This window comes from Rhinichthys klamathensis, unplaced genomic scaffold (assembly GCF_029890125.1).
Source record: "Rhinichthys klamathensis goyatoka isolate OS25496 unplaced genomic scaffold, OSU_Roscu_1.1 h1tg000111l_1, whole genome shotgun sequence".
NCBI classification, from domain to species: Eukaryota; Metazoa; Chordata; class Actinopteri; order Cypriniformes; family Leuciscidae; genus Rhinichthys; species Rhinichthys klamathensis.
The window spans coordinates 6,031,977-6,176,155 of NW_026606649.1; the positions used below are offsets into that span (position 1 = coordinate 6,031,977).

The 144,179-nt window shown below is 39.6% G+C and overlaps 4 protein-coding genes and 1 long non-coding RNA gene across 9 annotated transcripts; 2 read left to right on the forward strand and 3 right to left on the reverse strand.

The window, feature by feature from the left end:
• The first annotated feature begins 207 nt into the window (after nt 1-207).
• tmem41ab (transmembrane protein 41ab) lies at nt 208-13,116 on the forward strand. Its single transcript, XM_056254329.1, has 5 exons — nt 208-516; nt 10,020-10,170; nt 10,303-10,464; nt 12,604-12,742; nt 12,864-13,116. The coding sequence occupies exons 1-5, from the start codon at nt 356-358 to the stop codon at nt 13,091-13,093; spliced, it is 843 nt and encodes a 280-aa protein (XP_056110304.1). The 5' UTR covers nt 208-355; the 3' UTR covers nt 13,094-13,116.
• A 1,736-nt stretch (nt 13,117-14,852) lies between these two features.
• Nucleotides 14,853-16,439, reverse strand: LOC130087748 (uncharacterized). The gene is made up of 2 exons (XR_008807382.1): nt 16,224-16,439; nt 14,853-16,193 (listed from the first exon to the last, which is right to left on the reverse strand). It is a non-coding gene; the product is annotated as an uncharacterized LOC130087748 (long non-coding RNA).
• A 2,763-nt stretch (nt 16,440-19,202) lies between these two features.
• On the reverse strand, nt 19,203-73,316 carry igf2bp2b (insulin-like growth factor 2 mRNA binding protein 2b). 4 transcript variants are annotated; one of them, XM_056254330.1, is made up of 13 exons: nt 73,044-73,316; nt 72,464-72,505; nt 37,093-37,398; nt 35,399-35,533; nt 35,066-35,188; nt 30,040-30,175; nt 25,807-25,938; nt 25,556-25,624; nt 23,321-23,437; nt 22,569-22,643; nt 22,305-22,436; nt 21,804-21,917; nt 19,203-20,961 (listed from the first exon to the last, which is right to left on the reverse strand). In XM_056254330.1, the coding sequence occupies exons 3-13, from the start codon at nt 37,272-37,274 to the stop codon at nt 20,863-20,865; spliced, it is 1,314 nt and encodes a 437-aa protein (XP_056110305.1). In that variant the 5' UTR covers nt 37,275-37,398; nt 72,464-72,505; nt 73,044-73,316; the 3' UTR covers nt 19,203-20,862. The 4 variants fall into 4 exon arrangements, with proteins under 4 accessions (XP_056110305.1, XP_056110308.1, XP_056110306.1 ...); XM_056254333.1 differs by having other exon boundaries at nt 25,807-25,935; nt 73,044-73,315; XM_056254331.1 differs by lacking the exon at nt 72,464-72,505.
• Nucleotides 73,317-95,876: 22,560 nt separating this feature from the next.
• ubac2 (UBA domain containing 2) lies at nt 95,877-112,168 on the reverse strand. 2 transcript variants are annotated; one of them, XM_056254338.1, is made up of 9 exons: nt 111,969-112,168; nt 109,492-109,619; nt 108,629-108,748; nt 106,389-106,495; nt 101,285-101,408; nt 100,562-100,609; nt 99,275-99,529; nt 96,448-96,585; nt 95,877-96,296 (listed from the first exon to the last, which is right to left on the reverse strand). In XM_056254338.1, the coding sequence occupies exons 1-9, from the start codon at nt 112,000-112,002 to the stop codon at nt 96,189-96,191; spliced, it is 1,062 nt and encodes a 353-aa protein (XP_056110313.1). In that variant the 5' UTR covers nt 112,003-112,168; the 3' UTR covers nt 95,877-96,188. The 2 variants fall into 2 exon arrangements, with proteins under 2 accessions (XP_056110313.1, XP_056110314.1); XM_056254339.1 differs by having other exon boundaries at nt 96,448-96,582; nt 111,969-112,167.
• Nucleotides 103,597-104,969, forward strand: gpr183b (G protein-coupled receptor 183b). Its single transcript, XM_056254337.1, has one exon. The coding sequence runs from the start codon at nt 103,616-103,618 to the stop codon at nt 104,684-104,686; it is 1,071 nt and encodes a 356-aa protein (XP_056110312.1). The 5' UTR covers nt 103,597-103,615; the 3' UTR covers nt 104,687-104,969.
• Nucleotides 112,169-144,179: the final 32,011 nt, after the last annotated feature.

A 144,179-nucleotide genomic window follows, 5' to 3' on the forward strand; every position in this document is an offset into this window, starting at 1 on the left:
CTTAGTTGCCTTTTAAAAGGGAAAATAAAATGACATATTGACAACACCGGTAGCCTCTAATAATAGCATGTGTAAGATAATGTAGTTTAAAATTGGCTCAAATCATACGGAGTTGGTGTTTTCCAAAGTTTTGTTCCCATCACATGGTCTCATGTTTTTGGGGGTCTCATGTGACAAATAGATCCACCCTCATGAGGGGCTTCACTCACGCAAATTGTTGCAATACAGTAGGTCCACGTACTTCCATGGGCTGGAGACGTAACATGTATAAACTGCCCACTGACCGGACCTGCTATTTAACAGGTGTAGCAGCAAGTGCAGCAAAGTCGTCTTTAGACAAATCCTGGCCTGGACTATGCGCTCAATCTGGGGTTTAATCGCCTTGGTGGCCACAGCGACTTTTTACTTGTATCTGCTGTCTGCGTTCCTGCCGCCGGGTCCTCGTGCCGTCCGCGTTCACGACGCTGAACCTGAACACACTGTCCATGACGATGAGCCGGAGGAGGAAATACGCAGGTAGAATATATCTCACTGCGTCTTATCTCTGGTTGCCTTATTTTGTGAGCAGTTCCCACTTCTACTATTGTTTGTAACTGAATGAATTCTGTTAAATTCTCTATTGTGTCTAATGGTAGGGTAATTGATTGTGTCTGTGTTTTAACTCACAACTGAATGTTAACATCTTTAATTTCACGAGTTTACATGTTAATGAAATCAGATGTAATATTATAATGCGTATTTGGCTTGCTGTCCGGGGGGAGGGCTCCGAGCTCAGAATTCGGCCCGACCCCAGAGTACTCCCCCCATAACCTTAGAGATCATAGGTAACTATGAGCGGACCCAGCCGAATGTGGGGTGAAGGGGTGGTGGTGGGATGCTGAGAAATTAGTCATGAGACAGGAGGTAAGGGAAGGCTTTATTTATACTGGCTTCTTCTTGCGCTGATTGGATGATTACCTGAACATGCTCCTCCCGAACTTTGTTTACATAAAACTTCATTTGTTTCCATAGCTTACATCTGCTGATAATAATGTCAAAATACTAAATGATTTTGGTAGTAAAAAAACCCCCACCTGAGTAGGTGTACCGTACAGCCTACAATGTACACCGAAGATGTGATGATGCTTCTAAACCTAATTATTGATGAATAAATTGCTATTTTTTGAGTCGGATCCTTTCGATTAATGGTTGAACTGGTTCACAAGTTGTGAAAGGAATCAGACTCGAAATGTGTATGACCGAGTCATGTTCATTTACGACTCTTTTGTGAACCACAAGACCAGTCTAAACGATTATTTCATGATTCGGACTCGATCGTTCACATTTCGAAAAGAGAATTTAATTTGTATTGGAAAATATTGTTTTTATTTTGGAGTGAGAAGTAACCCCTCACAATTGGGACAGAATGTTTTTAACTATTTCTTACTAAGTACTAAAACGCATGGTGTTATTTCTTAATATTAACATATTAATATTATTAACGCAATGATTAATAATATTATTAACATTTCAAACATCTTATTAATCATAACCATAGTCATGTTGAGTGGAATCATTCAATCTTACTTGCACATGACATCCCTAAAATTGTTGGCTTACCTAGAATAAGTTAACCTTGCAGATGTATCTCTTTAATTGGATTCAGCAACTTTTCAACATTTTCTGTCATTTATTTAATTATTCAAATACAATGTCAAAAAGCACATTATATGTTACATAATATTTTATGTATTTTACTAAAAACAGATAAGATAGGGTAAGGTTGTCCTGGGGGGTCTTTCCCCAGGTAGAGGGGCATACACCCCAGTAATGGAGCAATATAGCCCTTTTATAATTTTGTGCTACTAAATTGTAAAATGATTCCAGTTATTTCCACCAATAAAATATTTTTCACTAATGTAGATGATGTATGATAATGTAGCAGTATGTTCACACAGTTCTTAAGGGAAGCATCTTCCCCTGTACAGTTCAGTTTGTGATGCCCCCTTTCACCTGTGAAGTAACTCTCTCTCTCCCTCTTTCTTTTATATTAGTTCTGTCTGTCTTTTTTCATTTCACATTCTTCCTTATTTTCCTATATGTCTGTTTGACTAAGTATTGGTTTATTCATTTTAATACACCCTCATCTCAGTTCAAAGAGAAGAAGAATAAGAGATAATTAGAGTGACTGAGAGAGAGATGGACATGAAAGAGAGAAGGTTTGGCAGTTATTCTCAGGCAGTGGCAGATATTCCAGAACATGAGGTTACAGTTTGCCCTGTGCTCTTTCCTCATCAGCGTTACTTTATACTGTGTGAGCAGCCCTGGACCCGGTGTGAGAGATGCCCAGATGATAGGCACTTCATGTACTGTAGTTCACATGCAACCCAAAACAAAATTCTGTTTCTTCTCTAAAATCTCATCTGTCCTCTCATGTCCTATAGGCAGGCAACTAAAGATCCTGATCCCTGGTCAGTTCTTATTAATGCAAATGGGTCTCAGATATTTTCAGTTTTGTTTGTGTGTGCTAGGATATGCAATGATTGCACATAGGCTGTATAAAAATCGCAACAGTATAACGCGCTAATCTTGAGATTTTTTTTAATTGTATTCATTTATTTTTATTTTTATATTTAACAATTAACACAGCATCCATTTTTTCCTGGCATACTTTGGCTAGCGTATAGGCCTACAGTCAGGGCCTGATTTACAAATAAAGATTCTTTGCATGTGCATCAGCAACAACGTCTGCTCTCACATCAACTCAACACCCATGCATCGTGGTGCTCTCATGAACGTGCGTTGGAGATTAATATTTTGTAAATAAATTGGTAAATTATGTGGTTTTTTTTGCACAAACAAGGCACTCGCTTCGCTTCATAAAATTGAGATTAAACTAGTCACATGGATTACTTTAATGATGTCTTTTAATACCTATATGGGCCTTGAAAGTGGTAGTTGCGTGCTCTGTCAATGGAGGGACAGAAAGCTCTCAGATTTCATTAAAAAGATCTTTATTTGTGTTCCGAAGATGAATGAAAGTCTTATGGGTTTAGAACGACATGAGAGTGAGTAATTAATGACAGAATTAATTCTGTCTATATTCAACTCGTACTATATTAAAGGCACTGCTAAATGTAACATTTACTATAATAGGTTTATGTTGTTCGAATAAATGAAAAGTTTTTAAAAATATTTTTAAAGCCTATTAAATGTTAAAAATTATGGCTCTTGGTCATACTGTAATGGTGAATGGCTATAATTACTAATTGAGAAAATCCATTTACACCAGTACCTCTATTGGTATCGGTGATACTGGTCTTCATTCATAGTATTTAAAGAGATGCCATTGAAGTGAATATTTAAAAATATACCTTCTTTATGTGATGTTTCTACATTTCAAAGCGAAATAACAGGGTCTAATTTAGGTCTTATTTAATCTTTTTACTTCAAAATAATAACTTCAAGCATTTTTTTTAAATATACCTTTTTTCTAACAACATAAAACGACGTTTATTGTCAAAATCTTACTGACACCTAATGTATAATAAATGATCCACCCATTAAATTTCCAAACCACTTGTCCAAGGCTATCAGGGATGCTGGAGCCTATCATATTAGAAATTATTTATTATTAATAAATTATATTAATTGATTAGGCAAGGCAAGTTTATTTATATAGCACATGTCATACACTATGACAATTCAAAGTGCTTTACAGAAAGGAATTAAAATAATCACAAAATAAAAGCAAGGACAATTAAAACAGTTATAAAAGAAATCAAAAGAGATATATTATACAGTTATAAAATGAATTAAAAGAGTAAAAAGATTATACATAGATAAACTTCTCATCTGGGAAAACTGTAACTTCGGTTCCCTGAAGAGGGAACGAGGCGCTGCGTCGATTGACGCTAAGGGAACGCTTTGTGTGATGACGTCTTGAAGCACATGTAAAATCATTCCAATGGTGTGACGGAACGTCAGAGGCGGGTGACGTCATGAACCAGGAAACTATAAAGCCTGCCCAAAACAGAGCTTCGTAAAAGTCTGAAGTAGTCACTGACAGGCACGTAGGAGATATGGCAAGGTGACTCAGCATCTCGTTGCCTCTTCAGGGAACCTCCCAAGGGAACTCGCGCTGCGTCGATTGACGCTAAGGGAACATCTATACCAACGCCACCATAGCGACTAGTGTCTGTCCAATGTGAAATCGAGAGGAGCAGCACTATTTCGAGAGCACCTGGGACCCAGGTGTAGAGTCCAAGTTCAAAGAGTAGAACCTTACAAATGTGTGCGGTGAGGACCATCCTGCCGCATCACAAACATCTTGGAGAGCAACTCCTGTCATAAGGGCCTTAGAGGCCACCATACTCCTAGTAGAATGGGAACGGACAGCCATAGGTGAAGGCTGTCCAACCGATTCATAAGCAAGGGAGATAGCCTCAACCACCCACTTGCTAATTCTCTCCTTAGATGCAGGGGACCCTTTCACAGGCGTAACTATCGGTAAGCAGGGTACGCGGTTGATTACGGGCCCGGACCAATCAGGGGCCCGCGCGTGACTGGAAGATATTGATTGACAGCCGGGCCCCCAAACGCATTTTACTACTTTTAGTCTGATCGCATTTTACTTTATCGCAAATTTATTTGAATAAATAATGGCAATAACATAGTGTACTGATCATTAGATACAAGTATGAAAAGACCAATGATGGATTTTGGTGTAATTTGTTTCGAATTGGGACTGGGGAATCCCCGGGTTGGTAAGTGAACATGCGTATTGCGTGCAAAACAGTAAAAACGATGAACTTGAGACAGACAATATCGACAGGCTACTCCTGATTTTGTCAGTCATCTCATCTCTTATATGCTGTGTCTCTATGATCATATTAGGCGCTTTCCGACCTAGTAGTGACAGGAACTTAGTTATAGGAACTGTCCACTTCTAAACAGTTCTAAGAACTACTCTCCCCCAAACTCGGTTTTGCTGTTTGCGTTCGCACTGGCCAAGTGGCCATAGGAACTGGTAGGAGGGGTAAGGGAGTGACACAAGCGCGGCGGCGGCGGCGCCACATACAACAACAACAAACCAGCATGGAGGAGGCTATCGGAATGTTCCTGTTCTGCCTTGCCGGGAGCTTAATAACGAGTACGAACGGCGGCGTTTAAAGACTATGCTTGAGTTCTGTACAGAGAAACAAAGAAGACGAAGGCTCCAGCGTAATATGATCTTAAGTAATATAATGGAAGAAGATAGAAGAGCAGAGCGCAGGAGACAAACAAAACGACGGGTAAGTTTAGCAAGCATAGCAATTAGCTGGTTGAATGCGTTATGTTATGAGTTAGCATAGCATACATAGGCGAATTGCAACAGACAGTGAATAAAATGTGTTGACACTGGGCGTGACTTATAAGTTGAACTAATCAACGTAGACCTAGGGAAAGGGAACTAAAAAAGTCCTCGCTCTAGACTAGGTACTGAAAAAGGTTATAGGAACGTTAGGTTCTAGGAACTGCAAAAGTCCCTCCGGTCGGAAAGCGTCTATTGTCCTATTCATGGTAGCCTACTCGTGGACATTGCGTCATCACGTGCTGTAGGGGGGCCCGCCTTGATAATCCTGCATAAGGGCCCGGTGTTGACTCGTTACGCCACTGGACCCTTTGCTAGGGGGCCCAAAACATACAAAAAACTGTTCAGATTTACGCCACAGGGCAGCTCTGTGGACATAGGCATCTAGCGCCCTGACTGGGCATAGCAGATTATTCTTTTCCTAAAGATCCTATTTCCTAGTTGCATGACTGACTTGTTTAGCACTCGAAGATCCAAAATGGGACGCAACCCCCTATCCTTCTTTGGAACTATGAAATACCGGCTGTAGAACCCGGTACATGTTCTATGGCCCCTTTCTCTAACAGGGTTTCCACTTCTTGTTCCATTACCAGAACCCGCTCAGGGCCCACCACGGTGGAAAGGACCCCCATAAACCTGGGCGGGGGCGAGACCCGAACTGTATTTGATACCCTTTTTCTATGGTCTGCAGGACCCAACGAGAAACATTTGGCAGTAGTTAGGGGGACTGCCCTCATTGGCCTGAGCCCTCGGGCGTCAGGACCTCTTCCCCGCAGCCTTCTTAGAGATAATGACGGTCCTCAGATCCATCTTACCCTTCGAAGACTGCGGGTGAGAGCGCCCTCCCTGTCCCCAGCCTTTCTGTGGGGGAGCACGGGAGGCAACGCTCTGCTTCTGGGTGGCACGGTGTGAAGAGCTGGCTTTTGAAGTTTGGGGCTGCTCCCGCTCAGCAGCCCCAGAGACATGAGATTGACGGGGGAGGAACTTCTGGAAAGCGACCACCTGCTTGGCTGCCGCCTAGAACCTCTTGACGACATCCATAAGAAAATTCTTGTCCTTTTCTTTTATATTACTCAGATTGAGCCACAGATGCCTCTCAGTGGCCACCAGGGCTGCCATAGAGTGGCCGACAGATTTAGCCGTCTCCTTGGTGGCCCTGAGAGATAAATCTGTGGCTCAACGTAGTTCGCAAACTACATCAGGGCCAATTCCCCCGCCCTCCTCCATGTCTCCTAACAATTCAGCTTGGTAGGCCTGCAGCAGCGACATTGTGTGAAGGCATGCTGCAGCCTGACCAGCGGCTGAATAAGCTTTACCCACCAGTGATGATGTGGTTCTGACTGGGTTAGTGGGTAATGTCGGGCCTTTAGGGAAGATGCTGCTTCGGGGAAGAGATAGCTCGCAAACGTCTATTCCACTTTTGGCATCTCCCCATAACTGTGCTCTTTATAGTTAGATATAAAGGAATAATTGGATGTTTGTGCACTATACACTATATGAAACCGGTTTCTCCCACGATCTCGACACCTCGGTGTGTAGATCAGGGAAAAGTGGTTCTACTGACGTTCCCTGACGTTGAGGTTGTGACCGTGATGGTAGGAAGCGTTCGTCTATCTGTTTATCTGCTGGCCAGTCAATACTCAGTCTTTCAACCGCTCTTGTCACAACCTCAACCAGCTCTTCAAATGCATGAGACTGAGGTGGCGAATCCTCAGAATTTCTTGCATCGACACTGACAACGTCCAGTTCCTCAGAACTAGATAGTTGCAGTGTCTGTGCCTCAATCGGGGCGGAAGGAACCCCAGTGCGTGCTTCCAAACCCTGAGCGAAGGCACTGGATCTATCAGGTGAAGGCAGAGATAAGGCTGGGCCCGTCTAACCCCGCTGATAGATCCATTTGCGAACCCCATGTCTCTGATCGCCCCTGTGCCTCGGCAGCAGCGGGACCAGAGCCCTGGGCAACGTTAGCCTGAGCGTCCTCGCTAAAGAACGCCAACTCCCAATTTTACTCTGAGATTTTCCCATGGTGATTACACGGTCTGTGGTGTTCTTTTGGCGTGCCTAAGAAAACTATTGGATGTCTCCGATAGAAAAATAATAAAATAAAATAATAATAATAAAAATTTAATAAACAACAAAAAAATAAACGAAAAATAAACTTTGTATTAAACTATTATCTAAAATGATCTATTACCTTGTCTGCTTTGAATGAAACTCAACATGAGCAGTCTTATCTCAGGATTGAGGCCTGGCAGAGGGCATGATGTGACAGTTATAAGATCAGACAACTGCCTTCTGGAGTGTCTTGAAATCCCCTGAATTTGCTGAGATGTGCAATGCCGATAAGGAGGGAAAGAAAGAGATATCTGGAGGGTTCATATGTGACATATATGTTTGGTATGACTAGCTAAAATAAAGTGCATTATAAATAAAAGGAGAGAAGAGAGGTCTCAAAAGCCCCATACTTTAATGTCATTTTCTGAAGTCATTCAGATATTTAGAATGACAAAAACAGCGGGAAAGGACATCTGAGTTTGATATTGAGTAATGCATCTGCTGTATGTCCACCATCATCACATAGTGACCTTTGCATAGTGTCTTGTGACCCACTGCACGTCTTGGTTCATTTCTTGATTAGCTCACTCTTCTGTACCCTGGGAGAATCTCCGCTGATGAGATTGAGATGAAGTTTGTAACATGTTGTTCAGCAGTGATGGCAGAGACAGCTGAGCCCGTGAAAGCCCCAGTGGTGTAAATAGCTGTTTGAGTCTTTGGGTGGGGAATTTCCATGGTTATCAGAGAAGGGATATTTTGTGCATCATTAAAGCTATAAAAATAAGCTGTTTTTAAGACTGTATTTTAATTTGCTGAACAGATCTTTTTTTGTGTTTTTGTCTCGTTTTCCTAGTACAATTATGTAAACATTTCTTAATCAAATCAACATACTTGAGAAACAATATCACTTAAGCTCTATAAACTCTATAAAATATAAACTCTCTATCTCTCTCAATCTCTTTCAGTCTCTATTTTTGCAGTGTTATTGAAGGTGTTTTGTTTATTGTCTGGTCTGTCTCCTACATTGAAGGCTCTCATATTGTTGTTCTGATGAGTCTGCGCTCAGTATGGAGCATATCACATGTTTATATTCGTCACTACTGGGTACGCATGTGAAATTAAAACCCCTGCTTTGGCACATGGGTGGGGAATACTACCTCATTGCGTGCCCAAATTACCCCCTGGACGGCAGTAGGGAGCTTAGATTACTCACGACTGCACAAGATGTGATTCATCCGCTGGCAAGAGCCCAGTGACCACCTCACGAGAACTTCAGTCTGTGGGACATCCACATTTATTGATGATCATGTTGGGTGTGTTTGAAGACTTTTAAAACATGTTGTCCTCAAGTACAGCCAACCCTGTACACACACACAAGCACATTTCCACAGCTGAGAGGCTATTTCCAGTTGGTGTATCATATTTCAGTCTTTCTGTCTTATCTTGCTGACAGGCTAGTCTCAGGAGTCTTCAACCTTTTTCAGGCCAAGAACCCTCAAGCCTGTTATTCTACTATACAGTTTTTTTTTTTAAAGAAGTTCGATAATGTATTTATATACTGTAATTTATTATGATGCTTACAAAGCATTAAAATAATCATATTGGTATAATTATATATCCTAATCATATATTTTTAAGTTGTACATAATACATTTTTATGTGTGAGGAACAATGAAACATTAAACTAAACTTTAGCTTTTTGAAAGGTAGAAATGGATCATTTACTTGTACTCATGTTGTCCCCAACCAGTAGGCCTACGTCTTTATTTCTTCTATGTAACCTAAAAGAAGACGTCTAATATTTTTGTTACATTTTCCCCTCTAATGTTCCCACTCAAAAATCAGACACTTGTAAAAAGTCTCACCAGAGGGTGACAGTGAGGTTTTCAGATCATTACTGAGGTTGTGTAGACCTAATTCACAGCAGCGCCATCAGGAATGAAAGTGAGGCTGTGAGCCGGGATAGACATACATCTCTTAAGTGTGTTGTACTGTTATGTAATGTGTTTTTGGATTGCTCTGCTGATGAAATATCATCCAAGAGATTTCAGTAGACAAAAAACTAAGTGATTATTAAAATTATAAGTGATTTATACAGCTTTTTACAGCGGATCCCATTGAAAACACGATAACTCGCTTTCATACCTGTCATGGCATTGCTCTGAATAAGGTCAATTACAGAGCCCGTAAAGGGACATGGTGAAGGAAAAAAATAGGAGATGGGAGGAAAAATTATTTGCAAATGTTTTTGCGTTCTCTCGCGAATGTGTTGAGTTCACCCGAGAAACTTTGCGCACAAAAACGTTTGTGCTCTCGCAATTTTTCTCGGGGGAACAAAAACATTGCGTTGAGAATGCAAAGGCATTGACAAAATTTCATATCACCATATCCTTTTAGGGGCTCCGTAGCCTACCTAATAGCCTACCTAAAGCCCACAGTATCACCCGAATCCATTGATTATAATCCTTTTCATCCTATTGTATATCAGTCTCCTTAGTGCTGGTTTCTATAAGGGTTGATAGGAAAAGGAAGGTCATGGCCCCTATCCAATCTGTTAGAAATGAAAAGAGGAAAAAAAGGTGTTAAGTACTAGTTGAGTGCCATTGTTTTACTGATCCCACAGTGTCTCCAGGTTGAAGTTCCCATCTGATCTGGAGGAGTTGAGGGAACTAGCCGAGCTGCTGCAGTTCTATAAGACAGAACACACTGGCTATGTGTTCATTCTCTTCTGCAGTGCCTACCTCTACAAGCAGTCCTTTGCCATTCCAGGATCATCTTTTTTGGTTGGTAACTCTGTGACACTATTAGTAGACTTACTTGAACCACCTCATTAGACTGAACTAAAAGATTTATTACCTATTATTATTATTATTATTGTTAAAAAACATACATACAATCTTTCTTGTCATGTCTAGAACATGCTGGCGGGGGCATTATTCGGGCCATGGCATGGAATCCTTATTGCCTGCACTTTGACAACTGTGGGTTCCACAAACTGCTACCTGCTGTCCCGTACATTTGGCAAACGCCACATCATCAGGATCTTCCCCGAGAAGGTGGCAATGCTGCAGCGAATGGTGGGTCATCTCTGGCTGTTTAGCACATGATAGAGGGATTTTCCTTTAATTAATGTTCTAAAAATAGTCAGCGAGTGTATTTGTGACTTTGCATTTTGTTTGTTTATACTTTGCATGTGATATAGCTCAAACAGTAGCAAACAGTGTTAGCAAATAGCAATGCTAAGGTGGTTTAGCCACTTCCCACTTCTCAGGGAATGCACGAACTGAAACATTTTATTCCTTACAAAACAAATTATGCTGTTAGCAAACTTCTAAACTAAAAATATGAGCATATACTTTCAGTCTTATCAGAGGTATACTTGATATAGTAAACTTGGCTTATACTGATAAGTATACAGAAAAGGCGAAGTATATTTGGCCTAATCTTGTTCTTAATCTTTTGATCGAGATATATTTAAGAAAAGTTTAAAGAACTATTCTAAGTATACTTGGGATAGTTGTGTTTGCCGAACACGATCGATTTGCCGAATCATGTGACAAATTTTGACTCATTATTAGTCTGTAAAAGACTGGTACAATGTCACAGGCCCTTGACTCTCATACATTCACAATCAATGAGACCCCCTTGAAGAAGTTGAGAAGTTCACCTATTTGGGTTCTACAATGACTCAAAATGCAATGCTTGATCTCAAATTGGGTTCCAGACTTGGTAAAGCAGCTTCTACCTTCAGAAGACTCACTAAACGAGTTTGGCGGAATAAGCACCTGCCTGTCCGAACTAAAGCCAGAGTCTATGAAGCCTGTGTCGTGAGCATTCTCCTCTACGGAGCAGAAAGCTGGCCAACCTATCGCCCACAAGAAAGTAGACTCAGTGCTTTTCACACCAGAAACCTACGGTTCATCATAGGAAAGACAAGATGACAAACGAGGGTCTCTTTAAGAGGTCTTTAATTCAGGACCTCTATCATCAAGGCTCAAATTCATTCGTCTCAGATGGGCAGGACATGTAAACAGAATGCCACCATCCCGCATCCCTCACTCTATCCTCCATGGCGTTCTGGAAGAGGGAACTCGTCTCACTGGTGGTTAAAGATGTACTCAAACTAGATCTTGTAGACTTTGGCATACATCCTGAATCCTGGACCGTAGCATCATGGAATCGGGATCAGTGGAGGGCTCAACTTAACAAAGGAAGACAACTAGACCACGCCAACAACCTTCTAAAGTTTAGGGAAAGACGGTTGAAGTTAATCAACATGGACAAATGTGAACTACCCAAGCATTGTCATTGAGAAGAGAGAGTTGTGTGTACTCTTTTATAGCTTATTAAATACTTGTTTAGACATATATGCTTCTATTGGGTTGTATAGTAACACGTTTATGGTAACAAGCCACCTTTGAAATAGCTTAGAGTAAATAGTACATAATTGGAACTGAATCTGAACTTTTTTGTACACGTGTGCTATTAACCCTCACTGAAACAGATAAACATTTTACTGATTTTATTGATGTTATATGATGTTCAGTTCACTTGAAAACTTGCAGGTATACCTCTTGTATAAAAACTATTAATCTAATAGTTTCCTGAGAGAGTATTCTTCAAAGTGTACTTTTATAAACTACAATGTGGGCAACCTAGCAAACTAACAGCATCACAGTGTAGCATAGTTAACAGTATGGTTACAATAAAAAAGAAAGCTTTTGTAAACTAGGTGTATACTTAAATTTGACTTGACTTTGATCTGTTATACTTAAAGTACGCTTAAAAGTATACATTTATAAACTAAAAACTAAGCCAGTTTACTCAAGAAATATTGAAATAGTACACTAAGTATACTACTAGTAGCCTACATTGATTTTAGTATACTCGGTACATAGAGCATACTTAGAAAATATACTTGAACTTATGTTACTTAATAAAATCGTGAAGTATAAATTTTTTGTAAGAGATACATTGAATGCAATGTATGTATGTCACTGGATAAAAATATCTATCAAATGTCTCAATACAATATAGTTTAAGAAGTTTTATATTGATAAGATTAAGATTAAAGATATAAGATTTTGGACTTTGGAGGTTTTTTCGTGTATCTTTCCTACTAAATTATCATAGTCATGTCTTCATCAGCTCTCTATAGAAATTTGAAGTTGAAACAATACATGAGCACATGTTGAATCTCTATTTCTTTCTATTAGGTGGAAGAGAACAGGAGCAGTTTGTTCTTCTTCTTGCTCTTTCTGCGGTTCTTTCCCATGACACCTAACTGGTTCTTGAACATCACCTCTCCAATCCTCAACATCCCCATCCCCATATTCTTCTTCTCCATCCTCATTGGTGAGCTTACATTGTATCTACTGTTATAAATAATGTATAATTCTTCAGACACCGATTATGAAGTAAAAGTACATCCTTTGATCTTGATCTCATAATCTTTAAATGCTTAATTTCCTCCCAGGTCTAATCCCTTATAACTTCATCTGTGTCCGTACGGGAGCCATCTTGTCTGAGATCCAGTCTTTGGATGACATCTTTTCGTGGGGCACCTTGCTGCAGCTCCTGCTGATCGCGTGTGTGGCTCTTCTTCCTGGAGCTCTAATCCGCCGCTACAGTCAGGCCCATTTCAAACTTGACGGCCTGGAACCCAACGGACACCAAAATGCCTTGAATGATCGCAAGACTAAATGACCCAAAAGAAAGACACCGTAGGAGACACAATCATTGGTGTGGAGTTACACCTGTGGATTGGGTTATGAAGTTCCCAATGGAAAGTAGAACTGAAATGGACAGATTATGAGATGGGTTATTAGATTTGTAATGGAAATAAAAGTGCCAAAGAAGAGACTATTAATGTCTTAAAAGAGTACACACTCAGATTGCTGATTTGCTACATACAGACCACTGGACATTGCCTCATTTTATAGAAATTTGACAGCTTTAAGTTTTTTTTATAAGATTTAGTTATATTGTCAGGTGTTGTTTAGCGTCTATGTTTGTGGGTGGCTTTATTTATTTCTGGAGTCTAAATATCTGTAAGTGTCATGTGTTTTTGAGTATGTTTACACATTTAACAAAAGAAAACTAAAGATTAGTTACTTTCCCCTCCTAAATTTATTTATATGTGAATGTTATGCTTGAGAAAGAAAAACACACAACCCACAAATATGACCCATACTGGGTTCATAACATGCACATGCACACACACACACACACACACACACACACACACACACACACACACACACACAATATCTATTTTTTTAAGTATTAGACATAAAAGTTATGTTCCAGGTTTACTCGTACTGTATATAACTCGAGTCCTTTTTTAGGTTAAGGCTAAAAGGGTGTGTTTTAAGGCTATTAAAAAGCCTTATTTTTTATTTTATTTTTATTTAATTTTACAATATTTACTATACATTAACCTCAAGCACCCTACAAGCAGGATGCACTTTTATTTACAACTTAGTGTCATGCCTTAACAAATATTGACTTGTGCACTGATCTTTACCTGATGGGCTAAATCTACTGGAGTTGCACAGTACATTCAGGGATTGTACACACTGCTTACTGTTTTATTGGCTATATCATTTCGTTATACATCTATCTGTGCATGCATAATATAGCTAAAAAAACGCACACTACAAATCTTTCATTATCAGCATGTCACCGAACCTTTAAGTTCGATTGTTGTTTCTGTGGAGGATATGATATTATTATTTGATAAAAAAAAAGAAGAAAGCATTTCCATTGCAATATACAATTTCACAAAGGTCTACTACAGGTGCTACTTGTTTAATCACTGCATTACAGAACCTTTTGTAGTGTTTTCGGTCCTTTTTTGAGTCAACTTTAGCTGGAAAAATAAATAAATGTCTTAATGTGTACTGGAGTTGTGAAGGTTTTATTTTTTATAATAAAAGCTGTTGCTAGCTTAAAAGGTACAACTTCTGTTATAACTGCTTGAAGAATTTCTTCAAAAGCAGAATTCAATAAAAATCATTCATATGAAACATCTTAATATTTCATTGTAACCTGGTCCAGGTCCAGACTTTTTTAATTTTCAAAATATTTCTACAGAATTCTACACATGCATATTCCATGTGGGCCTACCTATTTGTAAAAAAAAAAAAAAAAAAACATTCTTGTTGATAACTGATATAACTGCAGGACAAGAATACTTTGATATGCTATAATGTTGCATAAACATCTCGGTTTTGCTTTAACAATCAGAATCTTTGAGCTATCAATGACACAAAAAAATCTTGATATAAAGATGAAGAAACATTTTTTTAAAGACTCTTTATTGCTCAAATCCATGAGGAGGGTAGTGTGACCCTTCCAGGAAACATAAAAGTGTATTGATGAGTGTTCACTCACATAGTCTTATTGTCCCCAACTCACCCAAGCTTGGCCAGAGCCCAAAGTATACCAATGGAATATGCCCCCCTTTTGCCCCGATCTGAAATTAGTTTTATTATTTGCATCATTTCCATTACATGATGTCATTATAAGAGTTAATCTCAGATCAGCATTAAAAGCATAGCCTTATCCAACACCTAAAAGTATTTACGGTACAAGTGGTCTATAAAGACATTTTGAACATGGTAGAGCATGAAAAGAAAGACAGCTGCAGAAGTTATACGGCAAAGATTATGTTTCATGTACACGTTTTCTTTGTAAATGATATGAGAAGAGATGGTTTTGAGACAGCTGAACATCCCTCCAGTTTGACACAGCAAAATTTTACTACAGAAACCCAAATTGAGAGGATCAAATTCAATCGTGTCTAATATTATTATTATTATATTATTATTACACTAACATTCAGCAGTAAACTGTAGATTATCCCTATACTAAACCTCACACAAATATGGTGTTAGAATCAAATTCAAAACTGACGTGTTAAGATATGACATCCACTGTCCAAAAACACACATAATAAAACGACAGAGCCATTTGCAACAGAGTAACATAAAGATACCGTCTTGCTTCTAAATGTGCCTATTCTGGTTGAAGAACACTACGATTAAGCTGTATTCTTAGACACTACATACATGTATCGTTCAAGACGATTATTTCAGTACAAACATAAACTGCAAGAAACGAAGTACTGTCAACCTAAATGTTCAGTTGCCCAAGAGTTGTATTAACCTCAATAGTTCATTTGAGCCAAACGGTCCATAAAGCAACGATCAGTTTCTGATGCAGAGGTCTGAAACCTCTTTCACAAGAACAAGCAGGTAATGTTGGTGCCTTGCGCTAATTCTTTTTTTCTTCGTGTTCTTTTATTTAGAAAAATAAAAAAATGCTCCAAGTGTGAGAGCTTTATAAGGTATACAAAATATGCAAAAGGGAGAAAAGACTGAGGTACCCTGTTCTTGAGGTAGAACGTTATATTGTACAGGTTCACACAAAGCTGTGTGGACTTTCAATATATCATTTTCATGTCTCAATCATGGTTTTATCAGTTGCTTAATATCAACGTTACGGTCTATGATTGCTTAGACGGTACAGTACTGGAATACTGGCTATTTGCATTTGATTAAGAGATACTAAAACCAATATTTGTTTTACTTTATTCCATTAGCCGTTTCTAATGTGCAACATTAAAAGACTTGATGTAATTTTTATCCTTCACCAGTCAAATCACCTTTATAAATTACAAAAAATGGGGAAATGTCTTTCCAAATAATAAAAAAGAACAACACATCACTTTTGCCTCGTCTTTTGTCAAAAACGCATGAACATTCACAGACATTTCTGTCTTCTTTGTCTGTCCACACAATGCCTAATGCAAACACACACTTGCAGAAGATACTGTGCATCTCAGCACAAGAAATCAGAGGGGGAATAGAGAATCATGTTGGCTACACAGAAAGTACATGTTTGCAGAAGGCATTCACATCATATACATTCATGAGTGTCAGGAAGACCTAAAAGGGCTCCCATAGGCTCCTGTCACAGGACCTACAGACACAGTGCAGATTGCACATGAAATTCTGCTTTTTCTGTTTAAAGGTTTGGGGTCAGTAAAGTTTTTAAAACAAATTTTTTGAAAGAAGTCGCTTATGCTCACCAAGGCTGCATTTATTTGGTCAAAAATATAGTAAAACAGTCATATTATGGAATATTGTATTTTTTTTCTATTTAAATGTAATTAATTAATGTGAGGGCTGTGACATTTCAGCCACCATCACTCCAGTCTTCTCTTCAGTGTCACAAGAACCTTCAGAAATAATTATAATATGCTGATTAGGTACTTTAGTCAAGTCAAGTCAAGTCATCTTCATTTATATAGCGCTTTTAACAATGAATTGTTTCAAAGCAGCTTTACAGAGATAAACATATAATTTAAGGTAACAGATTGTTTTGGCGTTATAGCGGTTCTTGAATAATGTTACTTCCAGCTAAAGTTAACTTTGATTGATTCACCTCCGTCGAAATGATCAGACTTTAAACGCGAACCTGTGATTAACGCTGACGGCGTCCACATGCTCATTCAGAATTCTATAGTTATGTGCTTTTTAAAATATGTGCGCAGGTTTGTAATTCATACAACCCAGCCTAAACAAACTACTTTTCTTGCCTATAAATTTTGATACAGAATTTTGTTTTATTTTATCACTTCGGGGTACGCGAGCCGGAATTCACAGCGCTTTATCTGTAGAGTGGGAAAGGGATCCTCCATAGGGAGAGGATAGTGGATACTTCAGCACTGCATTGTCATCGGGTCCAGGCGAATCTCCTTCGTCAGATCTGGACACGGCCTGGATCCGGCAGGCTGCGGGAAAACCTCGGGATAAACAAAGACACTAATATTAGCGTAGATGCCATTCTTCTTATGATGTAGCGAGTACATCAAGATTTAAGGGAAGTGTTCCCAGTTCCGGCTGACCTAATCTATGCAGCCTAACATTGAATTTATAGAAGTCTATAATGTATTATGTGTATGCTAGGTCAAAGAGATGTGTTTTTAGTCTAGCTTTGAACTGACAGAGTGTGTCTGCTTCCCGGACAATGGTAGGAAGACTGTTCCAAAGTTTTGGTGCTAAATAGGAAAAGGATCTACCGCCAGCAGTCGATTTAGATATTCTAGGTATTATCAACTGGCCGGAATTTTGAGATCGCAATAGACGTGAAGGACTATAATGCGTTAAGAGCTCGCTCAAGTACTGCGGAGCTAAACCATTTAGTGCTTTGTAGGTAATCAACAATATTTAAAAATTTATACGATGTTTAATAGGGAGCCAATGCAGTGTTGACAGAACCGGGCTAATATGGTCATATTTCCTGGTTCTGGTAAGAACTCGAGCTGCGGCGTTTTGAACTAGCTGTAGTTTGTTTATTAAGCGTGCAGGGCAACCACCCAGTAGAGCATTACAATAATCTAGCCTTGAGGTCATGAACGCATGGACTAATTGTTCCGCATTTCCCAATGAGAGCATATGGCGTAATTTAGATATATTTTTAAGATGGAAAAATGCAGTTTTACAGAAACTAGACACGTGGCTTTCAAAAGAAAGGTTGGTATCAAATAGCACACCCAGGTTCCTAACCGACGACGAAGACTTGACAGAGCAGCCATTAAGTGTTAGACAGTATTCTGGGTTATTACGTGTGGAAGTTTTTTGTCCAATAATTAGAATCTCTGTCTTTTCAGAATTTAGTAGTAGGAAATTACTAGTCATCCAATTTTTTATATCAGCTATGCATTCCGTTAATTTTGTGAATTGGTAAGTTTCGTTGGGTTTTGAAGAAATATACAGCTGAGTATCATCGGCATAACAGTGAAAGCTAACTCCATGTTTCCTAATGATATCTCCTAATGGTAGCATGTACAGAGTGAACAGCAGTGGTCCTAGTACTGAGCCTTGTGGTACGCCATACTGAACTTGTGATCGATAAGACATCTCTTCATTTACTGCTACAAACTGATAACGGTCAGTTAAGTATGATTTAAACCATGCTAATGCAATTCCACTAATGCCAACATAGTTCTCTAGTCTATTTAAAAGAATGTTGTGGTCAATGGTGTCAAATGCAGCACTAAGATCGAGTAACACTAATAGAGAGATACAACCACGATCTGATGATAAGAGCAAATCATTTGTGACTCTAATGAGAGCGGTCTCAGTGCTATGGTACGGTCTAAATCCGGACTGAAAATCCTCGCAGATATCATTTCTTTCTAGAAAGGAACATAGTTGTGAAGATACTGCTTTTTCTAATATCTTTGACAGAAAAGGCAGATTCGAGATCGGCCTGTAATTGACTAATTCTGTAGGATCAAGTTGTGGTTTTTTAACAAGCGGTTTTATCATAGCCAGTTTAAAGGTTTTTGGTACGTATCCTAGAGACAAAGATGAATTAATGATATTAAGAAGAGGATATATGACCTCTGGAAACATCTCTTTCAGTAGCTTAGTCGGTATAGGATCTAACATACAAGTTGTCGATTTAGATGAATTAACGAGTTTGCAGAATTCTTCCTCTCCTATAGCAACAAATAAATCAAATTTTTCCTCAGGGAGACTACAATGCACTTCCTGATGCGATACTGTGGTAGACGGTTGCATAGTTATAATTTTGTCCCTGATATTATCAATCTTATAAGTGAAGAAGTTCATAAAGTCATCACTGCCGTGTTGCTTTGACACTTCTGAGCTTGAAGCTTTCTTTTTCGTTAGTTTAGCCACTGTTTCAAATAAATACCTAGGATTATGTTTATTTTCTTCTAATAGGTTTGAAAAATAAGCAGATCTAGCAGCTTTTAAAGCCTCTCTGTAACTCTCTTTAACATTTATTATTATTATTATCAATGTTGAAAGCAGTTGTGCTGCTTATTTTTGTGGAAATACAAATAAGTCCATTTTTTATGCACAGAAAAGTTGAAAAGAACAGTGTTTATTTGAAATATAAATGTCAAATAAACATTATAAATGTATTCACAGTCACTTTTTAAAGCATTTTTGCTGAATAAAAGGTTTAATTTCCTTTAAAAAAAATCAATAACACTTTACAATAAGGTTCAATAGTTAACATTATATAACTACCTTAGTTAACATGAACTAAGAATGAACAATACTTCTACAGCATTTATTAATCTTATTTAATATTAATGTCAACGTTTACTAATACATTATTAAAATCAAAGGTTGTGCTTGTTAACATTAGTTAATGCACTGTGAACTACCATGAACACACAATGAACAGCTGGATTTTTATTAAGTAACGTTAACAAAGATGAACTAAAACTGTAACAAATGTATTGCTCATTGTAAGTTCATGTTAGTTAATACATCAACTAATGTTAACTAATGAACCTTATTGTAAAGTGTTACCAAAAAATCTTACTGACCCCAAACTTTTGAACGCTAGCATATGTTAATAGTAAGGGTATGTGTAATATCTTAAGTGGGGAGTACAGGATGTCAACATTAAATTCCCAAAGCAAGATAATCTAGATTTTCTTCTGTTTTGGGACTGTAGTTATTTTATGCACAGTTGGCACACAGACAGATCTCATACTGTGTGAGGAATAAGATGGCAATAGGGAAACATTTAAGAAAAAGAAACAGAATAAAAAAAAGAGAAAAGAGAACAGGGCAGCAAGCAGAGGAGAACGCTCAGACTCAGCAGTATAAAATTGAGGAACTGGAAGTGAAATGCTGGCGCACAAGTTAGCTCTCTCCTTAAATCATGTACGTTCCTTTGTAACATCACTTAATGGTTTTAGTTACCGTGCTGTACTAATTAGTTACTAGAAAAAGTCGAGAAACAAATCTGATTACTCGCATTAAATAGCCTGAAATTAATTTCCAAAAGAAAATTCTGTCGAATAAACCTATATAATGTTTTTTAGAATCTTATTAACATACTGCTGTGCAATTTTCCTATATCTTTTAATAAATTAGTAGACCTAATGGAACAACTAGACCTGCAAGTCTCTAAGAAATCTACCTGCAGTGTGCCTTCACCTCATCTAGCACTCTCCATCACAGTACACAAATCCTCCCTGGACAGCAATATAGTGCCGGCCCAGATCCGGGCCACTTCTGGTACATGTGGATTCCACCCGTTCCAGATATGGCCCGATCTGGGCCGACACTATGTAGCTGTCTGGGTCTATTTAGTCTCACATCAGCTTAATCAGTAATAAAAAGAGCTCAATGAATGATCAGGTCCATCTCATAAAAAAGATCTCTCTGACCTGATAACACTCTCGATCACCTTTCAGGTTCATTCATATCCACACGACCAAATGTTTTTGTGCTTTGAGTTCTTTGGGTTTTTTTTTTTTACTGCTGGTCCTCTTCATCAGCTTCCGTCTCTCTCTGTTTCTCGCTCGGTCTCACTCTCCCTTTGTCTATCTCTTTAATTCGTTCTTTCTTTTGTTGATTTCGATTTGTCCTCGCATGAGCTACATTCATTATCTGCTGCTTGCTGGCATCTGCTGATCATTTTGATGGTTGTGAGGATGTTGGCACCATTTGCTGGTGTTTCCGCTCTTGCTGTTTGACCTGTTGTACGATCTCTCTGATCTTGCGCTGGGCCGTCTGCAAACAAACACACCGTAGCCAAAGGTGACTGGAGTGCACATGTAAATACATCATTTACATAAGCTACTATTTTAAGAACCTGAATGAAAAAGTTATGCAAAATATAAATAAAGCAGCACACATGTCTCTGCCTACTAGCAATCTATCAAATAAATAGTCTAAAAGAGGAAAGTCAAAAGTACCAGTAGTTTGGTAACAAGTTGATATCGAGATTGGAAAAAAGGTGGTGATGAATTAAGGAATCTCAGGAATAATAATTGTCACATTGACGATGCTTTGTAATTATCAGCCAATAGTTGTACTCGGTTGCTAGATTAAGCACTACAACCGATACTTGTTGTAAAAAAGTTAATTTCCACCACACTTTATAGACTTAATCTTACATTGATCATTGCACATACATAAAGCACATCAAATATGATAAAAGGAGGCTCAACTGTGCTTGCTTGATGCATGAGAACAAGCCTTATTGTGGAAGCTTAAATGTGCTTGTGTGACACGTCAAATCATATTGGTTCTTGTGCATCAAGCAAACATGTTTGAACTTCAGTTTACCATATTTGATGTGATCTGTGTATGTACGTTGATCAAGGTTTATATGTGAATAAAAGCCAAAACTAAGACAATTGTGTCTCTTTTAAAAGACTTAAAGACTTACCAAACAGATTGATTATAGATTACTTGTGATGTCTTTATGGGTTGTGTGGACTTTTAATGGATGGACAAAAATGATGATGGAATAGGAAAAACAATAAACTTGACTTGGTTTGACACTGGTGTTTTAGACTCAAATAAAAGTGTAACCAGTTTAAGGCCTGGAGTAATGTCAAAAAACATACCTGACTGGCAAAGAAATGTCCAATAATCTTAACAAACACTTCATCGTTCTCATCTGGTGCCTGGTCCCGTGGTACAATGACCTCAGCACTGGTTTGATTCTGTAGCTCATTGACCTGTGGGTGGTAAGAGGTCAGAGGTTAGACAAACAGACCCCATTTAGACCTGATATTAACATTGAAATCACAAGAGTTTCATAGGTTTAAACTAAGGATGGGCAATGATGTTATCGAAGAGCGACTACTGAGGTTTACTTCAATGAGCATATGTGACATTGTTAAATCTGTTTGTGCCAAGATTGTGAAATACATTTTTACTTTGATCAACCTGCAGTCACATATTCAGAGATGCACGTTGTCCCTCGAAATCCGATCACAAGTGGTGACAGATGTATGTTACTACCAGGTGTAAATAGCAATCTGTCTCACTTGACTTGTGATTGGATCACCCAAAACAGATGTTAAAACCATGCTTAAACAAACGTGTTCACAAATCATACATACCGTTTTTCCACCTTTCCCGATGACTCGTCCGGCGGCGGATGAAGGTACTTTTATATGTGCCTCCAACTTCACCTCTTCCTTAGCTGTGAAAAAATTCTCCTCTTTCAACTTCCCATATATCCTCCCCTGTGCCTACAGCCACACATACACAGATGAGTAAAGGAGAAATGAGGGATGGATATAGAGATCGATGTAAAACACCCTGATGAAATCTGTATCCTGAAAAACAGGAGCATAAACGACGTTTGTCATTATGGCTTTTACCTTGAACTGAGCCTCTGGTGGTCCAGTGATGATGACCATCCTCTCCGGCTCATCAGGACTGTCTGGTGCAGCAATCTGCAGTGACACAAAACAGCACTTTCTTTTTTCCACTGTCTTGATTTAGGCATTTGAGTATAAAGGACAACTTAAACCACTACAAGTGTCAGTGATACCTTGATGAGATACAAATAAACTACATGTTTAAGAGTGAGGTAAGGTGATTACCAGAAGCCCATTAAGACAACCTATATAGCTAGTCTCTGAAGTAATGTATATTCAGCCATTGAATAATGTGTTGTATAATTGCTTTGCGTTCTTGTTGTACAACTGATTATCTAGTGCAAATTTACACGTGTCCCCTCTGTATGATACAAGTATTAATTATTTCCCTGCCGTAAATTTCATTATTCTTTTTCTGTTCCTATTTGGTAGCCTTTTTCCAGTAGCTGAAGTGGCACCAAATACCAAATATTATGGTCTAAAGCAAAAGTTTTAAAATTGGTCAGTTCAAGTACTTTGTTGCCACCAATATTCCCTCAATTTTTACCCGCACATTCAGTTCTAATCCAATTTAAACACACTAACTCTAAATATAATTTTGATTTTGGTCCAATTTTGAAGGTTTTCTTAGTCCGGAATAACAAGCCTTAGAACGCAATCTGGTCCACTCTATTCTTTCATTCGAGTCTCATGCTAAACTGGTTACTGTTCGCAACTGTAGTGGGATCAGCATGTGTCTCAAATTGTCTCACTTTTATTGAGGCTCCAGCGAAGTGTGCCAGCTCTTTAATGTGCTGCCCTTTCTTCCCGATGAGAGCTCCTACTGCTGGAGTGGGGATGAAAAGATAGACCACTTCCTGTTCAGCAGACTGAAACACACACACACAGACAGCCTTTACTCCTAGTAGTCAAGTCAAGTTTATTTATAGTAAAAGTAAATATATAGTAAACAGCACTGGCTTCACAAAATTGTTCAAAGAGAACACAACAATTTCAGTTATACAACTTCTATTTTAACCAAAAAGCAGATCTACAGAAGATAATGTACTAGTAGTATCATTTTTCAGTTCAATCCTACTATTTGTTTTGCTGAGATTTGTTGACAATATCACAGCATCTCTGAGCAGAGAAAAAGACAGAGATAACCAGATAACTAAATAATAGGATTATTTGGCAGGTTCTAAGACATTAGAATGCATATTTTAAAATGCATTGTAAAAAATGCATCAAATATATAATAAATACACGTATTTCACAAGGTTGGACAAAACTGATGAATCAACATACCCTTTATAATAATAACATGATACAAACTTTAAAGATGTGGAATTTAAAGGGTTAGTTCACCCAAAAATGAAAATTCTGTCAGTAATTACTCACCCTCATTTTGTTCCAACCCCGTAAGACTTTCGTTCATCTTCGGAACACAAATTAAAATATTTTTGATTAAATCTTAAATTAAAGCTGTCTCACTCCTCCATAGGCTTCTTAAGGGATCGAAACTGGCCGGCCCAAAAGTTATGAAAGACATCGTTAAAATAGTCCGAGTGACTACAGTGCCTCAATCTTAAGTTTATCAAGCGACGAGAATACTTTTTGTGCGCAAAAAAAAAATAAAAAAAATAACGACTTTATTCAAGTAATCATTTCCTTCTCTGTGGGCCGTGATATTTCACGTAGTGATATTGCGCAAAGCTTCTAGGTTGCACGTCACACACAGGCTCACTATTGGCCGACGCTGGTCATGTGTGTGATGCGTGACGTACAAGTACAACCTAGAAGCTTTGCGCAGTTCCACTACGTGAAATAGCACGGCTATACAGAGAAGGAAATGAATAGTTGAATAAAGTCGTTATTTTTGTTTGTTTTTTTGCGCACAAAAAGTATTCTCGTCGCTTGATAAACTTAAGATTGAGCCACTGTAGTCACTCGGACTATTTTAACGATGTCTTTCATAACTTTTGGGCCGGCCAGTTTCGATCCCTTAAGAAGCCTATGGAGGAGTGATCCAGCTCTCAGATTTCATCAAAAATATCTTAATTTGTGTTCCGAAGATGAACGAACGTCTTACGGGGTTGGAACAACATGAGGGTGAGTAATTACTTACAGAATTTTCATTTTTGGGTGAACTAACCCTTTAAATTGAATAAAGGATTTCAATGAATAGCAATTCAAAGAAATTCAACAGCCACAAAATAATTCCATTAAACCAGGTCAACAAACACATTTTTTGTTGGAGTCACTTTATTAGAATGTATAGTGAAAAGTGGACAAAAAGCTAAATGTGTGTGTGGGGGACTTTAAATGATAAAATTATGTTAAAATTATAATATAATAGTGCAAGTAGAAATTGACATTAACCAAGATTAATAAATGCTGTAAAAGTATTGTCCATGGTTAATTCAAGATACCTAATTATTTAACTAATCTTAACAAATTGAACCTTGTTGTAAAATGTTACTAAAAGTTTAAATTATGACCTTTTTTATTTTAAAGTTGATTAATAACTTTTAATTACGTAAATATAATGAAATATCTATAAATTAATAGCAGGTGGCATTTTAAAACTTTGATTATTAATATCATCTAATCTTTCTGGAAATAAGCTATATGCTCATGCATAATTCATGCAGAAAAAATAAAATATATATTTTTAAAAACTATATTTACAATAGGTGCATGAATTTCTTTCATTTTCAAATTCAAATGACATTTGTGCATCCGTTTGATACAACAACAAAAAAATCAGGAACTTAACTGGAATTCAAAAGACATTCTCATTCATTCTGAATGGTTCAAAACTTGCTTAAATCATGGCAGCTCAATGTGTCACAAACTAGTTATCTAGTGATAAAAAATACTTTATGTAGCATACATCTAATTGAAAGACTTCTTAGTGGGTTCAGATAGCCACAATATACAGCAGTGTGCAGAGTAAGAAAAAATTAGAGCTCTTTTGAGATACACATATAATAACAAGTACTCACCACTTGCTGAAGAGATAATGCTCCAGAGGAGGGAAGCCCATACATGCCCCCCATTACTGAAGAGGGTCCCTGTGATGGCAAACATACACCCATAGCATGTGGTGAGATGAATGTAACCCGAAATTAAAAAGAGAGAATACACACTAAGATGAAAGACAATTCACTGTCCCACACACCCTTTACACATGACACATTCTTATGTAAAGTCATTCGCAGTCAAGTGTCCTGATATAGCACATCCTGATACTCACCAGCAGGGGGCTGTAGTTGGCAGGGGTGGACAGAGATCCACGCAGACCAGAGGTTGGGGGGAGAACAGACAAGCCAGAGGAGAAGATCCCCAATGCACTCATGTTTAGACCTGGTATCATGTTAGTCTGCTGCTGAAACCAATATGGAGGGAGATGTGACTCTTAAGAGTATAGGTGATATCAAAGGTTGTATTTGTTAACATTAGTTCATGCACTGTGAACTAACATGAACAAACAATGAACAGCTGAATTTTTATTAACTAACACTGAGAACGATTAATAAATAACAAATGTATTGCACATTGTTACTTCATGTTAGTTAATACATTGACTAATGTTAACTAATGAACCTTATTGTAAAGTGTTACCACGTTAGCTAACTAGTCTATATAAAATAGGAGATTAAAATTTGCAGAGAAATATATATAGAAGTAAAATAATGCCAAATGTTTTTGAAACAAAAAAGCCTGTTGAATTGCACTTGGAAAAAAAATTGCATTGCATTAACCCTGCTTGTATTTCAATGCATTGTATGTTTAGGGCTTGCATTTTTATGGGCTGAACCTTCATATTTCACTTCCAAAATATTTAAACTGTTTAAAAATACAACCAATAATATTCAACAGGCATTTTTCGGTCCATTTTATTTCGCTTTGCAAATTCGACAGTAAATTACACATTGACATCCAGGAACTGCAGGAAAAGCAGTAGATTACCGAGCATAATCTCCATCTGCTGTTAGTCGACCTCACCTGCAGGAGGTGCAAAAGTGAGTGTTGTTGACGAAGACCAGAGCAACAGTTAGAGCAGCCCATTCATTCATAAAAACTCATTTACAGCAATGTAAGTGTATTTGTGATTATTATGACGGCTGTTTTATGTTAAATTCAGTGTCTTCACGGTTACTTTTAACTGTGTAGCCTACATGCATCTTTCTCTACCGTGAACGAGATTATAATATTATTCCCCTGATGCGGATGTACAGAACTTTATATTGTGGAGATGTGCTGCATGCAGTAGGCTATAGGGTTTCCCTCAATACTTCAAGATTCCCCTGATGGACATATAAAACGCTTAACGTAGCTTAATGGACTAATACAGTGATATAAAAGACCAAACTCGCAGGCAAGCAGATGGACTCAGAATATGAAATATTACTTAACGCGCAAAGTTTCCCAGTGATATACTGGCATAAATTTGGCTTGACATTGGACATTCGCACATTTAGGGACCGTCTCTTAAGTTACAAAGACATTGGTATACACGTTTCTAACTTCAATAGCATTTGAAAAGAACGACTTACAGTCATAAAACCAACTGTAAAGTGTTCATGTAGGTGTCAGACATAATGCGCACCTTTTAGATTTTTGATATTTATTCAAATAAATTGAAGTTTGCTATTAAAGCAACACCAAGTAACTTTTCCTCTGCGGTCGCCCTACAGGTTGGAAGCAGAATTGTCCTGTGCTTTGGAATCAACAATGGCAGACATCCCAACCTGCAAGAAGTCATTTCAGGGAGGTATATCTTGGTGACTGGATTGTTGACGGGGGGGGGGGGGGGGGGGGGGGGCACACTCGCAAGGTCTCTCGCTCTCTCCCTCTCTGCCGTGCTCGCGCTATGTATGTTATGCGCGCAGTATGTTCTGTCTCGCATGCGCGCAGATTCCGGGAGATTTGAACTAATTTGCGGGCATCAGGGAGACGCTATCAATATGCGGCAGACTCCCAGGCCACAGACAATTTGAGGAAGTGGTGCACTGGGGGAAGTGACGTATGCCGTAAAGCAGTCGAATTTTGTAGTTCTTTTTGTGTTCGGGTTACTACCCGAAACCCGAAGTTACATAGTGCAAGTAAAAGCGATACAGACCACGTCAGGCTATGGCAGACGTGTCATTCAACCTATTGTAAGTCGATGTACCATCACAAGGGTCTTGGAAATATATTATGAAGGTTGAAAAACTACATAGTGTTACTTTAAGTTAGAAACGTGTATACCAATGTTGTATGCAAATGTTGTATGCAAATGTTGTATTAGAGACGGTTCCTAAATGTGCAAATGTCAAGCCAATTTTACATTTACATTTAGTCATTTAGCAGATGCTTTTATCCAAAGCGACTTACAGTTAAACTAACAATAGGACAACAATATGCAAGTGCTACCCTTCCCAGTTTAATCTAATGCAGTACATGTAGGCATACTTTATATATATATATATATATATATATATATATATATATATATATATATATAGAAGAGAAGAGAAAGTGTCAGTATTAATTGATCAAGTGTTGATTTTATGCCAGTATATCACTGGGAAACGCTCAGCATGAAACTTTCCGCGTTAAGTTCATATTCTGAGTCCATCTGCTTGCCTGTAGCCTATATAGTACAGCCTACATCCCCAATAAGGTGCGAGTTTGGTCTTTTATAGCACTTTATTAGTCCATTAAGCTACGTTAAGCATTTTGTCTCGACGGAAGGGGAATCCTTGAGTATGAGAAGGTATTGAAGGAAACCGATTATAATCCCGTTCATGGTAGAGAAAGCTGATAACATGTAGGCTACACATGGAAAGTAACAAGGAAAGTTATTGAATTAAACATAAACACAGCTTTTGTGTCTTTATCATCTTTTCCGCATATATACTGACCCAGATAATCATCACAAAAACGTAATGCATGCTCAATGAATGGCTTGCTCTAACTGTTGCTCTGGTCTTCGTCAACAACACTCACTTTTGCACCCCCTGCTGGTGAGGTTGACTAACAGCAGATGGAGATTATACTCGGTAATCTACTGCTTTTCCGGCAGTTCCTGGATGTCGATGTTGAATTTACTGTCGAATTTGAACCACTGAATTTGTGGAAGCGAATTTGCAAAGCGAAATAAAATGGACCGAAAATTGCCTGTTGAATATTATAGGTTGTATTTTTAAACAGTTTGAATATTTTGGAAGTGAAATATGAAAGGCGAATATGGATTATTGAAATTTTAATAATGAAAATGTTTTTGAAATGTTTTGAATTGAAATATTCACAGCTTAAATATTAAACCATGTTGAATTTCAGCCCATAAAAATGCAAGCCCTAAAAATACAATGCATTAAAATGCAAGCATGGTTAATGCAATGCTTTTTTTTTTTTTCAAGTAGTGAAATTCAACAGGCTTTTTTGTTTCAAAAACATTTGACATTATTTTACTTCCATAAATATAGACTATTATTAAAAAAATGGTGCACCGCTTGTCTTGTTTTCTATTGCACAGGCAGAAGCTCTAAGATCAGTCATCTCTACAAGATACACTAATCAATCATTCAATAATTAATAATGATAATAAATAATTCAACTTAAATCAATATTTCATGTCCATGAATTTATTTATTTGGTAAGTGTTACTTGTTTAGAGCATTCCAATTTGAATGAATATAATTCTCCAAAATGATACGTCACGTTATATTTGTGTATGTTGGAAGATCTGTGTCCGTAAAACTGGATCCTGTTTCAACAATGTTATTTTATGTTTTTTTAAGAATATTTGATGACACAGAAAAAAACACAGGAAACTCTTTGGGTAGTTGTTTGACTGCATTCAATCCCAGGACAAGATTGGAAAAAGGTATTTTTCTACAATGTAGTTTTATAATTACACATTTTTCAAATCAAATACAGTTTTTTTTACTTTTGACCGAAACTCAACAGATTTCCATAGAGCGCAAACTTCCACATAACTGCACAGAGGTCAGTTTAGATTTGAAATAATCAAAACACGCTGAGTAGCAAACAGTGCAGTTTGGAGCACATGTCCATTCACATTCATACCTCTTTATATTTCATATCTAAATAGGGTGTCAATAGATTAAACAAATTATTTGACTAAATATATTGAAAAAATATATATATATTTCAGACTTGAGGTTTAATAATAATCATAATAATACATTTTTTTTTATAAAAGTCCCATCTGGATTTGATGTATGGTAGGTAAAGGTATTTTTCCATGATTTACTGATAAACAAGTATCTGGTTATGGGATTAGGGTGTTTAGGAAGAGATAACAAAAATAAATAGCATTAATAACAAATTATGCATAAAACTCTATTTTAAAAGTATCAAGTCACAATCCATGTTGTTTCAAAACGACTTGATATCTCCAGAAACAACTGATAGACATATCCCAAACTAACATCCATTCACCAATAAACTGTAACCTCTAAAGCTATGATTTACTTACATTAAGTGAAGCTACATCATTCTCATGGGCTTCTGAAAGTTTCTTCATGACCTCCATTTCTGCATTACAGCACTCCTCCACCCCTCCCCTCACCGTGATGGTACGTTCCTGGTTATATATCGTCAGGTCTTGTAATCTGCACAAATTTAAGGAAATAAGCACTGTCACATGAGATGAACATTCAATACATTCATAATTAAACCTCAATCTCTTAACTAGGTTCCTATGAGACAAGAGGTGTGAATCTTTCGGTAGACAGCGAATCGATTGGTTCCACGATTCATAGGTTTTCCAATCAATTCCAGAACAATTTATGCCAATTCAGAAGGATTCAATTCAGTTCCCAATGAGATTCGATTTAGATTAATGATTTAATTCTTTATTATTTGTAATTCTAAGTGAATTCATAGAGTTATTTAAATGATAACCCTAACGTGTCTTAAGCAGGATGCGAATTACACAGTGACCTGCAGGGCGGTCAGATATTCTTCTTAATGATTAATGAGTTCTTAATGATGCTGCATCAGTTTATTTTTATATTAAAATAAATTGGTATGTACAAAATTCATATAAGCCACAATTTAAAAGTGCTTTAAAAGTATTGAGCAATGTTAATGTATAGGTTATGCAACCTTAATGCTCCAGATGTTCTGATCTATTATTCTCTCTTAAAGGGATAGTTCACCCAAAAATTAAAATTAGCTCATGATTTACTCACCCTGAAGCCATCCTAGGTGTATATGACATTCTTCTTTCAGACGAATACAATCGGAGTTAAAAAAAAAATGTCCTGGCTCTTCCAAGGTTTATAATGGGAGTGAATGGCTGGAAGATATTTGAAGCCCAAAAAAGTGCATCCATCCATTATAAAAGTAATCCATATGGCTCCAGGGGTTTAATAAAGGCCTTCTGAAGTGAAGCCATGCGTTTGTGTAAGGAAAATACCCATATTTAAAACTATAATCACCAGCTTCCTACAGACGGGAGTACGCATCGATATACGGAGGAAGACTATCCCCTGAACCGACGCACAACGTAATGACTAACGCGGAAGCTCAGAGGAAAGAGCAAAACAAAACACCGGTCGCGAATTAGAAATTTTGAAGAGAAATGTCGGAGGATTTCTATATAATAGAAGAGGAGCTTCTATTTGTTGCACAGTCCTATTTGTTTAAACCGCGAGAGGCGTCTAAGCTTACGATACTCCTACATCCTACGTCATACATGCATCAAGGGTTACTCTAGTGGCGCAAGTCAACTTGTGTAGTATGCGTACGGTCGTCTGGCGGAAGCTATAAATATGGTTATTTTTCTTACAAAAACCCATTGCTTCACTTCAGAAGGCCTTTACTAACCCCCCGAAGCCGTGTGGAGTATTTTTTATCATGGATGGATGCACTTTTTTGGGCTTCAAATATTTTCCAGCCATTCACTCCCATTATAAAGCTTGGAAGAGCCAGGACATTTTTTATATAACTCATATTGTATTTGTCTGAAAGAAGAATGTCATATACACCTAGAATGACTTGAGGGTGAGTAAATCATGGGCTAATTTTAATTTTTGGGTGAACTAACAATCCTAACTAACTCACGCCGTAGCTATGTCGTGGCTGTGTGTAGCACATGTACCATATGGCGTACCCTGACGTGCACCTCTCCAAAAAAGTAAAAACACGTCAATTCTACAGTACGCTGATATATACAGTACATACAGGGCTAGATATTAAACTGTTTTAAAATCATAACTGTTTGCTATCTAACAAAACATTCATCGCAAAATGGCAGTGGCTGCATCTGAATTAAACAAAAGAGATACCCACGATACCCAAATGACAATTAAATAACAGTAGGCCTACACAAAATACTGATTTGAGTTTAAATATTTTATTAGCTAACCAAACGCAAAACTTCCATAAAGAAAATCTGTTCCTAGCTAGCGTATAGCGCTGACTTCAGTTGCCCGGATGAGCCGGTGTTATTAGTTTTTACCGGTGGTTATCGGGGAATAACATAATTGACCAATCAGATTCCAGTTTTCCACAGAGAAGTATAATAAGACTTAACTCTTTCCCTGCTATTGATGGAAATTCCCGTCATTTATGAGACAACGTTTCCCCGCCATTGGCGAAAATTTACGGCTTTCCGTGTTTTCACTGTTATACAGTAGAGGATGCTATGACACATCTGAAAAAGTATTTAATCTCCTGATCAAAAGACATGTGAAGAGGAAGCAGAAACAAGCAACAGCATATGTAAGCAGATGCAAAATAACGCGATCATCGACATTAAACAGCATATAAAATCAAAACTGCCTAATGTTACTGAATCAAAATGTCGACCCAGGAAGTGGTATAGGACTGTGCAAGCTTTGGAAGTGTTGATGGACTCGATCTGGGTTTTGATCATCGTTCTGAATCCGATCTGGATGTAGTCTTTGACAAAAACACGTTTTTATCTGCTTTTTGCTCAAAATGTTTTTTGTTTTTTTTTATGAAACTTACCCACATTCAAGTGTTGATTAAAAAAGATTGCACTAAGCTAGAACAAAACGTTTTTTTGTTGTTGTTGTTGTTGTTTAAAAGCAGATGGTCAGTTCTTTCTTTTGATATATTACATGTTCAGATATTCATATAACAAAATATTCTGTGAGCCATGAATGATCAAAAATGCTAGCGGTGGCTGGCAACTTAAAAAAAAAATGCTGGCGGTGAAAGACAGTGTTTCCGCTATATTCATTCTGCCGTGGTGGGCCGCCACACCAAAAATCATCCCGCCACAGCTGCAGCTTCTCAGTGAGGTCCGATATTGTGCATACTATTGTGTTATTGTTAAGCCCCACTAAAGGCATAAAAACATTGTAAAGCACCATAAAGTTTTCGTGCACTATATTCCAATACTTCTAAAGTCATTCGATAGCATAATATGAGCTAAAAATGAATATTTAAGTCATTAAGTTAAAGTGAATGGAAACTCATCTCTCCTCAGTCATTCTCCATTCAGCATTCAAACAGCGCGTCGCGTTCGGTTACGACAGTGACACTCTCTTCAAGATCAATGTTCCCATTATTATACTTTATTTGTAGATAAAGGTCTATGGTTTGCATAAAATGACTTTATCTTGCTGGAGTTTATTGCGCTTTCTAAATAATATTCCTTTCTCCCGGGCGTCTGTTATATTGCAGCCTGTTTAAACACCTGGCACAAGGGGGCGTGGCCCATGGGAATATCATTTAATGGGCGACGCCCCCTCCCCCTGGGGAAATGGGCCTGCCACCACAGCTGGAAAAAATCCTAGAGGAAACACTGGAAAGAGTTAAATGCCTTCTGCTTGCCTAAATAAACAATGATACCAGTAAAATTGGGGTATTTTATCTTATAGAAAATAACAGTGAATTTCCATGCATTAATACAATTTATAAATATTTTTATAATTTAATGTTTATATATTAAATCGCTAACGAATTGTAATTCATTCGATTCTTAGCATTTTAAATCGATTAATGAATTAAATGATTCCCGATTTTAAAAAATCCATGTTTCAAGATCAATGCATATGCTTCAGTAGGATTTGTAATTATAAATTAAATATTAAATTATATTATAAATTAAATATAATTAAATATGCATCGAGAAAATTAGTGAATCATTACACCCCTATAAAAGACATTGTTCGCGGTTTTAATGGATGTAGAACCAGTGGCGGATTTAGCAAATTGGGGGCCCAAAGCGAAGGTACGTATGGGGGCCCCCCATCCCATCTTTATGACAACGGGAAAAAAAAATTACCGACTGAATGGTAGGAAAAGCTAATCTACGGGGAAGTAAAGGTTGGAGAGGAGAAAAAAAAACCCTTCCCCAACAGAGAATAAGGTTTCAGATAACACCTGGCTTTGCCAAAATGCCAGGAAACCCAGCACTGTTTATTCTTTTTTTTTAAGATCAAATCAATATCAATATAACCAGCAAGACACATAGTTAGGGTAAACCCCCACAAACAGCCATATTAGCAAATATTGCCAAGATGAATAATTGACTTTGTATGAGGTTGCAATTGGCATTGCACATGAGATTGACATTTAAAACATTCTACAAACAAACATTTTTATAGGTTTATATATTTTATAATGTAATAATTTCACAGTTAATCTACAAATGAATGTAGAGACAACATAAAGACAGTATATTTTAAATACTTGTTTAATGGCATCTTTTTATGAATGAAGGTCAGTATCACTGATACTAATACAGCTATTGATGTCTGGGTAAAAATGATTTTTTCCCCCTAATTTTAAACATTAATTATAGCCAGCCATCCAACATTACAGTGTAATTGAAAGCCAAAAAATTTACATTTTGTTAGGCTTCAAAAAATATATAACTTTTAATTTACGTGAACTTAAAACAATCATCAGATAAACCCATAATAAATGTCATATTTACTTTTGCCCTTTCAGTATAACAGTAACGTTATAACTTACACGTTATCCTCAACTAGCGTCACTTCACAGCTGCTGCTGTAGCGGCATGTGTCCCCAACAGTAGGCGTAAAAAAGTTTGTCATTTTTGGCAGCGTTGCCAAATACATATCGGCGTCTTTTGTCTTTTTTTCTTTTATTTGAGCCGCTTGGGTAACTTCGTTTCATTTTCGCGTTTAGACTCGTCTTGCTTCGTTGTGTACTTCCCAGTCCTCCAGTCATGTTTATCTCTCGCGGTTTCGCGCCGCGCGCCGTTCGGACTAGTCCATTTTATTGCGAAAGTAGGGGGTGTTATGTGTAGGGACAGATAACCATGAACTGGACATTTAAACTACTACTTTAACATTTCAACGTATTTCTTAAGAATATTAATAACATTTACTATGCCTTTGAAGCGTTCATGATGATAAGGGGCTTTTTCTTTTCTTTTATATATATATTTTTTGAGGTTGGTTGGGGGGCCCCCCTACTACGACCGCTGGTAGGGGGCCCCAAGCAGCCGCCTACCTATGCCTCTATGTTAAGACCGCCACTGTGTAGAACACACTTACGCAGAAATGGTGATCTTGGTCCCTGTATCTTGCTCTATCTTCTTCAGGTTCCTGCCCTCCTTCCCTATGAGTCTCCCAACAAGGCTATTGTGGGCCAAGATCTTCAGAGGAACCTCCTCAACACTGTCACAGAGAGAAAGTACACAATATTGTTTGTTTGTTTATTCATGTATTTATTTATTTATATTTTGAACTGGTGCAGTTTGTACTTACACCATAAGCTTATTTACATATAAACATGGTTTTAAATTATTTGTCTTTAAAAAAAAAAATCCTAAAGCGAATGAAGCATGTAAAACTTAAATATGCCCTACAGTCAGATGAAATACTGACATCTTGGTGTCATTAGCCTCTTTTTCCATGATTTCCAGGATCATCCTGCAGGCTTGTGAACAGCCCTCTTTAGATGAGTGGATAGTGATGGCCTTCTCAGTCGCCCCAGCATTCTCTTTACGATGGATATCTACCCTGAGACAGAGAGAGAATTTATCACATTTTTGAACTACATTGTCACATGCTAATGAAGATGGTTTGAGCAAAACAGAGAACAGTTTATAATCTCAGAAATAAGAATGACTGTGCACTGTTCACATTTATTTTATTTTATTATTTATATAGCGCTTTTTACAATACAGATTGTTTCAAAGCAGCTTTACAGAGATAACAGGAAAATAATGCAACAAGTTTGTTTCCAGAAGAAAATAGCGTCACAGTCCAGCTTAAGTACAGTGATGTTTCATTTTGTTGTAAAAAGTTATTCCTTTAGTTAATTTATATATATAGCCGCTCTGGAGAAAACCGTGATGTCATCGTCCAGCTCAGTTCAGTTATCATACAATGGTGTCAATGCAGGCAGATCAATATTATTGTTGAATATTAAATTAAATGTTAAATTTAATGTCCCCAACTAAGCAAGCCAAAAGTTAATGGCAACAAAGGTGAAAAAAGGCGAAAAGGCGACAGTGGCAAGGAACCAAAACATCAGGTGGCAGAATGGATGTAAAATTATCTCGTAATTCTGAGATAATTAACTCGTTAATTCAGAAAAACAGAGCAAAACCTTTTTTTCCATGAAAAATTTTCTCGTAATTCTGAGATAATTAACTCGTTAATTCAGAAAAACAGAGTAGATTTTTTTCCTCAAGTGAATGCAATATGCTTCCGTAGAATATGCCATTACGTAGCAGCAAACCGGATAGAGCACCGACTCATTAGCGTGACTCTCACTAGCTGGCCTCCGTTACACACGCAATCCAAGAGTGGATGTTTGTTTATCATAGCAGAAGCGCAACAAAATAATGCTTCACGAAAAATAAAGCGCAGATGATGAACGAAGCGCCAAAAATGAACATACAGTACACAGTAATAATTTCAAACAAGAGTTGGTTGTTAGTGGCCATTCAACAGCACAGCATCTCGAGACACACAATGACACTCAAACTCAGTGTTAGTCATGTGTGGAGCCAAATCAAAGCAACCTTCTGTTTTCAGGCCTTCTTGCTTAGCTCTCTACAGCGCTGGAAAGCTTTTCTAATATTAACACGGGTCCTAAAGCTCTTGCCCAGTCATAACCCTTAATTTTCCAGTGATTCCTTCTGAGCTTTTCTCTTTTGTATTGTGTCTCATCTCTATTTCCTGCAGTCTCTCTTCAAATCTTCCTCTTGCTCGTTCTCTCTAATGCTCATCGGCTACACATGTATGTTGTTGTTTGGTCGTGTGTCGGTCCGACTAACATTGATGATATATTGGTTTAACCACTATTACAAAATCCAAATTCTACGTTTTTAAATGTATCAAGTAGGTGATTTTTAATTAACTATCTGCAGTTAGAAGGATTAAAATGCAAAAAGTAAAACCAATTATTTTTTCAGCCATAGCAAGGTGTTGATTATCGGCACAGAAATGTCATATCAGTGTATTCGTATTAGTGACATTAAACTATAATAGCTATTACATCTTTAAATTATAATATTTAACACATTACTAATTAGACATGTACTGATTGAAAAAATATCAAGACTTCTTACTTGGACTGTGTCTGCTTTGTGATGTTCTTTATGGTGAGTCCCTCTTTTCCAATGATGGCTCCCACAAACTGAGTGGGTACTAGGATTCTTAGTGGCAGTTCTTGCTGACGCTGCCTCGGCCCCTGGGGGCCTCCCATCGCCCCTGGCTGACCAAACTCCTGCTCCCGACTTCCTGTCCCCATTTTAGATGCCCCTCGCGGGACCTGGGGTCTTCCACCCCCGTCCCTTCCTGCCTCCTCGTCCAGTATGTACGACACACTGAAGGAGTGATTCTCAAAACGGTGGCCTGTCAACTTCTCAACAGCCCTGGAGATAAAGGAGAGATCAAGAGAGAGTAAATAACAGACACAACAAGGATCATAAAGCATTGGTTACACTGGCTAGGGGTGTGAGATATCACGATTTTAGATTGTGAATGATTAAAATGTCTCCACAATCTGCCTTTGAAGAAAGATCATAGTATCATGCTACAGTGCACATTCTAACAATTGCAGTTCTGGTACCACCGTCCCAACATACTGTACAACATTCCCATCACATGTTTAGCAATGCAGGGGTAGAGTTACGCTCATGTGGCATTGCAGTTCTTCGCCATCACGGCATCAGTTTACATGCGTTTTAAAGCATTGCCAGTTAAACTTTCTATTCGCACGCTGTTCTGACATAAGTTTTTCTAAAGCGTATACCCGAAGAGTGTGCACACTAAAAGCCTGTCACACAGCGAGTGAGTACTGAACTAAGTTCTCTTTCGTGTCTTATTGCGCTAACACGGTCAAACATATACACAAGGTTTACATAAACAGTCGATTGTACTGTATCTTAAAGCTGCTGTAGGTAACTTTTGTAAAACATTATTTTTTACATATTTGTTAAAACTGTCATTATGTCCTGACAGTAGAATATGAGACAGATAATCTGTGAAAAAATCAAGCTCCTCTGGCTCCTCCCAGTAGTCCTATTGCCATTTGCAAAAATACACCGCTCCCGGTCAGAAACAACCAATCAGAGCCAGGAGGAATGTCTTAGCAGTGTCAATCACGCTCGTGTACGCGCTGATCACACCCCTCTCTTGCACAGCGCGTACCGTCGTTCAAACTCAAGATTGCCGGTGTGCCACAGCTGTGATAATGGCGGAGAAACAACCTAAACTGCCAATTTCTCGAGTGGCACCTGCTCATAAAACAAAGACGGGTAAAAGGAAAAAGACCGATGACGATAAACAAGCGAAAAAGAAAGAATTAGACAGAGCCCATTAACTCTAGCCGCGTAACATGTAGATAAAATGTCACGCACTGTGCAAAGCAACAATTGAAACCTGCTAATTCACTGGCTTGTCATGTTGCTGAAATAATGTTGTGGCGAGCAGGACGAGGCCGAGGGATGTGAGAGCGGCGCGAGGCCGGCGGCGTGAGTGATAATGAACGACACCTGTGAGACGCACCGGTCTCGCATCTTTCACGGAGGAGCGGAAGCATAAAGGAGGAGCGACAACAGTGAAGATCGAGAGAGGAACAGGCCTGATTTTACGTTGTGATTTTATGTTCTGTTTTGTGTGCCAGCAGTCGTCCATGAGGGGCTGCTGGCTTGGGGCGGCAGTGGCTCAGTGGTTCATGTAGGTTGTCTGCGAACCGAAAGGTTGGTGGTTCAATCCCCGGTTCCACCTGACCAAGTGTCGAGGTGTCCATGAGCAAGACACCTAACCCCGGCTGCTCCCGACGAGCTGGATGGCGCCTTGTATGGCAGACACCGCCGTCGGTGTATGAATGAGTGTGTGAATGGGTGAATGTGAGGCAAATGTAAAGCGCTTTGGTGGCCATTGGGTCTGTGAAAGCGCTATATAAATGCAGTCCATTTACTATTTACCATTTATACTTTCATTTTGTATTTGTTTATTTATTATTAAACTTGTTGAACGTTTGCCGGTTCCCGCCTCCTTCTTCCCATAACAACTGAACCCCGTTACAAATGTACTGGCAAACCTTATCTAGCATTAGGCCTACATATCGCTAGAATAATTACTTGAATTATATTATATATGTTACGTTAGTTACCGTTATATTATCTTACTAACTATTTATAACTTATAGAAAGGGTGCAACGTTATAAATTTACATTACATGTATTGCAAAATACGTAATAATTTGAGGACCAAGTTTGTAGTCAAAGTATGGGCAGGCCTTAGTCAATGTAAAGCATATTGTTGATGTTTCGTCCCTACTAGTGAATGTGCTATAACTGGTTATCCGCCGTCATCGGTGGCCCTACTTACTAGCCTGCGCGTTCACGACAGGCTCCGCTGTGGAGGGAGGGCTGTAGCGCAGCAGAGAGCATGGAGGTGGGACCTGTAAGTTGTGCTTGTTCAAATTTTCAGGCTAAGTCAACGTTTTCTCAAAACTCCCTACTGCAGCTTTAAAGGCACACTATGCAAGAATTGTACCTTAATATAACAGCTTCAAAGTCATATCGGTGGTAAACAAACTCATAGTAGGGCGAATCATCCTGGTTGTAAAGCTTGGGGAAGACGCCACTGGAAAAACCAGCAATGCAAGTTTGAGAGGAGCGCCCCCGACAAATCTCGCGAGAATCACGACATGCTTTACGGCAACGACGTCACACACATCAACAACATATGAAGCACGAAGACACTTGCGCGGATTTCAGACGTGATACTCGACGATGGAAAAAGCAAAGAAAACGCGGTCGGAAGAGACTAGGAAAAGGAAAAGAGAATCTGACCACGTGAGTAACCAGACAAGAGTCTCACTCGGTCGGGCTTTCACTAGTTGGCGCGAGCTAAAAAGCAGCACTGGATGCAACAGTGATGCTGACCTGGCGATCTTGTTGATGGACTAGTAAGTAAATCTTTCTAAGTTTGTGTGCATTTTATTTAGTGATTTCACCGGAATGAATAGAGAGTCTCCGCAACGGCGATAGATTGAAGAGCGTGTCCGAGTGAAGACTGTGCGTGCACCGCCACAAGAGACATTATGTTTCCATGACACTGATAGCAGCGGACACGAGCGCTCAGGTTGAGTTCAAACAACTTATTTAAAGGCACACTATGCAATATTTGTACCTTAATATAACAGCTTCGAAGGGGTATCAGGCCGTGAGTGCAGAGACGCTCTGCGTGAGTGGTATTTACGACAGTAACGTTAAATACAAGTACTCCACAGTGACTCTAGGGGTCGCTGTTTGACAAAAACGGAATTCCTGCATAGTGTGCCTTTAAGTGAATGTTAACCATGTTAATCAAACAACAAAGAGAAAATCACTCACTGATCTTGACTGAAAAACTTCAGTAGCTTTAAGAATCAGTGAATATTTAATTCATACAGTGAAGTGTAGTGTTTTATTTGTTTATTCATTTTCTTACTTGAATGCTACTGTTACAGTAAATACATTTGGATCTTATATCGTATTTGTCCTATTGTTTGTAATTTGTATCTTCTTATTGTTAATACCAAAGATCAAATAAGAAGAATTTGATCAAATCGCCCTCCCCTACTTTGGCCTTAAATGGTCTGTCATTCTTTTTTTTTCTTTTGTTACCAATATGGCAAAAAATTTAAAATGGTGAAATAAGTTTGGCTGTACTGCTCAGTGACTTGCAAAAAATACTTAAAAACCAACATGAAAAAGAATCATGATAAGATCATGGAATGTGATCCTGTCTGAAAAAGGCATTGTTATATGATATTTTTTCCATATCGCCCACCCCTAAAACTGGCTATAAGACTTTTGTTAATGTAATGAATGGATTAAGAAAACAAGAGTAAGGCCATAAAAAGATGAATTCCAAATTGTACACATCATTATAAAAAAGAAAAATTGTAGATTTCTCACATTTCACATAACCTCTTGCTGTGAAAGCCATCTCACTACCAGGGTTGGGGAAAATGCTGAAATTTAAAACTCACATTCATTCATGAGGAATTTGAATTGAATTGGCCACACCCTGCAGACTGCCTTGGAATTTGAATTGAAATGACAGGAAGAGGCATTTCAGTTCAAATAACGTCAATACAGTCACACAGCAGAAGAATTTCATTAGTCCGACAAGTTTTGCCTGAGTCAATTACTGAGCGCCAGTCTGTCTCCCTATGACAGGAAATAGTAAATCAGACAACCCGCAACACACACATACCCACCCATTGAGACAGACCTCCCTGAGATCAAAGCTCCAAAATAGGGCTGGGCTATACGGGCAAAAATATTAGCATGATATTTTTTTTTCATATCATACGATATCGATATTAATCACGAGGAATTTCGATATCGTATGATAACATCATCAGATAACATCATCAGATCATCATTTACCTACCATTATTAATGGGGGAAGGAAATGCTTTCCACATATTTGATAGACCTTGAGAATGAATGCAAACATGTAAACTTGTTTGTTCACAACTACACTCCACAGAGTAGCTACCTTTTAATTTAGGGCCCCATTTCCCTAAATTCTATGTTTTCCATTTGATTTTTTGGGGATTGTGTGTTTTATGATTTAATAAAAATGTATATAAACTTTAACAATATAATTTAGCTTTTACAATGGAATCAAATTTACAATTTACAACAAAACGTATTTTTATTTTTTGTCAAATAAGATGCTGCACAACAAAACTGTATACATTTAAAAAGGATAAAAAAAATATCTTGCTTGTGTGACATTTCTCAGAAATAATAATATTATTATTAATTTGAGAAGTAAATTTTAGTGTAGGCTACAGTAGTGATACATATTCTGTCAATTTCTTAAAGTTAAAACTGACTTTTATTTTGACGGTTTATCGTGAAGATCTTTCCGTTTCATTGTATTTGACGGTAGTTTTTTCTCAAATGAAACAGTGAAAAGCTTGTGAAGTCACTCTCAAAGTAGCTCTGGAGATAAAGTTCACGTCCTCATATATTGAGACGGCAGACGCTGAAAACACTGTGAGCGCCACATACGTGTGAGTTTGTGTATCAAACTCGTTGTGTATTAGCAACATACACTGACTGGTTGTTGTCATGTTTATTTCTGCTGTGTGATAGGCTGTTAGATGAATCCATATTGAGTAAAAATGTCCAGTGCTTATCATTGTTATTGATGTAAATTTGACCACAATCTCGATATAATTTATCGCCCAGTCTTACTCCAAAATAAGATCCCCGGAGACCAGAAATCATCCAAACCCCAAAACACTTCTTCCACCACACACATACATGAGATACATAAAACAATGCACAACAGACCGTCAAACCCATCTTTTACAACTGCCACCTAAACTCTGATGATGTTTGACTGATTAATTGTGACTAGTACTTCCATTTAAATACAAACAGATCCATTAACCTATTATCCCACAGGGAGAAAATCCCCACATTCACAGATGTGGAACAACTTTAGAAATTTTAATTAGATAATGGTGTAGCAAATTAGCTCAAAATAAATAATAATCAATCATAACTTGTAATAATTAATTTAATTAATTTAATGTAGTAAAATTAATAATACAATCAATCAACCTGTGTGATAATAAACACTCAGTGATAATTGTTTATTAATTCTAAGAAATGTTAATTTCCGGGGGAGGGACATTCTTACTGTACAGTACTACTAAGAGCCTGTAGTCAAAATCTAAATCGTAAAATAAATGTTGTTGCAAGCAGAGAATCAGAACCAAATACGTATTTTGCACAAGTTTTATTAACTAAAATCACAAACCTAACTATATCTAAACACACAACATACAATCACACATACTTGGGTAAAATGGTAAGTGACCGAATGAAACCGGAAGCAGGAAATGGAACTATGGAAAAGATCCATTTAACAATGAAAAGAACCATCAGCTTATCATTTTCAGAGCACCTCATTAAATGTATACTTGCATGGCCTTTGCAGTGAAAACATTTTGTGAAGTTCCTGAAGAAGGATTTTGATGGTTCAATGAATCTTAAAAACGATTTCTTCTGCATTGAATGAAGAAATGTTGATGAACTTGAATGGTTTGTTTGACTCTGTTCTGGTTGAAGAGCAACCAGGAGAAGGGAGGAAGTCGGAAGAGTTGATGGTTGGAGTTGCGATGGACTTCTTCTGCATTGAATGAAGAAGTTGTGCCAAACTCCTGATGTTGTCCTTGATTCTGTTGTGGTTGAGAGAGTCCTCTCTCTCATGAATGAGCACATGGCTGGTTGTGAGTCAAGGCCTGCTGCCCTGAGGTCTGGGGCCTGGTGCGGCCCCGCAGGACAGCAACCCGAACGTCCAAGAGAAGGCCAGGAGAGAGAGAGAAGGGCTTGTATAGAGGCGAGGCCATTTAAAGCCCGAGAAAGGTCCCACCTTTCAGGGTTGGCTCAACCAATAAGAAAGGGGGAATTTCCAAGCGGGAAATTCCTCTGTTGGGAGGATTTATGACTGTCTCAACTGCGCGCCTTGCCATTTGTGTCCATATATACTCAGATAGATATCACAAACACACACTGCATTCTATGAGAAGGCGATGTGCACTAAAGTGTGAGTCATTAAAGGAGAACTCCGGCGCAAAATGAAAATAGCCCCACACTAGCACGGTAGCATAATGAGGGTCCCTACCTTCAAACCGAAGCATTGAGAACTTTGTCAGTGTCCAGACAGTTTAATAAGAAGATATTTTTTACATACAGTCAACTTCGCGTATACAGGCAGAAGCCATCTTTGAAAAACAGTCTTTACCAGTTGATCTACGAACGCCGATCCAAGTGCGCTGGTGAGATGTGAACGAGCTATAAGTTGTGATAAGGTGAGCACGAACAGCAGGCTTGGATCGGCGTTCGTAGATCGACTGGTAAAGACTGTATTTCAAAGTTGGCTTCTGCCTGTATACGCGAAGTTGACTGTATGTAAAAAATATCTTCTTATTAAACTGTCTGGACACTGACAAAGTTCTCAATGCTTCGGTTTGAAGGTAGGGACCCTCATTATGCTACCGTGCTAGTGTGGGGCTATTTTGAGCCTTGTTAGTGGTATTAACAAGCGATTTTTATTTGTCATTGATCTATGCCCTATATACTAGCGTTATACTAGCGTTATAGGCTAAACTGTTTTTAGAGATAAAACTATTTACATTCGATAATCATGAAAACAAATCTCAGATAACGGTTGACTAGGTAACAATGTGTAATTAGACCAAAGGTTCATTTTGCGCCGGAGACACGATATAGGTGGGGTTACATTAACTAGTAGTTCTCTCATAAAATACATAGTATCAAAGACATAATAGTATCAAAAGACACTACACAAGACAGTAAATCATCCACACAGTGTCCTTGGGTGCATGTTCATTTATAGATCAGTTCATCCATAAATTAATGCAGGAAAGTCTGTTTTAAGGGCTTCGGGGTCTTTTCTATGGCCTCTGCTTTCTCCAAGAGACCACATTTTTAAAATCAACTGATCGTAGTCATGGTAACCAAGAGCCTTCTTGTCCTTGTTAGGGGGATGGGACCATAGATCCCAGAGTGAGTTTTAAAGATTATTTGATAAATATACAAAATAATTGTGTCTGATTTGTCTCAGTTGTTACATGGGATCATTTGATGATACAGAACGGGAGATTTATGACTTAAAGGGTTGTTTGAAAGGGTGTGTGTGTTAGCCATATGAGAGAAGTTGAAGATAGGGTTAAACACCAGCTGGTAAGACCTGGCGACTGATCCAACATACACACACACACACACATTCCCAGGGGACTTTTATCAGCTGCTAGGAACACAGTTACTATTGTTTGAGGCCAAGTGTTCGGTCAGGAATAAGTGTCCCAGGGCAAACATTCTTAGCTGATGTCCATTTATTCACAATCGTAATGCTACAAATGCAACATCAGCTAAGTGGCGTGCTGGATTGGGTGTGACTGCTTCTTCAGGACTTTTTATCCACAAACGACGACTTCATATGTACATCATGACCAAGACCGCCAGCAGCCTGGCATGTGACCAGCTTCTTATAGCACACACACACCCACAGATGCTGACAGTATACTGTACATCTATTCAGTTAGTATACATTGCAAGGAAGGATTATGAACTGGGCTAATGGGGATGTTTTCCGGGGGTCTCTGACTGCCTGGGGTAACTAACTAGTGCTGAAGTGATTGACAGCTTCAGTGATTATAAAGGGAGTGTTTATAACCAATTCACGATTTAAATAAAAGCTGCTAGCTACACACTGTTTGTAATAGGTTTGTTTTTAATTAAATAAAAAAAGATATTAAGATGTATTAATAAGAGTAATTCATAAGAAAAAAAAAGTAGATCAAGAATCGTTTTGGAATCGGATCATGACTCCCGGAATCGGTTGGTGAGTTGCTTAAAGATTCCCACCACTAACTTTGGTATTCAACAGTAAAGCTTGCATTGTTTTAATTGTGCTTGTGTTTATATATGATGTTTATATTGGCTGGTTACTGAAAACAAACTAGTTTTTAGACACACACATTCAGATACGCCCCAAAGCGGAGATCATCTAGCATTTTGAGCGTCAATGAGCAGAGTGGACACAGTGGACACGCACCATTACTGAGAAGCACAGAATGGGTAATTAACAGAATAGAAAAAGATTGATGGTGTCTCAAGATGCGTTTTTAAAAGTTGGGAGTACTTTTCATTTGACAAGCCATCTTAATGCTTACTCCAGTGCACTGCACTCTACATTTCCAACAGATGAACACTCTAAAGAACATAATGCCAACATGAAACATGTGAGCAGGGGTATATGATACACTACAAGGTATAGCTGAATTTTTTCCGCAGTCTGAATTAACACTAGAACAGCCATGACGGTCATTTTGACCGTTTTGAATTTTATATCTGCAATAACTTTGTTGAAAAAAGAAATAAAATACTGCTGGTACCTGACTTTTCCTAAAAGTGTCTGCATTTTCATTTCAATTTTTTTTAAAGGGGTCATATAATGGTACATGCACTTTTTTAAGTTGATTGTACTGAAATGTGTGTTGGCAGTGCCTGTACACAACCATCATATAATGATAAAAATCCATCCAGTGGTTTTGTTTTAATCTCCTTATATGTTTTCCCCTGCCTCAAATCGAGCCGTTCGACCGTGTGACGTCACACGGTCGGACGCCCCTCCCGCGATTGTTGATTGATAGGCGCGTTTCAACACAGACCCGCCCTCGCTCGTGAGAGCTGTCAATCATAGTCTGCGCGGCGGACCGGACCGGCGCGGTCATTGTTGATATGCTGGAGCACTGTCTATGAGCAGAATAGCGTCTAAGCGATTGTGGTGTTCTGTTCTTGGGTCTAATAACGAACACAGCAGTCATTTTAATGTTCCTAAATCCGAACCGCTGAAGACGCAGTGGTTGAGTTTGTTTTCGAAGGGAATATTCCCCACGACCAACGTCAATGCTCTCATGTTTGCGCGAATCATTTCTCACCAGACTGCTTTATAAACGAGGATCAGTATAAAGCTGGTTTTGCTAAGCAGCTGCTCCTGAATAAAGAATCGGTACCAGATATTCGTGTTCCTGCTGAACCTCTAGAACAACTGAAGTGAGTGTAACGTTTTATTAAACTTTATATTAATATTTATATCTTTGCAAATCGCTTCACGATGAATGAGTCTAAGTCTGTTTTCTATGTACGACGTTCTCCATATAATTCATAATCCCACGTTTATAATGAACAACACGTTATGGTATTGTGTTACAAACATGTACGCACAGAACAGAGAGGCGGAGTCAGCAAAGATCATGATCATTTAAAGTCATATGCACTGAAACGGCGTGCTGAAAACAGAGCTGTTTTTGACCAGGTAAAATAAGTGTTTTCTTACAATACTAATGAGAATTTTTAATTAAAGTATATTACAAACTTTTAATTTAGACCCTAAAGAATCATATTAGCTTGTACAAAAATGGCATTATATGACCCCTTTAATATAAATTACACATAAGGCAAAACAACAAATTAACATATTTACCTATTTCGGCCATAGACGGTCATATTGACCGCATTGAATTTCGCGGTATTCTTTTATTACATTTCCCGCGGTTGACCTTTGTCTATTAGGAAACAATTAAGAAGATTCAATTGGAAAATGACAGATATGTTTATTGAGAGCTGGTCAGATGCTGGGAGAGTTAAGGTGTGCAAATGTCCGGTATAAAGCCCTTGGCAGCACAGGGACGCTGCGTGAAGAACCAGGAGTGACCCACGGATGACACACGTAAAACCGGATACAGGCAGGGAACAAACACGCAGGAAACATCCACAACGATCTGACAAAGACTAGGCGACAACAGTGACACTAAAAAGGTGCTGCTGGCGCGTTGATCAGAAGCAGCAGGCGTGCTGATCAGCGGCAATGATCAGCAACCACGCACAGCACACACACACACACACACAACAGAAGAAAGGAGACAGCGAATTCATAAACCGTGACATTGTCTCTATCACTGTCAAAAGAATATCTAAATAAGATACTTTAGTTGTTATTATCTTGTTCTGAGTTATGTTGAATGGATATGGAAATGTAGCCTATATCTGTTGTGAATATGCGATAATTACGGTAGGCTACTAATGATATTATTATTTATAAATGTATAATTCAACTCGTTTAAATGTACAGTTTAGTGTTGTTTTGTTTCTAATAAATGCATTAATCTCTCAATTGGGTATTTATCATTAAAGATATAGAGTTTGCAATCTAACGGTCAAAATGACCGCTTGTGGCAGTTCTAGTAGTTATGGAATTCTGGCACTTCTAGCGTTAACACTAGGCAATAAGGCCAATAACTGACAGCTTCATTAAAAGCCTGTACATTAAGTCAACTGAGATTCACTTCAATCAAAAGGGATGAGCCAAGCCACACATTCACACGTACTTGTTCAAAGTAGGTGTGTGTGTGCCAATCAGTTGAAGCAGGGTCATAGGAATAAACAACAAGACTCACTATCAATCACCAGTGACTGTAACAGGGTGACATAACAGCACTTGCAGGCCAAATGGCATCACCAGCTATAAGAAGATCACTAGGGATACATCACCTCAACTAACGGGGTCAGATGAGTGTCAGTTACTGTTCTGACATCACTTGTTTGGGTCACATCATCACAAATCAAACTGTAAAGTGTGGTAACATGTACAATAGCTTTGAGAACTTTAAGAATCAGTTTCTTCTATAATGTTCTTTTGAAAAGTATATTCATCAAATAACAAAACAAAACAACAATTTTGTGTTCCACAAAAATATTAAGCTGACACCAAAAATAAGTAGCCTATTTCTTGCACCAAATCAGCATTTTAGAATGATTTCTGAAGGATCGTGTGACACTCAAGACTGGAGATTCTGGCTTCTGGCTTCTGAAAATTCAGCTTTACCATCACAGGAATAAATTATATTTTAAATGACATTAAAATAGGACACAGAGGTTTTTTTTTTACATTGTAATAATATTCCACAGTATTAGTTTTTACTATATTTTTGGTCAAATAAATGCAGCTTTGGTGAGCATTAGAACGTTTTTCAAAAATCTTACAGACCCGAAAGCTTTGAATGCCACATTTTTTAGGTTACATCATAAAATGTTTTGGTTAAAATTTTTAGTTTTCTCCCTTAAGCCTTAATACACCCTTTCAATACACAATACAAAACTGCATAGGACTGACATGATCATTAAATTTTGACTGACTTAAAGGTTGACCATTTTCTTTTTTTATTAATATTTACTTATACATATTTAATTTGAGTATGACTGTTAACTTTCTGAGATATTGAAAGATGAAGTCATTTACCTTACTTTGTCCACACTTTTGCTGAGACGGATGCAAACATCAACTGTGCTAACTAAACGTGCCAGCGCTGCCAGAGATCATATTTACACAAAACCCTGCACTTCCAGTTCGGCAGACATGCTGAGACTCCTGTCAAATTCCACCACTTTAAATATGCACCACCAGCGACACACCTCTCTACAGCGAATGTAAGAGGTGGCATACTCACAGAATGTAACAATGGGACTATCCAGACACCACCTCTGACAAGAGACAAGACAAGAGGTTGGCAAGAGACCAATGTGCCATTACAGTTGCTCCACCAGCCACGTCGTTTTGGTGTCACCGATCAAAGTTAATCATACAATAGAGGGTTCAGGATCAGACAGGTGCCAGGACGGCTCTGCGCCCATGTGTTTGTGAGAAGCCAGGAAAACTTGATCTATTGTAATGAGTCACAGGGTAAACCTAACCAGTTGCACAACCATTGTCAAAGCACATCAAGGCCATGTCAAGAGAAAAGGCAAGAAAGCAACTGTATAATGGGGACATTTAATATTCAACAATATTATTGATCTGGCTTACTTAAGGTGGACGATGACGCTATTTTCTTCTAGAAACAAACTTTGTTGTATTATTTTCATGTTATCACTGTGAAGCTGCTTTGATACAATCTGTATTGTAAAAAGCGATGTATAAAGGTGACTTGACTATAATAATAACAATACGTTTATTTTGTACAAGTCACTTTACAATAAAGTACAAATAAACATGACATAGAAACATGACTTAGAAACGATACAAATAAACTGAGATGGATAACATAATAAATACATGTGCATATACAGAATAATCAGTGTCAGGGAAACAAGTAGCAAAAGGATATGTTTTAAGATGGGTTTTGAAATCGTGTAATGATGAAAGGATGTGTTGGGGAATAGAATTCCAAAGAGTTGGGGCAGCGGTACAAAAAGTCCTTCCCCCAAACGATGATAGTTTGTGCCTACGGATCGTCAACAGACTGGTATCGGAAGATAAAACTTTTCTGAAACTCTAATGAACCAAAACATCCATGTAAATGGCACGTCACTTATGACCTGAGATCATCAATGCTAATCCAAATGCATCAAGACAAAGGCTACAGGAAACACACAGACCCAGTACATTTGAGGGCTTTGGTTTTAGTGATCTGGACCTCAGGCCCTAAATGATCATCAGTACCCAGCAAGCAATTTTGCATTTAATAGCCGTCCAAACACAGCCCTGACGTCTAGGCTAAAACAAGGCAAAATTTGGGCTGTCAGGGAATTTAATAGACGTCTAAACCAGCCCAAGAATAGACTAGTCATCAATTAGATAACATGTCAAATAAATGAAACCTTGCAATCACTGTTGACTTTGCTTACATGATGGAATATCATACATCTCGCAAGTTATTTTGGCAAAACGACATGTAACCAAATTCAAGGTTATTTTTTTCTAGAAGTGGATTACTCATAGGCGGACTATATCGAGTCTATAGTTAACCGAGACAGTGAAATGACCGCTATTGCTTGCTGTGTAGAGATGCTCATAATTAGCTGTGCTAAGAAACTGCTAAGGTGCTGAGAGCATGGCTCACAACCAATGTTCCCTCTATGCTGCGCGCCTGCGCGGCCGCGCAGAAAAGAATAAAATGCCACGCAGAGGACTGACGCGAAATGTGTGGGGAAATCCATTTGATTGTAGTTTAAGTGAGAAATAATTGCAGTGCTCTGGTCAACCGCTATAGAGTGAAAACTGGTGAATGCAGTTTACAGGTTTCATAGAAAGAGAACGATGTGAGCGTGTGTGATTGGCAGTGAGTGTGTGTGTGGACCAAATAGCTCAATACGAGAGGCAACGAGAAACGCAAAGACATGTGAAATAAAACACATCATAATGTTTTAAAGAATAATGGTTTGATTAAAGTGGTGGAAATAACGGTTGATGGACACAGAACGGTAACAATTACACACCCACCCGCGTGCAAACTCAAAATACATCATTAGTTTAAATAACGTTATGTTTTTGTGTGTGTGGGGGAGTTTCAGGGATGATTGGATTATAAAAGAGTTCACATTCACTTTTCTTGAAAATATTTAGCTATTAGATCTATTTAAATGCTTCAGTTTGTTTTCATATTATAATAATATAATATGTAAACAAATTGAAGCATTTAAACTGATATATTATATCACTTCAAATACTTCAACTCGTTTTTTTATATTATATTATATTAAGCCTATATTTTATTATATTATAAGCCTAAATAAAGAATCTCACAAGGGTATTGTTAAGGTTATATTAGGCCTATATTTTATTATATTATAAGCCTAAATAAAGAATCTCACAAGGGTATTGTTTAGGGCTCCTTGCCATTAAAAGGTTTGAAACCCCTGCTAAAGAAAATATTGGAAATTCATAAGCAATAAACAATCATTTAGCTTTGATGGTTTAATGCTTCCTGTACACATTAATTGACTGTACAAAAACACTTTATGGTTTTCCCAAACCATCTCAGTGTAACAGCTTACTTTTCTTTCATAATATTATTGTAAAGAATTGAACTGTCCTGCAGAAGATTTTGTAAATTATTTTTCATAGGATTTTTTGGTAAAGACTGTACAGTTAACAGCACTGTAAAAAAATATCATGTAACCTAAAATGTGCTTCATTTAGTGACTTCTTAATTAACTGCTTGTTTTTCGAAAATATGATTTAATACCAATAAGTTACATCAAGGGTCAAATAAAATAGAAATGGTACATTCAAGTTAAAAGTTACAACTGAATGTTGAAACCATTGTGTTTCTACGTATGCTGTCCAGGTCAGGTATAAAGAATATTTTTGCTCAGGTGGCGAAAAATGTCCGCCCAATAGAAAAAAGTTTTGCTCAGCAAGAAAAAAAAATTAGAGGGAACATTGCTCACAACCTTGCTCATTCTGCATGAATCCACATGTTTCCATATTCTCGATGTATCTCGATGCTAACTATTATTTATTATGTAAAATAGGCTTTGTAAATTGAGCAGTGTAACTTGTTATGTTTAGTTATGTTAGCTGTATTTTATTTTGATAAGGAACAGGCTGCCATGTCAAGTTAGTAATGCTAGAACTGATATTTGTGTGCACGCGAGGGCGAACAGCGGAAACCACTTAAAAATAAAATACTAATTTATGGTCAGATAAGAGTAAGACATCATTTGTAACTGTAAAGGGTTTACTTTTATTTGTGTACACTTACAATAAAAACAAAACATTGTGCTTTTGTAGAATTATGAAAACAAACGTATAGGCATATAGGCTAAGGCTACTACTTGTTGCACAGTTTGTTTCTTTCATTTTGATAATCTTTTAATTATTTAAATTATATATATATTGCATATTTATTCATTTTATGATTTTATATCATTTTAATCTGTTTATCTCCATTCATAGAAACGCTGCAGGTGTGTGATGTGACAATGTATGAGTCCTCATTCTGTTTATGCTGCTATTAACGCATGTACAACTAAACCCATGGAAAACAGATTTTGTTATTTTAATGGGTCACAGACACTTATTAATTCTAATTTAATTCAATTCTAATTTAACAATCTTGTCGGTTAAAGTTTAATGATCGGTTAACAAGCTTCGGGTGTCACGAAAACCCCCGAAATTAACATCGCTAATCAGCAGGCTAATGTTTTAATGTTTCGAACGCTTGGATCTCAAATAAATCTGGAATAACCATTTCAAAATAAGCAAAACAATGAGTCTAGAAGCTGCTGAACTCCTGCAGGTAGATGTAGGATATGTTTGAGGCCCCGGGACCCTGAAGTGGCAGTGGCTCTCGCACGGTTAAAGACACTTCTAAGCTGAATTAACCCGATTTCCCGCTTCGTCTCTTAATCACTTAAGCACATAAGCGTCCTGAAAGTGTGCAAAGTGTCAGAGCCATAAGAAGAGAACAAGTGCATTTTCCACTGGGACAAAAGATATGGAAGATAAGAAATATTACCTAGAATGATAGAATGACTACAACTGTATACCAAGTGAATTAAGATGTTATATTGAAAGGTCTCTAGCTAAGCACTGTGCATAATCTCCCTCAGTGCTTTGTTGTGTAGAAAAAATATTTTATCTCCGCAGCAAATGATGCCTCACCTTAATCAGATCTGCAGTATCTAGCCATTTAGACTAGCAGAATCACATCTGAAGGTCTCGATCAGCTCACGATCGGCTCTGTGTGGAACCCCCTGAAGTGAACAGGGTCAATTCTGTCCTATTGCCAATCTCAGTCAGAGCTACTGCCATCGGGATAAAAGCTAATGCACTACTGACCCCTTAATGCATTGAGTGATCCATGTGAACCTTCACCTCGGCTCATTAGATGGATCTATACTAGTCAAGCAAGCCTGAACTTAAATGTCACTGCGTGAACCAACCACTTGGAGATCTTGGGAAGATTTGCATTAGACATCAGAAATATTGTGTTAGTCCTTCTAATGTTACCTAATTAATACTGTGCATGCTCGGTTTGAAAAACCTACTGAGCTGCCCAGAGAAACAACATTTGAAATGTAACCCTATTTTCTAAATGCATGTTGAGGGTTTGAAATGTACACCCGCCAAATGTGGGTGAAAATTAACCAAGGCAGGTAACGCATCCATTTTTTTTTTTCACTAGCCAAATTGGTGGGTTATGATTCATAAACTATGTCCTCCTAAAAGGAGGCTCCAACATTTGCAAAACAAGGCACACATTGGACTAGAAGCGTCATGTCTTTAAAGTTTGAATACATTATTTTATTTAGCTACACTCTACACTTCTGTCGCCAGCGTCCTCCTACAACTCCAGAGGCTGTTTAAAATCCTGCCATGCCCCTTACATAGTTTTCCATTAAATTACATTACCAATGATTTGGGAAAAATGTTGGAACAATGTTGGAATGTATTGTCTTCACCCAAGGCTGTATTGTGCAGTTTTTTAGTTGTGTGGCTTGAAGTCTATGCTTCATATAAAATATAAAAATATAGGTTTTTTTAGTGATTAGATTCACTGTTTTTGACTTCAGCCTTCAACTTGAGAACACGACTATATAATGAAGCGTCCAGTGTGCGATTGTTTGTTATAACATTGTGATATGAAATTTTGGGAAGATCGCCCACAGCTATATTGTTGTGTGCATGTAAGACATGCTGCTGCTGCACATACACTCACCTAAAGGATTATTAGGAACACCTGTTCAATTTCTCATTAATGCAATTATCTAATCAACCAATCACATGGCAGTTGCTTCAATGCATTTAGGGGTGTGGTCCTGGTCAAGACAATCTCCTGAACTCCAAACTGAATGTCAGAATGGGAAAGAAAGGTGATTTAAGCAATTTTGAGCGTGGCATGGTTGTTGGTGCCAGATGGGCCGGTCTGAGTATTTCACAATCTGCTCAGTTACTGGGATTTTCACGCACAACCATTTCTAGGGTTTACAAAGAATGGTGTGAAAAGGGAAAAACATCCAGAAACGAAATAAAAACTCGTTACAACCGAGGTATGCAGCAAAGCATTTGTGAAGCCACAACACGCACAACCTTGAGACGGATGGGCTACAACAGCAGAAGACCCCACCGGGTACCACTCATCTCCACTACAAATAGGAAAAAGAGGCTACAATTTGCAAGAGCTCACCAAAATTGGACAGTTGAAGACTGGAAAAATGTTGCCTGGTCTGATGAGTCTCGATTTCTGTTGAGACATTCAGATCATAGAGTCAGAATTTGGCGTAAACAGAATGAGAACATGGATCCATCATGCCTTGTTACCACTGTGCAGGCTGGTGGTGGTGGTGTAATGGTGTGGGGGATGTTTTCTTGGCACACTTTAGGCCCCTTAGTGCCAATTGGGCATCGTTTAAATGCCACGGCCTACCTGAGCATTGTTTCTGACCATGTCCATCCCTTTATGGCCACCATGTACCCATCCTCTGATGGCTAATTCCACCAGGATAATGCACCATGTCACAAAGCTCGAATCATTTCAAATTGGTTTCTTGAACATGACAATGAGTTCACTGTACTAAAATGGCCCCCACAGTCACCAGATCTCAACCCAATAGAGCATCTTTGGGATGTGGTGGAACGGGAGCTTCGTGCCCTGGATGTGCATCCCACAAATCTCCATCAACTGCAAGATGCTATCCTATCAATATGTGCCAACATTTCTAAAGAATGCTTTCAGCACCTTGTTGAATCAATGCCAAGTAGAATTAAGGCAGTTCTGAAGGCGAAAGGGGGTCAAACACAGTATTAGTATATGGTGTTCCTAATAATCCTTTAGGTGAGTGTATAACATACATGAAATAACCCCCCGTAGCAGGTGGAGCTGGGGAAGTTGGAGGGTTCCTGAAAGTGTGCTGCAGACTGCTAGCAACAACACTACTATTTGTTTGAATGTAGACCAGCTGATGTAACAGCAACAAATTTGTTGCGCCATGTAGATGACGATGCAATCGCTACAGAATGAGTTAAGGACCTATTAGCCTGCGCCATCTAGAGTTACATGCCAGAACGTGGTATTTTCTTTGCGACCACAAGGCGACATACAGTAGGTGCACTCCCAACTCAAAGGGCGTTCCAAAGGGTGAGAAACTGAATATCGCTGCCTTCAAAGATACCTTCTTTTTGCCAATTTATAAAGGCTGATTTATACTTCTGCATCAGACCTACGCCTTAGGCTACATGCCGGTTTTCATTTATACTTCTGCGTCGTTGTCCACGTCGACATGCAATTACACATGCAGACCGCGAGTAGGCAGTGTCCACAGGCATGTTGATGGTGTAACCCACAGTATCAAGGCAAAAGCCGAAGAAGCAGCTTGTTGTGCATCTTGTCGGGGAAGCAGCAGCAGTGACGGCAGCAAATAGACAGCGACTTTTGTTGCAGCTTGAGCTGTTAAATATCGAATAACAGAATTGACGCGTTATTACATTTTCGGAGAGGTGCACGTCAGGCTATGCCATAGGCTACACGTGCTACACACAGCCAACGATGTAGCTATGGCGTAGGTTCGACGCAGAAGTATAAATCAGCCTTCAGGCATCATTGCATCCTTTGCAGAAAAAGGAGATCCCAGAGTGCACTGCACCAAGCTGGGTGAAAATATATATTCAAGATGGCGAACAAAGCGAGAGAAATGTCTTTATTAAATAACCTTAGATTTCATTCTGTACTGAAAAGTAGTTCAGTCAGTGTAATTAAAAATGTATTATTTGACCCAATATTTGTATGTGCTCTGTATTTTTATGTTAGTTACAATATAGAACCAAATTTAGCTACACATGCTAACTTTTCCTGTTTGGAGCTTCTGCTAATGTAGAGAATTCCAGAAAACAAACTTATGAAGTTACATGATGGTTAGGATGCCTTTCCAGAAGTCAGTAGGTAGAGATGCTGCACACTAGGTTTTTCTAACAGAGCTAGTCTTATGACTTAATTATGCAAAAAAGAAAGGGAAGAAAAAGCTGCCTGGATCCACTTAAGATTTCACCGGTGTCTGCATGTGTCAAGCAGATTGGTGTTTTGACATTGTTGCCTTTACCATAATTTATTGTCGACATGGTTTTAATTCTGAAACCCCTGGTGTTGTTATAGCCAGAAATAGAACCACTCTTCCTCTCTTCACATTCCAGAGGTACACCTGGACATCGCTTGCCACATTAACATTCGACATGCGCTATTTTAACACAGCAGCATCCTGCTGCCCCCAGTGGCTAATCCATTAGCATTCTGCATAGCTCAGTCAATTATTTATGAGTTGTGCTGTGTGTATTAGCATTCTGATGTCCTCTACAGCAGGAATTAGTGTTTAAGAGTAAACAGCATTAATTAGCATTCTTGACAAAGTGAGTACACGCAATGCATTAGCTATTTCTAAAACACAACACAGCAGGATTTTTGGCTAGCTGAGACAAATAGCAGGTGCTGCAATTCAGTTGTAGTGAGGCATTCTTAGATTCTTCTTTCTTTCTTTCTTTCTTTCTTTCTTTCTTTCTTTCTTTCTTTCTTTCTTTCTTTCTTTCTTTCTTTCTTTCTTCTGTGGAACATACAGTGAAAGAAGACATTTTGAGACATGTTTTCTTGTTGTTGATGTCGTCCATTCAGGGTTTTTTTTGTCCATTTAATGGATGTCAATGGTAATCAAACTGTTTGGTTGCCAACATTCTTCAAAAGATATTATTTTGTGTTCCACAAAACAAAGAATGTCATTCAGGTTTGGAACAACATGAGGTGGAGTAAGTGACAGAATTTTTACATGAACTGTTCTTTTAATCTAAAAGCTGTCCCAAACGTCAACATTTTGTATGTTCTAAGGGATTGATGTTGGATTTACAATGTTGTGAAACACAACTGCCATTATCACACTGCCCCCACAAACACTAGCAGGTTTAACATACTAATCCAACAATTGAATTTGACGTTTGTTCCTTCAGTGTGTGAGACACATGTAGAGTCAGTGGGGACATGTCCCTAGTATCAACTTTTAGAAAGTGCATCTATCTGTGATAGCAGTGTGCGGGGCAGCATTCCATGCCAAATAACAATACCACCCTATGTCACTTATGACCAGGTCGGCCACTGATTAGTTGGAAGGATAATAGCCTACTTATTGTAGCAAAGTGTAGATGTTTTTAACACACAATGGGAAGATTCAGAGTACAATAATGACATATCAGGAAGGAATAGAATAGGAAATGAGAACTGTTAGGGGAATAATACCATTTTGCCAATATTAAAAGACTTACTGCCAAGCAAAAGCCATTTTCTTTACACCAACATTCTGAATATAATCAAGGTCCTGTGGCTCATTGATTTAATCACACATTTGCTTTAAAACCTTTAATCTATATAAATTATAATATATAAAAGATTTTCTGAACTTTCCCGTAGCACAAACAGTAGAGCATAACAATGCAAAGTTTATGGGTTTGAGTTCCAGGGAATGTACAGTTTGAACCAGTGTTGTTAAAAATACAAATTTTCCGTGTATCGATACACTGATACCAGCTATGCTTTCTTGCTCTCTCTTCTGTCAGACAGCGAGTTAACACCTCCTCTGCCTGATTCGTCTCATTCACTCCGGTTAAATAGTGTTGGTGTGACGGCATGAATTTCGCCGCAGGATAGCAGGTATTGGTCATTATTCACTCATTCCAGCAGGTTCCACGCTCACATCCAAAGTGCACTCACATAAATCCTCCTCTCAAACAGCTCGAGAGTACCATATTGAGTTCTTTTTTGTGGCTTATTGCACCTAAATGGTCAAATACATACACAGTTCTGTCAAAATGCCCATCTTGGCCAGTGTACACGTAAACACAGTCAGTTAGGTCTAAAGTGAACGTAAACAGTTGGGAAAGAAAACACATGTGTAACAGTATATTGATCCATGTATAAGCTCTTAAAGTGACAGCAGCCTAATAAACCTGCAGCTGTTTGTGTCATTAATGTTAATTTAAAAAAAACTAAAAGAAAAAGATAAATCACTTGCTACATCCCAATTCGCCTACTTATACTATGTCCTGAAAGTATGTACTGTTTTTGATAAGAAAAAGTACATACTTTTGAGTGTGAAGCAGAAGAGTATGCAAGCTTTGGGACATAGACTACTTTGTCATAATTGCGTCTTTAACGGACGCTTTGTCGCTTAGTAACGTGCAACCCCCTGTCACTGTTTATGACCAGTAATTAATTTCCTATTACTTAATTCTGAAAAAACAGAGTTTGTAATGATTGGACCAAAAACCTCCGCACGTACTAACCTAGAATACTGTCTAACAATTGATGGCTGCTCTGTCAAGTCTTCATCGTCGGTTAGGAACCTGGGTGTGTTCTTTGATACCAATCTTTCATTTGAAAGCCACGTTTCTAGCATCTGTAAAACCGCATTCTTCCATCTTAAAAATATATCTAAATTACGACCTCAAGGCTAGATTTTTGTAATGCTCTACCGGGTGGTTGCCCTGCACGCATAATAAACAAATTAGTTGAGGAGACCAGGGTGGAGCCGAAGAGCCGACTAGACAGGGCGATGCTGAGGGACTGAAGGGACATGGCAGTATCTATATGGCAGTTTTTCCCCGTGGTATCAAAAATGGAATTGAATATATATATTTTTTTTAAGTATTTGTCAAGGTATCCTATCGAAATTCCAGTTTTGTGACAATACTAGTATGAACTGGATCAATTGTATACCTTGAATGCAAAGTTGTTTTGGATAAAAGTGTTTGCAAAGTGCATACATGTAAATGTCTAATTGGTGTGAACTAACCTTGTGCATTTCATATGGGTAGTAGATATGCAAGTCTGTATTCACAGTCTAAACTTGTGTAAACAATTTAAAATGCATGAAGGATTCTGTGTAACATTCTGCAGTTTTAGGATAAATCTGACAGATATCAATAAGAGCAGCTAACAGAGGAATACTAAATGCATCAACAAATCCTCTAAGACTTGCACAGAGATACACCGAAATCACTGCCCCATGCCAAAAAAAAACTTTAAATCTGTACTCTGACAATAAAAATGCCAGGACTATTAGGTGTATCATTCTGCAGATAAAGACAAAAACAAAATCACAAAGATAACACAAATCCTTACATAATTTTTGTAAAAGGCTACTTGGAAGAGACCCCCTTTGTGGACACTAGAATTTCAGCTACAACTTTTAATGTCCATTAGGGTTGCCGCGGTGAGGAAAATTTCCCACCGGTTAATCGACGTGTCACAACACCGGTAATCCCGGTGTCACCGTGGGGGGCGGGGTGGGGGGGTTAAATAGCTTTTAAATGCGTGCGCGTTATACTTTCACTTTCGAAATAAGCGTCAATTGGCAATTCAGCGTCAATTGCTTGAATGGACAAAAAACAACAACTCGGCTCGCTGATAATAAAACTTTTATTTATAGACAGAACTTTTATTAGCATAACGAACGAATAAAAATAACCCCATGCATAGGCTGAAAATCGTCAAACTGTGGGCCCAAACAAATAAGAACCATAAAACGTTTATTAACGAATAAGAAAATAAAACAGGCCTAAATAAATTACACATTCCGCCATTATCTTGCTTTTCTTTAATTTGACTCGTTCTCATCTCCACACGTGCTAAATGGAATCCTGATGCTTGCTGATCTGTGACGTGACTGGCTCTTGGCACGCACTGCGCAGTTCAGTTTTTAATTATAATGTATGCTCTCTTCTGAACTAAATAATTGATAATTATTATTTTTAATTAATTCAAATAAATATTTTAGCAAAAACGAATACTTTAAAAAAGTCAAGACATCGCGGTGTCACGGTGGGAAAGTGATGTCACCGGTGATGGGGCTTAAAACCGGTAACACCGTCAACACCGTCTATCGCGGCAAGCCTAATGTCCATGCCCCTCCTCCTAAGGATGCACTGCCAATTATATCCCACTTGGAACACATTCAAGATGTATGCGATGCAAATGCGGTTTTAGGACTCACGTCCATATTTCAACATGTGAGAGTCATACTTTCTGCATAAATATACTCAGCGTGCCTGATTTGCATATGTATGAGTCTCCCATTCCGCATCCTCATTAAAAAACAAGACAGTGAAGACAGAAACTCTAAAACACACTAGACTGTGTAAAAATGTGTGAAAAAAAGAGAACAACTGTTACCCATCTCTACCGGTCAAAAGTTAGGAATCATCAGGATGTTTTTATATTTTCCAAAGAAGACTGTTAAGCTCACAAATGCTGCAAATATTTGACCAGAATACAGGAAAACTGTAATAGTCTGCAATATTGTTACAATTTAAAACAACTGTTTTCTATTTTAAAATATATTAAAAAAAATTTTTTTTAATTTATTTCTGTGATGTCAAAGCTGAATTTTCAGCATCTTTACTCCAGTCTTCACTGTCACATGAACCTTCAAAGCTCATTCTAATATGCTTATTTGGTGCTCAATAAATATTTCTTATTCTTATCAGTGTTGAGAACTGCTTTTTGATGAAAAACGTGATACATTCTTTGATTAATAAAAAGTTCAAAAGAACAGTATTTATTTGAAATAGATTTTTTTGTAACATTATGAATGTCTTTACTCTCACTTTTGATCAATTTAATGCATCCTTGATGAATACATTTGAAACTTTACTTACCCCAAACCTTTGAATAGTAGTGTATCATGGTTCCTACAAAAACAATTAAGCAGAAAAACTGTTTTCAACACTGATGAAGAAGAACATTGATCAGCTAGGAAAAGTTTCTTGAGCATCAAATCGACATATGAGAAGGATTTCCAAAAAGGATCATGTGACACTACATATTGGAGTAATGATACTGAAAAATCAGTTTTGCCATCATAGGAATAAATGACATTTTATATTAAAACCATAATAAAAAAAGAATACACAGTATTATTATTGCATTTTTGATCAAATAAACGCAGCCTTGTTGAGCACAAGAGACTTCTTTCAAAAACATTAAAAAACTATGAACGGTAGAGTATATAATACCTTTATCCAACTTGGTGCTGCTGGTCCAGTGATCATGGTGACAGGACGAAAACGTTTTAGATAATGTTGTCATATAAGAGAAGTGTTTACCCAACAACCCTCCTTGTCTTTTCTAAGTCAGTTAGTACTGCCTTTGAACCACAGAAGAGGTGGCACTGAGTTCTAGATCTTCATCGCTACAGGAATCACAGATTCTGTCCAGAGCATCCACTCATTCATTGCTACCGAACCACCAAGATTCCTCCTTAAATGAGAAAAAGACGGAGTTCCACAGTTTGTGATGTCAATGCTCTGTGTTCCACATTCTTGCCTTGTCAAAGCCCACGTACTCAAGCAATTCATGTATGGTGGAATCCCTCAGCAGGACACAACGTGGCCAGAGTCTGAGCCATGTAGCGCTCTACCAGCAGACACGTCATCCTTTAATCTGAGGACTCTGGGATTATTAGACACAGGCAAGGCCTCTATTAAGTGTGGTTACAGCCCCTGCCCCCCAAACATATGCACACATAGCTATACTCAGCTCACTACAATCCTCCTGAAGGGGTTAAAAAGAGACAATCCAGCACGTACACCATCCGTAGACAATGTCAAATGCACACACACATTATATGCTTTTTATGGAGAAAAACATGAGGATTTCCCCATTTGTATGTCAGTATGCACTGCAATGGAGACTAATTAGAAATCCACTCATGTGTTTTAATAATATCAGATATAGATCTAACCTGTGTGTGTGTGTGTGAGTGCGCGTGTGTGACTGTGTGTGTGTAGCAGTTTTACTCTGGTTGTGTTTATTTTCTGTTCAATGAAGACAACGCCGATTGAAGAGGTCTCAGGATCTTTATTCTGCAGAAATACAGGGCACAATTAATATTCTTTTTCGTGGGATACACGTCTCTCCCCCTCAGTCTCATACAGCTCATAACAGCACGGAGAAAGCAGCACGCTCGTCAAATGAGCGAGAGAGAGAGCACACCCGACCCCGTCAGCGGCAAATGTGCTTCTAAAGATGGCGCTGTTCGCACATCGCACGAGGTATCGTTGCGTCACCAATATGTGCCCCATATACAACAACATTCTGCATAATTGGTTCCCACTAAAACTATGTACATTTTTCGGATTACAACTCAGCATACAAAATATGAAAACAAAAATAATTAAGTTTTGATGAAGTTCACAAACAATCTTAATTACATTTCACAATTTTTTAAACCAGCTACATGTGTATCCATATCCAGTAGCTCAGCATCTAAAGAGCTGACCTAGTGTGTGTGTGCGCGCGTGTAATCATTTTATTTTGATAATATGTTTGACAATTTTGAGTAGGACATGACTGAAAGCTAAGACCTAAAGTTCAGTAAGAGTCAGATGTTATTTCGCTAAGTGTTCAGTGAGTTTGTTTAGTAAAGAATTTGGTAACATTTTGATGACAATCTTGAGCTTAAAAGATTAATTAAAAAAATGCAGACGTAATTGCGGAATCCAGTCATAAAAAATGGAATTTATTGGATAACATGGAATGTTATGGAATTTAGCTAAATTTGATGAATAGATCAAAAAGACTGTTATTGAAATCTGAAGACTGCATGTTCTGTGTCTCTGCATGAAAGAGTGATGCAGTTTTGTCTACACATACTCAAGCAAGCTTGATGCTCATGGAGTTTTTTTGCAGTCTTATTATATAAGGACTTCATCTTCAGAGCTGCTCTGAGATTTCATCCGCATTTTATTTGATAAAAACTATCGTCAAATACACTATACAAAGTATATTACTATTGTACAGTAGAATGTTTATAAAGTAATAACTACAACAACAATAATAATATCAATTTTAAACATTTTAAATATATTTCACACAATATTACATCCATGTATTAATTTATGCACAGTAAACCTCTTTTGTGCAGCACTGTTTTCCAAAAAATAAAGTAAAAAAGTAATACATTTACATGATTACATGTAAAAAAAAAATATATATATATATATATATATATATATTAAATTGTTAGTTGTATACCTTCCTTTTGTTTACCATCACTTTTGATAATGCATTTGTATTAAATAAAATACAATTACACTCACCTAAAGGATTATTAGGAACACCATACTAATACTGTGTTTGACCCCCTTTCGCCTTCAGAACTGCCTTAATTCTACGTGCCATTGATTCGACAAGGTGCTGAAAGCATTCTTTAGAAATGTTGGCACATATTGATAGGATAGCATCTTGCAGTTGATGGAGATTTGTGGGATGCACATCCAGGGCACGAAGCTCCCGTTCCACAACATCCCAAAGATGCTCTATTGGGTTGAGATCTGGTGACTGTGGGGGCCATTTTAGTACAGTCAACTCATTGTCATGTTCAAGAAACAAATTTGAAATGATTCGAGCTTTGTGACATGGTGCATTATCCTGCTGGAAGTAGCCATCAGAGGATGGGTACATGGTGGCCATAAAGGGATGGACATGATCAGAAACAATGCTCAGGTAGGCCGTGGCATTTAAACGATGCCCAATTGGCACTAAGGGGCCTAAAGTGTGCCAAGAAAACATCCCCCACACCATTACACCACCACCACCAGCCTGCACAGTGGTAACAAGGCATGATGGATCCATGTTCTCATTCTGTTTACGCCAAATTCTGACTCTACCATCTGAATGTCTCAACAGAAATCGAGACTCATCAGACCAGGCAACATTTTTCCAGTCTTCAACTGTCCAATTTTGGTGAGCTCTTGCAAATTGTAGCCTCTTTTTCCTATTTGTAGTGGAGATGAGTGGTACCCGGTGGGGTCTTCTGCTGTTGTAGCCCATCCGCCTCAAGGTTGTTCGTGTTGTGGCTTCACAAATGCTTTGCTGCATACCTCGGTTGTAACGAGTGGTTATTTCAGTCAAAGTTGCTCTTCTATCAGCTTGAATCAGTCGGCCCATTCTCCTCTGACCTCTAGCATCAACAAGGCATTTTCGCCCACAGGACTGCCGCATACTGGATGTTTTTCCCTTTTCACACCATTCTTTGTAAACCCTAGAAATGGTTGTGCGTGAAAATCCCAGTAACTGAGCAGATTGTGAAATACTCAGACCGGCCCGTCTGGCACCAACAACCATGCCACGCTCAAAATTGCTTAAATCACCTTTCTTTCCCATTCTGACATTCAGTTTGGAGTTCAGGAGATTGTCTTGACCAGGACCACACCCCTAAATGCATTGAAGCAACTGGCATGTGATTGGTTGATTAGATAATTGCATTAATGAGAAATTGAACAGGTGTTCCTAATATTCCTTTAGGTGAGTGTAAATCATTAAAACAGAATCCAGAAAAAAAAGGCATTTCTGAAAAAAATAACATTTCACTGTTTTAGTTCAAATGTTAATAAATTATTACATTTTTAAAGTTTTTTTTTTAATTCAGTTGATTTGACATCCTTTCTGATTATTAAAATGTAATTAAACCACAAACAACAAAATCCAGTAAAATAACAAATTTTTGTGAAAAAATTAAATAGATAAAATGGAATTAAAAAAAATAATAATAATGGACTTCATGGGCCCCAATAAGAGCTATTTGTGATTCAGACTATCACTCTGTGTAGTCAGATTTGTGAACAATGACTCCTGTAGGACCGCAGGAATTAAATTACATTAAATTAAACATAATAGTTATGAAGCTTAATACACTTTATGCATATGCCCTGTGGCTACAATATATTTATTATTAGTCTATATTCTTATTTAAATTCATAAAAAGATAAAATTCATTAAATAAATTAACAAGTTTTCAATAAATGTTTCATACATATATACAGTATAGTTCGATTATTTCTTTTGCATAAAGCTTTATAATCAACTCTTCTATGTGTGCCTTCTTACACATGCTACCAAACCTGTTGATCAGCCAACACCTATAAGCAAACAGGGAGTGTTCCTCTCTTCACTTTCACAGCACGTCTTTTTTTCTGCTTCCCAACCTTTCTCACAGTACTTATAGATCACAGTAACATTTCCCAGTAAATTCCCTCTCCTGTCAGCTGGTCTCAGTGGGCTATTGTGCTGCTTTAGACTCACTCACTCACACACTCCATCCATAACAAAAGCCCAACCGACCTGCCTATACCTCTACACTCTCCAGCTATAGGGTTACCATAGCAACTCCTGCACCATCCCCAAGTCATCAGCATTGCCTCAGCATAGGTATGGGGCAAAGGCTTTAAATGTGATCAAGTCAATGTGTGTTTAAAGAGAAATAGACACGGATAAAGAAACAGAGACTGTGAACACCAATGGACTATCAACATCATGCAGAATATCTAAAAACAGACACAAGTGCTGTTAATGGATTCGCGCACGAATCAACTAGAAGGACAGAGACAGTGAAAGGATGAATGGAGATGGGTTATTCGTTTAATCTCTAAATACCCCCGTACTCCTTCCACTGGTGTAGCAAAGCTCAGGTACTGTCCTACGAGTCCAGGCATATCACAAGTACTGGCAATGCAAGAACACCGCTCACCTTCAACTGCCATTTAACTGAATTGTTATGACATATTTATTAATTAAACAGGATATTCAAAAAAAAAATGTTTAACCCTAACAACACTTTGCTGAAAAACCGGTTGTGCACAATCTATTACATGCATTCTGACATCTGATAGTTTATTGTTAGTAAGTGAATTGTGAAAAGTATAATTCTAAAAGCAACCCCCGTTTGTAATCTGTTTGTTCAGTTTTGGTTTTGTTTTCACTGTGTTCTGTTCCTGTTTGCCTGTGTTCCCTTTGCTAGTTTGTCTCCATGGTTTTTGATTGAGTTATGCACGCTGTTCTGGTTACGTTGATTATCGATTTGTATTTAAACCCTCCGTTCATTCACTTTCTTTGTCCGGTATCGTTAATGTGGTTGTGTTAAAGGTGCTATATGGAACTTTTCTTCTAAAATGAATCCTTTTTTTATTGCCTGTGTGTGAAGGGGTTGTAATCACACATTACAATGATCCACTTGTCGGGTTTTGCTATTACCTCTGAAGGCCAATATTCATATTTATATGTGAAGTCTCCGGGTCGGATTTACCCCGAAATCCATCGGATGTGACGTGCATGCGCGCTCCCGAGCCTCTCTCCTTATATACAGTCTATGCGACCGACGGCACTGCAGCTGACGACATGGAGTCTGATAACACCCCAAAACGACCTGCCTCCAGCACAACACACACTCCAACACTAACTCCACATAAATATAAAAAACAAAACAAAGTTTTATCTGCTGAAGCTCGTCAGGCCAAACGTGATTCTGATCGACTCAGGACGAAAACACGGATCAACATAGGCAGAGCTTTTGAATTATTAGTAAACTCAAATGAAATAGCAAGGTAAACTACATGAGACATGGAATGAATACAAAAGACTGTTCCAGGATAAGAAAAGGTGCTTTAGGATACTTGTTTTATGTACTAGATCTACGTTATAGATCGTTACGCTATAACGTAATTCATCCCACTATCATATTGTTTATAATAAACATTTCCAGACACGTTCAGTACAGTAATGTTACTTCCTACTGTCTTACTGTTACACTGACATTGTTCAGTCTAGTTCACTAACCGTTTTCGTTATCATTATTATACATTCACCTATGTTGACATTGTTGATTGCGAAAGATACACGAATAGTTAGTGAAATGCCGTAGGCTATGCTAGATAACATCACATGTCGGCTAAATGCAGTCAATGTAACGTTATCATGGTACGAGCATGGAGCATTAGTTCAACGTCAAGCTGATAAAAGTAGCCTATTATTGTAACGTTGCAGTGGGAGTTTGAGTTTCCAGCATGTTGTGTGATGCTTTCGCCGTTGCGTTAAAAGTCTCCGTGTGGCCGGTAGTGAATGCTCGCTCCTGAGATCGCACACACACACACGAGCACGAGCGCTCTTGTTGCAATCTGAAACATCACCACTAGAGGCCGCTAAAAGTTCCATAGAGCACCTTTAAGTTATTCTCCAGCGATTTTCGGAGTTTTCTGTTTTGGATTTATTAAAGACTGTTTTTGTTTCTCAACTCCTCCTTTATGCACTTTATTACACCCACATGCAAGTGACACCCTTAAGTTGTTGTACACATCTCTTTTTGCTGTGAAATCTTTACTAATTTTTATAAAGTAAACGTAAGAATACATTTTATATTGTTGGTAGTTAGTAATAGTTCAAGATGGATACTTACTGGAATGAAGCTACTTCGGATTACTTGACTATCCATACATCATGTTTGAGAAAAATTATGTTAAAATGTGAGTATGAAATATGATTCATCAGGAACGTTTATTTGTACATCTCTGTCATCATTGTATTACACTGCGTCATTTTTTTGCCCCCCACAATAAAAACAAAAGAGCTTTGATCTTGAAGGATTTAAATATCATCTTTCCAAGACATGTTATTGGGAGATAAAAAGACAACTGACATTTACATGAATTTTATGCAAGTAGTCTGCTTCACTAATATAAAAGATCTCATTGGGATTTTAAAAATCAATTTCAGGAGTGTTCAAATAAATATCACAATTACTCTGAAAATGGTGTTGTAGCAGAGGAAGAACAAGTTATTACATGTTATTAACAAGATGAGCAAGAAAAAGATTAGAAAGAAAGAAAATGATTACACTTTATTTTATGTGTCCTTGTTACAGTGTAATTATTATACATTTTTCTAAACAACGTTTGAGTTACAATTTTTAATCACTCAACGTCTGTGATTTCATGTACCGATTCGGACGGGACTAACATCTCCGTGTTTATTACAGAGATGGGAGTGTGTGTTTTCTAGACGTGGCCATTAAAGAAGGTCATGTGCTGTGCTTGCGTGCATTACATATGACATATATGTCTTAAGTTATTATTTAATTTAGTTTAATTTATTATAAAACCCCTATTCAAGTTTATAGAAGTGGCTAAACCCACATAAGTGAGCAGCGAAACAAGCATCTTATTCTTACCTGACACTGATATTAAGTGTCTTCATAGTTTCATGCAATTTGTTCTATTTATTAATTTTATAATACACTTTTTTTGTTGGATATTTTTCGTCATTCATATTATAAAAACATGTTAAAGAGTGGTATGCAAACGGTAGCTCAGTAAACACATGAGGAGAAGCGTTAGGATAATACAACATCAACATCACAGACATTCACATTTCGGATGGGATTAGATTTCTCAGAGAACCGCTAAATTCGGCGAAAAACTGTAGGTAATTTACTCTGGAATTTTTACAGAGGTTGTGTGAGAAAAACACAGACATGGCAGATTCGGACGAGTCGCAAAGTAGGCTACGTCTGTGAAACACGATTTTCTCTAACGTCCCCCTGGAAAACTAGTCCAGTGGAGGACACTAAAATAACGTAACCCAAAACAAGAGTCAGGCACAATAAGACAAGGAATGTGAATTAAGACAATAGAAAGTGTTTCATGTTGACTTTAAAACCACAATTAAATCCACATACCACACACAGACAAATGTGACAAAAATGTGTAACTTAAAAAAAAAGTATCATCCAGTGATGACCATAATACATAAAATAAAACAATTACTGACCATCCCATATATTATAACAGTTATTTGATGTAACCAATATAAAATTACTCTGTGTTTCTTACACTCTCATCTGCTGTTCTAATCATGATACCTACATTCAACATGTGTTCTGTGACAGGATTCCTGCGCATCAGATGACACAGGGTGACAGAACTGAAGTCCTGTTCATAGTGCGGCATCCGATCTGCTCAGCTCTGGTTACTCACACACACACACACACACACACGCACGCACAAGTCGGGTGGCTTGGCCCACTTCCACTGACCATAGTAGCGCTTTCTCCATACCGTATCTCTCTATGAAGTTTCAATGAAGTAATGCCGAAAATGCACTTTAGCACAAACACACAGAGAAAACTCCCTCTCTACTCAGTCCGAGGGCTTTAATTCTTTATGAAATAATGACAGTATTTTAATTCTTCAAAAAGTATAGAAAGATTTGGTCAGAGTTTTTTTCAACTTGGTCCAAAAAAACAAACAAATGTATCCAAAATTGTTTGGAAATTGAGACCTATAATAAATTCTTCTCATAACAATCAACAGCTTCACAAAACTACAAAGACTACCCTAAAGTAGCCTACATATTTCGTTGTTATCAACCTTTAATAATCATTGCACTTGTATGGAATTTAAATTATAATTTAGAACTGCACATGTTAATGTTCTGTTCCCTTAATTTTTATGTTATTTATCAAATAGTTGTATTTATTAAATAAAATTAAAAATTGACTGATTCTGTCAGTCAATGTTGCTGACACAGACTCTAAAAGCTGTTGTTAAAATGTTTTATCATGAGTTTACTATTTATAAACACATGATGAATCTACAAATCAGACTTAGGTCATTTTGAATCTGGTCTAGCATGTTTTAAGACACCACACCACAATTAAATTATTGCAGCAAATGCCACATTTTCAAATGTATTGTGCATATTCAGACAAATCACAATTTGGTAACACTTTACAACAAGGTTTTATTTAGTGACTTTAGTTAACATGAACTAACTATAAACCATACTTCTACAGCATTTATTAATCTTAGATAATGTCAATTTCTAATAATATATTTGTAAACATTAATGCACTGTGAACTAACAAGAACAAACAATGAACAACTGTATTTTTATTAAATAAAAGGAACAAATGATTTTTAGGTGCTGTAAAAATATATTGATCATGGTTAGTTCGTGTTAACAAATGAATCAACTAATGTAAGCAAATGAGTTAACAAATGAGCAACAATTTAAACAACACATAAGTTATAAATCAACAGTTAGAACCTCAAATACAAACAATGCTGAGTTCAGGATGTATAAATGATTCCTAATCACAAAGATTTAGTATACGAAATTTACTGTTGGAAAACCATGATAATAATATTGATCACATTTGCTATTTGATACCTAATGTGTTTTCCTTTTCGCTCAGTTGGAATATTTAAATCATTATTATCATTATTTTCTTCATGAACTTACATTGTATATTAGTTTAAACATTTGAGAAACTGAAAATGTTTGCAATCAAACTAATTTAAAACAGAATATTGATATAGTTTAATTTTATTATTATATATAACATTTTATGTATGTTTTGTTATAGAATAATTATCGTAATAAAATAAGTATAATTTAAATAGTATCATTTGAAAAACTGACTGGCCCCTCAGTAATTAAACGAATATTGACAAATATAATTTTTTTTAGTTGATTTAAACTTGAGTTTTGATTTTTTGAGGTTTAATATTTTACTCTCAAAACACTGAGTTACATACGGTAAAAAAAAAAAAAAAAATCACAAAACCCCTTGCCACAAACCACAAAGATGCCAAATTGCCAATATACATGTTGTGTCTATTAAAAGGTATAATAATACGTTTGTATAATATGTACGTATAACATTTATCGAATTTACTAAAAAGCAGCCACATCACTGCAACTAAAAGTGGGCCACACACCATGTACAACAATGCAACCTATACAAATGACTCAAGTACACATAATGTTAAATGTCAAGTAGCCTACCATTACAGTGGACTCTAATTATGTTATTTGCCCCACATCCCACCTCTCTTTGTTTGAAGACAACAGGGAATCTCTATTAATACTATCTAGTTATAGCCTACTTGCATGATGTTGTTCTTGGTGGCCCAGTATATTAGCAAAATTAAAAAAAAACTATTCTTATGAAAATCTCTAATAAAATCTAATAATTCCCTCTCCAACTTATGGAATGCTTTAATCTAGAACGAAAACTTGGCAAGTTACTGTACACATAAGTACTTGCAAAAACATTTTGATAGGCCTGTTCTGTTTATTTGGGTTTTTCACTTTAGACTGACAAAAAAAAAAAACGAAAAAAAAAACTGAAGCTCCACAAAATTATGTTGATCATGGTTAATTTTGTATGGGTTTTTGAGATTTATAAATTTTCCCTTTGGTCCCCACCAAAGAGTTTTTTCATCACAATCATACTTGTATTTAAAGTATAGAAAAGGCATCTGCAAACACATATGCTAAAAACTACTGCAGGGTGGCAGCATAGGAGGAATGTAAAGCTGCTCACGTGGTTGTGTTCTATGTAGTTAAGTGACCTTTGCTATTCAAGCATGTCTGCATGTGTTAGAACAAATGATTTGCATTAATGGTAAGCTCAATCTCTTTTACACCATATTTTAAAACATTCACAGTGATAATCTTTTTAAAAGAATGACTAGGCTATTGTAGTGAATAAAGTATTGTACAGAAACAAGCAGGCCGGCACCAAGCAGCTCAAGTCTATAGCTATATTTGATTTTTCTACACCTTTAACAACAGTAGATAAACAGGGCAGTGCCTTTATAGACAAACATAGATAATAATAATAACAAACTTTAAAAACATATCAATGTGATGCAACATTTAGCCTAAAGCCAGCAAATATTCTCATCTATCTGCTGTGACGAAACAAGACGAAAGTTACAAAAACAACTACGTAAATACAAATTAAACAGATAAATTAAGTAACTAAATGTCTGCTATACGAACTCCAATACGCAATCCTCACAACATTAAGTTCAGACCTGGTTCCCTCACAGCCAATGGTGTAGGCCTATGCTATGTGTGTTTGTGTGTATGGGTGCTGACACAATGGACAAAAAAGCACTCGACCTAAACAGGAAGTTTGACTTTGTGGCATTTTAACAACCTTTGTCAAGCCCCGAGTTATTTTAACACATATCTTTTGCCTGTATATGTAGGCCTATTATACGAATTCGTAAATAGACTACTGATTATTTTCCCCTAAATTAAAAAACAAAAAGTGTATTTTCACATTGTTTGATAAAGTGAGCAAAACAGCCATCGAAAACAACATTTCCAGTTACATAATAAAAACTTTGGATATAAACAAGTGCTACTAGGCCCACACGACCATTCAAACAACTCTAAAAGCACAGTGGGACCGACAAGGCAACCCAGTCAACAGAAGAAAAACTTACCTTAGGTTTTGGGAAATCTTCAACGCCTTTCTGTGCTATTCCCTGAGAAAACATGGGCACAGACAACTTAAAAATCGTGAAAAGGCTTACAGGCTAATTGAACTTTCCAACGTCGAAATGGTTTAATAGCTACCATACACGTCTAGCTCAAATAATAATTAAAAAATATATAAGAGTTCTGTTCACCAAATTAAGAAAAAGGTTACAAAAAATGGCCCATCTCCATACTGAACTGTATTTTTGGGAAAGCAGGCGCAAAATAAACAAGGGTGCCAATAACAAAAAACTGTTCCTTCGCACTTATAACTGGCTCATCTGGACGTCTTTACATTAAACTAGACCTAAAATGTGGGTTATTTAAGGACTTTAGTGACTTACTATCGACAGCCTGTTGAATAGGCGACATAAACTGAATTCTCATTTATAAGCGAGCTTGACCGAAAGGATCCATGCAATCACACACCCCTCACCCTGAACTATATTATCATCTCTTTTCTTCAACCCCATTGACCCTAATCACAATCCACCTCGTAGAAACATACTCAGATGTTCCACCAACTTGGCAAATGCATAAACATACCGTTTCGTCCCGTGAGGTCTTTCAAATAAATTCGCCAAGATATTACAGAAAATTATTTCTGCGGGAAATCCGTGAAATGCACCACCCGGCGGAAATATCCAAATTACATCCCTTCATAAAAAAATTAAATAAACCCATTTCTCATGAATGCGGGTAAGTGAAAAGCGTGGAAAGAACTTGTTCTCTTAAATATTCACGTGGTTATTAAGATTTTCGCGTCGTTTCGCGGTAGTGAGAGGAGTGGCTGTCTTCCCGATGGTACATGGACTCTGTCCAATCAGAACTATTGTCCTTCTTGACCATGGTTTACTTCATAGCCCCTCCCCTATTTTACTATAGACGAAACTGAAACTCTTTATAATGCAATAAACCAAAATGCTTTTGTTTGATTTAAGCTCTTTTAATAGCCCTGCCTGCACCATGGCTACATATTGACAGAATTGGTCAAGATTTAATAATCATTTCTTACAGTTACAAGACTGTAGCTATTCAGATTTGTATTTGAAATTGATTGGGTCATTTTTACAGATTACTGCAATAATGCCAAAAAAACAAAAAACATATTGTGGTGGATTTAATATTAATAGGCTAAATAGTTGTTTCGTTTTAAGTCACCAGTTTTGTGATAGCTGATATAATGGTGTAAGCTCTTAGTATCTATTCATAATAACTTACAGTCGCTTGCATTCAATAGCTACTAATACTATCGATTAAAACAACAATAAAACAATTATGCAGCAAATTATTCAAAAATAGAACTACAAAATTGGAGCAATGGGAGCATTAATCATTTACCTGTAAATATACAAGTGATTAATTAATTAACCACTGTAATTAATCACTGTGCTTGTAAACAACAAAACTGAAATATTACAGTCATACCGGTATTCTAATTCTGTTCACTAAACAGTATATAATTGTACATGAACATTTTTGTAGTGTTTCAATGGCTGCTGAACACATTTGTGGTCAGGGAAATTAACAAAAGCAGAGGCAAACTTCAACACATTTGGCAGCTTTCTCTCACCAACACTTCATGTTTTCTACAATGCCATTGGGACACAGGGCCTATACATTTTGTTCAGTTTCTGTAACAAAATTTAAGAGAAATATAAAAATAAAAAAGGGTCTTTAAAGAATAAACTGCAAATTGTCTAAGTAAATGTTGAAATGGAGGGTGACCTTTGGAAAATAACAATAATACCCCAATATCAAATCTGCTTAAAGGGTTTAAGGAATGTGGCTACAATTGACATTCCAGTGGTCACCAGCTACACCTCAGAAATAAACTCAAATCACATTACACCATGTCTCTATAATTCAAGTCAAGATGTTAATGTCAAATGATGGAGAACACACACACAAAATGGTTACTCCGTTGTCCTGTAATTTATTTTCAATAGTCTATCAAAGAAAGACAGAAAGAAAGAAAGAAAGAAAGAAAGAAAGAAAGTAAGAAAGAAAGAAAGAAAGAAAGAAAGAAAGAAAGAAAGAAAGAAAGAAAGAAAGAAAGAAAGAAAGAAAGAAAGAAAGAAAGAAAGATCATTGTCATTTTAAATCAAATTATGTGATTAACAACAACAAACTTAATGTACGCTACCATTTAAAAGTTTGGAATCCCTAAAACATTGTTACAAATGGGAAAGAAATTAATTCCTCCATATAGGCCTACCGTATCATTTATTAATAAAAATACAATCAAATACAGTACATTGTGAATTATGTTGCACATATTTTCACTGTGCGGGAAACATTGAGATGCACCATAAACATCATTATAAATGATTTAAATGATGAAGATGATGTGCAGCGCCAGTGCTGTAAACTGTATGGGCAGGCTAATATGCTTGCTCGTAAATTTTGTATGTGTACAGATGAGGTTAAAATAACTCTATTTAGGGCATATTGTACTTCTTTATATACAGCCCACCTTTGGTGTAAATACTCTAAAGCAAAGATGAGAAAGCTTCAGGTGGCATTCAATGAAGCACTTAGAATTTTGCTTAAGCACCCAAGGTGGTCAAGTGCAAGCCAAATGTTTGTGGTTAATAATGTGCATACGCTGAATGCTGTTTTAAGAAAATGTATGTATAATTTTATAATATGTAGATTGAGTGTTTCAAAAAATAGTATTATTAGGGTCTTAAATGACATTGCATTGAGTGATACAAGGTATTTTTCTTGTTTTTGGAAGCATTGGAAAGAAAGCTTGTATGTCTTTTAAATTGTGTTTGGTGTTTGGTTGTTTATGTTGTATGTTTATATGGACCCATGGGTCTGAAATAAAGAAATAATAATAATAATAATAATAATAATAATAAAAACCATTGTACCCTAATCTTCTCCTTAAAAAGATAGAAATTACATTAAAATCTCAGTTACTATTACAGTTTTTCTCGATTGCTTAAACACTATAACCAGGCTTTTGAACTAAAATTTCAAAACCATAATGCCATTTATCAAAAAGCACACCCATTTCACTGAACTATGAACACTATTACCCTGTTTTGACACATTAGTCAGATTTGTTGAACTGTCACAGCAAAACTCTACACACAAATCCCTTCATTTCTCATTGCCTACACCACGTGGTCATTTAGAAAGCACTAGCATTCAAAATTGTTCACTCAAGTCAGCACAGCTTCAGCTCAGTTAGCACACAATTACCCAGGTGAAAACACTAAGAGTCAAAATTGAACACACATCAGTCAGATCCTTCAATAGATAGATAAAAGGTTATACAATCAGTTTACTGAGTTTTGGAACAATGGATCCACAGAGAAATTAAGCAATATGTCGAGGAGGGAGAGGAAGAGGAGGAGGATGAGGAGGAGGAAGAGGAGGAGGAGGAAGATGAGGAGGATGAGGAGGAGGAAAAGGAAGAGGAGGAGGAGGAGGGAGAGGAAGAGGAGGAGGGAGAGGAAGAGGAAGAGGAGGAGGAAGAGGAACAGGAGGAGGAAGAGGAATAGGAGGAGGAAGAGGAGGAGGAGGAGGAGAAGAAGGAGGAGGAGGAAGAGGCGGAGGAAAAGGAGGAGGAAGAGGAGGAGGAAGAGGAACAGGAGGAGGAAGAGGAATAGGAGGAGGAAGAGGAGGAGAAGAAGGAGGAGGAGGAAGAGGCGGAGGAGGAGGAGGAGGAAGGGCAAGGGCAAGAAGACAAGCAGTCTTGGATGAAATTCAAGCCACTTTAGTTGGCCATGTCCTTGTCCATGGTATGACTGTGAGGGAGGCTGGGCAACGAGTACAGCCAAATTTGAGTCGCTTCACCGTCGCCTCCATCATCAGAACCTTCAGGGAGATGTGGTGGCAAACACATTTCTATCACTGAATAAGAGACAAACATTTCCAATTGTCTTTGATGAGGTTTATGTTCTTGCAAGAAAAGGCCAGCAGTCGTACAGTCACACAGAGCGGCTGCAGAGTGTGACAGTGAAGGGAGGGCATCCTTTCTCCTTTATAGTCTTGACTCCCAGAATGTTATCTTTCTAGGCCAATGATGGTATTTCAACCATATGTGGAACATTCTTAGACTTGTTCATCATATTGTATCCTTGAGTGGAGGCATACCAACACTCTTTACCATTCCAATACAATTCCAGATTTGAATAAGGTTTGTGTGTGCTCTTTTACTGTCATATGATGCTCACACACATCTTACGTACGAGTAGGAGAGAGGGGGAAAAAAAAGATGGGGGGGAGGGAGGGCGGGGGACCACAAGCAACATGAATTACCAGTTTTGGAAATGTTGTTTTGAATTTATAGCACCAGTGTGTAAGACTATGTTGTAGTGTGTGTATTTCTGAGGGCTTGTGTGTCCTGTCTGAGGGCAAAGTTTGGTTTTTCAGCAAGAGTGAATGGTTTTGAGTGTAGAGCTTCATTTTGACCTGAAAATAGGATGTTTGGGGAATTGGGTGAGACGTTATGGATTTGTGTTTACTGTTTTGAGAATACGAGGCATAGGTTCAAGAAATGTGTTTAAGCAATCGAGAAAAACTGTAATACATGCATTTGTTTCATCATTATATCTATAGTAATGCCTAACACATTTATTGTAATGTGTGTGCAACTATGAGTTTAACAACGCTGCAGCAGTATCCAAAAAGTTTTTAGAATCATCCCATAAACATGTTAAGTTTGAAGTAAAATTGCATAAACTGTACCCTCGACACCTATTGCCACCTAGCGGTGTTTCTTATATTTACTTCAAAATCAAAACGACATTACAAATGGTTTAACAAGTTAAGTGAACAGTTAAACTTAATTAAAAAAAATAAAAAAAATAACATGATTTTAAAAATTTCTTGTAGGCCTATATAAGTCAGAAATACTTGGCTATTTATCACCTTTGCTTTAATGACAGAATGTTCTCTGATAAGGACTCCTTAAGTTTGTGTAAACTATAAGGAGACAAAAATAAAAAGGTAGGAAACCTGCACCTGTACATATAGTGGGTAGACTTAAGCCTGTAAATAAAAGACATGATCATACTTTATGTTACAGTAGTAAATAACACTCTAAAGAGGAATACTCAAAACCACATTTATATTTAGAAATTTGTGTTATCAAACAATCTCTATACATAAAGTAGCCTACTTAAAAACATTTCATATTTCATGTTTGCTCGTTAGCTATAATAGATTAATAAGCGATCAGCAAGTAGGACGAGGAACTAAAAATAGAAATTAATGCTCATTCTCTAACAAATTAATTTTCTATAAAAATAAAACTTGATTTTATGTGAAATTTTTCAACAACATTTTTTTTTACATACATTTGTGCTTAAATTAAGGTGAGATTATATCAATATCATATTGCAATTTATAAACAAGAGAAACTAAAATCAAGTTCCCTTTCGAGTGGAACTCAATGCTTCGTCATGGCTTGACGCTGTGTGGATGCTTCGTGTGACCCGGTGTCTGAAGCATGCGTTTACTCACGCCAACCTAGGATCGGCTGAACATGATGGCGTAGTGACGTAGCGTAGTGCACCAATAAAAAATCTAAAAAGATGCCACACCAGTGTGTCGTCAGCTTCTTTGTATTCAGAAGTCGTATGCGTGAGCATGTGTTTGCTTTACCTGTATGTGGGGGTTGAACAAAGAGTTTGTTTCCAACATGTCAGGAAAAAAGTTTAGGAGGTGTGTAACGCCTTGCCCGCCCGTGATATATTATGGCCGACGACACTCATGACATGTGTGTGATTTGTATGGGCAAAGAAGGTCAGTCCTTGAGGGGGCTGACTGTGCTCATTGTGAGAAATTAACTCTCTGCAAGCTCCGATCCCACCTGGCTCTCTTCGAGAGTCAAGCCCCTGCACCCTGTTGTTCGGGTACCACAGTCGCCGAGGTGGCTCTAGATTTGGAGTGTGCAGGTAGATTTGGCAGATAAGAAATGGGAGACAGGCGATAAGGGGGCCGGGAAGAGCGGTCAGGCACAGCCATCCCGGGGGAGAAAGGATCTCAGATCTCCTCTGGAATGGCAATCCTCGCCCCTGGCCCCCGGTCCCCGAGGGTCACTAGGTTCTCAATGGCCATCCAGCCAGTGAGTTTTGGGGGACCTTTATCTTCATTAGGACATAAATTGTCTGAAATGATCGAAGAGTTTCTAGCTTTGAAACACTTCCTCCCACTCCTAAAATAAGCTATCATATGTCAGTCCACACAGACAACACATTGGTAGTCTCTTACATAAATCACCAGGGCTGTCTGCGTTCATATCCCCTTTTCAGGCAGCCACAGCAGATTCTGATCCAGGCAGAGGAGAAGTGCAAGTTACTAAGAGCAGTTTACATCAAAGGGCATGTAATTTTGGGGGCAGATATTCTGTCGAGGCAGGGGCTGAGGCCCGGGGAATGGCGACTCCATCCACAAGTAGTGGAGTCCATATGGCAGAGTTATGGCCGAGCGGAAGAGGAGCTGTTCGCCTCTGAGGAGACGACTCACTGTTCCCTCTGGTTCACATTCACTCCTCCAGCTAAGGAGCTGGCTGCCATGATACAGATGTAGCCGAGGCAGATGTAGTATGGCTTGCTTCTGATAGCGAGGGTGCGCCAGGACCAACTCCACCGGAGTATGGTTCTCAGACCTAATATCTCTCTTGGATGCCATTCCATGGAAGATTCCGGTTTGTAAAGATATTCTGTCTCTAGTGCAAGGGTCGATCTACCATCCCAGGCCTGAGATCTGGAAACTTTGGGTCTGGCCCCTGAAGGGTCTCAGCTCATAGATTCCAGTCTCTCTACTGAGGTTGTTGAGACGATTTTAAGTTTTAGAGCCCCATCCACCAGAAAGCTGTATTCGCTTAACACTAGAAGTCCCAGAATTCCATAACTACTAGAACTGCCACAAGCGGTCATTTTGACCGTTAGATTGCAATCTCTATATCTTTAATGATAAATACCCAATTGAGAGATTAATGCATTTATTGTATTATGATATCTTTTAAAAACAAAACAACACCAAACTGTACATTTAAAAAAGTTGAATTATACATTTATAAATAATAATATCAGTAGCCCGTAGGCCTAATTAACGCATATTCACAACAGATAGGCCTAGCTATATTTCCATATCCATTCAACATAACTCAGAACAAGATAATAACAACTAAAAGTATCTTATTTAGATATTCTTTTGACAATGAGAGAGACAATGTCACGGTTTATGAATTCGCTGTCTCCTTTTTCGTCTTGTTGTGTGTGTGTGTGTGTGCTTGCGTGTCTGCATGGTCGCTGATCATTCCAGCTGATCAGCACGCCCGCTCTGATCAACGCGCCAGCTGCAACTGATCAGCGATTCGATCCTTTTTAGTGTCACTGTTGTCGCCTAGTCTTTGTCAGATCATTGTGGATTTTTCCTGCGTGTTTGTTCCCTGCCTGTATCCGTTTTCCGTGTGTTATCCCGTGTTCAGCACTCCATGGTTCTACACGCAGCGTCCCTGTGCTGCCAAGGGCTTCATACCGGACATTTACACACCTTAACTCTCCCAGCATCTGACCAGCTCTCAATAAACATATCTGTCATTTTGCAATTGGATCTTCTGATTATTTCCTAATAGACAAAGGTCAACCACGAGAAATGTAACAAAAGAATACCGCGAAATTCAGTTCGGTCAATATGACCGTCTATGGCCGAAATAGGTAAATATGTTCATTTATTTTTTTTGCCTTATGTGTAATTTATATTAAAAACATTTTAAATGAAAATACAGACACTTTTAGGAAAAGTCAGGTACCAGCAGGATTTTATTTATTTTTTCAACAAAGTTATTGCAGATATAAAATTCAAAACGGTCAAAATGACCGCCGTGGCCGTTCTAGTGTTAAATGGCGACTTTTAGTATAACGGCGAGCAGCGCCACTTGAACCCAGTCAACTGCCCGGTCGGTTAAGTGCTAGAGTTCCTTCAAGAAAGTTAGTCAACGGGGTTGACCTCATCTACACTAAAGGTCTATGTGACCGCCATCTCAGCTAGCCACATACAGTATATCTAGAAGGGGTTTATGTTGGGAGTTCTGTTAGCATTGGTGCTGTAGCAGAAGCTCCATTTGAGCCATTTGAGTCAGTTTCAGAGGGTTTCATAAGGTTCTCTTATTACAATTGCCTCCTCCTGCCTAGACTTTGCTCCAGGTGATGTCAAATCTATACTGCACACTAGACCGGACTATATTACAAAAGTTCCATCCATGGCTGCTCAGCCAGTGGTTTTGTAGGCTTTGTTCCCTCTGCCTCATGAGACGCAATAGCAAGAAAGTCTGCATTTGTTATGTCCGTGTTAGGTCCATGCTTTAAAGATCTATGTCCACCGCTCAGGCCAATACCATAAATCCTCTCAGCTTCTTATCTGTTTTGGTGGCCACAATAGAGGTAATGCGGTCACTAAGCAGCTTGTCCTATGAGGCATGCGGAATGGCTTCGCCTCTAGGGGTTAGAGTCCACTCCACTAGGAGTGTTGCATCTTCCAGAGCTCTTGCTAGGGGTGCATCATGGCAAGATGTTTATTGTCCTCTCTGCACATATTCATCAGGTTCTACAGTCTTAGGTCCTTCAGGGTTAATCCAGTCATAGCCAAATTTTAGAAGAGTCTCTTTGATAATTCTGCCCAATCGGATGGAGCTGTAACCAGTGTTATGAGGTGTCGACCCAAAGACAGGTAAGATTCTCCGGTGGCCAGAGGGGGACAACCTAAGGCAGGGCTTCACCGCCACTGGGCACCTGCCCGATAGAGAAGGGATGTGTAATCTGTGAGAAGGGAGTGGATGTGATGCTTCTTTTGGGCCAAGAGCATCAGAGAGGGGACTGTAAGAAATATTAGTCTGCCTCGACCCAGATTCCACTCCAAAATATATTTTAGAATAAGCTCCAATGGATTTAGAATAAATCCCCAAAATGGCTTAATTATCATAGAGATGAAGGAAGTGAAGTTATATTGTTTCTTCACCATTTGGGTTGATCACATCCAGAACAAATGGTCATCATCAATTTTAGATTGAAAATGGGTGTGGGACACAGAGAACCTTCTCAGACAATGGGGTGTCTCAGCTTCATTAAGTTATCTGCAATTTGATGTTTAAACATAGAACATAATGCATTGGCAAATAATAAGAAATATACATACAGCCGTTTTAAAGATCCATCCATCCATCCATCTTCTTCCGCTTATCCGGGGCCGGGTCGCGGGGGCAGCAGTCTAAGCAGAGATGCCCAGACTTCCCTCTCCCTGGACACTTCCTCCAGCTCTTCCGGGGGGACACCGAGGCGTTCCCAGGCCAGCCGGGAGACATAGTCTCTCCAGCGTGTCCTAGGTCTTCCCCGGGGTCTCCTCCCAGTGGGACGTGCCCGGAACACCTCCCCGGGAAGGCGTCCAGGAGGCATCCGAAACAGATGCCCGAGCCACCTCAGCTGACCCCTCTCGATGTGGAGGAGCAGCGGCTCTACTCTGAGCTCCTCCCGAGTGACCGAGCTTCTCACCCTATCTCTAAGGGATCGCCCAGCCACCCTGCGGAGAAAGCTCATTTCGGCCGCCTGTATCCGGGATCTTGTCCTTTCGGTCATGACCCAAAGCTCATGACCATAGGTGAGAGTAGGAACGTAGATTGACCGGTAAATCGAGAGCTTTGCCTTACGGCTCAGCTCTTTCTTCACCACAACAGACCGGTACATCGACCGCATTACTGCAGAAGCTGCACCGATCCGTCTGTCAATCTCCCGTTCCATCCTTCCCTCACTCGTGAACAAAACCCCAAGATACTTAAACTCCTCCACTTGAGGAAGGATCTCTCCACCAACCTGAAGTGAGCAAGCCGCCCTTTTCCGACTGAGGACCATGGCCTCGGATTTGGAGGCGCTGATTCTCATCCCAGCCGCTTCACACTCGGCTGCAAACCGTCCCAGTGCATGCTGAAGGTCCTGGTGTGAGGGGGCCAACACGACAACATCATCCGCAAAGAGCAGAGACGAAATCGCGTGGTCCCCAAACCTGACACCCTCCGGCCCCTGGCTGCGCCTAGAAATTCTGTCCATAAAAATTATGAACAGAACCGGCGACAAAGGGCAGCCCTGCCGGAGTCCAACATGCACCGGGAAGAAGTCTGACTTACTACCGGCAATGCGAACCAAGCTCCTGCTTCGGTCATACAGGGACCGGACAGCCCTTAGCAAAGGACCCGGGACCCCATACTCCCGGAGCACCCTCCACAGGCTGCCTCGGGGGACACAGTCGAATGCCTTCTCCAAATCCACAAAGCACATGTGGACTGGTTGGGCAAACTCCCATGAACCCTCCAGCACCCTGTAGAGGGTATAGAGCTGGTCCAGTGTTCCACGGCCTGGACGAAAACCGCACTGTTCCTCCTGAATCCGAGGTTCCACTATCGGCCGTATTCTCCTCTCCAGTACCCTGGCATAGACTTTCCCAGGGAGGCTGAGAAGTGTGATCCCCCTGTAGTTGGAACACACCCTCCGGTCCCCCTTCTTAAAAAGAGGGACCACCACCCCGGTCTGCCATCCCAGAGGCACTGTCCCCGACCGCCACGCGATGCTGCAGAGGCGTGTCAGCCAAGACAGCCCCACAACATCCAGAGACTTGAGGTACTCAGGGCGGATCTCATCCACCCCCGGTGCCTTGCCACCGAGGAGTTTCTTGACTACCTCGGTGACCTCAGCTACGGTGATGGACGAGTCCACCTCTGAGCCCTCAGCCTCTGCTTCCTCAATAGAAGACGTGACGGCGGGATTGAGGAGATCCTCGAAGTATTCCTTCCACCGTCCGACGACATCCCCAGTTGAGGTCAACAGCTGCCCACCTCCACTGTAAACAGCGTTGGTAGGGCACTGTTTCCCTCTCCTGAGGCGCCGGACAGTTTGCCAGAATCTCTTCGAGGCCAGCCGATAGTCCTTCTCCATGGCCTCACCGAACTCCTCCCAGGCCCGAGTTTTTGCCTCCACAACCACCCGGGCTGCAGTCCGCTTGGCCTGCCGGTACCTGTCAGCTGCCTCAGGAGTCCCACAAGCCAACCAGGCCCGATAGGACTCCTTCTTCAGCTTGACGGCATCCTTTACTTCCGGTGTCCACCACCGGGTTCGGGGATTGCCGCCTCGACAGGCACCGGAGACCTTACGGCCACAGCTCCGAGCCGCCGCTTCGACAATGGAGGCGGAGAACATGGTCCACTCAGACTCAATATCTCCAGCCTCCCTCGGGATCCGGTCGTGGCTCTGCCGGAGGTGGGAGTTGAAGATCTCTCTGACAGGAGATTCGGCCAAACGTTCCCAGCAAACCCTTACAGTACGCTTGGGTCTGCCGTGTCTGTCCAGCTTCCTCCCCCGCCATCGGATCCAACTCACCACCAGGTGGTGATCAGTTGACAGCTCCGCCCCTCTCTTCACCCGAGTGTCCAAGACATACGGCGGCAGGTCAGATGAAACGACCACAAAGTCGATCATCGACCTACGACCTAGGGTGTCCTGGTGCCACGTGCACTGATGGACACCCTTATGCTTGAACATGGTGTTCGTTATGGACAAACTGTAACTAGCACAGAAGTCCAATAACTGAACACCGCTCGGGTTCAGGTCGGGGGGGCCGTTCCTCCCAATCACGCCCCTCCAGGTGTCACTGTCGCTGCCCACGTGAGCGTTGAAGTCCCCCAGTAGAACGACGGAGTCCCCAGTCGGAGCACTTTCCAGCACTCCTCCCAGAGACCCCAAGAAGGCCGGGTACTCTGCACTGCCGTTCGGCCCGTAGGCACACACGACAGTGAGAGACCTATCCCCGACCCGTAGGCGCAGGGAAACGACCCTCTCGTTCACCGGGGTAAACTCCAGCACATGGCGGCTGAGCTGGGGGGCTATAAGCAAACCCACACCAGCCCGTCGCCTCTCACCATGGGCAACTCCAGAGTGGTGAAGAGTCCATCCTCTCTCAAGGAGTGTGGTTCCAGAGCCCAAGCCATGCGTAGAGGTGATCCCGACTATCTCTAGTCGGAACCTCTCAACCTCACGCACGATCTCAGGCTCCTTCCCCGCCAGCGAGGTGATGTTCCACGTCCCTAAGGCTAGTTTCCGTGTCCAGGGATCGGGTCGTCGAGGCCCCCGCCTTCGACTGCCGCCCGATCCTCTCTGCACCGGCCCCTTACGGCTCTTCCTGCAGGTGGTGAGCCCACGGGAAGGCGGTCCCACGTCGCTCCTTCGGGCTGAGCCCGGCCGGACCCCGTGGGGAGAGGCCCGGCCACCAGGCGCTCGCATACGAGCCCCAACCCCGGGCCTGGCTCCAGGGTGGGGCCCCGGCTGCGCCATACCGGGCGACGTCACAGTCCTTGTATTGTTGTGCATCATAAGGGGTTTTTGAACCGCTCTTAGTCTGACCCGTCGCCTAGGACCTGTTTGCCTTGGGAGACCCTACCAGGGGCATATAGCCCCAGACAACATAGCTCCTAGGGTCATTCGGGTTTTAAAGATTATATTCCAAATTAAACCAGAGACCAGAACAATCAATAGACAATAAAATATGTGTGTGTGTGCTTTTTCATTTTGTCATGTGTATTGTGTCCATTTTCTTAGAGTGGACATCCTTTATCCACATGTGTGGATCCAATAGACAATAATATATCTAATGCAAATGAGTATGCATATATTTGTCTCTTCATGTGCAGTAAGTCTGTGTCTTTGTGCATTTCTTAGTGTGGGTATGTCCTCTGCCCACTTGTTTTCCATCTATGTGTAAAGACTGCTGTCCGTTGTGACTGAGCTACAGTCATGTTGCTCGTGCAGTGATATGTTTGACAAGGTGTGAATCGCTTTTTCTTTATTTCCTTTCAACAGTGCCAACTGGGTTTCTAAATTGCCTATTTTCTTAAGCAAACCACGATAGCCCATCTTTATTTTGTAAGTGACACTGTCTTTCCGTGTGTTCCGTCTTTCCACAAGCATAGCAAATAATAACACCTTCTGAATTTATTCTTGCAAATCTCCTTGGTCTATGAAGGAAACCATTAGATAATGTAGAACATTCTCTCCCGCCAAATGCAACAACTGGATGTCTACATTTGGCAGCTTTCATTTTACTATTTGCATTAGCATTATTGTTGTAAAACTGTGTAATTTTAGCAAAAATGTCACAAGCATTGTCACAGCAGACCAGGTGAGTGGGTCACATTTGTTAATCAAGGCAGACTTGAAACTGACATGATTCTTAGTAATATCAGTATTGCCACTGGAAGTTTTAAACATCTCCAACAATCGTTCTGAAAATGCTGCTGGATGCTCCCCTTTCCTCATGTGCATCTCAGATATTTTATCCCAATTAACTGACATCACACCTAAGACTTCAAGCAGTGCCTTTTTCCGCTCTGACTTATTAGCATTTCTGTCCTTTACTTTCTGAGTTAAGGCTCCAGACAAAGTGTCAGGCAAGCACATTCTTAACAAAAAGCATGCGTCACCATATGTTAAATTGTACACTTCAGCATATTCCTCCAGGTTTTTCAGAAAATCTAATGGATCTTGTTTGGCAGGATCAAATTTACCAATATTCTTGATAACTGTTTCTAGTTCAGTTGGATTAAATCCCCGGACTATGGTAGAGGTCATTGGTCCTTCCATTCCTTCACTAGCACGCATAGTCATAGTAGTATGGACTGGTGCCATGGGAAATCTGACTCTACAGTCAGAGTATTGGCTACTGAATGACTGAGAATCTTTTTCCCAACCCTCAGCGCTGTCTTCCTGCAAATCTGGCATTTCTGGAACTGGGTTACACAATTTGACATCTAACAATGTCTTACTAGGGTTTTTCTCAGTTGTGCCATTCTTTATCATAAATTGACAAGCCGCCTTCGCTTCCTCCAAATTGTTGGACAATGTTTCCACAGATGATTTAAGCATACTATTGTTAGTTCTAAGAAGTGCGATCTCATTCTGCATCTTGACCTTTTCTTCTTTCCATATCGTTTCACTAGCCAGGTAATATTTTGTAGAAATTACCCCAACACTGAGTCGCTCATTTTCAGCCTCTAACTCATCTACTCTCCTCCTAGTTACTTTGTATGTAGCAAAAAGTGCTTGAAGCGCATAAGCAATTTTCCCATTTTTGTTCATAGGCATTTTGGGATCATTTTCAAACTTAGAGATAGCCCACTTTATCAACAATTTTATCAACAATATTCTCTATTCCGTCAAACATTCCCTGAGAACCATCTTTAGCGATGTATTTAACAATAATTTCTTCCATTTTCAAAAGTCTTATCGGGCTTTAGAGTATCTTGTGATCTAATAGTTATTCCAAAGTCTGATTTAAATGACTACATGTTATCTAGTTCCTTTAAGATATCCGTTAGTCTAATTATTCACAGCTCCAGTACTTCGGACGCAAATTAACAAAATAGCCACACTACCTGAGGCTTCTAAATGGTGGCCATAAAGGGATGGACATGGTCAGAAACAATGCTCAGGTAGGCCGTGGCATTTAAACGATGCCCAATTGGCACTAAGGGGCCTAAAGTGTGCCAAGAAAACATCCCCCACACCATTACACCACCACCACCAGCCTGCACAGTGGTAACAAGGCATGATGAATCCATGTTCTCATTCTGTTTATGCCAAATTCTGACTCTACCATCTGAATGTCTCAACAGAAATCGAGACTCATCAGACCAGGCAACATTTTTCCAGTCTTCAACTGTCCAATTTTGGTGAGCTGTTGCAAATTGTAGCCTCTTTTTCCTATTTGTAGTGGAGATGAGTGGTAACCGGTGGGGTCTTCTGCTGTTGTAGCCCATCCGCCTCAAGGTTGTGCGTGTTGTGGCTTCACAAATGCTTTGCTGCATACCTCGGTTGTAACGAGTGGTTATTTCAGTCAAAGTTGCTCTTCTATCAGCTTGAATCAGTCGGCCCATTCTCCTCTGACCTCTAGCATCAACAAGGCATTTTCGCCCACAGGACTGCCGCATACTGGATGTTTTTCCCTTTTCACACCATTCTTTGTAAACCCTAGAAATGGTTGTGCGTGAAAATTCCAGTAACTGAGCAGATTGTGAAATACTCAGACCGGCCCGTCTGGCACCAACAACCATGCCACACTCAAAATAGCTTAAATCACCTTTCTTTCCCATTCTGACATTCAGTTTGGAGTTCAGGAGATTGTCTTGACCAGGACCACACCCCTAAATGCATTGAAGCAACTGCCATGTGATTGGTTGATTAGATAATTGTATTAATGAGAAATTGAACAGGTGTTCCTAATAATCCTTTAGGTGAGTGTATAACACACAATAGTTGTGAAATAATTCTGTGACCACACTGCGTCGGGTCTATTCAGTTACTTTAGAACTTCCTCAGAATTATAACAAAGTCACTATCAGTTTCAAGTATGTTAGAAACTTACAACTTTGTTTCACTTACTTTAGAAACAACAGATCTAATATAACTCCGCCACCACAGTTCTTTGGGTTGGTTATATTAATTTAGAATTTTAACAGAACTATAAGAGACCAACACCAAGTTTCAGTTACTTTAGAAACTTTACAATTAAGCACTTTGTTTCAGTTACTTTTCAAACAACAATTCCAATACAACTCTGCCACCACACTGCTTCAGGCTGATTCAGTTCAGTTACAATCTTAAACAAAATCGTACGGAATAGGCTTAAAAACTCCACTTGCTAATACTGAATAAACCAAATTCTCTTCTGTGCTTAAAATTTTTCTTTCTAGATTTTTTTAAAACGAGGGGGTTCCCTGAAAAAAAAAAACAGCGTAAAAGAAAGAAAACAGCTTTTTCTTACCTTTTCCCACTTTTTTATTGGAAATCCCTCCTGGCCGGCTCACCAATGTAAGAAAAAATTATTTTGACGTCAAAGATCTCAAAAATGAAGTTTATTACAGCATAGCAGTGGCAAGGTACACAAAGCACCTTGGGTTCAATTTGGGTTCACTTTAAGTCCTTCTGAGGCTTGTAGGTAACCCAGAACTTCCAAATCTCAAACCTTTTATCATGTTGCAGTTTACCAATCTTAATGTAAATGAAGTTGCTCCTGTTGTAACAGCTGTGGTCTGTATGTTAATGAAGTTGAGACACCCCATTGTCTGAGAAGGTTCTCTGTCATTATCATTCTTGATGATGACCATTTACTCTGGATGTGATCAACCCAAATGGTGAAGAAACAATATAACTTCACTTCCTTCATCTCTATAATTAAGCCATTTTGGGGATGAGCTTATTCTAAAATATATTTTGGAGTGGAATCTGGGTCGAGGCAGATTACAATTTCTTATACACTTCTGCACTCTTCAGCCAAATCCACATTAATAAGCCATAGAATATATACTTACCTGGGAAAGTGTTTAGACTACCAGGTGAACATCCTTCTTTAAGTCCTTCTGAGGCTTGTAGGCCTTCTAAGTCCTCCTCAGTAAGTGCAATGGCTAGTATAGTAAGTGCAATGTCATAAATGTGTCCGCCCCCGTGGTCACTGAACAAAGATTATATTAAAGTTAATTATTAAAATACGTTATTTTAAAAATCGTTATATTAACTGACTTTCTATTAATACAATACAGTAAATGACAATTGTCTGTGATCTCCCAGTGCTTTACATCATGGATAGTTTAGTTTAGCATTATGTGATTAATTTAGAAGAAAACATAATGCCTTCTCTGAAAATATATATATATTTTTGTTGTTGTTGTTGTTGTCTGGCATTAGGCTACATAACGAAATTGGACAAGTTCAGTGCAGATTCATTTTCTACTCTTTTTTGTGAATTGGAATGTGTGCAGAGGATTGTGGGCAATTGGAGGACGTGAAAGATACACTGGGGGTGCTTCTCAATATCCCTCCTCGTCTCCTCGCTCCTAGATATCAGTAATAAAGGCTAGATGTCTCGTCCGCGCTGCTGGCCAATGGTGGTCGACGTCCGCACCTGGCGGCCATCTTGTCACAGGTAGCTCGCTCACTCGTAACATTGTGTTTTAATGGTGCATGTACTTTTTAAATAACCATAACTTGCTCAATTTTCTACCGATTTTCAAACGGGTTGGTTTGTTTTAAACGTCAGAGATGCAGTTATGACACTGCATACAGTACTTATGAATAAGTGTATAAATAATTATCCAGAATTATAGCCACGTTAATAACGTTTGTAGGAAACCAAACCGTTTGTAAATCCGTCAATATTTCAACGAGATAAGAGTATTTGTGTTCGTGCTGATCACTCATCTTACATCAGCTTGCCTGTGACAAGATGGCCGATGATGATGACGACGATAGAGACTCCGCCGTAAGACATCTAGCCTTTATTATGGATATCTATGGCTCCTCCGTCCTCCATCCCATGACCCGGAATCCGATCGAGCTCAGCCATCTTGAAGGATCTCAATTCTCTAATACGCTGATTTCACACAGCCGCCATTTTGAAATGGCTCCGGTGGGAAGAAAACTGGAAGTGTCACCTTTAATCATAGGAGAGTCGCGAATGCGATGGCGTATTGTTGTGTTTAATGTAGAAATTAGTTATTCTAAAAATGTACATACATTTCTTTCATACTTTAGACTATATACAGTGAAATTCGATTATAAATAATTTTTTTTTTTTTTATATAATTCAGAACGTAAAAAAAGAAGCAGGAACGAACTATATAGGCCTACATATCCTATATTGGATATTAACATCCAATAGTGTAAACCGTGGCAGCAGCTTCAGGTTGGTAGTCCAAGGCATTGTTGTCTATCTGTACTTCCGGGGTTATTCCCACCTGAGCCTCGCTTTCAATTTCAAAATGGCGGCTGCGTGAAATCAGCGTATTAAATCTCTAGGAGTGAGAAAGCTTCCTGAGGAGTCATGAGCGAGAATACACGGGTGTATCCTTTGCCGAAGAGTTTTATCAACTAAACGTGACGCACGTATAAATTCTCCTGCCCCTTCACACCGGTCACAATCATTTTAATTTATTTGCAGTTTATATAAACCACACATCTTACATATTTCAACAGGGTATCTTGCTTTTATTTTTTATTTATAATGAATTTCTTAAATAACCAAACTTCAACATATGGGCAGATCCGAGCGCTGCTTATGACGCTGTGAAGTGACACTCGAGTGATCAAGAATATTCCAATATACAAATAAGCTTTCCTTCGATTCCTCCGTCCTGTCGTCTTTTCCTTGCAGCCTTCCCTCGCGTCCTACAGGGGTGGAGCTGAGACGTGAGGAAAGGAAGCGAGGAAAAGAAACGAGGATGCACAAATAAGAATTGAGAAGCACCCTGAGGCTGTGTTTAACTCCACTTTTAGACAAACTCACAAACTTCCCTAAGCACGTTGGTGGAGTCCCCGCAGCCATTTTGAAGTGTGTTCAACTTCGTCAAGTGGGCAAGGGTAGTTTATTGACCGTAAATTTAGGTAGGGAAGTCTTGGTGCTAGTTTATGTTAAACATTTTGTAAACTTTATATAATCACTGAACACATGCAGACTCACTTTTTAGGTCTAGTGTCCTTGCGCTATTCAGCCTGAGGGGGGCGCTCTGGTGTTGATTGAAAACACATGACACATGCATAGAATGCTATCTTAGAATAGCTTTAATGTAGTATTTATTGCCTCAGAATGTTGTTTTACAAGTTGTAGGAATTCTGGGGAGGAAAAGAATGGCATGCATATTCTCAAAACAAACACAACATAATTATATAAGGCTATTCATTTGATCATGTTTAAACTAAAGGATTTATACTTTCATTAATTTGATCCGCTACTCCACATAGGAAGAACAAACATGCCAGCTAGTTACTGACCTCATGCAGACTACACAGCTGTAGCGGAATACCGTCTTGTTCTGTAGCGAAGTTTACGCTACAGGTAACGTAAAAATCAGCGGAGCAGTCTGAAATCTGCCCCATTGGCTCTAAATTAGAGCGCGCAACCTAGATATGCAACCTTAATAGCAGGATATTTGAGAAGTATCTTGGCTTTGGGACGGTTTAAACATTAAACACTGATCTCCAGAATCCAAGGGAAAAACAGCCTTCTCTGATCCTTGTGGACACTGGACTCCCAATGGGACTACATGGATGACCTTCAACCTTCCAGAGATTGATGGACAATGTACAGTATGCTTGTGAATTCCAAATGCTGGTAAAGAGCATTCAATATATTTTTCCCTCATTAAAAAAAAGCTGCCCAACATTACTGAACCACACAAAATGAATATCTGGCATTTAAAATGGGCACTGGAAAAATGACTGGTTAATACCAGTTTATTGACTGGTGAGAAACTATGCAATGGGTGGTTTGTATCCAAAGTGATCAATGCAAGGGTGACCATGGTTCTTTAACTTCAGCAATTGAACTTTGAAATCCACAAGCCTGGTATCTGACAATCATGCTGATGTTGTCTCTTGACAAGAGTCCTGGTGATTGAGTGACATGACATCACAACACAAAGATTGGAGGTCAGTGGGGATCTGGACATCTGGAAGGTTCTGGCAGTAAATGGATAATATAAGGCCACCAGATGGGGCAAATCATTCACCCTCCTTAACGGCTCACAGAAAACTTAAAAATGCTGCCTTCGGAGGACGCATTCCAAGGTAGGAAGGCATCAAAGCACGTCCAAAACCAATGTTAGCTTCACTTCCTGTCTCCTGAGATACCTTTATCTGATTGAGCTTTGAAAGCAGCACAGAAGTATCCTTCACTGCCTTTGATATCCCACAATCCCGTGCTTTCCATTCTGTGACAGTTGAGCTAGAAAAAGATGGCATCTGAAAGTTGCGGTTGCTGGTCAGTTTGCTTGTAAATGTAAGTTTTTGACCAACGTTTTCCACTTCTGATGTAATTTCTAGCGAGATGTAATTTCACCATGGCTCGCTCTAGTTTGCTGTAGATTATTAAACTGTTATGCTGCCTCAGAAGTCTGTCCGAATTTCGTGAGGTACCTTCTTGGGAAAAGGCTGCCTGCAGAGTCATTGCAGTGGGGCAATGGCAGTGAGGCAACAATTCAGCTGCCTAAGTTTTCGGATGCAGCCAGTGTTAGATTCTCTTGATTTTGCTGATTGGTTAGTTCTACAACATATGAGACTTCTGAAAAGATTGTAAGCTGCACCAAAGTGCTTGTGGGGAAAATAATTTATTGAAGTTGAACTTACTACCTCGGTGTAGCAGTCTAGGACTGGTTAAATTCCTCCAAATCTGAATTTATGTAACCTGCATGCTGGAGTAGGTTACAAAACCTGAAACTATATAATGCCACGGAGTGATTTATATGACAATAAATGCAAATGAAACTGCTGAACAGCACCTCTACAAATGTATGAGGATGAAATGCAACAATTTTAAAAGCAACAGATCCATAAGATTCAGATATTATACAGTACAATTTACTTTAAATTTGACCCCATCCTTTAAGCTGCTTTTCTAGAGTTCATTCTCCAACTATCCCAGGCTACTTAACGGTGTCATTTCATAAATCCTTTGACATTTACTCAACCATGATATTGACTAAACCACATTTCAGCCGAAACATTAACCTTTGAATTCTGACCACTGAATCCAAGAATATCCTTAAAGGTCAGGACTGACAGACCCAAAATCAAAAGCTTTACTGTCTGTTATGATTACTGCACCAGACTAAGAAAACAACTATATTTAAATCTACATACAAGAATTTGCCCAAAGTACAATACTAAACTCTAGTAGATAATACAGCTTTAGTTGAAAAGAATAAAAGCTATTGTATGGAAATAAAATGTTCAATTCAAATGTTTTCTTTAGTCTTGAGATATGCCAGATTAAACATCTCAAGAATTTTCCCTGTCACATTTGGATTGGGTTTTTGTAAGGCACATATCTTTGTGAAAAGATTCTAATTTGGAAAGAATTGTCAAAAGCAATATAAAGATAAAATTGATTTAAAAAATTTGTATAAACATTCATACCCTGTTTGTTACAGTGCTATTCATCCACCTGGACACTTCTGATTTAACTTTATTATATTCTTTTCCAAAAAATCTTCAGTGTCTTATTCCTGATTTTTTTTAACTCAAATTATACTAAATAGCTCAATTTTCAAACTAATGCAGTTTATGTGCATGCCTGTATTTGAAAAGAATAATAATATTAAAAAAACATGATATGTCTTTAAATTTGGCATGTGTCTCTAAAAACAGTGGGAAGTCCAATAATTTTTTTTACTAATGGTATGTCTCATTCTACCTCTGGCTCAGTGAAACACTGCCATCTATGGCTTGACAAGTGTGTATGGTCCAGAGTGGCCAATTTTAATTGCATTGTACACAAATAAAAAGTTTTACAAAGCATGATCATTATTTATTTGCTTTTACTGTTGGACATATTTATCCATTATTTAAAAGTATAGCTACAACATCATATTGTTTAAAGTTAAAAAACTTGTGACGGATTTAAGTGATGAGTGTTTAGCACAGCAGATATATAAGAGGTAGCTTTTAAGTACATATTTATGTCCAGGCATTGTACATCGTATTCTATTCTCTAAAATCTGTTACCACACACTCAAGACAATTGGATTGACTGACTGTTAAAATTCTAGTCTGGTGGTTTAACGAACAAGTTTAGTCTATTCATATTTAAAGACCATCTTAAAGTGTTAACTTATCAAAAGTAATAAATCTTACTATTTGACCACAATGGGTATTCAACACAGAACATTGCATGGTTTGCTTTTGGGTGGACCAGTGTTTTTCTGGCAGAGTAAAACAATTTATCTTAAAGGGTTAGTTCACCCAAAAATGAAAATTCTGTCAGTAATTACTCACCCTCGTGTTGTTCCAACCCCGTAAGACTTTCGTTCATCTTCGGAACACAAATTAAGATATTTTTGATTAAATCTGAGAGCTGGATCACTCCTCCATAGGCTTCTTAAGGGATCGAAACTGGCCGGCCCAAAAGTTATGAAAGACATCGTTAAAATAGTCCGAGTGACTGCAGTGCCTCAATCTTAAGTTTATCAAGCGACGAGAATACTTTTTGTGCGCAAAAAACAAACAAAAATAACGACTTCATTCAACTAATCATTTCCTTCTCTGTGGGCCGTGATATTTCACGTAGTGAAACTACGCAAAGCTTCTAGGTTGCACGTCACACGCAGGCTCACTATTGGCCGACGCTGGTCATGTGTGTGATGCGTGACGTACAACCCAGAAGCTTTGCGTAGTTTCACTACGTGAAATATCACGGCCCACAGAGAAGGAAATTAATGGTTGAATAAAGTCGTTATTTTTGTTCGTTTTTTTGCACACAAAAAGTATTCTCGTCGCTTAATAAACTTAAGATTGAGCCACTGTAGTCACTCGGACTATTTTAACGATGTCTTTCATAACTTTTGGGCTGGTCAGTTTAAATCCCTTAAGAAGCCTATGGAGGAGTGATCCAGCTCTCAGATTTAATCAAAAATATCTTAATTTGTGTTCCGAAGATGAACGAACGTCTTACGGGGTTGGAACAACATGAGGGTGAGTAATTACTGACAGAATTTTCACTTTTGGGTGAACTAACCCTTTAAGAGTAGCTAAAGGTTTTTTTTTTTTTTTTTTGGTTTGAACACCATTTGATTAGACAAAATCAAACACTGTGTAAAATAATAATAAAAAAATTACATTATATAAAAATAACAGTCTTATTAGCATAAAACATCACAATCTCAAAAATGTATATTGTTTAAATGGCTGTTCTTTAAATACATGATTTTAATGCTGGTTATGGGTATTAATACTCACTTCAATGAGTTGTTTTAAACAATATTTTACCTTGTCTTTTTATATGACCGAGAAATCATGCTGTTAAAACAAACTTTGTCAGATCAACACAGACAGATATCCTCTTAATATTATTGACTTTTCAGACACCAAAGTCACAATTACAATGACACAATTTGTGTTTGTTTAAAAAAAAAACTCAAAAAAGAACTATTCCGATGCTTTGAAAGATTATTAGATCTCATGCTTTCACAGATTTTGTAGTAGTTTTCCAAACTTTGATTAGTCAGTTCTGGACTAAATTCCAGATTGATTCTGGCCTGTCAGTGGCAGAGGTCTCTTCAAGAAGCCAATACATCCAGGTGTACTTTAAATACACTGCCATACAACTAGCCCTTTATGACTTGACCTAAAAAAAAGGAACAGTTCACCTTAAAAAACATAATTCTGTCATCACTTACTCACCCTCATGTCATTCCAGCTTTGGAACATCAGGCCGAGTCCATTTTTGGATGAACTACACCATTAAGACTTCAGTTTATTTATAACAAAACAGCATGTGGTTTGATAATTCATCAATATATTATAGGATTTTTTAATTAATAGAAGATATAGGTTCAAGGACAACGCCAAATGACACAAGCCCTGAGACACAATGTGTGATGATCCACCATGTTGGCTATGTCCTGTTGATTGGGCTGCAATTGCAAGTCAATTCCTAGTAGCAATACACAACAGCAGGCGCGCCACACTGCCCATTCAATAAGCAGCCAGAAAGAAAGTGACATCATCAGCTCCCGTGAGTTGAGTACCAAAGTCGACTGTTAACTTCTTCCAACAGGTGTAGTCATGACACCAGAGTTATGTTCTTGAGTACTTTTCAACTTGTTTCCCTTGTCCTCTTAGTCATCTTCAATTTATTTTATTTTCAGTGCTGAAGCAAAAAGTTTGTTGCGATGTTAATGTCATTATTAGATGCTCTAAGAGCTTCTTGGGCATCCATCCTTGAGAAACCCATCTCCATTAATCTTGCAACCTATAAATAAAATAGTATAAAATAAAAAATATAGTATCTGGCAAAAATTGTTGAATCTGGCAACCCATGAGGCTAAACAAATCTTCCTGATAGATGATGTAATTAATAAGGTGTGATACAATTGAAAAGAAAACATTACTTGAGATCTCACCTGTTCTTCGACCACATCTGTGTTATCCGGCGGGTGCGTATAGGGGGGCTGTTGTGGCTGAGGACCCTCTTGGAGCCGGTTCTGTCCTCTGTGCCGTAAAGTGGGGAAGAATCTGTTCCAATTGAGGAGACCTGTCTGCTGTGGACAGCCATTAATGACAGGAATTAAACATCACATTTTAAAGTCACCATGAAATCAAAATGTCCTATTTTTTATGGAATATTTCAGTGTTTATTACAAATTAATCAATAACTCAAATGACAGTAGGCTGCTGTCACTTTAAGACTGAATCCAAAAATCCAATATACTGTTACACGTTTTCTTCCGCAACTGTTCATGTCAACTTAAGACAAAACCTACTGTGTATATGTGTCAGTTCAAGACAAGACGACAAGAATTAACACTCAATTCAGTATTCATTCATTATATTAGAGGCGGCTATCTGGGTGCGCTTTAGGGGCAATTCACGGCACGTCTTTTGTGTGCTCAAGTTCATTATTTTAAATGTAGACACGGAACAAGCATAATTCACGTCATCAAATCCCAGATTCTTGGAAATTTGGATCCGGTTCTAAAATGGAACCGGATTTCGGTTCCCAACCCTAGCCATCATAGGGAAGAAAATGTGATGCAATTTTTTGTTTCATGCTGACTTTAAAGACAGTATAGTTGTTACAAGAGTTCAGTAATAGAGGTACCGGTAGTTGTTTTTTTGGTAACAGTAGTGATATTTTTCTCTCTACATTCAAAACCTCCCATTAAAGAAAGACTGAGCAACCTGTCAGCATGATCCCAACAACATTTTTATATCTACCAGTTACAGCGTAAGCAGACTCTAGGCCTAAATTCATAAAGTACATATACAGTAGGACTCAAAGTGACATTGAGAAATGTCAAGAAAATGTCAGAAAATAAGAATAAATAACTTTTCTCATTTTCATAAAGGGCAAAATTATCTTCTTGATCAGGCATCTGTGATGAAAACGTGGTTATCTGAGTTTGTTTACAGGAAACCATCAACTTCCTCTTGTTCAAAAACAAAGAAAATAAATGGAAAAGAAAAACAAGAATTATTGCCTAATATCTTGTTTGATTTGAGTGACAGAAATATGGAAATAGAGCTTGTTCAATAGTTTTAGTTTCTACTCCTCTGATAAGGAAAACATTACTAAGTTATGGAAAACATTACACCCTACTAACAGCATGGTTTCTAGTCTAATAATATGTGAACATACCCTGAAGGAAACACATAAAGGGAAAATAAAATTTAATTCCATTTATACCAATGATTTCACATTGATTGCACATGCTGCTGTTTTGAAAAAGCAATCTTGATTAGGTTGACTGTATCAATCAGGTAAAATGATACCAAATACAAAAAAACACCTAAAACACTAATTATGACACAAATTCACCTAATTTACATATCCAATCCGAAAACATAGGACATAGTACAGGGACCTGAATCAGTGAATCCAGGGCTCCAGACTAACTTTTTGCCTTGGTTGCACTGGTGCGCCTAACTTTTTTTATTTAGGTGCACCCACATTTTTTCTCGGCTCGCGTTGCCTTTAACGCCACAATTTCAAGGTCACCTTTTTATCACGCTCCATATACATTCATATATATTAAATAAATGATTTTAAACAAGAATAAGCTGTAGGTAAATACTTTATTTTTTATTTGAAGCACAATTATACTGTATATAAAATAAAAATAAAAAATTTAAATAAGAAAATGTTTAAAGTGCTTCCTTCAACTTATCCAGAATCATGAAGCACTACTCTAAGGTAAGGGTGTCTTCACACTTGGCATGTTTGGTTTGATTAAAAGGAACCCTGGTGCAATTGCTCTGTCAGTGCGGTTCATTTGATGATGTGAGAACGCTGCTATCCGAACCCTGGTGCGCACCAAACAAGCGGACCGAGACCGCTGAAAAGATGGGTCTCGGCCCGCTTCCAAGCGAACTCTGGAGCAGTTCGAATGAAATATGAAAGCAACACGGACCAAAGACATGTAAATGAACCAAAAAACAGGAATTGATATCACAAGATGCGACCCTAAAAATAACAGAATGCTCAAGCATACATCGTGAGGTTGCCCATCACAAGTTCGGTACAGGCATCAGAACCGCGTTCTGAACTCCTTGCAGCAGATCAAAATACCATCATAGGTACAGTAGGCTATGCACATACAACAAATGCATTTAGACCAGCACACAGGATAGTTTGTAGTTTGGTAAGTTCCGTCACAAAATACACGTCATAAAAGCCGACCAATCAGGTTGTGAAAATATCCCTATGACTTTAGATTCGGTATCTTTAGGTTCAGTGTTAAAAATGCCAATGTGAATGCTAAGCGGACCAGGATTAAATGTTTTTTTTTTTTTTGGCCCAGATCAAACGAACCAAGCAAACCGAACTACAAGTGTGAACACACCCTGACTTAGCTAATTAAAATGCAAAAAAAATAAAAAATACATAAAACTCAAGAAATCATAATTATTTTATTTTCTCCCCTAAATAAGTGTTTCTGATTTAAAAAAAAAAGAAGAAGATTAAAAACAAACTACTGTTCTAAACCATGGCTGTAAGTGAGATTAAAGATGCCCTTATCTCTTGTAAAATTGAAGAAGAAAAATGATATTCAGCTGACCTTCAGTTATCTCCTAGTTCTTAAGGCTAGTTCCTCGTTGTCATTTGAGGGGATGGTGGAATAGCCTTGTGGTTAAAGCTCTGCACTGATAACAAAAATGCTATAGGTAAGTCACTTAACCCCAGGAATTTACAGAGGGACTGTCCCTGTAATAAAAGTACTGTAGATGTACCTGAGCCTGCTGTTGCTGTGCATTTCTCCTGAGGTGTGCCAGCTGAGTCAGGAGCAGTTGCTGGTCCAGCATATCCATCCTCTGCTGTCTCTGGATGTCCAAAGTAGCACCCATCCCCAGCGGAGCCTCTGCAGTGGGCTCAGAATCTGAGAAGACCGGCTCTAGGAGCACAGAACCACATCGGGCCACCCATTCTGGCACACGCAAGAACTTCTGGACAGCCAACTTATTACTGTAATAAAACATGCCGGCGATCTGGAACAGAGTGATTGTAAACGCTTACCATACAAACATGACAGTAACGCAACAACAACAAAAGACAATAGAACCTATTTTAATCAATGATGTTGTAATAAAATCCCAGAGAGTAAACCGATGCCCCATTCTATTTATGACATACTCCAAGTGTTTGTGCTACTTCCGACAACAGGACTAATGGATTAGGAACAGTGTAGACAGCCTCAAGCTGTGCCACAGACACGTTGTAAGTATAATAGAGCGCAGGAGGCTAATAAACAAGGCTTCAGGAGTAAAAAAAAAAAAAAAAAAAAAGTTTTTCTAGAACCTTTCGAACAAATCAATAATGAGCCAGATTAATGAAACCATCAAATCAAAAGAGTTTAGTTGCTTTTAGTCCATTTCTATTAACTTTTAAGAGATCTACTGTATGGTAATGTACTTCTAAAAGTTGACACAAATATTTTCCTCATCCACGCACCGGCAGCTCATTTTGCTAGCAGAGACAATGCTCAAGACAGTGCCACTAGTAATAAAAGTCCCACCTGGACATGTCATTGCAAACCAGTTTGAATTTCTTTATTCAGTGGAACAGAAAAGAAGAAATTTTGAATTATGTGTGCTTTTTTCTTGTCTATACAATTAAAGTCAATGGAGCCTAAAGTTTTTTCGGACCCCATTGACTTTCATTGTACTGGCAAAAACAAAAACAGTCTTCAAAATATGAAAGCGGGTACTGGGAGTTTTTCATCTTTTTAATATATTTCCTTACAAAAAACACCATCACTGTAAGCTCTAATGGTAAATCTTCCTATAGTAGATATTTAATGTTACCTAGCTAATTTCCACTACCCTCCAAAAATCTCCACTACAATTTTATTTCTATGGTAACAACGACTTCTCAGACCAGTGGATCTCGCTTTATGACTGTGTGTCATGTTGAATTTCACTATGCACTTGTAATCAAACTTACTAAAGACCATTTCAGATCAAAACAAGCAAACACAGAAATGTAATGTGATGCAAATCTATGTGAGCCGTTATTCTTACCAGTCCACTACAAGCAACAATCCACATGTAGGCACTTGACGTCAGGAGCTGATGACAAGATAAAAGAACAGACAACAGAAAAAATTCAGAGCTTTTACATCTACAAAATATCTCTGACGCCTCTCAAACCAGCAACACTAATTTACAACCAGCCATAAACAATTGCATGATATAAATAAACATTTTATTTGATGCAAGAGTGGAACAAAAAAACTCAAACATTAACTTAATGAAACCAAAACCAAATCATCTAATATTACAAGATTAAAATACGTTGGCTAGTTGTAAGTAGTTATGTTAAAGCCATGTTTGTGTATGCAGGACTGAAAATGGTGATGAATCTTTAAATGTTCATATGCCATCTACTCTTGTCTGTTTTTCTACTGAGTAAATGTGCAACTTCATCTGTTATCTTTAATATCAAAAAACATCCCCGAAACACAAACCACAATGAATATGTTCTCAGGTACTACAGGATTTCTCGTGTGTCTTGCCTCTGTTATCTTACTGACAATTTATTTGTGGTTTCTGCTCTTGCAAAATGGTGTTTTAGCCATTTAAACTGCATGTGAACTTCACTTGCTTGTGAAGAAAGGGTGCAACTGCCAGTAAATGTCACTTATTATCTTGAGATATCATGTAGCAGTGGCTTTAACTTTTTATATGTAGCTTTTGAGATATATAAAAAAAAAAAAGGATTTGTTAATTGCAGTCGGAGCTCACCTGTGCACCCACAATGTATGTCAGAGACTTGTTTGTGATTGAGACATGGCCAAGCAACTGAGTGACCTGAACACGTGGGATGGAGTTGTAGAAAGGCACAAAGAGAGCAAAGACTGGGCCCAGCCTGAGAAAGAGAGAGAAAAAAAAGTTAAAAATGGGGAAAATCATTGAAAGTCAATCCTCAACCTTGTTGATAGTGACATATGATAGTGTCTAAAGAGAAAATCTTAAAATCTAGTTTAAAACACATGTGAAAGTTCTTAGAAATATAATCCTTGTCTTAGTTTCATATGGTTTTGAAAAAAAAAAGTATAAAATATACAAAAATATATACATATGCAAAAAGTATTTTAAAGAAATGTTTAAATTTTGTGACATGTTTTTGGGGTCCACTAGAATAGGTTTTAATGCTTGAATAAAAAAAATTATTTTAAAAAAATCACATATTTTACACTGTCGCAGAACCTCTCTTCTCAGTCTGTCATTAATGCTGTTTAGTTCCGGTCTCCATGAAGCCCCTCCTTCCAAAAAGCACAATGTAATTTGATTGGTTGGCTGAACCAGTGTGTTGTGATTTGTCAACTGCTTTGAGCATGTTTAGGAAATGTCATACCCCTTACAATAACCACAAGTTTCAACAAACTACGAACGAACGCAACTCAACGAGAGACCACGCCCCCCTTTTTTTGGTAATGCCTTGGGCGGTAATTATTTAAATGAGAAGACTTTTTCACGTTTAAACAGCACATTACACACTAAAGGAAGTTGAAAATGTAAAAAAGCATATGTCCTCTTTTAGTTGAAACAACAGTTTCCTTCCACCTTAATAATTATTTTCAATGTAATAAAGACCAAAAACATTGTTACTCACAATACATCAGTGAAAACAGTCACATGTTTTTCCTAGTTACCTTGATAATACTTCATATAATATACCAAAAAAAAGGAAACCGAGAAGTGCCGTACATCAAATGCATAGATATTTCACAGACATAAGCATAATATTTGTAAGAATTTATGTGTCCCCAAAGGTGATAGAGAAGCTCTGTGGTAAGTAGTTTCCAAGTAGTTTTAAGATGAGAGCCAATAACAATAAAGCAGATGAGCCAATAACATGAACATCAAATTCTCAGTACAATGAAGCAACAACGATTGCAAAATTCAGAATATGTTTCATGAACCATTTAAGAGGTGCAGAAAAGACAATGGGGTAACTGATAATGGCAACTAGTACATTAATTAATAATAAAAAATTAAATATATATATATATATATATATATATATATATATATATATATATATATATATATATATATATATATATATATATATATATATATATATAATTTGTATTGATGTGTGAAACTAAATGTGTTTCTCAATGGGGATTCAATACAAATCAACAGTAATGGTTGTCTGACGTAAAAATGACCTGATGTCTTAGTGAAAGCCACACGATTTTTCACTTCCCCATATAAACTTAAGCAGCCTCCCCACACTGCTAGAAAGAGAAAGAGGTAAAAGGAAAGAGAGGAACAGAGTAACAGACAGTTAGAAAGAGGCAGGAAGAGATGCTAAACTCTCACTTTTGCTCACTTTTATACTGCTACATTTATATAAAAGTGTGATTAGATATAGAGAAAGAGTAGCACAAATGTCTGACTAAAGATCTTCTCTATATGCCATCTGGTGAGTATATCATTCCATTAAATTATAGATAGAAGGGGCAGAGGAGATACAAGTATATACGTTATGGAAAGAAAAATGTTTCAGAAAAGATTTTATATAATTTTATGGTGACCATGTTTGCAATTACTGGTTTACACAAAAATATTGAGCAGATATTAACATTAAGCAACATATTAACTGTTTTTAACATTGATTGAATTATAAGAAATGTTACTTGAGCACCAAAAATCAGCATATTATAATGATTTATGAAGGATCATGTGACATGAAGAATGGAGTTAGGGCTGCTTTGTCAGAATAGGAATAAATTACATTTTAAATTACATTAAAATAGAAAACAGTTATTTTAAATTGTAATAATAATAATTATTATTATTATTATTATTATTCACAATATTACTGTTTAAACTGTATTTTTGATCAAATAAAAGTAGCCTAGGGGGAGTATAAGAGACTTTTTTCAAAAACATTTTAAAAATTTGTACCGACCCCAAAATTTTGAGTGCTAGTATAAATATATATATATATTATTTATATATATATATATATATATATATATATATATATATATATATATATATAGGCCTATATAAAATACCAGTTTCCTCTCTTTTCTTCAGTGAACTTTCCTGTGTATAACTATGACGAATCAAGATTTCGGCCAAAACTGCACCAACTTGTATGACCATCGTCCAGTGGCGCGAGTTCTCATACCTCTGATCTACTCCATCATTTGTCCAGTGGGACTTTTTGGAAATGCCCTGGCTCTTCATGTGGTGATCTCCAAAATCACCAAACTTAATTCAACCACTTTTTATTCTGCCAACCTGGCTGTGTCTGATATCCTATTCTGCCTGTCGCTTCCCTTACGGGCCGTTTACTACGGCCTTGGCTTCAACTGGCCCATGGGGGAAGGACTCTGTAAAGCCACAGCACTGCTCTTCTATTTAAACTGCTATGCCGGAGTTAACTTCATGACCTGTCTGGCAGTCGATCGTTTTGTGGCGCTGGTGTTTCCTCTGAGGCTGGTGAAATTGAGAAAGGCAAAAAACGCGAAGTTTATGTGTCTGGCCATATGGCTTCTGGTGTTTGCCCAGACATTGCCTCTCCTGACCATTAACTTGACCAAAACAGAGTCTGATGGCAGTATCACCTGTATGGAATACCCCAATTTTGAGGGAGTTTTCAAAGGGCTGCCCTACATGCTGATCATAGGAGTAGTTCTAGGCTTTGTCGCCCCGGTTGCGATAATTATCGCTTGCTATTCCATACTGACCCATAAATTATGTCTAGCAGCAAAGTCGAATCGGCTAACGGAACGTTCTGGAAGGACCAAAAAAGCAAGAGGAGTTATCGCAGGGGTGGTATTTGTATTTGTGGTGTGTTTCAGCCCATACCATCTAGACCTCCTGCAATACATGATTCGGAAACTTCTCTATAAACCAGACTGCATGGAGCTTCAGTCCTTTCAGATATCCCTGCATATTACAGTGTGTCTTATGAACCTGAATTCATGCCTGGATCCCTTTGTTTACTTCTTCGCGTGTAAAGGCTATAAGCAGAAAGTGATGAGGATGATGAAGTGGCAGGTTGGCACCCACTTCTCCAGTGTTGGAAGAGCCTCGCCTGAAAGTTCAGGCACAGGTGATGTGCACGGCACACGCCGCAAAAACAACAATATACCTATGAACTCTATAAAAGAAGGTCAGTAAAACTGTTACCGTCAAAAGCCGACTTAAGGTGATGAAACGTCACAACAAACTTGGAATTGAGGGTTAACCCTCCGGGGTCGGCAAACGCGCCGGCGCGTTTTGCTGGATTTTCTTCACATAGTAGCACAATATACTTAAATTACTCCATTTATAGTCATACAGAAAAAAGAAATATGAAAAAAGAATCTGTGAGATGTCTACTTTTGTATGTGTCCACTTACAATAAAAACAAAACATTGTGCTTTTGTAAAATAAAGAAAATAAACAGGGTATGCTTTCTGCCTCTCCGTACAATTTTCAAAAGTCTTGTGAAGAAATAATCAGAATGGGTTTCATGACCTTATTTCAGTGACATTTGTTTTTTTTGTTTTTCTCACAAACCACGCATAAATGTCATTATCCCAAAACTACAAACTTTTACATACATGCTGCTGACATATTATTGTAGCAGAGTTTGTGCAGTGTAATCAGATTTAGCCATGAAAATGTCACAAGTAACAGAAATAAGCACAAATGTCAGAGCATGTCAGAACACCTCCAGGACCCAGAAAACACCTCAGACCCCAGAGGGTCAACCACAGATGGCCTAAATGGTCACTAATGGTCATAGACAGACACCAAATGCGTCCCTCCACATTTTAAACAGCACACACTTCATGAAACAGGTGGACGCTAGGCAAGCACTGCCATCCAAGTTGAGTGACAAATCAAAAACACTATTTCATTCAAAATTTAATTGATAATGGGAGAGTTGATCAAAAATGAAAATTCGTCAATGTTCACTAACCAGTTTCAAAACGGCATGACGTTCTTTCTTCTATGGAACATAAAAGAAGACATTTTAACAAATGTCTAGCTGGTGTGGCTTGTTTTTCCCTTTTTTTTTTGGACCATACAATGGAAGTCAATGGCCACCAAAACGGTTTGGTTATTATCATTCTTCAAAATATCTTTTTTTGTGTGTCCACGGAAGACAGAAAGTCAAAAAGTTTTGGGGTATTTTTGGGAGAACTATCCCTTTAATGAAGAACAGATAATGGGTTTCCCATACATACGTTTGAAAATTGCAAAATACAGCAGTTAAACTAGATCAAAAAGCTGTTTTTATTGTGAAAAAGTGAGTGTGGATGAATCAACCAAGATGTCACAAGTCAAGCTGAGAGATGATGACACCTGAAACATGTACTTTGTGGATTTCATAAGACTTAAAAAAAAATATAATGTTTTTTTGATTGACTGGTGCATGACACCATCTTAGATTAGTGTTGTTATTACAGATTATCAAGACCACTCTATGAACGTATCTTATAAATAATTGTCTGAGAGCTAGTAGTACAAAGGAAATAACTTGAAATAAGAGTGTGCTTCACTTTCACAAGATACTGTTACTGTTGTTGTCATAAGACTGTCATTTCAACATTTATTTCATATATTGGTGAAGTAAAGAATACTTTCACAACAATACAATGAGACAAGAAAGTTAATCCAAATGACAATCTCAAAAAGGGGAAGTTGATGTTTGTTCCACAGAACACACAAGAACTGCACTTTGACATACAGACAGTGTTGCTGGAATATGATGCCATTCTTTGATAATACATTCTGTGCTTGAGGCATACAGTAAATGCACATGGCAAAACTGTTAAATGCGCCTAATAGTTTGTAAAGACCTAAACATGGTACAGAAAGTCATGTTACTCACAGTCCAGCTGGAAGAACATCCACCTGAAGTTCAAAAATGAAGCGAAGAGCCTCTATCAGCAGCAAGTCCACAAAAGCAGAGAGAATCCAGGCTCCAAAAAGGAAGGACTAAACATCGTGGTCAAAAATATGACAATGTTTTAGGTGTATAGTTTTCTCCAAAAGGATAATGACATTTTAACAACAACAAAAAACATAGATGTTTTCAGTAATTCGCATGTGAATGGATGAGCACATTAAAGGAAATGCTAAACCTGCTAAAGTTTCATACATTTTAAATGCTTCCAAAAACTTAGTCAAATGATTGCCAGATAAGATGCAGGTGCTCCAAGTTTCCATTTGACCTTTATGCACTTTATCTTGAACTAGTAGGCTTGTTTGACTGCAACATTATTCTTTCAACAGACATTTACATCGATAGTCTGGCGTTATAATTTATTTGCTTTTGGTGTACTGTGGAGTGGGTAAAACTGTTTTTAATGGCAGGCTAGCAGTTACCGTTGACTCGCGCTGGCCTAGCACCGGCGAACTATGCAACTGGAAGGACTGGATAACATTTTTTGTAAACTGTCTCCACTGATAAATAACACCCAGGCTAACTTGGAAATGAGATCCGATGTCCAAAATCCTGAACCACCCCTTTAATGTCACCTCTGTATGGAAGCCCATTCCCGCATTTATGACATACTTATATCATAATTTAATATATGCTAATGCTAATTATTTCCTATCTGCTTTTCTGCTGTTATCTCGGGACGCTAGTCCCGAGGTAAATAACGTTCATCAGTTCCAGTTTGTATCCAGCCTCTCACGGAGACTTCAGATGCCCCAACACCTGCGATGAGATGACTAACCGCCTGTGAAGAGACGACTCGACGCCGGCGATATGTTATGCCCTAAATTAATACATGATTAACTAACTGTATTTTTTCTATGTACATTTCTGAAATGCACTTTCTGTAAAGCTGATTTGAAACAATATGTATTGTGAAAAGCGCTATACAAATAAATTTGAATTGAATTGAATAATTACGAGATAAAAAGTTCATTGATCTGACGCGACCCGACACAGGATGAATTGTGAATACATTAATGAGTATTTTAAACGTGGTTTTAGCTATTAATGATAAGATTATTGCCTTATAAGATGAATGGCATGGAATAGCTCTGAGCAAAGGCACTCTTGAAAGGATTTTAAGCAAGAACTTTGGCGCAGAAAAAACAAAACGGACGTGGCGGCTTGCATTGAACATATTCTGATGTGTTAGTTATTATGGAAAATTGATCCCCAGAACACTGGAAGAATATTTTGTAATGCACGATTTCGTTAGAGAACGAATGTATCTAACCCTCTACGTTCTCGGTTTTTTGAGAACCTATGAAATCCTAAAGTAATGACACTGCTGGTACACAGTTATCTTATCTTAGGGTGGCGCTGTTCTGGGGATCATATTTCCATAATAACACCTCCTGTTGCAACTGTTCCGCAGCCGAACTTGCACTGTTTCCCTATCAGTTAAAATACCATTCAAACAACATTTCTGGTGCATCCATAACCATGACATTGGCCAGAGGTTTGAACTGAAGTTCTTCAATGAAAGCAGCCACATCCGTTTTGATCTTTCTGCGCCAAAGCTTGTTCTTGCTTAAAATCCTTTCAAGAGTGCCTTTGCTCACAGCTATTCCATGCCGTTCAGCTTATAAGACAAGAATTCCATCATTAATAGCTAAAACAACGTTTAAAATACATTTAAAATGTTCGCATTTTGAGACTTTCTGAAAACCACTTAGCGCTTTCCAAAAACCTTATTTTCAGAAAAATATCTCATATTTGTACTGCATAGATTTTGCAATGTAATATAAAACACAGAAGTAAAAAAAAATGTACAAATAGGAAGAGAGACAAAGGTGCTATCCGCTTGTTAAGTTGCAACGTAATGAATGCCGTTTTCAGGCCCAAGTCGTTTCACTTGACAATACAATCTCAACAGCCGTTTATGAGCACTATTCATTCATATTACACATTTAAGATTAGCTTTTAAAAACGTATGTTGTACACAACAGTCTCTCCGTGCTCACGACATCCCGGAGATCAGTATTTTAATGATTTATAAAAGATTTTAACTAAGTAGTATTACATCACACCGTGAGTGTAGTGTATATTGGCACCGTTCCTTGTTTTCTTTTGGCACCTGATAGAGCGTTAGAGACACGAGCGGATTATTCACACCAGAGACTTACAGCAAATTTGTGGCTGCCAAACCTCCTCTCAAATATGCGGAAATTGTAGATAAGCAAACTGCTGCAGAAAGTGTCTTTCAGGTCCAGGCAGATGAGCCGTCCACTCACCAGCCTCCAGAACTACAAGAGAGACATGGAAAACACACACAATATTAGAAATATTTCAAAAATATTATAGACAATCACAATCTAATAAAATGTATCGATTATATGTGAAAATTGATCTGAAGTACCGACCTGGTGTTTACAAAGCGAAAGTGCAAAGAATAAGTCAAACGCCCAGTACAAAAAAAAAAATTAAAATAAAAGGTAAAACAACAATGTCGGACAAATTTGAAGTTGGAGGAGAACTACATTTTTTTATTTCTTGCTTTTGACTCAATAGCTAAATTATTTTACTACAAAATTTTTTTAGAGCAATTTACAGTGTTTAAGTCACCACGAAATCAAAATGGACAATTTTTTTCTTTTTAATGGAATACTGCAGTATGTATTATAAATGATATGTGCACAATTTAACACACTTTTTTTAAAAATTTTAATTTGTGTGCCCTCGTAATCTTTCATCAAAATAACTTCCTCTTGCAACAACATCTCTTCTCTTCTCTGGTCAGGTGACGTATTTTCGGCACAAGGGCGGGACAATTTGTCACTCACATAAGATCACACAGCAATTACAATGCAAACCAAAACAATCCAATCAATTCCTGATGGACAAAATCATTTCCCGCCTAACATTTACGTTGCAATAGCGAAGAAAAGACTACCACACCTTCAGTTTCATGCTGACTTTAAAAGTGTACATTTTATATAGTTCACTGAATTATTCAAGTAAATTCAAGTAGATTGGTGTATTATCTCACCTGTTTGTCCTGCCTGACAGCCTGGAGGTTGTATATGAACATATCCTGGTACTGAGGCAGAAGCACAGTCAGCAGTACAGAGAGGACTGTAGGAAGCAGCAGTAAGCTCTTGGATAGGGGTGCTTTATCTGTGGGACAGCAGAGAAGTCATGTCAAAGGGATGAAAGTTTATTTTCCAAATTGGGGACCTATAGGTCCTTTTGGTAAATATGTGAGTTCACCAAGTGCAGTCAGCATAGACGGCAGTCAGACACACCGGTTTATGTATGTGTTATTTTAGTATAATTGAAATACTATTAAAGTTTTTATTTATAAATTATAAATTAGTTTTCATTTTAATATTTTCTGTTTCAATTTTTTTTGTTTTTTATATTTTGGGTCAATAACATGACAGTTATTTTATGTCCTTTGAAAAAAAGTATTTAAAAGGTACAATATGTAGGATTTTTCGCCGCTAGGGGTCTCTAACCTCTTACAATAACAAAGGCGTACATATCAATGACGCAAAGCATTAAGCGGAATTATGGATCTTGTCGTTTGATGTTTTGAAAACTTTGATGTTTTTAACATGAAAAACATCATTTTTCTCTGTCAAGTCGAAGTTAGTCGCGGACATGGAGCTCTTGGGATCTCGAAAGATGTTGATCTTCGTTTTAGTCCTCTTTTTGTCTCAAAGTCTGCTTGCCATGGCCCTAGGGTTGCCACCTATGTCTGATAAAAAACCGGGACATATCGATTCATGACTTTTTGCCCCTTTATTAAACATTTAAAATATTCACAAATTATATGGACAAAATGGTTTAAGGCCAAACACTATATTTCTAAGGCTATAGATGATTTATAGGCTATTATAAATGTTTCTGAAAAAGTAACGAGGCATTTTAAATGTTTATTAATAAACTTAGGCCTAGGCTATTTTCTAATTCGGCTGCAACATATCTCCATCTCCGCTGTAAAGCGGATGCACCTTTAGATAAGAAATTCATATGGATTAATTAGACTGTATTTTCTTTCGATTCGAATTTGTTCGTTTAAAAGTGGACATTTCAAGCTTTAGCCTATGGGCTTGTTTATTTTTGAAACGCGATCCAGTTCAGGGAGACCATAAAAGAGCGCGACTGATTGTTTTATTTTATTTTACAAAAGCACAATGTTTTCTTATTGTGAGTTTACACAAATAAAAGTAGTTGCGAATGATGTATTGTTCCGAATGATGTTTATTTTCTATGACCAGAAATGATAGAGTAGGCCTATTTTAAGTTGTTTCCACTGTTGATAGAAAAACGGAAGTGCTCGCGCCCGCGCAGCAAGCGCGCTCCACACTCCGATTACATGCACTTCTTGAGGCAGACTCACAGACGCACACTAGCACACACACGCAAGGTCTCTCGCTCTCTCCCTCTCTGCCGTTGCGCGCGCTACACAGTTTGAACATACATATTCACGTAGCCTTTCGAAAACCGGAACATTCAGTGTCCCGGGAGAGTGCATAAATTTCCCGGGACAGGTTATTAAAAAGAAGGACAATCCCGGTAAAACCGGGACAGGTGGCAACCCTACATGGCCCATAATGTTTGAACAAAACAACAACAGCGTGAGCGTCCTGCTAAGAATAACCCAGTTGTCCACGTCTGTCACCATGGTTACTATGGCAGTACGAGCGGAAACCGAGGGTAACGCGGATATGACGCCATTGTCTGGCGACTCCTCACCCCTGTTGACATGTCCCGTTTGCTTGGTTAAAATCGTAATTTTATCACAATTTACAAATAGTTGGAAACATTAGGGATATTGTAAGTAATCAACTAAGCAAAATATATAACATTGGCCTAGTGGTTTTAGGATATTTTACTGCAAAAATCCTACATATTGTACCCTTAAATTAATGACGTATCACTTTATACTATAAAACGTACTTAGTTTGAATTTATTTTCAGTGCAATGAAATAATCATTATTATTGTATGTTTTGGTATCTTAAACCCTCAAACTGCCTATGGCATTTTTTTTAAAATGTAAACCAAATTTAAAATCGAACGATATAATTATGTTGTATTTCACAGAAGAAATAAAATCACATGCCTAGAACAGCTTAAGAAAGGGTAAATTAATTTGCATTATTACATCAGTAATAATGTGAACTGAGGCTCTTTGCTTTTTCAAGAAGGTGTTGGTTATGGTGATTTTAAGAAGAGTTCATTCAGTCTCTAACGTTATATGTCTAACTCATAGTAAAGACTTAACACAATAATAACATGTCGCATTTCCGAGAGAAGCGCCTGGTTTCACACCCAACTTTTTAAACGATAGCAAAACTTCCTGTCTTAAATCACGAGTCAAAGCAAAATCATTTGAAGGCAAGGATGATGTGTGAAGTGCGATAATAATCGATTAAAGGTCATGACGACTGAGCTTTAATCCGAATGAATGACAGCAGGATATGATCTTCATGACATGATGATTTTGAGCTATACTTACACAATCCCCACGAACCGGTGGACGTAAACATCATGCCACTTACGCGGAATATAACTAAGAATACTAACAAGATTACGTTTTAAAGGCACTGAATTTACAACGTAAAAACATTAGAAGTTAAATGGAAATCTCGCCATAAGAGAGGGAAGGGGGAAAGGGTATCAAGGATGGTGCCTCGCAGGAGACAAACTTCATCCGCGTCACTCCTACGAAATAAGCGTTTTCTGTTATGAGCCACTAGAGGCCGTGAGTTAGTGACTTTACCACACAGGTTGTTTCTTCTTTTATGTCAATTAATTTGACTTATAAATATGGCTATATATATATGTCATAATTTCAACTTTTCACATAAATAAGTTAGTACGTCGAAAATGTAACAACTCTAAAAACAAATTAGGCTACTAGCGAAATTAAGCATGGGTTTTTTTTCCCTCATGTGGCAGAAATGGGCTTCCTTCCATAGTTTTAGTCTACTGTTTTTCATAACAAATGTATTTGTCTTACAGAAACTGCTCTAAACATGGAAATGGGTGATTGTCCATGTTTTTAATCATCCATGGTTTTGTCTGATTACAATGGTTATAAATAGCACAGTTGCTTAAAGCTTTTAAAATAAAACTGTTTTCAAGAGTGAATCCAGATTACCATTAGCCTACCTTTGTAACAAATCACTAGCATTTTAATAATCCTAATTTTTTTAAACATTTTTAAACGATCAATTGTAATAAGGTATTTCATTCAAAAACATGCTAAAATAAACAGAGAAACACCTATTTTAGTGGAAAATTTAGTGTTTACCTTTTTTGATGGCACAATTTATTTTTAACAAGTACGTTTAATTACCACAATGAATTAATTCACAAAATGAAAATTATATGTCCTTGTCCAAGCATAGGTTGTAACAACAGCCTTTGCATTTGACATCAATGTACAATGAATGTACACAGTTTATGGATATGAGCTTTCTTTAATTTGAAGCAGATAAAAATGGGAATAATGTACCAATATAGAAACATAGCGCAAACCAACAAAAATGCAAACATTTTTTTCTTTCATTTCTGCCCAATAATTTTATTTAGGCGCATCATAATAAGACAGAAAATTATTTCTATATTATATATATATATATATATATATATATATATATATATATATATATATACAGTATATATATATATATATATCCTATACAGTATATATATATATATATATATATCCTAAGTGGTAGTATGTAATCTTTATTTATTTTCACTATTATTTAATACAGTATATATATATATATATATATATATATATATATATATATCCTAAGTGGTAGTATGTAATCTTTATTTATTTTCACTATTATTTAATGAAATGTGAAATAAAGCGAAATGAAACACTGGATCACTGTCAGCGTCTCTCAAAGAAAATAGTATGAAGTCCAACATTTTTACAGTCTATGCATTTACCTTTAAAATTCTACATTTGGAAATTGTGTTGGGCTTGGGCCTACAGATTTTATTCTACTGCACTGTGGCTTAATGACCACACGGTGGCAGCGCAAACTGCCGGATTAATTGACTAGTCATATAGTGACAATTACAAAAACAAGATTGATTAAACCAACTTTGTTATCTATCACTTACAAAGCATGCATTTTATGTCCCTAAACTATGCAACTTTGCATATCACTACAAAAAAAAAGAAGGTTTAAATTAAATCTATTTAAATTAGCTATATTTGTCAAAGGATGAAATTAGTTTATTTAATGCCAAAGTAAATATACTTGCTTTGTCATTTAAAAGACTGCATTGCTTTGAAGATTTGAATCATGTTTACTACGTTTTTAAAGTTCCTTCTCCTCATGAAATGGTTAGTTAAATACTTTCACAATTTTTTTTTTTTTTTTTTAATGACATTGTCTTAATGATCTTTGGAGCAATATTGACCAGATCTTTAAAAATTAAAAAAAGTTATTTTATGACTTGATGAAATGACCCACTGTGGAAATACAGTTTCACTGTGTTCTTGATGTCTTTCCTTTTAGTTTTAGGGAGAAACCTTTTAACTGAGCCACATCAATGAATGGTAAAGACTCAAAATCATGCTTGTTCGGGAAACTTGAAAATCAACGGTATACCGTTTTTTAAATAGGAATTACACAGCATCCACGGTGGGCCAATCCACTGTTCTTCTTGGCCTTCCTGGTCTTGAGATTTTCAGAACCTGCATGGTGAGTCTCCTTGAATAATTGACAGTACCACTATGTGAACATTTCATCAAAATACAAACTTGTTTTCACCCCTACCATTGTTCAGTCAGTTCATCCATGTAGTATGTGGTTTGAAGATGTTTGATTGGTTTTCCTTAACCTTCAATACAACTGTGTTGTTTTGTTCAGTAATATGGGAGTTTACTTAAAGGGATAGTTCACCCAAAAATGAAAATTCAGTCATTATTTACTCACACTATAAGTGCACTATTAAAGGGTTAGTTCACCAAAAAATGAAAATTCTGTCAGTAATTACTCACCCTCATGTTGTTCCAACCCCGTAAGACTTTCGTTCATCTTCGGAACACAAATTAAGATATTTTTGATTAAATCTGAGAGCTGGATCACTCCTCCATAGGCTTCTAAAAGGGGTCATATAATGCCATTTTTGTACAAGCTAATATGATTCTTTAGAGTCTAAATTAAAACTTTGTAATATACTTTAATTAAAAATTCTCATTAGTATTGTAAGAAAACACTTATTTTACCTGGTCAAAACAGCTCTGTTTTCAGCACGCCGTTTCAGTGCATATGACTTTAAATGATAATGAGCTTTACTCACCCCGCCCCTCTGTTCTGTGTACACCGTTTGTAACACAATAACCATAACGCGTTGTTCATTATAGACGTGGGATTATGAATTATATTGAGAACGTCGTACATAGAAAACATGCCGTAATGTACCCTGAGTGTAAACATTAGACGCGTTCATTGTGAAGCGTGCATCTAGCGATTTACAAAGATTAATATTAAAGGTTAATAAAACGTTACACTCACTTCAGTTGTTTTGGAGGTTCAGCAGGAACACGAATACCGGTCCAGGAGCAGCTTCTTAGCAAAACCAGCTTTATACTGACCCTCCTCGTTTATGAGCAGTCTGGTGAAAAATGATTCGCGCAAACATGAACGCATTGACGTTGCTCGTGGGGAATATTCCCTTCGAAAACAAACTCAGCCACTGCGTCTTCAGCGGTTTCGGATTTAGGAACATTAAAATGACTGTGTTCGTTATTACACCCAAGAACAGAACACCACAATCGCTTAGACGCCATTCTGCTCATAGACAGTGCTCCAGCATATCAACAATGACCGCGCCGGTCCGCGCAGACTATGATTGACAGCTGGCTCACGAGCGAGGGCGGGTCTGTGTTGAAACGCGGCTGTCATTCAACAATCGTGGGAGGGGTTTCCGACCGTGTGACGTCACAAGGTCGAACGGCTTGATTTGAGACAGGGGAAAACATACAAGGAGATTAAAACAAAAACACTGAATGGATTTTTATAATTTTATGATGTTTGTGTACCAGCACTGCCAACACACATTTCAGTACAATCAACTTGTAAAAGTGCATGTACCATTATATGACCCCTTTAAGGGATCGAAACTGACCGGCCCAAAAGTTATGAAAGACATTGTTAAAATAGTCCGAGTGACTGCAGTGCCTCAATCTTAAGTTTATCAAGCGACGAGAATACTTTTTGTGCGCAAAAAAACAAACAAAATAACGACTTTATTCAACTAATCATTTCCTTCTCTGTGGGCCGTGATATTTCACGTACTGAAACTACGCAAAGCTTCTAGGTTGTACTTGTACGTCACGCATCTCACACATGACCAGCGTCGGCCAATAGTGAGCCTACGTGTGACGTGCAACACAGAAGCTTTGCGCAATATCACTACGTGAAATATCACGGCCCACAGAGAAGGAAATGATTAGTTAAATAAAGTCGTTATTTTTGTTCGTTTTTTTATAAACTTATTGAGCCACTGTAGTCACTCGGACTATTTTAACAATGTCTTTCATAACTTTTGGGCCGGTCAGTTTCGATCCCTTAAGAAGCCTATGGAGGCTCTCAAATTTGATCCAGCTCTCAGATTTAATCAAAAATAATATCTTAATTCGTGTTCCGAAGATGAACGAAAGTCTGACGGGGTTGGAACAACATGAGGCTGAGTAATTACTGACAGAATTTTCATTTTTGGGTGAACTAACCCTTTAATCAATGATTATTAATCAAAATGCGGCACACAGATCCTAGAAAATTGTGCACATACTTTCTTCTCTGAGCTGAATATCTGTGTTGTGTTCTAGCTGCAGCAACAACAAAGAGAGTTCTTGCATTCACATCTGTCAGATGTCATTTTTACTGTCATCTGACAACCAGAGACCTTGACCTCAGATCCTCGTATCTCCCAATAATAAGACCATCTGGTTTAACCAACTGTGTGGTGCTGCTGTGTTGTTCATTCTAAACATTGCAGAAATAGAGAAGCTAAATGTGCAAAAAGATCTTGGTTTACGTCAAAACCGTAACCAAGCTGTTCACACAGAACGCATTTTCTGCTATGCTTTTCCATCGTTTTCTAGGTAAACATGAACTAGACGGATATCTTTGATTGTTGCACTCACGTCTCGCACAAGAGAGCCGCATGTTTAGAAAGCTATGTAAAGTTAAGAAGTTCTGCAGCTCATGTCTTTATCCGCAAAAAGAACTCTGTGTGATCGGCACTTCGACTCTTTGTATTGAACTATGCTGTACTATACCTTAAGCATTTTAATCATAATTGGTTATCCACAAAATTATATTTGATTCATAAACGTTTGTTTTTAAATGTTGTGCACTTTTTTTCTTTTCTTCCCTTTTTTTTTTTTTTACAGATGGTCATGTTATTTCATTGCTTTGAATAATTTGAATAATGCAGTGCATTTAAAAAATGAAAATTCTGTCATTAATTACTCACCCTCATGTCGTTCCAAACCCAGATCGACTCGTGAGCCCCACGATCTTAATGTGGGAGCTTGCCCTTGAAAATATGCGAGACAAGAGCGAAGCACTTTAATGGAAAACAACTCGCAAGGTTACTAGGTCGTGGACGGCACCTTTTTCTGCCAGAAATCGACTTGGTTCCTCCTCCCCCCTCACTACCCTTGATGGAGGAACGGCGAAGGGTCACGAGGCTATCCCTCTAGTGGAGCGGTCTGTCGCGATGCAGCTGTGTCCGGCGACCGCTACCTCTTGGAAGGGTGATCTTCGTCTCCCCTCCCGTCTAAGGCCTGTAATTTCTCGTCCGTTCTCACGGGCAAGGCTTACAAAGCCTGTGGGCAAGCCGCTTCCTCCCTGCATGCCATGGCGTTGCTGCAGGTCCACCAGGCCAAAGCACTCATGGACATGCACGAGGGTAATCCAGACCGTGAGCTCATGGGTGAGCTCTGCACCGCAACCGACCTCGCCCTCCGGGGCACGGAGGTTGCGGCTCGCGTGGTCGGTCTGGCGATGTCCTCACTAGTGGTCCAGGAGCCCCATCTCTGACTCAACCTGGCGGATATGAGGGAGACCGACAAGTCTCGGTTCCTGGACTCCCCCATATTCCCAGGTTGGGCTCTTCGGCGACGCGGTGCAGAATTTAGCCTAACAATTCTCCGCCGCCCAGAAGCAGACGAAGGCAATCAGACACATCCTGCCCCTTCACCCAGGCCTCAGCTTGGAGCCGGCCGCAGGCAGGCACAAGCATCCCTTAGACGGGCCATCCAGGGATGGAGGAACGAGCTCTTCGGGAGATGATGACCGCACCAATCCCTCCCCCGGAGGAGGGCTAGATGGAGAATCTTTCTTTTGTGTCTGTTTCTATTCCGCGGCTGGACTCCGGGCACCCAAATTTTCATAGAAAGAGCAAATTCCTCTGTTCCTGTGTCCCAAGAGGGCCAGACTGGCGGTGTGCGACCCTGTAAAACCTTGCCACCCCCAGCCCCCTCTTGTATTTCCAGCCGGCAGCCAGGTGCGGTTCGAGGACCCGATTACGCCTTCTCACGCACCCCCTGCCGACCTGTGGAGACGGGTAAGTGTTGCACCGCACATTCAGAACCCACTTCGGGCCAAGTCGGGTCCCTGTCATTCACTTCGCTGCCCCACCCCGGGTACATCTGTGGTGCCTCTGGTCCCCCTAGCCCGGTTTGTGGAAGCTTGGAGAGTGCTTCCCAACCGGTCCAGCTGGCTCCTCCGCACCATCAGACTCGGCTATACGATTCAGTTCGGTCGGCGTCCGCCCAAGTTCAGCGGTGTTCGTTACACTTCAGTGTTGAGCGAACGTGCCCCTGTCATGTGTAGCACTTGTCTGAATTATGAGCAGTAATTTAGTAGATTTTCTTTTTACTTTAGTTTTATAATACAGATAAGATTTGAGTTACGGAAGAATTCAGAAGAATTAGAAATCACTAAGGAGACAGCGGGTTAACATGAGAAGTAACAGACAGACACAAGATTGAGTTAGAAATATAATTGGGTTCACTTGAAAGAAAAAAATAGAAAATTTATAAAAGTAAATTACAAGATCACAAACAATAGACAATAAAATTGACTAAGAAAATTTCCACCACGAGTGCACTCTTGTCTGTGTTTTCAAATATGTACCCACATAGTCAGTTCAACACTCAGAAAGAAAATAGAAAATAACAAACAAGATACAACAAAAGAGAGTATACTCTCTCTCTCTAAAGACCCTCAAGTATCTCTCGTAAAAGTTCCAATGTCTCTCAAATCTGGGTTGTGGTTGACCATACACCCTCAAAAAGAAAAAAAAAGTTCTTAATATCAAATTTGTCGTGCTTCCACGAGTAGCACTGGAAACTCAAGGAAAGGATATCGGCCTCCTCTCCACGAAGTGATGTCTTCTCCCTTTCTAGAAACTGGGTTGGCTCGCCATCAAACACGGAGTCTACAGGATGTCACAGAAGGTCGTGCAGTCATCATGTCTCCACGATATCAAGAAGAAAGAAAAGAAAACGGAAAAAAACAAAGGAGAGAAAAAAAACCTGGCCTCTGAATCAATAGCTTTCTCTCTAATACAGACACGTGGCCAATAATGGCGACGGTGAACTCTTTGTGATCGATTTTTCTTTTGCTCTCACACAGGCGCAACTACAGGCGTGCGTGATCATAAAATGGCGTCGGTGAACAGCTAGAATGTATTCCTCTATTCAGTCGGCTTCTTATTCAGAATGCATCAAATGAATCAAATCTCAACTTTCTCATACCTTTTTCAAAGATGTTCAATCTAAGACATATAAAATGGATCACGACGATCAGATTGCGTCTGCTCTTCTCAATCAAGCTTGTCTCTTCTGTCATTGCGCATGCTCGTCGACACCCATGGCGCAAATGACAAAGAGCTCTCATTGGTTGATCACCAGGCTTTTATCTAGAATGAATTTGCATATTTATTATTTATTTATTTTTATATTACTCATTTTTTCCATCTCATATCGACTTTTATTAAGGGAACAAATCACTAAATTGTGTATAAATTAAATTACCTTTATTTAACCTGTGTTACACTTGCGTGCGTAGATAGCAGTCCTACTGACGAAGGATGCGATGGAGCCGGTCCCTCCAGCCAATATGAAGACCGGCTTCTACAGCCCGTATTTCATTGTACCCAAGAAAGGCGGTGGGTTATGGCCAATCTTGGACCTGCGAGTCTTGAATCGGGCCCTTCACAAGCTTCCGTTCAAGATGCTAACGCAGAAACGCATTTTCGAATGCATCCGTCCCCGAGATTGGTTTGTAGCGATCGACCTGAAGGACGCGCACTTTCATGTCTCCATCCTCCTGCTACACAGGCCATTCCTGCGGGTTGCATTCGAGGGTCAAGCATATCTATACAAAGTCCTACCCTTCGGGCTGGCCCTGTCGCCCCGCATCTTTACGACAGTTGCGACGGGCGGCCATTGCTCCCATGAGAGAGCGTGGTGTTTGTGTCCTCAACTATCTCGACGACTGGCTGATACTGGCTCAGTCTCGGGAGCAGTTGTGCGAGCACAGGGACTTGCTGCTCCAGCATATCAGTCAGTTGGGTCTTCGGGTCAACTGGGAAAAAAGCAAACTCGCCCCAGTGCAGAGGATCTCTTTTCTCGGTATGGAGCTCGACTCGGTCCACCAGACGACACGCCTGACAGAGGATCGTGTCCGGTTGGTGCTGAACTGCTTGAATACTGTCAAGAGCAGAACAATGGCCCCACTGAAACTTCTTAAGAGGCTCCTGGGGCATACGGCATCCGTAGCCGCAGTAACGCCGCTCGGATTGCTTCATATGAGTCATATGCTTCACGGCCGACTCCCGAGATGGGTGTGGCAGAGCGGCACGCTCTTTGTGACAATCACCCCGGCCTGCTGCTAAACCCTCAGTCCGTGGTCAGACCCTTCGTTTCTCCAGGCCGGAGTGCCCCTAGACCAGGTGCCCAGGTATGCTGTGGTCTTCACAGATGCCTCCAACACCGGCTGGGAGGTCACTTACATGGGCATGCAGTAGTGGGGGTCTGGGCGGGCCCCCAACTGCATTGGCACATCAACTGCCTCAAGTTGCTAACAGTACACCTTGCTCTGAGACGCCTCAAAACACGTCGAACGTGACCGAACTGAAAGGGAATATCTCGGTTACGTATGTAACCCTCGTTCCCTTAAGGAGGGAAGGGAGATGTAGTCCCGTCGCTACTAGTGCTGGATCACCGCTGACCCCGGGCTCCGCTCAGCTCCTCAGCGAAAAACAAGTGGTGCGTGCATCCGCTTCCGTATTTATTTACATACGTAACCGAGAAGTTACTTTTAGTTAGTAGAATGTCTAAAGTGGACTATCAAAATAAAGTGTAACCAACACTTTTTATTAAGTCTGGTGACCAAGTCTATGGCAGTGAAATTAAATACAGTAGCCTATCTGTTGCACAAAAATATTTAGCCATTACTTGCAAATACTGTGGATTTGTTCAAATGCACTTTTAGTATGATTGTTTTAAACGTGTAAAACTGTGCAGCATTAACCCACCAAATCATTTGACAAATAGTCACATAGTAGCATTCACGTTCCTTGCAGCTAATTCATTACGATGACATAAAATAATGTAATCAAACGTTCAGGTAATACAAAAACTAATTTATAAGCTGATATAATTTATGAGTCGTGAATTCCACACATCTCTGGATGGTGAAAACAACATCTCCCATCGTTCCACTCTCCTTAATAGCGTCATCAAGCTTCGTCTTTGTTATTGTTTTGAAAATCGACCTGGCGGGAAAAAAATTACAGATTGTACCTTTAATGTTTTTTGTCAGTCACATGCCTATGTGATGAACTGCACTACTTGTGGTTGTTTAGATTGTAACAGTGTGGCATGTGCTATAAAACTTTCAACCTTTATAGCACCAGTGCTACAATATGTGCAAAAAAAGTTACAGTACAGCCCTGGTTATATGTAAAATAAATAAATAAATAGACTAACAAATATTTATATTTATAGTTATTTATACTTAATAGTGCACTTCTGTGTACTTTTTTAAAGTTCTATTAATCATTCCCAGTTTTAAGTTTTATACAAAATGCTTAAGTTTATTAAGCTGTATTTTTTTTTACTCCTTTTAAATTCTTAATTCATAGTAAGAATAATGTTTTAGGATTACATATTTAAATATTATTATTTTTTATTTTTTATTGTACAAATATCCAAATTGATTGTGATTTATATAAACATATAAAATGAATCGGGAAGAATTAAGTTACATATTGGTACCATATACACAATAAATTAAGACAATATGGCTTTAACCAGTTTCCAATGATGAAACGGGCCGTTTGGCTTTTGATAAATGATCAGTGCTATCGTCTGACTTCAATTTCACAAACAAGAGCTTTCTCTGCTGGAGAATTAATGAAAACAAGACATCTTTCATTTGAACCGGTTTGAAAGCTCAGCTGCAAGTCAACGTCAAGCTGCTACATTAAGTAAAATACTTTTGTTTGTTCCCCACTGCTGGCTTTGAGATAAATTAGCCTGTTTGTGTAATGACCATCTGTTGGGTGTTTTAGACGTGTTGCGCAGGCTGGCGGTGGCGTTGCTTAGAGGGAGTTACTGGTTTTCATAAGATAATCATGAAATAGGACACAGTAGTCATGACTAATGGAGATAAAGAAAGACATCAGCTTCTGTGTCCCAACTATCGCCAACTAATAGAGGTTCCTGGGGTGCTTGGGTTGTCTGAAAAGTGTAAGAGAGTGAGAAATAGCTCATCTGGGTCAAGGTGCCCTTGTTACATTGTAATTATACAAATAAGTCTGAGTAATATCAATTAACAACATGTACTTACTATATAATTAAGAGGTTTTTTGTAATTATGCATAATTTACTGTTATTATAAGTAACCTACATGTAAAATGTGTAACATGGGACACTGTAAAATAAAGTGTTACCCTAATCTGTGTTACTAAGCATATATGCCTACACCTTTCTTGAGCTATAGTATAGCCTGAAATGAAATGTATGGACCACAGTGGAATAAATACTCTAACTGGGAATGTTCTCGGAACTGTGGCAAACGTTCTTGCAAGGTTCTCTCAAATTTATGAAACCAGTAACTTTAACAGAATGTTCGTTCAAACTTATTTTTAATTAAAAACGTTACCACAAAAACATTATTTATACATTGCTCATTGAATTTTTTTCTGAAACATTGTTGGGCGTTCGTCTAACTTTTTTTTAAACGTTACTAACGTTTACTAAGGCTAATTTCAGAGGTTTCGAAAATATTCAGAAGTAACTTATAATGTTTGCAAAATTATTAAATGGAATGTTCCCTGTTTCTCTAAGGTTCACACATGACCAAGAAAATGTGATTGCGCCGTGAAGCACGTATGAAATCAGTCAAATGGCGTGACGTATAACGTGGGTGATGTCATGAACAGGGAGCTAAAGCACACCTGAACACCAATGTTAGCTTCTGTGCCTTTGTGAAATTGTCTCTCTCTATTTATTGTTTGTTTGTCACAGGTATATATATTTGCCTGTATACATATATATATGTATACAGGCAAATGCACTATCAGGAGTTTTTGCTCAACTCCTGTTGACTTTCCTCTCGAGGGAAGACAGTCTTATCCAATAAAGAATCTAGTGGCTCGGATCTCGCGTTTGCCTAGCCAACACGTAGATTGCGGGTCCGCCAAAAAAATATATAATGCAGAGGGAAGAATCCCTTTCCCTCGTGTTCCTATGATCTCATGCAAACTAATTATGTGTGTTTGCAAGCTATGATTTTATGATTCTTTTTTGAATATTGAACCTGAATCTTCAGCCTCACATTCAGACTTTTGTAACGGGTCGTACTCGACCCCCTCAGAGCTGGATTCAATTCTAGGTCTGCACGCTGAGGCGGAACGTGACACAAATCAGATCCGAGGACTGGTTTGTCACGATAGATCTTAAGGACGCATACTTCCATATATCCATCCTTCCTCAACTCAGAAAGTCCCTCAGGTTTGCTTTTGGGGGCAAAGCTTACTGGTATTGATGTGATGATCTGACGGTAGCTGCTCGCATCTAAGCCTGCCTGACAGACATTTCTGGCAACTTAACCTTGCGAAGACAGAGCTGCTTGTGGTCCTGGCCAACCCAACACTACACTACAACTTCTCCATTCAGCTAGGTTCGTCATCGATAACTCCATCAAGGTCAGCAAGGAACCTTGGGAGTTGTGATTGATGATCAATTGAACTTTACAGACCACATTGCTAGAACTGCCCGGTCCTGAAGATTTGCCTTGTACAACATTAGGAGGATCAGGCCCTTCCTATCAGAGCATGCTACACAACTCCTTGTCCAAGCGCTTGTTCTATCCAGACTGGACTATTGTAATGCTCTCCTGGCTGGTCTTCCAGCTTGCTCTGTCAAACCTCTGCAACTGATCCAGAATCCTGCAGCTGGAGTGGTATTTAACGAGCCGAAGAGAGCACACGTCACTCCTCTCCTCACAAAACTGCACTGGTTGCCAGTTGCCGCTCGCATCAAATTCAAGTCACTGACTTTTGCATACAACCACTGGCTCTGCTCCATTTTACCTAAACTTTTACCTAAACGCTGTCTTGTGGTGCTCTCAAAGAGGAACAAAATGTATTTCTCTGACCTTTCTCCTGGTCTGTTCCCTGCTGGTGGAATGATCTGCCTAACTCGACCCGAGCTGCTGATTTTCAAGAAACGGCTGAAGACGCATCTTTTTCGGCAACACCTGATCCATTAATACTAACACTTCTGTTCCAGAGGTCTTCAATCCTGTTCCTGTAGGGCCACTGTCCTGCAGAGTTTAGTTCCAACCTGCTTCAGCACACCTGTCTTTGTATTTTTAAGCGATCCTGAAGCTTGATGAGCTGATTCAGGTTTGTTTGATTAGGGTTGGAACTAAACTCTGCAGGACAGGCCTCTGTTCTATTCTATATCTATTATAATGAATAAATTTAAATGTAATGTAAATGTCAAGTGACCCGATGGTGTCCTAAAACTCCATCAGATGACCCAATGGAGAAAAAAAAAACCTTGGGAGAACCCAGGCTCAGTTGGGGCCAGTTCTCCTCTGGCGTTTATGAAGTAGAGGCCGAATTTACAGTAACTGTAAGATAAAAAATTTTATATGAATGCCTGGCTAAATAGATGCGTCTTTAGTCTAGTTTTAAACTGGGACCTAAAGGTGCGGTCACATTTGTGAAATTCGTGAAATTACACAGGCAAAAAAAGTGCGTTGGCCATTGTCATCAGTGTAGCGACGTAATGTATGAAGCACAGCTCACACAGGAGTCACTTTCAAGCAGCTTTCTTTTGGTCAAATCCAGCGAATTCCAGTGACCAACTTGGTCCCATAGTGACATTTTTGACCACACACAAAATTGCTGATTGTGTGGATTCTTATTGAAATGACTGGAATTCACCAGTGAAAATTCAATGAACAGCAGATAATTATACTGCACCTTAACTGTTCTGTAATGGGAACTATGTTTAAGGGAACTGTGGTAGTACGGGAACATGTGTGGGAACACAGATTATTATGTGACTTCCTGAGTAAAGAGTTATTCTGAGTATCACGAGCATTCCTGGTTTGTTATTGTGAAGATAACGCAACATGGTGTCAGAAGCGAACTGAACCTAAAAAGGGAGTAATACCGGTGACATAAGGGGAAAATGGATAGAGAAGCGCCAGCCCCACCGATGTTAGCCTCACAGCTAGCTATGCCCGGCAAGTTCGACTTTACTAATACAAGTGAATGGCCAAGATGGATGAAGCGTTTTGAGCGCTACAGAATCGCATCCGGTTTGGATAAACAGACAGAGGAATATCAGGTGAACACTTTCATGTATGCGGCGGGAGATGATGCCGAAGATATACTGTATGTGTTACCATTGACCGATGCTCAGAAGAAATCATATGCTGACGTTACGGAGGCTTTTAACAAGCATTGCGTTAGCAAGAGGAATGTTATCTTTGAACGAGCGCGATTCAACAAGCGGAATCAAGAGCCAGGAGAGAGTGTTGAGTCATTTATTACAGCTGTTCATTCACTCGCTGAGCAATGTGATTTTGGTGCTCTAAAGGAAGATCTGATAAGAGACCGAATCGTGGTCGGCATACGAGATGCCAAGTTGTCAGAAAGTTTACAGTTGGATGCTGATTTAACGCTAGAGAAAGCAATAACGAGAGTGAGACAAAGCGCGGCAGTGAAAAAACAACAGCCAATACTGCGCGGAGCAGAGCAGCCAATAGGACACATTGAGGCTATACACAAGAAGGAAAGGAGATCACAAAAGCCACTTAAAATTAAGACAGAAAACCAGTCACTGGGATGTGGTAGATGTGGAAACAGTAAGAATCATCCTTGGAAAGACTGCCCTGCTAGAGATGCTGACTGCAGGAGATGTCACCGCAAGGGACATTTTGCAAAAAAATGTAGGTCAGCTGGAGGGGTCCATAACATAACAGAGGGGCAGTCAGAGAGTTATGAGGATGGTGATTTTGCTTTTCTCGGAGAGGTGTATAAACAAGGAACTGATGGATGGAATGAACTGATTGTGCTGAATGAGGAAAACACAGTTTTCAAATTGGACACAGGGGCTGCTGTCACAGCGATTCCAAGCAGCAGTTTCTCCATTGAGAAATATGGAGTGTTGCAGCCACCTGGAAAAGTGCTGTTCGGACCAGGCAATCAAAGGCTGGATGTGAAGGGACGGTTTAAAGGGCGTCTAAGCATCAAGAATAAAACTACAGAACAGGATATTTATGTAGTTGGTGGACTGTCCAAGCCCTTATTAGGGCTCCCTGCAATTGAAGCCCTCACACTAATACAGCGTCTCCACACTGTACAAGAGCAACAGGAGGATATTATAGCAGAATACCCCTCAGTGTTCTCTGGCTTAGGCAAATTAAAAGAGCCATGTAAAATCGAGTTGGAGACAGCGGCTGTCCCATATGCTCTGTCTTCTCCACGCCGCGTGCCACTGCCGATGAGAGATAAGGTGCAAGCAGAGTTAAAACGCATGGAGGATATGGGAGTGATTTCTAAAGTGACTCAGCCCACTCCATGGTGTGCGGGCATGGTGGTAGTGCCCAAGGCTCAAGGAAAGATACGGTTGTGTGTGGATTTGACGCACCTAAATAAGTGGGTGCGGAGAGAACGTCACATCCTCCCTGCTGTAGAGCAGACACTTGCAATGCTTGCTGGTGCCAAAATATTTACAAAACTGGACGCTACCTCCGGCTTCTGGCAAATTCCATTGTCAAAGGACAGCTCACTTTTGACAACATTTATCACCCCATTCGGGAGATATGCGTTCAACCGTCTACCGTTTGGAATCTCATCAGCCCCAGAGCACTTTCAACGTCGCATGTCGCAAATGCTGGAAGATTGTGAAGGAGTTGTGTGTCATGCGGACGACATTTTAATCTATGGAGAGGACATGCAGCAGCATAATGATAGACTGCATCGGGTCCTTAATAGACTGAGAGATGAAGGCTTGACTTTGAACGAGAAGTGTGTGTTTGCAACGGACAACATGATATTTCTGGGGCACCGAATCGGAGCAGATGGTGTGGCACCAGATCCAGAGAAAGTCAGGGCGATCTTGGAGATGCCTGAACCAACTGGAGTGGATGGAGTAAGGAGGGTGATGGGAATGGTTAATTACCTGGGTAAGTTTTTACCCCACCTTGCATCCTACACCCGCCCACTCAAAGATCTGCTCAGTGAGAAAAATGAATGGTGCTGGGGATCACCACAGAAGGAGGCTTTTAAGAAATTAAAATCAGAACTGAGTTCACATCGTGTGTTGGCATCCTACTCCCCAAAAGCAGAGACATGCGTTTCCGCTGACGCCTCATCCTTTGGCTTGGGGGGTGTACTGAATCAAAAGCAGGCAGATGGAACATGGAAGCCGGTAGTGTTCATCTCTAGGAGCCTGTCTGAAGCAGAAAAACATTATGCCCAGATTGAAAAGGAGGCTTTAGCAGCCACTTGGGCATGTGAACGGCTGTCATCATACCTCCTGGGCCTGAAATTCAGACTGGAGACGGATCACAAACCACTGCTCTCGCTGTTAAGCACCAAAGCACTAGAGGAACTACCTCCACGAATACTGCGGTTTCGTCTGAGGCTGATGAAGTTCACTTTTGACATAGTGCATGTGCCTGGTAAGCAAATGATAACTGCCGACACATTATCCAGAGCTCCAATGAAACACACGCTTACAGAGGCGGAGAAGGAGAATGAGAGCGACGTTAAGGTGTTTGTGGATTCTGTAATTCAAGCCCTCCCAGCTACAGAAATGAGGTTGAATACAATAATCAAGAACCAGAAGGCTGATCCTATCTGCGCTAAACTCATCCAATACTGTGAGACTGGGTGGCCTGAGAAACATGTCCTTCCACCAGAGCTGGGACTATACTGGTCTGAGAGAGAGAATCTTACAATGGCGGGAGAGCTGCTTCTAAGGGGTCAAAGAATCATGATTCCCCACAGCATGAGGCAAGAAATTCTTCAAAGGATACACGAGGGTCACCAGGGTATAGTAAACTGTTGTGCTAGGGCTCGCCAGGCTGTCTGGTGGCCAGGATTATCGGTGCACATCAATCAGCTGGTGGAAAGCTGCAGCACATGCTCACAACATAGGGCGGAACACAGAGAGCCGTTGTTAACCACTTCAGTACCAGAGAGACCATGGCAGCGGGTAGGCACAGACTTATTTTTCTGGGAGAAAAATACATACCTTTTGGTTGTAGACTATTTTTCACGTTACATTGAAGTAGCACGCCTAAATGTAGCCACAGCCAACACTGTCATCGCGGCTTTAAAAGATGTGTTTAGCCGCCATGGGATCCCAGAGACGGTTATGTCCGATAATGGACCACAGTATAGCTGTGCACTCTTTAAGAACTTTGCCAGTGAATACGGGTTCACACACATTACCAGCAGCCCAGGATATCCGCAAGCAAACGGGGAGGCTGAGCGCGCAGTGGCTACTGTGAAAGGTCTCTGGAAAGGTGGGGGTGAGAAAACAAAAACTTTGCTGACATATCGGTCTACCCCATTGGAGAATGGGTACTCTCCAGCACAACTTTTAATGGGGAGACAACTGCGTACTACCATGCCACAGCTTCCAACTTTTCTAACCCCTCGATGGCCAAACATTAAGAGATTCAGGGAATCTGATAAGTGGGCAAAAGAGAAACAGCGAAGCAGGTACAACAGGCGTTACAAGACACGCCCCTTACCAACATTGCGGCCTGGACAGAGCGTGTGGCTGCAGAAAGAGAAATCACAAGGGACTGTCATTCGCCAGGCAGAAACACCTAGGTCGTACTTAGTACACACTGAGGGAGGTCTGATCAGGAGAAACCGCACACACATACGGCCAGTTCTTTCACCGCTTCAAGAATCCATGGAAACAACTGACACAACCCTCGAACAGAGTGACATTGACACTTATGTGCACACTACTAAGGGAGTGAACATTTCCAGGGACACTGATATGAGTAGAGCACCTTATGTGACCAGTTCTGGTTGAGTATCACGGCCTCCTGAACGTTTGAATTTGTGAGGAGGTAGAAAAGAGAGAGAGAGGAAAAAAGGGAAACTGTTCACTGTTCACTGTTCATAAGAAGGTGGGAGATTGTGTAACCTGTAACTTGTTTAAAGGGTTTTCAAAGAGGTATCCAATATGTTACAATTGGAAAACTTTCCCTCCTTTCTTAAAAGGGGGAGGTGTTCTGTAATGGGAACTATGTTTAAGGGAACTGTGGTAGTACGGGAACATGTGTGGGAACACAGATTATTATGTGACTTCCTGAGTAAAGAGTTATTCTGAGTATCACGAGCATTCCTGGTTTGTTATTGTGAAGATAACGCAACATTAACTATCTATCTTGTTTCTAGTGAGAATACTCAACAACCATTTATGAGTCCTGTTGATTTAAGTCACACATTTAAGCTTTTCAAAAGCCATAGTGTACATTACAGTCTCCAGTGTCACGGCATCACAGGCTTCAATATTGTTTGATTCAAAATAGCTGAATAACTAACTATCTGAGATTTCAGTATAGAGATAAAGTCATCATTTTCAGGAATTTTACAGCACAATGAGTGTATATTAGCACCGTTTGTTGTTTGTTTTGGGCATCTGATAGAGCTTTTGGATTTGGAAACAGTGACATCAGACTTAACAAGCTTAACACAACAACTTAACTTAACTTTTTCTTTTTACATTGATTTATTACATGGAACATATGTGTTTCCATGCATTTTGTTGACATGTCTTTTCTTGTATATACATGGTTGATTATTCATGTTGCTTATGTATTATACTATTTGTTTGTATATTCTATTCATTGATATTAATCTATTACTAGCTTCTTTTCCCAAGTGCATGGAAGTGTATGTATTAAAATGGATCTAAAATATGTAATAAACAATTCTTATTTTGTATTTAGTTCAGTTTGTTTATTATAATATAAGTTAATGGTAACCCTAGTAACAACATGAAATAATAATAAATAAATAAAAATTGGTTCCCAAAGCGGTTCCACACAGTGCCTAATATAAGAGTTCCTCTGGAAACCTGGGTGGTTCCTCAGAGAACCGCCCCTTTTTAAAAGGTTCCTAGAGGGTCTACAGACGGTTCCGCCGGTGTGGCAAAGTGAAGAACCCCAATAGGTTCCTCCAGGCACCTTTTATTTTTACAGTGTACACACCGAGGTCCCAGGTGCTGATGTCTTAGTTGTGCTCACTATGATTTCACACTAGACAGGCACTTATAGCTTCCTGGTCATGACGTCACCCACCCATGACGTTCCATCACCCCATTGGACTGATTTTATACGTGCTTCACAACGCGATCATGCAGAGGCATTCCCTTTAGCTGGTATATGTCAGTATATATACTGATTGGCTTCATCACTGTCTCCTCTCCACCAGTAAGCTGGTGTGTGGCGGTCGTTCTGGCGCAATATGGCTGCCGCCGCATCATCCAGGTGGATGCTGCACATTTGTTTTGAAGATTTATGCAAGGACTGTATTTGTGCTGGAAAAGGTGGATTTGTATCCGCACTGGTGTGTCGGCAAGAACACATAAGACTCAGAGTTTGAAGCAGAGTTTGTAGTTTACTCTTGATTCAAGTTGAATAGTAACAGTGAGTGGTAACAGTAAGTGGTATTCTTGTCATTAACTCACTCACATAAGACCACTACTGAAGGAAAGATGAGATATTAGTCTTCTGCATCGGAGCATTCATATTTCGTTCGTCTCTTACTGACTAGGCACTGACTCACGTCATTCGGAAAACAGCGCTCTGATTGGCTGAAACCTTCTTAACATTGCCGCCCCCAAATATGCCAAGCATATTTGAACTCTATAAATTAATCAGTATGAGGGGCTAAGACAAGTTCCCTTCGATCTGTGAATGCAGGAAGGGGGATCAAGCGAGAAACAGGCCGGATGTAGGTCTTATCTTTAAAGAGCATATTGCAGGTTAAAAAAAAATCTAAATTAGGCCTAATATATAACCTTGTAAGAAAATACCATATGAAAAGGTAATGCAGGATTTAAAATGTTTTAAAACGACATAAGGGCACAAATTTAGTAGATAAAGTGAGCGTTTCTTTGACTGCTCGTAAAAACCGTTTTTTTTTTCAACATCGCGTCATATTACGTCACCAGAGGGAGGGAGCCTCAGCAGCGCAGATAGGTTTGTATTCAGTACGAGCGGGTAAATTAGCTTTTTTATACTCAGAATGACAATTTGGAATGTAAAGAACAACATATTATACAGTTATTTGTTTTATTAGGAAAATACCATATACATAAAAAGAATTGGGCTTTTTTCACATTTTATAAATGACTTCACATTATATGTACATCTTTTGGAACAAACTAAAAACAAAAAAGCAATGAAAACATGTAATGCTTTGAAAGCAATGGATTTTATGTAAAACTTTTTTTGTATTTTTTATTTCCTGGCAGCTAATGTTAATGTGATATTGTGAATATGTAAAACCTCTTGTTCTTGTGGCATCGAATTAAAAAAAAAAAGTCAGTGAGAGCGGTCGTGAATCAGTGTTTTCGGTAGTTTTTGTATTTTAATTTATCATCGTCATGGTAAATTATTGTGTTTGTGGAGGTTGCAAAAACTCCGGCCTGTCACGACATCGAGTCCACAGGTTTCCTAACAAGAAAAGGGACGGTGCTGTATATCTTTCGTGCCTGTGTGCGGTTAGTGCAGCTAGACAGGATTTCTCTTCTGCATCGGCTTCGAAAAATGCGATCGTGTGTAGCGTACACCTGATCGGAGGAACAAAAACGTGTCTATCAGGAATAAAAATATCTATCTGTCTCTCGATGAGAAAACGCTAAGTTATATCACGTAACGTTAGTCTGGACGGATATTAATGAGCATGACATACGCGCCTGATCAAAGCTTAGTTTATTCTGTTATTGGTTAATTCCAATACTCCTAGATGACCAATAATAGCTTTGCTATTAAATGATATACGATGGTAATAATCTGTACAATATTGTGAGCACAATGTATATCGTTAGCGAACGTGTATAGGCTATATCTATAAGTTAGCAGTGGTCTCTCACCACGACACCTGCCGTGGCGGCGTTTCAAATATGGCATTCCCCTCTCTGCATGCAGAACAACGACATTACTGAACGATATACACCTCACATTTTACCAAACAGAATGAAAGGTGCACTATTAACTCTTACACTATTAATTAAAACTCACAGTGAACGGCATTAAATATAAAAACACATATGCCTTACCTTTTTGTTGCAGTGCAGTTTTTATTGCAGTGGTAGGCTATAATGTTTTGCCGACAGCACTAGTCCTCATTTTTTTTATAGCTGCTTCCATTCTCCTGATTGTTATTATTTAATTTCTTCGTTAAAAAACATCCAGGGAAGATTGAATAGGCCTGTTCTTTTAATGTTTACTCAGTATCTGACAGCTAGGCTGATCAAAAATACGCGCGATTAAGTGATGCAATAAACTGCGGCTGCGCACACTCACTCCACACAAGTTTTTTTTATAATAATACTTTTGCAATAATGTGTTTCTCCTCTGACCGTTGTTCTGTCTAACATTAATCCTGGCCTGTCCCTGCTCTCTCGGCAGCATAGTAGGCTCATAATTGTAAGGCTGTCGTCCGTGGTCTGTCATACGAGTAAGTCCGAAATGTCATTGCGATCCATTGTTTTCCTGTTGTTTGAATGGTTTGAATCGACCGCTCTCCCGCCCGTTACGTCACGCCCGTCACGCCCATTTTCAGATGCGGAAGTAAAATTCTCTCACAAAAACGACTCCAGAAGCCAATGTAACGTATTTATAAGTATATTTTAAAGAAAATCTAATTACTACATTGTTTTTCTATACATTGACTCGTTGGGTCCTCTAACCTGCAATATGCCCTTTAACTTGAATCTCAGCAGATCTGATATGGCCATCAGAACCTGGGAAGGTCTTCACAACTTTGCCTACCAACCACAATGCTCGTGGTAGTTGTGGATCGATGAGCATTACCACTGTTCCGGTAGAAATGTCACCGGCATCTGTGTACCACTTGTTGCGGGTCTGTAGCGTAGGCAGGTAGTGCTGGATGAAACTTGACCAGAACTGATCGGCCAGAACCTGACTCTGCCTCCACCTTCTTCGACCCATGAGCTCTGTAGCAGGATAAACTACGAGTGGTAGTGAGCTATCTGGCCGCCCCATCAGCAAATAATTTGGTGTAACAGGGTCAAGGTCAGCTACATTGCTGGAAGTGTAACCCAGGGGCTTGCTATTAAGCATTCCCTCCACCTCAATGAGGACTGTTTGGAGAACTTCCTCAGTTACGACTTGGGAGCTGACTGTGATGCGAAGAGCAGTCTTGACCGACCTAATTTCTCTTTCCCACACACCTCCAAAGTGTGGGGCTCCAGGTGGGTTAAATTGGAAAGAAATCTTTTGTTTAGCTAAATGTAGCTGGATCTGTGGAGTAAGCGATGCAAAGGCTTCTTGCAACTCTCTCTGTCCTCCGTGAAAGTTAGTGCCATTGTCTGAATATAACTTGCGAGGTGTGCCACGGTGAGCTATAAACCTCCTCAAGGCCATCAGAAAGGAATCAGTATCAATGGCTTTAAGGAGGTCTAGATGAACGCTTCGTGTCGTGAGACACTTAAAAATGATTCCCCACCTTTGCTCACATCGTCTTCCAATCTTAATTTGGAATGGTCCAAAACAGTCCATGCCTGTACTGTAGAATGGGGGTTTGAGCAGTCTGAGTCGAGCTGGAGGTAGATCTGCCATTCGGGTAATAACTGGTTTGTTCTTCCATTTTTGACAGTCTTTGCACAAATGTTGTTGTTTGCGTATAGCTTCTCGTCTTCTCAGTATCCAAAAGCTTCTCCTTATCTCTCCGAAGACTCGTTCAGGTCCTGGATGGCGAAGTTTACTATCGTAGTCTCTGATCAGTAACTTGGTTACCCAGTGATGTGGGTCAAGGACTACAGGGTGTATAACTGACAGCTCTAGTCCTTCAGCTCGACGTAAACGACCACCAACTCTTATAAGCTGACAAGAGTCGTCAAATTCTGGGGCAAGAGCAAGTAGTCGACTAGTGGAAGGTACAGATTTACCAGCTTTTAGCAGTTTGTATTCATCTGGAAAACTATCAATTTGAGATTTCTGCAGGATATGCCATTCTGCATTTTGGTAGTCCACTGCTGATGGTGGTCCTGTATCTTTTAGCCCCTGAACTGTGGCCTCCACTAATTCACTCCAGGTGTTGTGTGTGGTAAGGTCGGGAATGTCAGGAACAACTACTTCCGTCATAAGTCCACAGAAAATTCCTTTGCGCTGCTCTGTTTTGATTTCTGGTGGTTGTATAGGAGGACAGACAGGCTATACTGACTCAGACTCAAACAGGAACGATGGTCCTTGGGTCCATCTGTTGGGCACTGACAGCTGAGAAAGAGTTTTACCTCGAGTGAGGTCATCTGCTGGATTACTGCTGGAATCCACATATCGCCAGGAACATTCTGTTGTCAGCTCTTGAATTTCGGCTATCCTGGTTCCAACAAACACCTTGAATTGGTATGATTCAGATTTGAGCCAGGCTAGAACAGTGGTGGAATCGGTCCATAGTGTCACTGTATTTATCTTGAGGGTGAGCTCAGTTTTCAAAAGTTTGGCTAATTGGGCACCATTCAGGGCAGCACACAGCTCTAGTCGAGGAATTGTCAGACGTCGTTTTGGGGCAACCTTGGACCTTGCTAGTACAAAGGCTAATTAAATATGACCACTGTCATCCTCAGTACGTAGGTAGGCGACAGATCCATAAGCTTGCTCAGAAGCGTCGCAAAAGATGTGAATCTGTCTGGTATTGTGGGAATGATTAATGTCTGAACATGTGACACAGCGGGGTAGTGAAATACTTGCTACTAGCGATGTCCCGATCAGGTTTTTTTGCCCTCGAGTCCGAGTCCGAGTCATTTGATTTTGAGTATCTACCGATACTGAGTCCCGATCTGATACTTATATAATACATAAAAAAAGAATAAAGAAGAGAGAAAAAACAGATCCAGGATGTTCCTTATTTTTTATTTAATCCACCTTATTTTAACATTCAACAACTCTGTTAACAAACAGAGCACTTCTGTGAGGTAGCTTGAACAATCAAGTTGTCACGGATCCACCGACGTCAGCACCAAACACCATCACTCCACCCACTCGTTCCGGTTCCCCTGAATACTAATCGTCATCACCTGTTGTCATTAATCCCCGTAACAATCACCCTCTCTATAAGAACTCACCTCTCACAGTCACTCACTGTCTGGTCTCGTTACTACTACGTCTACAGACTCCCGCTTGAGAGCTACTTGATATCATCGCTACTTACCTTCGGTTGTTCCAGTACTCCTCGACTCATCTCCTGCTCCAATATCCGTTCTCCCTCCGTCTCCCTCTCCGCAACTGGCCGCGGATCCTGCTACCACTCCTGCTCAGATAAGAGAGACTTTATCAGACGGTTATCCTGCTATCTATTGCTTCTGCTATCCCGTTCCTCACCTGCCATCCTCTGTTTCATTAAACCTGGTTATACTCACTCGTCTGTGTCCTTCTGGTTTGTGACAGAAGACCAGACCACACATCACTATGCTGCAACCCGCTTCCAGCACCAGCGCTTCAGCGAATCCACCATCACCGTCCATTCCCCGGACCAGCGCACCCACATCCGCTACTTCCATCGTGACCGCTTCTTCCGCGTCTGCCTCAGCCAGTCCCATGGCCCAACCAGCGCCCTTCTCTGGCGAGGAGGAGGAGTGCAGCGGCTTCCTCTTGCAGTGCGAGCTCTACATGGAAATGAATCCCTCGTCTTTCCCCACCGAGCGTTCGAGGGTCGCATTCTTCATTTCCCTACTTCGAGGTCGAGCGCTCAATTGGGCTCATGCTCTATGGAAAGCTCGAGGCCCTGTCACCCAGACTTTCACCGCTTTTTCCGGTCACTTCATCGAGGTTTTCACTCAGTCAGCCCATTCCATCTCGATGCAGGATCAGTTGTTTCGTCTGAAGCAAGGAAGATTGTCTGTGGCGACATATGCACTTCAATTCCGAACCCTCGCTGCGTCTCTGGGCTGGAATGAATCAGCTCTTATTACCGCTTTCCGCCACGGGTTGAATCAGGACATCCGCCTTCAGCTGGCGATCTACGATGATAGTATCGGAATTGAAAGCCTCATTCAGCGATCCATCCGCATCGATCAACGCCGCACTGCCTGCCAGCTGGACCGCCCTGCACCTCCGCCTCCTCGTCCATCATCTAACTACAGCCCTCCCGCACCTGAACCAATGGAAATCGGTACCACCCGCCTTCCCGAAACCGAGAGAAATCGCCGAATCACCAACGGCTTGTGTTTGTATTGTGGAGCCGCCGGCCACCTGATCGCATCCTGTCCCACTCGTCCTCCGCGACCCGCTGTGAGTACCGTACATTTGCCACTATCAATCTCCGTCTTGAAATATACTCCAGCCACTATCACTTATATGAACCGTTCCCTTCCAGTTCAGACGCTGATCGATTCCGGCTCAGCGGCCAACTTCATCTCTCTCTCCACCCTTCACCGTCTTCAAACCAAGCAGCGCACCATTCCTCATAAACTACAAGTCCATTCCATTCTGGGTCAACCGTTGGGACGCGGTCGGGTTGGTCATCGAAGCCCCGACCTGAGGCTAGAGATTGGATGGCTCCATAAAGAGGTAATTTCCTTTCTGGTACTGGAGGGCTCAACGGCCGAGATCATCCTGGGGCGCCCTTGGTTAGAAACCCATTCACCACACCTCCAATGGTCCACCGGAGAAATCTTACAGTGGGGTAACGACTGTTTCCATCGTTGTCTGCCATCCTTTCCAAAGATCATCCGTCATCTCCCCACTCCGGTCGAGAAGGTCCTGCTGACCACCACCACCGTGGAAAGTCCTCCCGTCGATCTTCCACCGGAAATCCCCACTCCATACGGGGCGTTCCAGGATGTTTTCGACAAACAACGCGCAACCACTCTACCTCCACACCGGCCATGGGACTGCGCGATCGACCTGCTGCCTGGGGCGGTTCTACCGCGAGGTAAGATCTACCCTCTGTCCATCCCGGAACAGAAGGCCATGGAGGAGTACATCCAGGAGGCGCTTAACCAAGGATTCATCCGACCATCCACTTCCCCTGCCGCTTCGAGTTTCTTCTTCGTGGGCAAGAAGGATGGAGGCTTGCGCCCCTGCATCGATTATCGTACTCTCAATCAAGCAACCGTCAAATTCCGTTATCCCCTTCCTCTGGTCCCAGCCGCTCTGGAACAACTCCGAGGGGCAACCGTCTACACCAAACTCGATCTTCGTAGTGCCTACAACCTCATCCGTGTCCGGGATGGAGATGAATGGAAGACCGCCTTCATCACCCCCGCGGGGCACTACGAATACCTGGTTATGCCCTTCGGATTGTCCAACTCACCTTCCATTTTCCAAGGTTTCATGAACGAAATCTTCCGCGACCTCCTTAACCAGTTTGTAGTCATCTACATAGACGATATCCTCATCTACTCCCCTGATCTGCCGACCCATATCCGCCATGTGCAAACGGTACTTCAACGACTCAGAGACTACCAGCTTTATCTCAAACTGGAAAAGTGTGAATTCCATCAGAATACCATCCAGTTCCTCGGCTACATCATCTCCCCCCAAGGTATCACCATGGACCAGAGGAAGGTGGAAGCTGTGATCAACTGGCCACAACCCACCACTCGCAAGGAACTTCAACGTTTCCTGGGGTTCGCCAACTTCTACCGCCGGTTCATCCCGAACTTCAGTCCTATCAGTTCTTCACTTACCGACCTGCTCAAGAAGGGGGCCAAGTCTCCGTCCTGGGACACCTCAGCTACTCGAGCATTCCACGATTTGAAGACCGCCTTCAGTTCCGCTCCTACCCTTTCACTCCCAAATCCAGCTCTACCCTTCATCGTGGAAGTGGACGCCTCTACCTCTGGGGTAGGAGCGGTTCTATCACAGCGGCAGGGGAATCCACCACAACTCCATCCATGCGCCTTCTACTCCAAGAAACTGTCCCCGGCGGAGCAGAATTATGACATCGGCAATCGAGAGTTACTAGCCATCAAACTAGCGTTGGAGGAATGGAGACACTGGCTGGAGGGAGCTCAACACCCCTTCACTGTTATCACCGATCATCGAAACCTTGAATACCTCCGAGAGGCTAAAAGACTCAATTCCCGCCAAGCTCGTTGGGCCCTATTCTTTACCCGCTTCAACTTCTCCGTAACCTATCGTCCAGGCCACAAGAATATAAAAGCAGACGCTCTGTCCCGACAATTTCAGCCAGATATACCTCCTTCGAACCCCGAAACCATTCTCCCTCCAGCCGTGGTTGTCAGCCCCATCCAGTGGAGCTTAGATGACCACATCGCCGACGCCACCCGTGTCGAACCTGCTCCGCCGGGAGGTCCTGAGGGACGGGTTTTTGTACCAACCCGCCTCCGTCTGTCCCTCATGGACTCAGTGCACACCTCCCCGGGCTCTGGACACCCAGGCAGCCAATCTACTCTCTCGCTCGTCCAACAACGCTACCAACCGCCACTATTCCCCTGGTCGGGTGAACCATCTGACGTCCCAGCTGTCCATCACTGGTTCCAGACGAGCGAGAGAGTCTGGGACTCAGCTCATATCCACCTCCAGCGGGCTGTTCGGAGACATCAACGCCAGGCCGACACTCGACGGGCCGATACACCCCAATACCTTCCTGGGCAAATGGTCTGGCTATCCACCCGGGACATCCGTCTCCGACAGCCCTGTCGTAAGCTGGGTCCCAGATACATAGGTCCTTTCGCGATACTGAGGCAGATCAACCCGGTCACCTATCGGCTATCACTCCCCGCCCATTACCGCATTGCACCGACCTTCCATGTCTCCTTGCTCAAACCGTACACTAACCCTCTCACTCCTTCTTCCCCAGGGTCTGGTGTTACGGAGGTGCCTCCTCCTCCAGCAGATCCGGAGGACGACAACATTTATCAAGTCCATGAAATCCTCGACTCCCGACGACGGGGCGGCCACTTGGAATACCTCGTCGACTGGGAGGGATGCGGCCCGGAGGAAAGAAGCTGGGTCCATCGGGAAGACATTCTGGATCCCTCGCTTCTCCAGGTTTTCCATACTTCTCATCCAGATCGTCCTGCACCCAGAGGCCGTGGTCGTCCCCGTCGTCGGTCCCGTCCGCCAGCTGGAGCTGGCCGTGGGGGAGGGGGTACTGTCACGGATCCACCGACGTCAGCACCAAACACCATCACTCCACCCACTCGTTCCGGTTCCCCTGAATACTAATCGTCATCACCTGTTGTCATTAATCCCCGTAACAATCACCCTCTCTATAAGAACTCACCTCTCACAGTCACTCACTGTCTGGTCTCGTTACTACTACGTCTACAGACTCCCGCTTGAGAGCTACTTGATATCATCGCTACTTACCTTCGGTTGTTCCAGTACTCCTCGACTCATCTCCTGCTCCAATATCCGTTCTCCCTCCGTCTCCCTCTCTGCAACTGGCCGCGGATCCTGCTACCACTCCTGCTCAGATAAGAGAGACTTTATCAGACGGTTATCCTGCTATCCATTGCTTCTGCTATCCCGTTCCTCACCTGCCATCCTCTGTTTCATTAAACCTGGTTATACTCACTCGTCTGTGTCCTTCTGGTTTGTGACACAAGTAATAAACAACATAAAATCTTCACTTTTGGACTTTAGTGCAACAGTAAATATAGAAAAAGTCTAATATAAAAACAAATAGCACCTCAACTTAAAATACCCGGCAGGCATGTAAACAAAAAATAAAAATATTTTAAAAGTGTATAAAAAAATAATGAGAATATATATATACATTAGGGGTGTAACAGTTCACAAAATTTGCGGTTCGGTTCGATACGATACAGCAAAAAAAAAAAGAAATGCCAGAGAAATTTCCTATTTATTAAAAGAAAAAATATTTTTAAATAAGTTTTCCTACATCTTGAAACTTTCAGGTTTATAAATGGGGGTAATCTTTGAAGGATGAACAAACAATGTTTTGGTAATCACGTTAAAAATAACATTTAAATATATATTTACATAATATTTGAGTTTTGAAGTGCAACATTAAATCCATGTTCATTCACGGCACAATGTTTCTCCTGGTGTCCACGTCTTTACATATATCCGAGTCCTGATCGGGAGGTAACGTCCGATTCCGATCGAGTCTGAAACCACATGATCGGGCCCGATTTCCGATCGCGTGATCGGATCGGGACATCCCTACTTGCTACCGTAGGAAGTTCCGCCTCCCATTCACTCCAGGATCTCAAAAGGTCGTCAGGTAGATTTGGGTCATCCCAGTCTCGTTGCTTGTCCCATAATCTCTGAACTAAAATCTTGGCTCGTGTGGTGAAGGGGAGTATGAAGCCTAGGGGGTCATACTGGGTTGCAAGTACCTTGTAAACATGTCGAAGTGTACATGGTCCAGACTTGACAGGACGGGTCTTATACCCAAGAAGGTCTGATTTGCAGTGCCACCTTAAACCTAGTGCAGATTCTTGAGCATCGGTACGATCTTGAGATAGCCACAATTCGGTACTGCTGGATCTCGCTTCTGTTGGTAGGTGGGCCACCACACTGGGATCATTGCTTGCCCACTGGCGAAGTTCAAACCCACCACCGGCAAAGAGGGTGCGAAGTCTGTCTACAAGCTGCCTCGCCTCTTGAGGTGATGGTAGGCTCTTCAAGCAATTGTCCACGTAGAAATTTCTTTCTACCGTGGTTCTGATATTGTCATCAGGAGTGCTATGATCTGTAACATGTCGCTGGACAGCATAAATGGCACAACACGGACTACAAGTAGTGCCAAAAGGTAGCACTTGCCATTCATAAATGTCTGGTGGTTTAGATCTGTCCATGTCTCGCCATAAAAAACAGAGAAGATGCCTATCTTCTGGGAGGAGACGAACTTGGTGGAACATCCCTTTTATATCCCCGCTTATTGCCACTGGATGTTCACGAAAGCGCAGGAATACACCTAGCAATGATGGGCCCAAGGCTGGTCCTGGCAACAGATAGTTATTTAGGTTATGGCCTTCAAAGTCAAATGAACAGTTAAAAACCACACGGTTCTTACCGTTGTGCTGCACAAGATGGTGAGGGATGAACCATGACTCACTTTGTGAATTAACTGTTTCAGGTGGGAGTTTGAAAACATAGCCCGAGGTCTCTAATTTCTTTATCTCTTGTTGGTAGGCGGCTGCTTTACTGGGGTCTTTCTCCAGGCGTTTCTCTGTGTTCCTAAGGTTAGGAAGCACTGCCTCCATAGGAGCATGAAGTACGGGCATATCCTTCTTACGCAGGAGTGGAGTTGCATAGCGACTTACGCCATCGATCAGTACTCTGACAGTCTGTGACTGGAGCAAGTCAAGAGCTCCTTGGTCCTGCTTAGACCGCGTGACAGATTTCTCATTTCTGTTTGGAATCATGTCTGCTTGCCAGAGTCTCTCAACATTCTGGAACAACTCTGTCATTGAGGGATTAATGGCAATGTGCAGACACTGTTGAGATTTCACATTATCTCCAAATACTCTTGCTGGGCCTTGTAAACACCAACCAAGTCTTGTCTTGACAGCTGGCGGACCTCCAGGTGGACCGAGACGGACTGGTTCAATCGGAGTGATAAGATGAGGATGATCTGCTCCAATCAGTAACAGGGGACAGGCTTTGAGAATAGGCTGTAATGGTAAGCCTTTCAAATGCCGGTATCGTCACTGAAGGTCTGCAACAGGGTAGGAATGTTCAGCTAAGGTAAGTAGTTCTGCTGTGAAAGCTCCCGTTATTTTGTAACTCCTGCCAGGCTGGGATGGAGTTGAAATCTGAAAGGACACTGAGGTACCGCAAAGCTTAGTGATGTCTTGCCTTATAGTTGTTAAGGCTAAATCCTCTGCCTGGCCTGTAAGTCCCAGCATCCGGGCTGCCGCTGGTAACAGCATAGTCCGTTCAGAACCATCATCAAGCACATCATAAGTATCTAGGCTCTGTCCCTTATGCTTCAGAATGACTCTGACCACTTTCAGAAGGACGCTGCTGAATCCTTGAGGGCGGTCAAGGTATAGTATTTTGCTAGTTGAACTGACTAAACATGTCCCTTCTTTCACTGGCTTAAAGTTGACCTCGTGGAGGATTCGGAGGTGCTTTCCATTACACAGATGGCCGAGTTTCTTTAGAGCACACTGTGCAGCTCTATGGTTGCGTCCACACTTCCAGCATCTGTTATTAGTCTTAATCCAGTCGATCACTTGGTCTTTGGTTAAGGACTGGAATGCGGCACATTGACTCAGGTAATGTTCTTTACTGTCACAGTATGGACAGAAGGCAAAGCTTTTGCCTTGACTCTTGGTTGGCACTGGTAGTATTGAGGAAGATAATTCGTTTGAGCCATGAAGAATTGTAGTCTGTCTGACCCTGGCTTTAGTTTCCTTCTGTTGATCCACTCGGCAACAGGCTCTATCTTTCTGGGGCTTATATCCACCAAAGCTCTCTGGATCTTGGCACCAGGATTCAAAATTAAGCCATTTAGCTAGATCAAGAAGCGTGTTCACTGAGCCAGGTTCATAACTCATGTGTCTGCGGAAGGATGCTCTTTGTTCTGGAGGGAGCTTGGATAAAAGTCGAGCCACATGGGATCCACAATGCAAGTCAATGTCTCCTTCTGTTCCTAATGTCTTAAGGAATCCTACTAAGGCTTGTATCTGAAGAGCGAAGCGTTCAAAGCCTACAGTGTCGCCAGGCTGAATATCTGATGCATCCATAATGGCAGCAATTTTGCTCAGGGCAAGCTGATGAGGTCGACCGAACCGTTCAGTGAGGGCTGTCATGGTATCTGAGTAGGGAGTGGATGAATTTAAAAAGGAATCAGCGATGAGGCGAGCATCTGTTAACTTTAGGTGATCTACCAAAATTTGCTACTTGAATAGCTCTGTAGCTTCATCAGGTAGTAGGTTATTCAAGGCAAGTTTGAGACGGGCAAATTCACCAGGCTCTCGACGGGTAAAATCTGGAATGGTTGGCTGCGGACCTCTATAAATGATCTCCTGTCTTGCAGTGTTAGTCTGGATCCGTGGAAAGTTAGCTGGTGCTACATGTGGCTGACTGGAGTAAGGAGAAGGAGGTGTGTTAATAGAAGCTCTTCTTACTGTTGTTGACTGCCTTGTGTCCCGCGTATCTCTGTGAGTGTCAACAGTGCCTGAGGAAATCTGAGCACCCACATTATCTGGAACAAAAGCATTTGTATAAGGCTGCATTGGAGGAGCATTCTGTGCGTAGCTAACTGTATCTGCATAAGGATCTGTATTCTTAGATGTAGAAAGGTGGCGTGGTGCCGGAACTGGAAAGGCTCTAGGAGCCGGTGTAGGCTGTCTGCTTGCAAATCTAGGCAAAGGAACTGGAGGGGTTAATACTTGGAACAGTGACTCAGGCTTAGGAGTTGACCTCTGGCTTTGCGACTGGTTTATCACCATCTCCTGCATACTTTTCTGGATCTCTATAAGTTGGCTGATCTCTTCCCTCATGGATAGCTGAGTAGCACGGAGATGTCTATTCTCTTGTTTCAGATCATGCACTGTGCTTTGGATATCAAGAGGTAAAGAACGTCCATACCGGTGAGGGCTGCGTTCATCTCTCTCACTCCAACAATCCGTGGTAAGGTACCAGGGCTCTGAAGCCAAGCGTGGTGTTTCTAACGAATCAGGTGATCCAACAGCCCCTTCTCTTTGATCATGATAAGAAATAGATGCCTGTGGATGGGGCATAGGAATATCTCTGTTTTCATCATCCTGTTGAAAGTCATCTGACCCATGTGGTCGCGGTGTTGACTGAGGCAGAAGGACATTAGCTCTAGGCAGTCCAGCATACTGTAATTCGAAATCTTGTAAGTAGGCTGGTTGACGAACTATACGTCTAGGGTGTGCTCCTTCAACTTGATACTCTGCATTCTGGTCCTCTGACATCATTAGTCCAGTGTAGACACAATATCCGGCTCAAAGGACCAA

Excerpts from the sequence above, each read along its gene's own strand:
- ubac2 (XM_056254338.1), bottom strand. The coding sequence starts at position 112,002 with ATGATGTTTACGTCCACCGGTTCGTGGGGATTGT. Across the intron at positions 99,530-100,561 it reads TTGTTGCTTGTAGTGGACTG|ATCGCCGGCATGTTTTATTA; the intron begins GTAAGAATAACG and ends ACTCTGTTCCAG. Across the intron at positions 96,297-96,447 it reads CAGATGTGGTCGAAGAACAG|GTTGCAAGATTAATGGAGAT; the intron begins GTGAGATCTCAA and ends TTTTATTTATAG.
- igf2bp2b (XM_056254331.1), bottom strand. The coding sequence starts at position 37,274 with ATGGGGACAGGAAGTCGGGAGCAGGAGTTTGGTCAGCCAGGGGCGATG. Across the intron at positions 21,918-22,304 it reads TCGGGAAAGGTGGAAAAACG|GTCAATGAGCTACAGAATCA; the intron begins GTATGTATGATT and ends TACCACCCACAG. Across the intron at positions 20,962-21,803 it reads GACATTTCTTTGCCAGTCAG|ACGGCCCAGCGCAAGATCAG; the intron begins GTATGTTTTTTG and ends GTTTGTTTGCAG.
- gpr183b (XM_056254337.1), top strand. The coding sequence starts at position 103,616 with ATGACGAATCAAGATTTCGGCCAAAACTGCACCAACTTGTATGACCAT.
- tmem41ab (XM_056254329.1), top strand. The coding sequence starts at position 356 with ATGCGCTCAATCTGGGGTTTAATCGCCTTGGTGGCCACAGCGACTTTT. Across the intron at positions 517-10,019 it reads CCGGAGGAGGAAATACGCAG|GTTGAAGTTCCCATCTGATC; the intron begins GTAGAATATATC and ends CAGTGTCTCCAG. Across the intron at positions 12,743-12,863 it reads CTTCTTCTCCATCCTCATTG|GTCTAATCCCTTATAACTTC; the intron begins GTGAGCTTACAT and ends ATTTCCTCCCAG.